Here is a 142,558-nt window from a genome sequence, read left to right as displayed (position 1 = left end):
AAAGTCTTTTGTGGCCTTAGAAGTGGCACAGGTGCTGAGATGCCAAAAGGTGATGCCGCCGTTACTGCACGAGCGGATGCCAGTAGGTATAAAGAGTTTATAGTCTTGAAGAGATGGGCACCTTTAATGAAGTCTTTGCATTGTCTTTTTCAGGTGCCTGGATGCTGAGGGCGTGGTCACTGAGAGCGCGACACGTGCGGTTGTACGTAGGTATGGGATTTTCAATGACACCTCAATAATGTCCCTTGTTTTCTGTTTGCAGGTCTTGAGATGTTGCGGGCGTTGTTCGTCCGTTGCCGTTGCACGTGCGAAGTACGTGAGTATAATGATCTGTGACCTTATTATAGCACCTATAACAATGTTCTTTTCTTATTTGCAGGTGTTGGGACCTTGCGGGTGTTTGGAAAAACGTAAGTGTTAGGCTTTCTTGCAGTCTTTAATGGCACTTAAATAATGTCTTTTCTTGTTTTCAGGTGCCGGGCTGCTGCGGTTGAAGAGATCGTTATACGCGCACAAAAGTAGGTAAGAAAAGTAAATGCGGCCGCCTTCACCCGATTCCTACTTAACAATGTTCTTTGTCTTTACAGGTGCCGTTAGGCTGCTGAAGAGAAGGCCGCGAAGAATCTGTGAAAGCACAGATGGATCAGGTAAGCGAGTGCGGCTGCGAACGTGTTGCAACTTGCTAACCTTATGTTTCTTTTGCTTGCAGGTTCTGCCGGTGTGTGGATTCCTGGATGGTAAGTATAGTTCGAAGGGATTCCATATCTATGACATGTAATCACCACAGCTGTGCTACTTCGGAAACTTTTTTCGGCGTCTGGGAGGAAGATTTCCACAGGGAAATCGGGAGGCACACATTTCCCCATAGGAATGCATTGGGGCTAAAGTTATTTTAGGTGGGAGAGCATGAAAAGTAGCAATATTTTTCACTGAAAAATCGGGAGTCTCCCGCCTAAATTGGGAGGGTTGGCATGTATGCCATGGTCCTGCTGCCCTTCTGATCTGGGTACCCACCAGATCATCCTGTGTAGCCTGGGAGCGCCCAGGGCACTCTCCTGCTGTGGGACCAAGCCTTGTTGCTAGCCCGGGAGGCCCCAGCGACTGAAGCCGTGCCGTGTGAACATGCCAATCAGGGTGATCCCTGCAACTGTCCTCATCTTGCCATGGACCTGCTGGCTTTGCCAATGCTTGCTGTGCAGCAGCTGTGCAGCAGGCAGGAATGGGAGGGAAACTTGTAAGACTGCCCTCATCTTGCCATGGGCCTGCTGGCTTTGCCAATGCTTGCTGTGCAGCAGCTGTGCAGCAGGCAGGAATGGGAGGGAAAAGTGTAAGAATGCCCTCATATTGCCATGGACCTGCTGGCTTTGACAATGCTTGCTGTGCAGCAGCTGTGCAGCAGGCAGGAATGGGAGGGAAAAGTGTAAGATTGCCCTCATCTTGCCATGGACCTGCTGGCTTTGCCAATGCTTGCTGTGCAGCAGCTGTGCAGCAGCTGTGCAGCAGGCAGGCATGGGAGGGAAAAGTATAAGATTGCACTCATCTTGCCATGGACCTGCTGGCTTTGCCAATGCTTGCTGTGCAGCAGGCAGGAATGGGATGAAAAGTGTAAGATTGCCCTGATCTTGCCATGGACCTGCTGGCTTTGCCAATGCTTGCTGTGCAGCAGGCAGGAATGGGAGGGAAAAGTGTAAGATTGCCCTTATCTTGCCATGGACCTGCTGGCTTTGCCAATGCTTGCTGTGCAGCAGCTGTGCAGCAGGCAGGAATGGGAGGGAAAAGTGTAAGATTGCCCTGATCTTGCCATGGACCTGCTGGCTTTGCCAATGCTTGCTGTGCAGCAGGCAGGAATGGGAGGGGAAAGTGTAAGATTGCCCTGATCTTGCCATGGACCTGCTGGCTTTGCCAATGCTTCCTGTGCAGCAGGCAGGAATGGGGGGAGGGAAAAGTGTAAAACTGCCCTCATCTTGCCATGGACCTGCTGGCTTTGCCAATGCTTGCTGTGCAGCAGCTGTGCAGCAGGCAGGAATGGGAGGGAAAGTGTAAGATTGCCCTGATCTTGCCATGGACCTGCTGGCTTTGCCAATGCTTGCTGTGCAGCAGGCAGGAATGGGAGGGAGAAGTGTAAGATTGCCCTCATCTTGCCATGGACCTGCTGGCTTTGCCAATGCTTGCTGTGCAGCAGGCAGGAATGGGGGGAGGGAAAAGTGTAAGATTGCCCTGATCTTGCCATGGACCTGCTGGCTTTGCCAATGCTTGCTGTGCAGCAGGCAGGAATGGGAGGGAAAAGTGTAAGATTGCCCTGATCTTGCCATGGACCTGCTGGCTTTGCCAATGCTTGCTGTGCAGCAGCTGTGCAGCAGGCAGGAATGGGAGGGAAAAGTGTAAGATTGCCCTCATCTTGCCATGGACCTGCTGGCTTTGCCAATGCTTGCTGTGCAGCAGGCAGGAATGGGAGGGAAAAGTGTAAGATTGCCCTGATCTTGCCATGGACCTGCTGGCTTTGCCAATGCTTGCTGTGCAGCAGCTTTGCAGCAGGCAGGAATGGGAGGGAAAAGTGTAAGATTGCCCTCATCTTGCCATGGACCTGCTGGCTTTGCCAATGCTTGCTGTGCAGCAGCTGTGCAGCAGGCAGGAATGGGAGGGAAAAGTGTAAGACTGCCCTCATCTTGCCATGGACCTGCTGGCTTTGCCAATGCTTGCTGTGCAGCAGCTGTGCAGCAGGCAGGAATGGGAGGGAAAAGTGTAAGAATGCCCTCATCTTGCCATGGACCTGCTGGCTTTGCCAATGCTTGCTGTGCAGCAGCTGTGCAGCAGGCAGGAATGGGAGGGAAAAGTGTAAGACTGCCCTCATCTTGCCATGGACCTGCTGGCTTTGCCAATGCTTGCCATGCAGCAGGCAGGAATGGGAGGGAAAAGTGTAAGATTGCCCTCATCTTGCCATGGACCTGCTGGCTTTGCCAATGCTTGCTGTGCAGCAGCTGTGCAGCAGGCAGGAATGGGAGGGAAACGTGTAAGATTGCCCTCATCTTGCCATTGACCTGCTGGCTTTGCCAATGCTTGCTGTTCAGCAGCTGTGCAGCAGGCAGGAATGGGAGGGAAAAGTGTAAGACTGCCCTCATCTTGCCATGGACCTGCTGGCTTTGCCAATGCTTGCTGTGCAGCAGCTGTGCAGCAGGCAGGAATGGGAGGGAAACGTGTAAGATTGCCCTCATCTTGCCATTGACCTGCTGGCTTTGCCAATGATTGCTCTGCAGCAGCTGTGCAGCAGGCAGGAATGGGAGGGAAAAGTGTAAGAATGCCCTCATCTTGCCATGGACCTGCTGGCTTTGCCAATGCTTGCTGTGCAGCAGCTGTGCAGCAGGCAGGAATGGGAGGGAACGTGTAAGACTGTCCTCATCTTGCCATGGACCTGCTGGCTTTGCCAATGCTTGCTGTGCAGCAGCTGTGCAGCAGGCAGGAATGGGAGGGAAAAGTGTAAGACTGCCCTCATCTTGCCATGGACCTGCTGGCTTTGCCAATGCTTGCTGTGCAGCAGCTGTGCAGCAGGCAGGAATGGGAGGGAGAAGTGTAAGACTGCCCTCATCTTGCCATGGACCTGCTGGCTTTGCCAATGCTTGCTCTGCAGCAGCTGTGCAGCAGGCAGGAATGGGAGGGAAAAGTGTAAGACTGCCCTCATCTTGTCATGGACCTGCTGGCTTTGCCAATGCTTGCTCTGCAGGAGCTGTGCAGCAGGCAGGAATGGGAGGGAAAAGTGTAAGACTGCCCTCATCTTGCCATGGACCTGCTGGCTTTGCCAATGCTTGCTGTGCAGCAGGCAGGAATGGGAGGGAAAGTGTAAGATTGCCTTCATCTTGTCATGGACCTGCTGGCTTTGCCAATGCTTGCTGTGCAGCAGCTGTGCAGCAGGCAGGCATGGGAGGGAAAAGTGTAAGATTGCCCTCATCTTGCCATGGACCTACTGGCTTTGCCAATGCTTGCTGTGCAGCAGCTGTGCAGCAGGCAGGAATGGGAGGGAAAAGTGTAAGATTGCCCTCATCTTGCCATGGACCTACTGGCTTTGCCAATGCTTGCTGTGCAGCAGCTGTGCAGCAGACAGGAATGGGAGGGAGAAGTGTAAGATTGCCCTCATCTTGCCATGGACTTGCTGGCTTTGCCAATGCTTGCTGTGCAGCAGGCAGGAATGGGAGGGAAAAGTGTAATATTGCCCTCATCTTGCCATGGACCTGCTGGCTTTGCCAATGCTTGCTGTGCAGCAGCTGTGCAGCAGGCAGGAATGGGAGGGAAAAGTGTAAGATTGCCCTCATCTTGCCATGGACCTGCTGGCTTTGCCAATGCTTGCTGTGCAGCAGCTGTGCAGCAGGCAGGAATGGGAGGGAAAGTGTAAGATTGCCCTGATCTTGCCATGGACCTGCTGGCTTTGCCAATGCTTGCTGTGCAGCAGGCAGGAATGGGAGGGAAAGTGTAAGACTGCCCTCATCTTGCCATGGACCTGCTGGCTTTGCCAATGCTTGCTGTGCAGCAGCTGTGCAGCAGGCAGGAATGGGAGGGAGAAGTGTAAGACTGCCCTCATCTTGCCATGGACCTGCTGGCTTTGCCAATGCTTGCTGTGCAGCAGCTGTGCAGCAGGCAGGAATGGGAGGGAGAAGTGTAAGATTGCCCTCATCTTGCCATGGACCTGCTGGCTTTGCCAATGCTTGCTGTGCAGCAGGCAGGAATGGGAGGGAAACGTGTAATATTGCCCTCATCTTGCCATGGACCTGCTGGCTTTGCCAATGCTTGCTGTGCAGCAGCTGTGCAGCAGGCAGGAATGGGAGGGAAAAGTGTAAGATTGCCCTCATCTTGCCATGGACCTGCTGGCTTTGCCAATGCTTGCTGTGCAGCAGGCAGGAATGGGAGGGAAAGTGTAAGACTGCCCTCATCTTGCCATGGACCTGCTGGCTTTTCCAATGCTTGCTGTGCAGCAGCTGTGCAGCAGGCAGGAATGGGAGGGAAAAGTGTAAGATTGCCCTCATCTTGCCATTGACCTGCTGGCTTTGCCAATGCTTGCTGTGCAGCAGCTGTGCAGCAGGCAGGAATGGGAGGGAGAAGTGTAAGACTGCCCTCATCTTGCCATGGACCTGCTGGCTTTGCCAATGCTTGCTGTGCAGCAGCTGTGCAGCAGGCAGGAATGGGAGGGAAAAGTGTAAGATTGCCCTCATCTTGCCATGGACCTGCTGGCTTTGCCAATGCTTGCTGTGCAGCAGGCAGGAATGGGAGGGAAAGTGTAAGACTGCCCTCATCTTGCCATGGACCTGCTGGCTTTGCCAATGCTTGCTGTGCAGCGGCTGTGCAGCAGGCAGGAATGGGAGGGAAAAGTGTAAGATTGCCCTTATCTTGCCATGGACCTGCTGGCTTTGCCAATGCTTGCTGTGCAGCAGCTGTGCAGCAGCAGGAATGGGAGGGAAAAGTGTAAGATTGCCCTGATCTTGCCATGGACCTGCTGGTTTTGCCAATGCTTGCTCTGCAGCAGCTGTGCAGCAGGCAGGAATGGGAGGGAAAAGTGTAAGACTGCCCTCATCTTGCCATGGACCTGCTGGCTTTGCCAATGCTTGCTGTGCAGCAGGCAGGAATGGGAGGGAAAGTGTAAGATTGCCCTCATCTTGCCATGGACCTGCTGGCTTTGCCAATGCTTGCTGTGCAGCAGGCACGAATGGGAGGGAAAGTGTAAGACTGCCCTCATCTTGCCATGGACCTGCTGGCTTTGCCAATGCTTGCTGTGCAGCGGCTGTGCAGCAGGCAGGAATGGGAGGGAAAAGGGTAAGATTGCCCTCATCTTGCCATGGACCTGCTGGCTTTGCCAATGCTTGCTGTGCAGCAGGCAGGAATGGGAGGGAAAGTGTAAGACTGTCCTCATCTTGCCATGGACCTGCTGGCTTTGCCAATGCTTGCTGTGCAGCAGCTGTGCAGCAGGCAGGAATGGGAGGGAAAAGTGTAAGATTGCCCTTATCTTGCCATGGACCTGCTGGCTTTGCCAATGCTTGCTGTGCAGCAGGCAGGAATGGGAGGGAAAAGTGTAAGATTTCCCTGATCTTGCCATGGACCTGCTGGCTTTGCCAATGCTTGCTCTGCAGCAGCTGTGCAGCAGGCAGGAATGGGAGGGAAAAGTGTAAGACTGCCCTCATCTTGCCATGGACCTGCTGGCTTTGCCAATGCTTGCTGTGCAGCAGGCAGGAATGGGAGGGAAAAGTGTAAGATTGCCCTCATCTTGCCATGGACCTGCTGGCTTTGCCAATGCTTGCTGTGCAGCAGACAGGAATGGGAGGGAAAGTGTAAGAGTGCCCTCATCTTGCCATGGACCTGCTGGCTTTGCCAATGCTTGCTGTGCAGCGGCTGTGCAGCAGGCAGGAATGGGAGGGAAAAGGGTAAGATTGCCCTCATCTTGCCATGGACCTGCTTGCTGTGCAGCGGCTGTGCAGCAGGCAGGAATGGGAGGGAAAAGGGTAAGATTGCCCTCATCTTGCCATGGACCTGCTGGCTTTGCCAATGCTTGCTGTGCAGCAGGCAGGAATGGGAGGGAAAAGTGTAAGATTGCCCTTATCTTGCCATGGACCTGCTGGCTTTGCCAATGCTTGCTGTGCAGCAGGCAGGAATGGGGGGGAAAAGTGTAAGATTGCCCTGATCTTGCCATGGACCTGCTGGCTTTGCCAATGCTTGCTGTGCAGCAGGCAGGAATGGGAGGGAAAGTGTAAGACTGCCCTCATCTTGCCATGGACCTGCTGGCTTTGCCAATGCTTGCTGTGCAGCAGCTGTGCAGCAGGCAGGAATGCGAGGGAAAAGTGTAAGATTGCCCTCATCTTGCCATGAACCTGCTGGCTTTGCCAATGCTTGCTGTCCAGCAGGCAGGAATGGGAGGGAAAGTGTAAGATTGCCCTGATCTTGCCATGGACCTGCAGGCTTTGCCAATGCTTGCTGTGCAGCAGCTGTGCAGCAGCTGTGCAGCAGGCAGGAATGGGAGGGAAAAGTGTAAGATTGCCCTGATCTTGCCATGGACCTGCTGGCTTTGCCAATGCTTGCTGTGCTGCAGGCAGGAATGGGAGGGAAAGTGTAAGATTGCCCTGATCTTGCCATGGACCTGCAGGCTTTGCCAATGCTTGCTGTGCAGCAGCTGTGCAGCAGGCAGGAATGGGAGGGAAAAGTGTAAGATTGCACTCATCTTGCCATGGACCTGCTGGCTTTGCCAATGCTTGCTGTGCAGCAGGCGGGAATGGGAGGGAAAACTGTAAGATTGCCCTCATCTTGCCATGAACCTGCTGGCTTTGCCAATGCTTGCTGTGCAGCAGGCAGGAATGGGAGGGAAAGTGTAAGATTGCCCTGATCTTGCCATGGACCTGCAGGCTTTGCCAATGCTTGCTGTGCAGCAGCTGTGCAGCAGGCAGGAATGGGAGGGAAAAGTGTAAGACTGCCCTCATCTTGCCATGGACTGCTGGCTTTGCCAATGCTTGCTTTGCAGCAGCTGTGCAGCAGGCAGGAATGGGAGGGAAAAGTGTAAGATTGCCCTCATCTTGCCATGGACCTGCTGGCTTTGCCAATGCTTGCTGTGCAGCAGGCAGGAATGGGAGGGAAAAGTGTAAGACTGCCCTGATCTTGCCATGGACCTGCTGGCTTTGCCAATGCTTGCTGTGCAGCAGCAGTGCAGCAGGCAGGAATGGGAGGGAAAAGGGTAAGATTGCCCTGATCTTGCCATGGACCTGCTGGCTTTGCCAATGCTTGCTGTGCAGCAGCTGTGCAGCAGGCAGGCATGGGAGGGAAAGTGTAAGACTGCCCTGATCTTGCCATGGACCTGCTGGCTTTGCCAATGCTTGCTGTGCAGCAGGCAGGAATGGGAGGGAAAAGTGTAAGACTGCCCTGATCTTGCCATGGACCTGCTGGCTTTGCCAATGCTTGCTGTGCAGCAGCAGTGCAGCAGGCAGGCATGGGAAGGTAGAGTGTAAGAATGCCCTGATCTTGCCAATGACCTGCTGGCTTTGCCAATGCTTGCTGTGCAGCAGCTGTGCAGCAGGCAGGAATGGGAGGGAAAAGTGTAAGATTGCTCTGATCTTGCCATGGACCTGCTGGCTTTGCCAATGCTTGCTGTGCAGCAGCTGTGCAGCAGGCAGGAATGGGAGGGAAAAGTGTAAGACTGCCCTGATCTTGCCATGGACCTGCTGGCTTTGCCAATGCTTGCTGTGCAGCAGGCAGGAATGGGAGGGAAAAGTGTAAGACTGCCCTGATCTTGCCATGGACCTGCTGGCTTTGCCAATGCTTGCTGTGCAGCAGCAGTGCAGCAGGCAGGCATGGGAGGGTAGAGTGTAAGAATGCCCTGATCTTGCCAATGACCTGCTGGCTTTGCCAATGCTTGCTGTGCAGCAGCTGGGCAGCAGGCAGGAATGGGAGGGAAAAGTGTAAGATTGCCCTCATCTTGCCATGGACCTGCTGGCTTTGCCAATGCTTGCTGTGCAGAAGGCAGGAATGGGAGGGAAAAGTGTAAGATTGCCCTGATCTTGCCATGGACCTGCTGGCTTTGCCAATGCTTGCTGTGCAGCAGGCAGGAAATGGAGGGAAAAGTGTAAGATTGCCCTCATCTTGCCATGGACCTGCTGGCTTTGCCAATGCTTGCTGTGCAGCAGCTGTGCAGCAGGCAGGAATGGGAGGGAAACGTGTAAGATTGCCCTCATCTTGCCATGGACCTGCTGGCTTTGCCAATGCTTGCTGTGCAGCAGCTGTGCAGCAGGCAGGAATGGGAGGGAAAAGTGTAAGATTGCCCTTATCTTGCCATGGACCTGCTGGCTTTGCCAATGCTTGCTGTGCAGCAGCTGTGCAGCAGGCAGGAATGGGAGGGAAAGTGTAAGACTGCCCTCATCTTGCCATGGACCTGCTGGCTTTGCCAATGCTTGCTGTGCAGCAGGCAGGAATGGGAGGGAAAAGTGTAAGACTGCCCTCATCTTGCCATGGACCTGCTGGCTTTGCCAATGCTTGCTGTGCAGCAGGGGGGAATGGGAGGGAAAAGTGTAAGATTGCCCTGATCTTGCCATGGACCTGCTGGCTTTGCCAATGCTTGCTGTGCAGCAGGCGGGAATGGGAGGGGAAAGTGTAAGATTGCGCTCATCTTGCCATGGACCTGCTGGCTTTGCCAATGCTTGCTGTGCAGCAGGCAGGAATGGGAGGGAAAAGTGTAAGATTGTCCTCATCTTGCCATGGACCTGCTGGCTTTGCCAATGCTTGCTGTGCAGCAGCTGTGCAGCAGGCAGGAATGGGAGGGAAAGTGTAAGATTGCCCTGATCTTGCCATGCACCTGCTGGCTTTGCCAATGCTTGCTGTGCAGCAGGCAGGCATGGGAGGGAAAGTGTAAGATTGCCCTCATCTTGCCATGGACCTGCTGGCTTTGCCAATGCTTGCTGTGCAGCAGGCAGGAATGGGAGGGAAAGTGTAAGACTGCCCTCATCTTGCCATGGACCTGCTGGCTTTGCCAATGCTTGCTGTGCAGCAGGCAGGAATGGGAGGGAAAAGTGTAAGACTGCCCTCATCTTGCCATGGAACTGCTGGCTTTGCCAATGCTTGCTGTGCAGCAGGCAGGAATGGGAGGGAAAAGTGTAAGACTGCCCTCATCTTGCCATGGACCTGCTGGCTTTGCCAATGCTTGCTGTGCAGCAGGCAGGAGTGGGAGGGAAAAGTGTAAGATTGCCCTCATCTTGCCATGGACCTGCTGGCTTTGCCAATGCTTGCTGTGCAGCAGGCAGGAATGGGAGGGAAAAGTGTAAGACTGCCCTGATCTTGCCATGGACCTGCTGGCTGTGCAGCAGCAGTGCAGCAGGCAGGCATGGGAGGGTAGAGTGTAAGAATGCCCTGATCTTGCCAATGACCTGCTGGCTTTGCCAATGCTTGCTGTGCAGCAGCTGGGCAGCAGGCAGGAATGGGAGGGAAAAGTGTAAGATTGCCCTTATCTTGCCATGGACCTGCTGGCTTTGCCAATGCTTGCTGTGCAGCAGCTGTGCAGCAGGCAGGAATGGGAGGGAAAAGTGTAAGATTGCCCTGATCTTGCCATGGACCTGCTGGCTTTGCCAATGCTTGCTGTGCAGCAGCTGTGCAGCAGGCAGGAATGGGAGGGAAAGTGTAAGACTGCCCTCATCTTGCCATGGACCTGCTGGCTTTGCCAATGCTTGCTGTGCAGCAGCTGTGCAGCAGGCAGGAATGGGAGGGAAAAGTGTAAGATTGCCCTGATCTTGCCATGGACCTGCTGGCTTTGCCAATGCTTGCTGTGCAGCAGCTGTGCAGCAGGCAGGAATGGGAGGGAAAGTGTAAGACTGCCCTCATCTTGCCATGGACCTGCTGGCTTTGCCAATGCTTGCTGTGCAGCAGGCAGGAATGGGAGGGAAAGTGTAAGACTGCCCTCATCTTGCCATGGACCTGCTGGCTTTGCCAATGCTTGCTGTGCAGCAGGCAGGAATGGGAGGGAAAAGTGTAAGACTGCCCTCATCTTGCCATGGACCTGCTGGCTTTGCCAATGCTTGCTGTGCAGCAGGCAGGAATGGGAGGGACAAGTGTAAGACTGCGCTCATCTTGCCATGGACCTGCTGGCTTTGCCAATGCTTGCTGTGCAGCAGGCAGGAGTGGGAGGGAAAAGTGTAAGATTGCCCTCATCTTGCCATGGACCTGCTGGCTTTGCCAATGCTTGCTGTGCAGCAGGCAGGAATGGGAGGGAAAAGTGTAAGACTGCCCTGATCTTGCCATGGACCTGCTGGCTTTGCCAATGCTTGCTGTGCAGCAGCAGTGCAGCAGGCAGGCATGGGAGGGTAGAGTGTAAGAATGCCCTGATCTTGCCAATGACCTGCTGGCTTTGCCAATGCTTGCTGTGCAGCAGCTGGGCAGCAGGCAGGAATGGGAGGGAAAAGTGTAAGATTGCCCTTATCTTGCCATGGACCTGCTGGCTTTGCCAATGCTTGCTGTGCAGCAGCTGTGCAGCAGGCAGGAATGGGAGGGAAAAGTGTAAGATTGCCCTGATCTTGCCATGGACCTGCTGGCTTTGCCAATGCTTGCTGTGCAGCAGGCAGGAATGGGAGGGAAAAGTGTAAGATTGCCCTGATCTTGCCATGGACCTGCTGTCTTTGCCAATGCTTGCTGTGCAGCAGCTGTGCAGCAGGCAGGAATGGGAGGGAAAAGTGTAAGATTGCCCTCATCTTGCCATGGACCTGCTGGCTTTGCCAATGCTTGCTGTGCAGCAGCTGTGCAGCAGGCAGGAATGGGAGGGAAAAGTGTAAGACTGCCCTCATCTTGCCATGGACCTGCTGGCTTTGCAAATGCTTGCTGTGCAGCAGCTGTGCAGCAGGCAGGAATGGGAGGGAAAAGTGTAAGAATGCCCTCATCTTGCCATGGACCTGCTGGCTTTGCCAATGCTTGCTGTGCAGCAGCTGTGCAGCAGGCAGGAATGGGAGGGAAAAGTGTAAGACTGCCCTCATCTTGCCATGGACCTGCTGGCTTTGCCAATGCTTGCCATGCAGCAGGCAGGAATGGGAGGGAAAAGTGTAAGATTGCCCTCATCTTGCCATGGACCTGCTGGCTTTGCCAATGCTTGCTGTGCAGCAGCTGTGCAGCAGGCAGGAATGGGAGGGAAACGTGTAAGATTGCCCTCATCTTGCCATTGACCTGCTGGCTTTGCCAATGCTTGCTGTGCAGCAGCTGTGCAGCAGGCAGGAATGGGAGGGAAAAGTGTAAGACTGCCCTCATCTTGCCATGGACCTGCTGGCTTTGCCAATGCTTGCTGTGCAGCAGGCATGGGAGGGTAGATTGTAAGAATGCCCTGATCTTGCCATGGACCTGCTGGCTTTGCCAATGCTTGCTGTGCAGCAGGCAGGAATGCGAGGGAAAAGTGTAAGATTGCCCTCATCTTGCCATGGACCTGCTGGCTTTGCCAATGCTTGCTGTGCAGCAGCTGTGCAGCAGGCAGGAATGGGAGGGAAAGTGTAAGACTGCCCTGATCTTGCCATGGACCTGCTGGCTTTGCCAATGCTTGCTGTGCAGCATCTGTGCAGCAGGCAGGAATGGGAGGGAAAAGTGTAAGACTGCCCTGATCTTGCCATGGACCTGCTGGCTTTGCCAATGCTTGCTGTGCAGCAGCTGTGCAGCAGGCAGGAATGGGAGGGAAAGTGTAAGATTGCCCTCATCTTGCCATGGACCTGCTGGCTTTGCCAATGCTTGCTGTGCAGCAGCTGTGCAGCAGGCAGGAATGGGAGGGAAAGTGTAAGACTGCCCTGATCTTGCCATGGACCTGCTGGCTTTGCCAATGCTTGCTGTGCAGCAGCTGTGCAGCAGGCAGAAATGGGAGGGAAAAGTGTAAGACTGCCCTGATCTTGCCATGGACCTGCTGGCTTTGCCAATGCTTGCTGTGCAGCAGCTGTGCAGAAGGCAGGCATGGGAGGGTAGATTGTAAGATTGCCCTGATCTTGCCATGGACCTGCTGGCTTTGCCAATGCTTGCTGTGCAGCAGGCAGGCATGGGAGGGAAAGTGTAAGATTGCCCTCATCTTGCCATGGACCTGCTGGCTTTGCCAATGCTTGCTGTGCAGCAGGCAGGAATGGGAGGGAAAGTGTAAGACTGCCCTCATCTTGCCATGGACCTGCTGGCTTTGCCAATGCTTGCTGTGCAGCAGCTGTGCAGCAGGCAGGAATGGGAGGGAAAGTGTAAGACTGCCCTCATCTTGCCATGGACCTGCTGGCTTTGCCAATGCTTGCTGTGCAGCAGCTGTGCAGCAGGCAGGAATGGGAGGGAAAAGTGTAAGATTGCCCTGATCTTGCCATGGACCTGCTGGCTTTGCCAATGCTTGCTGTGCAGCAGCTGGGCAGCAGGCAGGAATGGGAGGGAAAAGTGTAAGATTGCCCTGATCTTGCCATGGACCTGCTGGCTTTGCCAATGCTTGCTGTGCAGCAGGCAGGCATGGGAGGGTAGAGTGTAAGAATGCCCTGATCTTGCCATGGAGCTGCTGACTTTGCCAATGCTTGCTGAGCAGCAGCTGTGCAGCAGGCAGGAATGGGAGGGAGAAGTGTAAGATTGCCCTCATCTTGCCATGGACCTGCTGGCTTTGCCAATGCTTGCTGAGCAGCAGGCAGGAATGGGAGGGAAAAGTGTAAGATTGCCCTGATCTTGCCATGGACCTGCTGGCTTTGCCAATGCTTGCTGTGCAGCAGCTGTGCAGCAGGCAGGAATGGGAGGGAAAAGTGTAAGATTGCCCTCATCTCGCCATGGACCTGCTGGCTTTGCCAATGCTTGCTGTGCAGCAGCTGTGCAGCAGGCAGGAATGGGAGGGAAAAGTGTAAGACTGCCCTCATCTTGCCATGGACCTGCTGGCTTTGCAAATGCTTGCTGTGCAGCAGCTGTGCAGCAGGCAGGAATGGGAGGGAAAAGTGTAAGAATGCCCTCATCTTGCCATGGACCTGCTGGCTTTGCCAATGCTTGCTGTGCAGCAGCTGTGCAGCAGGCAGGAATGGGAGGGAAAAGTGTAAGACTGCCCACATCTTGCCATGGACCTGCTGGCTTTGCCAATGCTTGCCATGCAGCAGGCAGGAATGGGAGGGAAAAGTGTAAGATTGCCCTCATCTTGCCATGGACGTGCTGGCTTTGCCAATGCTTGCTGTGCAGCAGCTGTGCAGCAGGCAGGAATGGGAGGGAAAGTGTAAGATTGCCCTCATCTTGCCATGGACCTGCTGGCTTTGCCAATGCTTGCTGTGCAGCAGCTGTGCAGCAGGCAGGAATGGGAGGGAAAGTGTAAGACTGCCCTGATCTTGCCATGGACCTGCTGGCTTTGCCAATGCTTGCTGTGCAGCAGCTGTGCAGCAGGCAGGAATGGGAGGGAAAAGTGTAAGACTGCCCTGATCTTGCCATGGACCTGCTGGCTTTGCCAATGCTTGCTGTGCAGCAGCTGTGCAGAAGGCAGGCATGGGAGGGTAGATTGTAAGATTGCCCTGATCTTGCCATGGACCTGCTGGCTTTGCCAATGCTTGCTGTGCAGCAGGCAGGCATGGGAGGGAAAGTGTAAGATTGCCCTCATCTTGCCATGGACCTGCTGGCTTTGCCAATGCTTGCTGTGCAGCAGGCAGGAATGGGAGGGAAAGTGTAAGACTGCCCTCATCTTGCCATGGACCTGCTGGCTTTGCCAATGCTTGCTGTGCAGCAGCTGTGCAGCAGGCAGGAATGGGAGGGAAAGTGTAAGACTGCCCTCATCTTGCCATGGACCTGCTGGCTTTGCCAATGCTTGCTGTGCAGCAGCTGTGCAGCAGGCAGGAATGGGAGGGAAAAGTGTAAGATTGCCCTGATCTTGCCATGGACCTGCTGGCTTTGCCAATGCTTGCTGTGCAGCAGCTGGGCAGCAGACAGGAATGGGAGGGAAAAGTGTAAGATTGCCCTGATCTTGCCATGGACCTGCTGGCTTTGCCAATGCTTGCTGTGCAGCAGGCAGGCATGGGAGGGTAGAGTGTAAGAATGCCCTGATCTTGCCATGGAGCTGCTGACTTTGCCAATGCTTGCTGTGCAGCAGCTGTGCAGCAGGCAGGAATGGGAGGGAAAAGTGTAAGATTGCCCTGATCTTGCCATGGACCTGCTGGCTTTGCCAATGCTTGCTGTGCAGCAGGCAGGAATGGGAGGGAAAAGTGTAAGATTGCCCTGATCTTGCCATGGACCTGCTGGCTTTGCCAATGCTTGCTGTGCAGCAGCTGTGCAGCAGGCAGGAATGGGAGGGAAAAGTGTAAGATTGCCCTCATCTTGCCATGGACCTGCTGGCTTTGCCAATGCTTGCTGTGCAGCAGCTGTGCAGCAGGCAGGAATGGGAGGGAAAAGTGTAAGACTGCCCTCATCTTGCCATGGACCTGCTGGCTTTGCAAATGCTTGCTGTGCAGCAGCTGTGCAGCAGGCAGGAATGGGAGGGAAAAGTGTAAGAATGCCCTCATCTTGCCATGGACCTGCTGGCTTTGCCAATGCTTGCCATGCAGCAGGCAGGAATGGGAGGGAAACGTGTAAGATTGCCCTCATCTTGCCATTGACCTGCTGGCTTTGCCAATGCTTGCTGTGCAGCAGCTGTGCAGCAGGCAGGAATGGGAGGGAAAAGTGTAAGACTGCCCTCATCTTGCCATGGACCTGCTGGCTTTGCCAATGCTTGCTGTGCAGCAGGCATGGGAGGGTAGATTGTAAGAATGCCCTGCTCTTGCCATGGACCTGCTGGCTTTGCCAATGCTTGCTGTGCAGCAGGCAGGAATGCGAGGGAAAAGTGTAAGATTGCCCTCATCTTGCCATGGACCTGCTGGCTTTGCCAATGCTTGCTGTGCAGCAGCTGTGCAGCAGGCAGGAATGGGAGGGAAAGTGTAAGACTGCCCTGATCTTGCCATGGACCTTCTGGCTTTGCCAATGCTTGCTGTGCAGCAGCTGTGCAGCAGGCAGGAATGGGAGGGAAAAGTGTAAGACTGCCCTGATCTTGCCATGGACCTGCTGGCTTTGCCAATGCTTGCTGTGCAGCAGCTGTGCAGCAGGCAGGAATGGGAGGGAAAGTGTAAGATTGCCCTCATCTTGCCATGGACCTGCTGGCTTTGCCAATGCTTGCTGTGCAGCAGCTGTGCAGCAGGCAGGAATGGGAGGGAAAGTGTAAGACTGCCCTGATCTTGCCATGGACCTGCTGGCTTTGCCAATGCTTGCTGTGCAGCAGCTGTGCAGCAGGCAGGAATGGGAGGGAAAAGTGTAAGACTGCCCTGATCTTGCCATGGACCTGCTGGCTTTGCCAATGCTTGCTGTGCAGCAGCTGTGCAGAAGGCAGGCATGGGAGGGTAGATTGTAAGATTGCCCTGATCTTGCCATGGACCTGCTGGCTTTGCCAATGCTTGCTGTGCAGCAGGCAGGCATGGGAGGGAAAGTGTAAGATTGCCCTCATCTTGCCATGGACCTGCTGGCTTTGCCAATGCTTGCTGTGCAGCAGGCAGGAATGGGAGGGAAAGTGTAAGACTGCCCTCATCTTGCCATGGACCTGCTGGCTTTGCCAATGCTTGCTGTGCAGCAGCTGTGCAGCAGGCAGGAATGGGAGGGAAAGTGTAAGACTGCCCTCATCTTGCCATGGACCTGCTGGCTTTGCCAATGCTTGCTGTGCAGCAGCTGTGCAGCAGGCAGGAATGGGAGGGAAAAGTGTAAGATTGCCCTGATCTTGCCATGGACCTGCTGGCTTTGCCAATGCTTGCTGTGCAGCAGCTGGGCAGCAGGCAGGAATGGGAGGGAAAAGTGTAAGATTGCCCTGATCTTGCCATGGACCTGCTGGCTTTGCCAATGCTTGCTGTGCAGCAGGCAGGCATGGGAGGGTAGAGTGTAAGAATGCCCTGATCTTGCCATGGAGCTGCTGACTTTGCCAATGCTTGCTGTGCAGCAGCTGTGCAGCAGGCAGGAATGGGAGGGAGAAGTGTAAGATTGCCCTCATCTTGCCATGGACCTGCTGGCTTTGCCAATGCTTGCTGTGCAGAAGGCAGGCATGGGAGGGTAGATTGTAAGAATGCCCTGATCTTGCCATGGACCTGCTGGCTTTGCCAATGCTTGCTGTGCAGAAGGCAGGCATGGGAGGGTAGTTTGTAAGAATGCCCTGATCTTGCCATGGACCTGCTGGCTTTGCCAATGCTTGCTGTGCAGAAGGCAGGCATGGGAGGGTAGATTGTGAGAATGCCCTGATCTTGCCATGGACCTGCTGGCTTTGCCAATGCTTGCTGTGCAGAAGGCAGGCATGGGAGGGTAGATTGTAAGATTGCCCTCATCTTGCCATGGACCTGCTGGCTTTGCCAATGCTTGCTGTGCAGAAGGCAGGCATGGGAGGGTAGATTGTAAGAATGCCCTGATCTTGCCATGGACCTGCTGGCTTTGCCAATGCTTGCTGTGCAGAAGGCAGGCATGGGAGGGTAGATTGTAAGAATGCCCTGATCTTGCCATGGACCTGCTGGCTTTGCCAATGCTTGCTGTGCAGAAGGCAGGCATGGGAGGGTAGATTGTAAGATTGCCCTCATCTTGCCATGGACCTGCTGGCTTTGCCAATGCTTGCTGTGCAGAAGGCAGGCATGGGAGGGTAGATTGTAAGAATGCCCTGATCTTGCCATGGACCTGCTGGCTTTGCCAATGCTTGCTGTGCAGAAGGCAGGCATGGGAGGGTAGATTGTAAGAATGCCCTGATCTTGCCATGGACCTGCTGGCTTTGCCAATGCTTGCTGTGCAGAAGGCAGGCATGGGAGGGTAGATTGTAAGATTGCCCTCATCTTGCCATGGACCTGCTGGCTTTGCCAATGCTTGCTGTGCAGAAGGCAGGCATGGGAGGGTAGATTGTAAGAATGCCCTGATCTTGCCATGGACCTGCTGGCTTTGCCAATGCTTGCTGTGCAGAAGGCAGGCATGGGAGGGTAGATTGTAAGAATGCCCTGATCTTGCCATGGACCTGCTGGCTTTGCCAATGCTTGCTGTGCAGAAGGCAGGCATGGGAGGGTAGATTGTAAGAATGCCCTGATCTTGCCATGGACCTGCTGGCTTTGCCAATGCTTGCTGTGCAGAAGGCAGGCATGGGAGGGTAGATTGTAAGAATGCCCTGATCTTGCCATGGACCTGCTGGCTTTGCCAATGCTTGCTGTGCAGAAGGCAGGCATGGGAGGGTAGATTGTAAGATTGCCCTCATCTTGCCATGGACCTGCTGGCTTTGCCAATGCTTGCTGTGCAGAAGGCAGGCATGGGAGGGTAGATTGTAAGAATGCCCTGATCTTGCCATGGACCTGCTGGCTTTGCCAATGCTTGCTGTGCAGAAGGCAGGCATGGGAGGGTAGATTGTAAGAATGCCCTGATCTTGCCATGGACCTGCTGGCTTTGCCAATGCTTGCTGTGCAGAAGGCAGGCATGGGAGGGTAGATTGTAAGAATGCCCTGATCTTGCCATGGACCTGCTGGCTTTGCCAATGCTTGCTGTGCAGAAGGCAGGCATGGGAGGGTAGATTGTAAGAATGCCCTGATCTTGCCATGGACCTGCTGGCTTTGCCAATGCTTGCTGTGCAGAAGGCAGGCATGGGAGGGTAGATTGTAAGAATGCCCTGATCTTGCCATGGACCTGCTGGCTTTGCCAATGCTTGCTGTGCAGAAGGCAGGCATGGGAGGGTAGATTGTAAGAATGCCCTGATCTTGCCATGGACCTGCTGGCTTTGCCAATGCTTGCTGTGCAGAAGGCAGGCATGGGAGGGTAGATTGTAAGAATGCCCTGATCTTGCCATGGACCTGCTGGCTTTGCCAATGCTTGCTGTGCAGAAGGCAGGCATGGGAGGGAAAAGTGTAAGAATGCCCTGATCTTGCCATGGACCTGCTGGCTTTGCCAATGCTTGCTGTGCAGAAGGCAGGCATGGGAGGGTAGATTGTAAGAATGCCCTGATCTTGCCATGGACCTGCTGGCTTTGCCAATGCTTGCTGTGCAGAAGGCAGGCATGGGAGGGTAGATTGTAAGAATGCCCTGATCTTGCCATGGACCTGCTGGCTTTGCCAATGCTTGCTGTGCAGAAGGCAGGCATGGGAGGGTAGATTGTAAGAATGCCCTGATCTTGCCATGGACCTGCTGGCTTTGCCAATGCTTGCTGTGCAGCAGGCAGGAATGGGAGGGAAAAGTGTAAGAATGCCCTAATCTTGCCATGGACCTGCTGGCTTTGCCAATGCTTGCTGTGCAGAAGGCAGGCATGGGAGGGTAGATTGTAAGAATGCCCTGATCTTGCCATGGACCTGCTGGCTTTGCCAATGCTTGCTGTGCAGAAGGCAGGCATGGGAGGGTAGATTGTAAGAATGCCACGATCTTGCCATGGACCTGCTGGCTTTGCCAATGCTTGCTGTGCAGAAGGCAGGCATGGGAGGGTAGATTGTAAGATTGCCCTCATCTTGCCATGGACCTGCTGGCTTTGCCAATGCTTGCTGTGCAGCAGCTGTGCAGCAGGCAGGAATGGGAGGGAAAGTATAAGATTGCCCTGATCTTGCCATGGACCTGCTGGCTTTGCCAATGCTTGCTGTGCAGCAGGCAGGAATGGGAGGGTAGAGTGTAAGACTGCCCTCATCTTGCCATGGACCTGCTGGCTTTGCCAATGCTTGCTCTGCAGCAGCTGTGCAGCAGGCAGGAATGGGGGAGGGAAAGTGTAAGAATGCCCTGATCTTGCCATGGACCTGCTGGCTTTGCCAATGCTTGCTATGCAGCAGGCAGGAATGGGAGGGAAAAGTGTAAGAATGCCCTGATCTTGCCATGGACCTGCTGGCTTTGCCAATGCTTGCTGTGCAGAAGGCAGGCATGGGAGGGTAGATTGTAAGAATGCCCTGATCTTGCCATGGACCTGCTGGCTTTGCCAATGCTTGCTGTGCAGAAGGCAGGCATGGGAGGGTAGATTGTAAGAATGCCCTGATCTTGCCATGGACCTGCTGGCTTTGCCAATGCTTGCTGTGCAGAAGGCAGGCATGGGAGGGTAGATTGTAAGAATGCCCTGATCTTGCCATGGACCTGCTGGCTTTGCCAATGCTTGCTGTGCAGAAGGCAGGCATGGGAGGGTAGATTGTAAGAATGCCCTGATCTTGCCATGAACCTGCTGGCTTTGCCAATGCTTGCTGTGCAGCAGCTGTGCAGAAGGCAGGCATGGGAGGGTAGATTGTAAGACTGCCCTGATCTTGCCATGGACCTGTTGGCTTTGCCAATGCTTGCTGTGCAGAAGGCAGGCATGGGAGGGTAGATTGTAAGAATGCCCTGATCTTGCCATGGACCTGCTGGCTTTGTCAATGCTTGCTGTGCAGCAGGCAGGAATGGGAGGGAAAGTGTAAGATTGCCCTCACCTTGCCATGGACCTGCTGGCTTTGCCAATGCTTGCTGTGCAGCAGCTGTGCAGCAGGCAGGAATGGGAGGGAAAGTGTAAGATTGCCTCATCTTGCCATGGAGCTGCTGGCATTGCCAATGCTTGCTGTGCAGCAGATGTGCAGCAGGCAGGCACGGGAGGGAAAGTGTAAGAATGCCCTGATCTTGCCATGGACCGGCTGGCTTTGCCAATGCTTGCTGTGCAGCAGCTGTGCAGCAGGCAGGCATGGGAGGGAAAGTGTAAGATTGCCCTCATCTTGCCATGGACCTGCTGGCTTTGCCAATGCTTGCTGTGCAGTAGCTGCGCAGCAGGCAGGAATGGGAGGGTAGATTGTAAGAATGCCCTGATCTTGCCATGGAGCTGCTGGCTTTGCCAATGCTTGCTGTGCAGCAGGCAGGAATGGGCGAGGGAAAGTGTAAGACTGCCCTCATCTTGCCATGGACCTGCTGGCTTTGCCAATGCTTGCTGTGCAGAAGGCGGGCATGGGAGGGTAGATTGTAAGAATGCCCTTATCTTGCCATGGACCTGCTGGCTTTGCCAATGCTTGCTGTGCAGAAGGCAGGCATGGGAGGGTAGATTGTAAGAATGCCCTGATCTTGCCATGGACCTGCTGGCTTTGCCAATGCTTGCTGTGCAGAAGGCAGGCATGGGAGGGTAGATTGTAAGAATGCCCTGATCTTGCCATGGACCTGCTGGCTTTGCCAATGCTTGCTGTGCAGCAGCTGTGCAGCAGGCAGGAATGGGAGGGAAAAGTGTAAGACTGCCCTGATCTTGCCATGGACCTGCTGGCTTTGCCAATGCTTGCTGTGCAGCAGGCAGGAATGGGCGAGGGAAAGTGTAAGACTGCCCTCATCTTGCCATGGACCTGCTGGCTTTGCCAATGCTTGCTGTGCAGAAGGCAGGCATGGGAGGGTAGATTGTAAGAATGCCCTTATCTTGCCATGGACCTGCTGGCTTTGCCAATGCTTGCGGTGCAGAAGGCAGGCATGGGAGGGTAGATTGTAAGAATGCCCTGATCTTGCCATGGACCTGCTGGCTTTGCCAATGCTTGCTGTGCAGAAGGCAGGCATGGGAGGGTAGATTGTAAGAATGCCCTGATCTTGCCATGGACCTGCTGGCTTTGCCAATGCTTGCTGTGCAGAAGGCAGGCATGGGAGGGTAGATTGTAAGAATGCCCTGATCTTGCCATGGACCTGCTGGCTTTGCCAATGCTTGCTGTGCAGAAGGCAGGCATGGGAGGGTAGAGTGTAAGAATGCCCTGATCTTGCCATGGACCTGCTGGCTTTGCCAATGCTTGCTGTGCAGAAGGCAGGCATGGGAGGGTAGAGTGTAAGAATGCCCTGATCTTGCCATGGCCCTGCTGGCTTTGCCAATGCTTGCTGTGCAGCAGCTGTGCAGCAGGCAGGAATGGGAGGGAAAGTGTAAGACTGCCCTGATCTTGCCATGGACCTGCTGGCTTTGCCAATGCTTGCTGTGCAGCAGCTGTGCAGCAGGCAGGAATGGGAGGGAAAGTGTAAGACTGCCCTGATCTTGCCATGGACCTGCTGGCTTTGCCAATGCTTGCTCTGCAGCAGCTGTGCAGCAGGCAGGAATGGGGGAGGGTAGAGTGTAAGAATGCCCTGATCTTGCCATGGACCTGCTGGCTTTGCCAATGCTTGCTGTGCAGAAGGCAGGCATGGGAGGGTAGATTGTAAGAATGCCCTGATCTTGCCATGGACCTGCTGGCTTTGCCAATGCTTGCTGTGCAGAAGGCAGGCATGGGAGGGTAGATTGTAAGAATGCCCTGATCTTGCCATGGAGCTGCTGGCTTTGCCAATGCTTGCTGTGCAGCAGGCAGGCATGGGAGGGTAGATTGTAAGAATGCCCTGATCTTGCCATGGACCTGCTGGCTTTGCCAATGCTTGCTGTGCAGAAGGCAGGCATGGGAGGGTAGATTGTAAGATTGCCCTGATCTTGCCATGGACCTGCTGGCTTTGCCAATGCTTGCTGTGCAGCAGGCAGGCATGGGAGGGTAGATTGTAAGAATGCCCTGATCTTGCCATGGACCTGCTGGCTTTGCCAATGCTTGCTGTGCAGCAGGCAGGCATGGGAGGGTAGATTGTAAGAATGCCCTGATCTTGCCATGGAGCTGCTGGCTTTGCCAATGCTTGCTGTGCAGCAGGCAGGCATGGGAGGGTAGATTGTAAGAATGCCCTGATCTTGCCATGGACCTGCTGGCTTTGCCAATGCTTGCTGTGCAGAAGGCAGGCATGGGAGGGTAGATTGTAAGAATGCCCTGATCTTGCCATGGACCTGCTGGCTTTGCCAATGCTTGCTGTGCAGAAGGCAGGCATGGGAGGGTAGATTGTAAGATTGCCCTCATCTTGCCATGGACCTGCTGGCTTTGCCAATGCTTGCTGTGCAGCAGGCAGGAATGGGAGGGAAAGTGTAAGACTGCCCTGATCTTGCCATGGACCTGCTGGCTTTGCCAATGCTTGCTGTGCAGCAGCTGTGCAGCAGGCAGGAATGGGAGGGAAAGTGTAAGATTGCCCTGATCTTGCCATGGACCTGCTGGCTTTGCCAATGCTTGCTGTGCAGCAGCTGTGCAGCAGGCAGGAATGGGAGGGAAAGTGTAAGAATGCCCTCATCTTGCCATGGACCTGCTGGCTTTGCCAATGCTTGCTGTGCAGCAGGCAGGAATGGGAGGGAAAGTGTAAGACTGCCCTCATCTTGCCATGGACCTGCTGGCTTTGCCAATGCTTGCTGTGCAGCAGGCAGGAATGGGAGGGAAAGTGTAAGATTGCCCTGATCTTGCCATGGACCTGCTGGCTTTGCCAATGCTTGCTGTGCAGAAGGCAGGCATGGGAGGGTAGATTGTAAGAATGCCCTGATCTTGCCATGGACCTGCTGGCTTTGCCAATGCTTGCTGTGCAGAAGGCAGGCATGGGAGGGTAGATTGTAAGAATGCCCTGATCTTGCCATGGACCTGCTGGCTTTGCCAATGCTTGCTGTGCAGAAGGCAGGCATGGGAGGGTAGAGTGTAAGAATGCCCTGATCTTGCCATGGACCTGCTGGCTTTGCCAATGCTTGCTGTGCAGAAGGCAGGCATGGGAGGGTAGAGTGTAAGAATGCCCTGATCTTGCCATGGCCCTGCTGGCTTTGCCAATGCTTGCTGTGCAGCAGCTGTGCAGCAGGCAGGAATGGGAGGGAAAGTGTAAGACTGCCCTGATCTTGCCATGGACCTGCTGGCTTTGCCAATGCTTGCTGTGCAGCAGCTGTGCAGCAGGCAGGAATGGGAGGGAAAGTGTAAGACTGCCCTGATCTTGCCATGGACCTGCTGGCTTTGCCAATGCTTGCTCTGCAGCAGCTGTGCAGCAGGCAGGAATGGGGGAGGGTAGAGTGTAAGAATGCCCTGATCTTGCCATGGACCTGCTGGCTTTGCCAATGCTTGCTGTGCAGAAGGCAGGCATGGGAGGGTAGATTGTAAGAATGCCCTGATCTTGCCATGGACCTGCTGGCTTTGCCAATGCTTGCTGTGCAGAAGGCAGGCATGGGAGGGTAGATTGTAAGAATGCCCTGATCTTGCCATGGAGCTGCTGGCTTTGCCAATGCTTGCTGTGCAGCAGGCAGGCATGGGAGGGTAGATTGTAAGAATGCCCTGATCTTGCCATGGACCTGCTGGCTTTGCCAATGCTTGCTGTGCAGAAGGCAGGCATGGGAGGGTAGATTGTAAGATTGCCCTGATCTTGCCATGGACCTGCTGGCTTTGCCAATGCTTGCTGTGCAGAAGGCAGGAATGGGAGGGTAGATTGTAAGAATGCCCTGATCTTGCCATGGAGCTGCTGGCTTTGCCAATGCTTGCTGTGCAGCAGGCAGGAATGGGCGAGGGAAAGTGTAAGACTGCCCTCATCTTGCCATGGACCTGCTGGCTTTGCCAATGCTTGCTGTGCAGAAGGCAGGCATGGGAGGGTAGATTGTAAGAATGCCCTTATCTTGCCATGGACCTGCTGGCTTTGCCAATGCTTGCTGTGCAGAAGGCAGGCATGGGAGGGTAGATTGTAAGAATGCCCTGATCTTGCCATGGACCTGCTGGCTTTGCCAATGCTTGCTGTGCAGAAGGCAGGCATGGGAGGGTAGATTGTAAGAATGCCCTGATCTTGCCATGGACCTGCTGGCTTTGCCAATGCTTGCTGTGCAGCAGCTGTGCAGCAGGCAGGAATGGGAGGGAAAAGTGTAAGACTGCCCTGATCTTGCCATGGACCTGCTGGCTTTGCCAATGCTTGCTGTGCAGCAGGCAGGAATGGGCGAGGGAAAGTGTAAGACTGCCCTCATCTTGCCATGGACCTGCTGGCTTTGCCAATGCTTGCTGTGCAGAAGGCAGGCATGGGAGGGTAGATTGTAAGAATGCCCTTATCTTGCCATGGACCTGCTGGCTTTGCCAATGCTTGCGGTGCAGAAGGCAGGCATGGGAGGGTAGATTGTAAGAATGCCCTGATCTTGCCATGGACCTGCTGGCTTTGCCAATGCTTGCTGTGCAGAAGGCAGGCATGGGAGGGTAGATTGTAAGAATGCCCTGATCTTGCCATGGACCTGCTGGCTTTGCCAATGCTTGCTGTGCAGAAGGCAGGCATGGGAGGGTAGATTGTAAGAATGCCCTGATCTTGCCATGGACCTGCTGGCTTTGCCAATGCTTGCTGTGCAGAAGGCAGGCATGGGAGGGTAGAGTGTAAGAATGCCCTGATCTTGCCATGGACCTGCTGGCTTTGCCAATGCTTGCTGTGCAGAAGGCAGGCATGGGAGGGTAGAGTGTAAGAATGCCCTGATCTTGCCATGGCCCTGCTGGCTTTGCCAATGCTTGCTGTGCAGCAGCTGTGCAGCAGGCAGGAATGGGAGGGAAAGTGTAAGACTGCCCTGATCTTGCCATGGACCTGCTGGCTTTGCCAATGCTTGCTGTGCAGCAGCTGTGCAGCAGGCAGGAATGGGAGGGAAAGTGTAAGACTGCCCTGATCTTGCCATGGACCTGCTGGCTTTGCCAATGCTTGCTCTGCAGCAGCTGTGCAGCAGGCAGGAATGGGGGAGGGTAGAGTGTAAGAATGCCCTGATCTTGCCATGGACCTGCTGGCTTTGCCAATGCTTGCTGTGCAGAAGGCAGGCATGGGAGGGTAGATTGTAAGAATGCCCTGATCTTGCCATGGACCTGCTGGCTTTGCCAATGCTTGCTGTGCAGAAGGCAGGCATGGGAGGGTAGATTGTAAGAATGCCCTGATCTTGCCATGGAGCTGCTGGCTTTGCCAATGCTTGCTGTGCAGCAGGCAGGCATGGGAGGGTAGATTGTAAGAATGCCCTGATCTTGCCATGGACCTGCTGGCTTTGCCAATGCTTGCTGTGCAGAAGGCAGGCATGGGAGGGTAGATTGTAAGATTGCCCTGATCTTGCCATGGACCTGCTGGCTTTGCCAATGCTTGCTGTGCAGCAGGCAGGCATGGGAGGGTAGATTGTAAGAATGCCCTGATCTTGCCATGGACCTGCTGGCTTTGCCAATGCTTGCTGTGCAGAAGGCAGGCATGGGAGGGTAGATTGTAAGATTGCCCTGATCTTGCCATGGACCTGCTGGCTTTGCCAATGCTTGCTGTGCAGCAGGCAGGCATGGGAGGGTAGATTGTAAGAATGCCCTGATCTTGCCATGGAGCTGCTGGCTTTGCCAATGCTTGCTGTGCAGCAGGCAGGCATGGGAGGGTAGATTGTAAGAATGCCCTGATCTTGCCATGGACCTGCTGGCTTTGCCAATGCTTGCTGTGCAGAAGGCAGGCATGGGAGGGTAGATTGTAAGAATGCCCTGATCTTGCCATGGACCTGCTGGCTTTGCCAATGCTTGCTGTGCAGAAGGCAGGCATGGGAGGGTAGATTGTAAGATTGCCCTCATCTTGCCATGGACCTGCTCGCTTTGCCAATGCTTGCTGTGCAGCAGGCAGGAATGGGAGGGAAAGTGTAAGACTGCCCTGATCTTGCCATGGACCTGCTGGCTTTGCCAATGCTTGCTGTGCAGCAGCTGTGCAGCAGGCAGGAATGGGAGGGAAAGTGTAAGATTGCCCTGATCTTGCCATGGACCTGCTGGCTTTGCCAATGCTTGCTGTGCAGCAGCTGTGCAGCAGGCAGGAATGGGAGGGAAAGTGTAAGAATGCCCTCATCTTGCCATGGACCTGCTGGCTTTGCCAATGCTTGCTGTGCAGCAGGCAGGAATGGGAGGGAAAGTGTAAGACTGCCCTCATCTTGCCATGGACCTGCTGGCTTTGCCAATGCTTGCTGTGCAGCAGGCAGGAATGGGAGGGAAAGTGTAAGATTGCCCTGATCTTGCCATGGACCTGCTGGCTTTGCCAATGCTTGCTGTGCAGAAGGCAGGCATGGGAGGGTAGATTGTAAGAATGCCCTGATCTTGCCATGGACCTGCTGGCTTTGCCAATGCTTGCTGTGCAGAAGGCAGGCATGGGAGGGTAGATTGTAAGAATGCCCTGATCTTGCCATGGACCTGCTGGCTTTGCCAATGCTTGCTGTGCAGAAGGCAGGCATGGGAGGGTAGAGTGTAAGAATGCCCTGATCTTGCCATGGCCCTGCTGGCTTTGCCAATGCTTGCTGTGCAGCAGCTGTGCAGCAGGCAGGAATGGGAGGGAAAGTGTAAGACTGCCCTGATCTTGCCATGGACCTGCTGGCTTTGCCAATGCTTGCTGTGCAGCAGCTGTGCAGCAGGCAGGAATGGGAGGGAAAGTGTAAGACTGCCCTGATCTTGCCATGGACCTGCTGGCTTTGCCAATGCTTGCTCTGCAGCAGCTGTGCAGCAGGCAGGAATGGGGGAGGGTAGAGTGTAAGAATGCCCTGATCTTGCCATGGACCTGCTGGCTTTGCCAATGCTTGCTGTGCAGAAGGCAGGCATGGGAGGGTAGATTGTAAGAATGCCCTGATCTTGCCATGGACCTGCTGGCTTTGCCAATGCTTGCTGTGCAGAAGGCAGGCATGGGAGGGTAGATTGTAAGAATGCCCTGATCTTGCCATGGAGCTGCTGGCTTTGCCAATGCTTGCTGTGCAGCAGGCAGGCATGGGAGGGTAGATTGTAAGAATGCCCTGATCTTGCCATGGACCTGCTGGCTTTGCCAATGCTTGCTGTGCAGAAGGCAGGCATGGGAGGGTAGATTGTAAGATTGCCCTGATCTTGCCATGGACCTGCTGGCTTTGCCAATGCTTGCTGTGCAGCAGGCAGGCATGGGAGGGTAGATTGTAAGAATGCCCTGATCTTGCCATGGACCTGCTGGCTTTGCCAATGCTTGCTGTGCAGAAGGCAGGCATGGGAGGGTAGATTGTAAGATTGCCCTGATCTTGCCATGGACCTGCTGGCTTTGCCAATGCTTGCTGTGCAGCAGGCAGGCATGGGAGGGTAGATTGTAAGAATGCCCTGATCTTGCCATGGAGCTGCTGGCTTTGCCAATGCTTGCTGTGCAGCAGGCAGGCATGGGAGGGTAGATTGTAAGAATGCCCTGATCTTGCCATGGACCTGCTGGCTTTGCCAATGCTTGCTGTGCAGAAGGCAGGCATGGGAGGGTAGATTGTAAGAATGCCCAGATCTTGCCATGGACCTGCTGGCTTTGCCAATGCTTGCTGTGCAGAAGGCAGGCATGGGAGGGTAGATTGTAAGATTGCCCTCATCTTGCCATGGACCTGCTGGCTTTGCCAATGCTTGCTGTGCAGCAGGCAGGAATGGGAGGGAAAGTGTAAGACTGCCCTGATCTTGCCATGGACCTGCTGGCTTTGCCAATGCTTGCTGTGCAGCAGCTGTGCAGCAGGCAGGAATGGGAGGGAAAGTGTAAGATTGCCCTGATCTTGCCATGGACCTGCTGGCTTTGCCAATGCTTGCTGTGCAGCAGCTGTGCAGCAGGCAGGAATGGGAGGGAAAGTGTAAGAATGCCCTCATCTTGCCATGGACCTGCTGGCTTTGCCAATGCTTGCTGTGCAGCAGGCAGGAATGGGAGGGAAAGTGTAAGACTGCCCTCATCTTGCCATGGACCTGCTGGCTTTGCCAATGCTTGCTGTGCAGCAGGCAGGAATGGGAGGGAAAGTGTAAGATTGCCCTGATCTTGCCATGGACCTGCTGGCTTTGCCAATGCTTGCTGTGCAGCAGCTGTGCAGCAGGCAGGAATGGGAGGGAAAGTGTAAGACTGCCCTCATCTTGCCATGGACCTGCTGGCTTTGCCAATGCTTGCTGTGCAGCAGCTGTGCAGCAGGCAAGCATGGGAGGGTAGATTGTAAGATTGCCCTGATCTTGCCATGGAGCTGCTGGCTTTGCCAATGCTTGCTGTGCAGCAGGCAGGCATGGGAGGGTAGATTGTAAGAATGCCCTGATCTTGCCATGGAGCTGCTGGCTTTGCCAATGCTTGCTGTGCAGCAGGCAGGCATGGGAGGGTAGATTGTAAGAATGCCCTGATCTTGCCATGGAGCTGCTGGCTTTGCCAATGCTTGCTGTGCAGAAGGCAGGAATGGGAGGGTAGAGTGTAAGACTGCCCTCATCTTGCCATGGACCTGCTGGCTTTGCCAATGCTTGCTGTGCAGCAGCTGTGCAGCAGGCAGGAATGGGAGGGTAGAGTGTAAGACTGCCCTCATCTTGCCATGGACCTGCTGGCTTTGCCAATGCTTGCTGTGCAGCAGCTGTGCAGCAGGCAGGAATGGGAGGGTAGAGTGTAAGACTGCCTTCATCTTGCCATGGACCTGCTGGCTTTGCCAATGCTTGCTGTGCAGAAGGCAGGAATGGGAGGGTAGATTGTAAGAATGCCCTGATCTTGCCATGAACCTGCTGGCTTTGCCAATGCTTGCTGTGCAGCAGGCAGGAATGGGAGGGAAAGTGTAAGAATGCCCTGATCTTGCCATGGACCTGCTGGCTTTGCCAATGCTTGCTGTGCAGCAGCTGTGCAGCAGGCAGGAATGGGAGGGAAAAGTGTAAGAATGCCCTGATCTTGCCATGGACCTGCTGGCTTTGCCAATGCTTGCTGTGCAGCAGCTGTGCAGCAGGCAGGAATGGGAGGGTAGAGTGTAAGACTGCCCTCATCTTGCCATGGACCTGCTGGCTTTGCCAATGCTTGCTGTGCAGAAGGCAGGAATGGGAGGGTAGAGTGTAAGAATGCCCTGATCTTGCCATGAACCTGCTGGCTTTGCCAATGCTTGCTGTGCAGCAGGCAGGAATGGGAGGGAAAGTGTAAGAATGCCCTGATCTTGCCATGGACCTGCTGGCTTTGCCAATGCTTGCTGTGCAGCAGGCAGGCATGGGAGGGTAGATTGTAAGATTGCCCTGATCTTGCCATGGACCTGCTGGCTTTGCCAATGCTTGCTGTGCAGCAGGCAGGCATGGGAGGGTAGATTGTAAGAATGCCCTGATCTTGCCATGGACCTGCTGGCTTTGCCAATGCTTGCTGTGCAGCAGGCAGGCATGGGAGGGTAGATTGTAAGAATGCCCTGATCTTGCCATGGACCTGCTGGCTTTGCCAATGCTTGCTGTGCAGCAGCTGTGCAGCAGGCAGGAATGGGAGGGTAGAGTGTAAGACTGCCCTCGTCTTGCCATGGACCTGCTGGCTTTGCCAATGCTTGCTGTGCAGCAGCTGTGCAGCAGGCAGGAATGGGAGGGTAGAGTGTAAGACTGCCCTCATCTTCCCATGGACCTGCTGGCTTTGCCAATGCTTGCTGTGCAGAAGGCAGGCATGGGAGGGTAGATTGTAAGAATGCCCTGATCTTGCCATGGACCTGCTGGCTTTGCCAATGCTTGCTGTGCAGCAGGCAGGCATGGGAGGGTAGATTGTAAGAATGCCCTGATCTTGCCATGGACCTGCTGGCTTTGCCAATGCTTGCTGTGCAGCAGGCAGGCATGGGAGGGTAGAGTGTAAGAATGCCCTGATCCTGCCATGGACCTGCTGGCTTTGCCAATGCTTGCTGTGCAGCAGGCAGGAATGGGAGGGTAGAGTGTAAGAATGCCCTGATCTTGCCATGGACCTTCTGGCTTTGCCAATGCTTGCTGTGCAGCAGCTGTGCAGCAGGCAGGCTTGGGAGGGTAGAGTGTAAGACTGCCCTCATCTTGCCATGGACCTGCTGGCTTTGCCAATGCTTGCTGTGCAGCAGGCAGGAATGGGAGGGAAAGTGTAAGAATGCCCTGATCTTGCCATGGACCTGCTGGCTTTGCCAATGCTTGCTGTGCAGCAGGCAGGCATGGGAGGGTAGATTGTAAGAATGCCCTGATCTTGCCATGGACCTGCTGGCTTTGCCAATGCTTGCTGTGCAGCAGCTGTGCAGCAGGCAGGAATGGGAGGGAAAGTGTAAGAATGCCCTGATCTTGCCATGGACCTGCTGGCTTTGCCAATGCTTGCTGTGCAGCAGGCAGGCATGGGAGGGTAGATTGTAAGAATGCCCTGATCTTGCCATGGACCTGCTGGCTTTGCCAATGCTTGCTGTGCAGAAGGCAGGCATGGGAGGGTAGAGTGTAAGAATGCCCTGATCTTGCCATGGAGCTGCTGGCTTTGCCAATGCTTGCTGTGCAGAAGGCAGGCATGGGAGGGTAGATTGTAAGAATGCCCTGATCTTGCCATGGGGCTGCTGGCTTTGCCAATGCTTGCTGTGCAGCAGCTGTGCAGCAGGCAGGAATGGGAGGGAAAGTGTAAGACTGCCCTGATCTTGCCATGGACCTGCTGGCTTTGCCAATGCTTGCTGTGCAGCAGCAGGGCAGCAGGCAGGAATGGGAGGGAAAAGTGTAAGACTGCCCTCATCTTGCCATGGACCTGCTGGCTTTGCCAATGCTTGCTGTGCAGCAGCTGTGCAGCAGGCAGGAATGGGAGGGAAAAGTGTAAGACTGCCCTGATCTTGCCATGGACCTGCTGGCTTTGCCAATGCTTGCTGTGCAGCAGGCAGGAATGGGAGGAAAAGTGTAAGATTGCCCTGATCTTGCCATGGACCTGCTGGCTTTGCCAATGCTTGCTGTGCAGCAGCTGTGCAGCAGGCAGGAATGGGAGGGAAAGTGTAAGACTGCCCTGATCTTGCCATGGACCTGCTGGCTTTGCCAATGCTTGCTGTGCAGCAGGCAGGCATGGGAGGGTAGATTGTAAGAATGCCCTGATCTTGCCATGGACCTGCTGGCTTTGCCAATGCTTGCTGTGCAGCAGCTGTGCAGCAGGCAGGAATGGGAGGGAAAAGTGTAAGATTGCCCTGATCTTGCCATGGACCTGCTGGCTTTGCCAATGCTTGCTGTGCAGAAGGCAGGCATGGGAGGGTAGATTGTAAGAATGCCCTGATCTTGCCATGGAGCTGCTGGCTTTGCCAATGCTTGCTGTGCAGCAGCTGTGCAGCACGCAGGAATGGGAGGGAAAGTGTAAGACTGCCCTGATCTTGCCATGGACCTGCTGGCTTTGCCAATGCTTGCTGTGCAGCAGCTGGGCAGCAGGCAGGAATGGGAGGGAAAAGTGTAAGACTGCCCTCATCTTGCCATGGACCTGCTGGCTTTGCCAATGCTTGCTGTGCAGCAGCTGTGCAGCAGGCAGGAATGGGAGGGAAAAGTGTAAGACTGCCCTGATCTTGCCATGGACCTGCTGGCTTTGCCAATGCGTGCTGTGCAGCAGGCAGGAATGGGAGGAAAAGTGTAAGATTGCCCTGATCTTGCCATGGACCTGCTGGCTTTGCCAATGCTTGCTGTGCAGCAGCTGTGCAGCAGGCAGGAATGGGAGGGAAAGTGTAAGACTGCCCTGATCTTGCCATGGACCTGCTGGCTTTGCCAATGCTTGCTGTGCAGCAGGCAGGCATGGGAGGGTAGATTGTAAGAATGCCCTGATCTTGCCATGGACCTGCTGGCTTTGCCAATGCTTGCTGTGCAGCAGCTGTGCAGCAGGCAGGCATGGGAGGGTAGATTGTAAGAATGCCCTGATCTTGCCATGGACCTGCTGGCTTTGCCAATGCTTGCTGTGCAGCAGCTGTGCAGCAGGCAGGAATGGGAGGGAAAGTGTAAGATTGCCCTGATCTTGCCATGGACCTGCTGGCTTTGCCAATGCTTGCTGTGCAGCAGCAGTGCAGCAGGCAGGCATGGGAGGGTAGAGTGTAAGAATGCCCTGATCTTGCCATGGACCTGCTGGCTTTGCCAATGCTTGCTGTGCAGCAGCTGTGCAGCAGGCAGGCATGGGAGGGTAGATTGTAAGAATGCCCTGATCTTGCCATGGACCTGCTGGCTTTGCCAATGCTTGCTGTGCAGCAGCTGTGCAGCAGGCAGGAATGGGAGGGAAAGTGTAAGATTGCCCTGATCTTGCCATGGACCTGCTGGCTTTGCCAATGCTTGCTGTGCAGCAGCTGTGCAGCAGGCAGGAATGGGAGGGAAAGTGTAAGACTGCCCTGATCTTGCCATGGACCTGCTGGCTTTGCCAATGCTTGCTGTGCAGCAGGCAGGCATGGGAGGGTAGATTGTAAGAATGCCCTGATCTTGCCATGGACCTGCTGGCTTTGCCAATGCTTGCTGTGCAGCAGCTGTGCAGCAGGCAGGAATGGGAGGGAAAAGTGTAAGATTGCCCTGATCTTGCCATGGACCTGCTGGCTTTGCCAATGCTTGCTGTGCAGCAGCTGTGCAGCAGGCAGGAATGGGAGGGAAAAGTGTAAGACTGCCCTCATCTTGCCATGGACCTGCTGGCTTTGCCAATGCTTGCTGTGCAGCAGGCAGGAATGGGAGGGAAAGTGTAAGACTGCCCTGATCTTGCCATGGACCTGCTGGCTTTGCCAATGCTTGCTGTGCAGCAGCTGTGCAGCAGGCAGGAATGGGGGAGGGTAGAGTGTAAGAATGCCCTGATCTTGCCATGGACCTGCTGGCTTTGCCAATGCTTGCTGTGCAGAAGGCAGGCATGGGAGGGTAGATTGTAAGAATGCCCTGATCTTGACATGGACCTGCTGGCTTTGCCAATGCTTGCTGTGCAGAAGGCAGGCATGGGAGGGTAGATTGTAAGATTGCCCTGATCTTGCCATGGACCTGCTGGCTTTGCCAATGCTTGCTGTGCAGCAGCTGTGCAGCAGGCAGGAATGGGAGGGAAAAGTGTAAGAATGCCCTGATCTTGCCATGGACCTGCTGGCTTTGCCAATGCTTGCTGTGCAGAAGGCAGGCATGGGAGGGTAGATTGTAAGATTGCCCTGATCTTGCCATGGACCTGCTGGCTTTGCCAATGCTTGCTGTGCAGCAGCTGTGCAGCAGGCAGGAATGGGAGGAAAAAGTGTAAGATTGCTCTGATCTTGCCATGGACCTGCTGGCTTTGCCAATGCTTGCTGTGCAGCAGCTGGGCAGCAGGCAGGAATGGGAGGGAAAAGTGTAAGAATGCCCTGATCTTGCCATGGACCTGCTGGCTTTGCCAATGCTTGCTGTGCAGCAGGCAGGCATGGGAGGGAAAGTGTAAGAATGCCCTGATCTTGCCATGGACCTGCTGGCTTTGCCAATGCTTGCTGTGCAGCAGCTGTGCAGCAGGCAGGCATGGGAGGGTAGAGTGTAAGAATGCCCTGATCTTGCCATGGACCTGCTGGCTTTGCCAATGCTTATTGTGCAGCAGCTGTGCAGCAGGCAGGAATGGGAGGGAAAGTGTAAGACTGCCCTCATCTTGCCATGGACCTGCTGACTTTGCCAATGCTTGCTGTGCAGAAGGCAGGCATGGGAGGGTAGATTGTAAGAATGCCCTGATCTTGCCATGGACCTGCTGGCTTTGCCAATGCTTGCTGTGCAGAAGGCAGGCATGGGAGGGTAGATTGTAAGAATGCCCTGATCTTGCCATGGACCTGCTGGCTTTGCCAATGCTTGCTGTGCAGAAGGCAGGCATGGGAGGGTAGATTGTAAGAATGCCCTGATCTTGCCATGGACCTGCTGGCTTTGCCAATGCTTGCTGTGCAGCAGCTGGGCAGCAGGCAGGAATGGGAGGGAAAAGTGTAAGAATGCCCTGATCTTGCCATGGACCTGCTGGCTTTGCCAATGCTTGCTGTGCAGCAGCTGTGCAGCAGGCAGGAATGGGAGGGAAAGTGTAAGATTGCCCTGATCTTGCCATGGACCTGCTGGCTTTGCCAATGCTTGCTGTGCAGCAGCTGTGCAGCAGGCAGGAATGGGAGGGAAAGTGTAAGATTGCCTCATCTTGCCATGGACCTGCTGGCTTTGCCAATGCTTGCTGTGCAGCAGCTGTGCAGCAGGCAGGAATGGGAGGGAAAGTGTAAGATTGCCCTGATCTTGCCATGGAGCTGCTGGCTTTGCCAATGCTTGCTGTGCAGCAGCTGTGCAGCAGGCAGGAATGGGAGGGAAAGTGTAAGACTGCCCTCATCTTGCCATGGACCTGCTGGCTTTGCCAATGCTTGCTGTGCAGCAGCTGTGCAGCAGGCAGGAATGGGAGGGAGAAGTGTAAGACTGCCCTCATCTTGCCATGGACCTGCTGGCTTTGCCAATGCTTGCTGTGCAGCAGCTGTGCAGCAGGCAGGAATGGGAGGGAAAGTGTAAGACTGCCCTCATCTTGCCATGGACCTGCTGGCTTTGCCAATGCTTGCTGTGCAGCAGCTGTGCAGCAGGCAGCAATGGGAGGGAAAGTGTAAGACTGCCCTCATCTTGCCATGGACCTGCTGGCTTTGCCAATGCTTGCTGTGCAGCAGCAGTGCAGCAGGCAGGAATGGGAGGGAAAGTGCAAGACTGCCCTCATCTTGCCATGGACCTGCTGGCTTTGCCAATGCTTGCTGTGCAGCAGCAGTGCAGCAGGCAGGAATGGGAGGAAAAGTGTAAGATTGCCCTGATCTTGCCATGGACCTGCTGGCTTTGCCAATGCTTGCTGTGCAGCAGCTGTGCAGCAGGCAGGAATGGGAGGGAAAGTGTAAGATTGCCTCATCTTGCCATGGACCTGCTGGCTTTGCCAATGCTTGCTGTGCAGCAGGCAGGCATGGGAGGGAAAGTGTAAGAATGCCCTGATCTTGCCATGGACCTGCTGGCTTTGCCAATGCTTGCTGTGCAGCAGGCAGGCATGGGAGGGAAAGTGTAAGATTGCCCTGATCTTGCCATGGAGCTGCTGGCTTTGCCAATGCTTGCTGTGCAGCAGCTGTGCAGCAGGCAGGAATGGGAGGGAAAGTGTAAGATTGCCCTGATCTTGCCATGGAGCTGCTGGCTTTGCCAATGCTTGCTGTGCAGCAGCTGTGCAGCAGGCAGGAATGGGAGGGAAAGTGTAAGATTGCCTCATCTTGCCATGGAGCTGCTGGCATTGCCAATGCTTGCTGTGCAGCAGGCAGGCATGGGAGGGAAAGTGTAAGAATGCCCTGATCTTGCCATGGACCTGCTGGCTTTGCCAATGCTTGCTGTGCAGCAGGCAGGCATGGGAGGGAAAGTGTAAGAATGCCCTGATCTTGCCATGGGCCTGCTGGCTTTGCCAATGCTTGCTGTGCAGCAGGCAGGAATGGGGGAGGGTAGAGTGTAAGAATGCCCTGATCTTGCCATGGACCTGCTGGCTTTGCCAATGCTTGCTGTGCAGAAGGCAGGCATGGGAGGGTAGATTGTAAGAATGCCCTGATCTTGCCATGGACCTGCTGGCTTTGCCAATGCTTGCTGTGCAGCAGCTGGGCAGCAGGCAGGCATGGGAGGGTAGATTGTAAGAATGCCCTCATCTTGCCATGGACCTGCTGGCTTTGCCAATGCTTGCTGTGCAGCAGGCAGGAATGGGGGAGGGTAGAGTGTAAGAATGCCCTGATCTTGCCATGGACCTGCTGGCTTTGCCAATGCTTGCTGTGCAGCAGGCAGGAATGGGGGAGGGTAGAGTGTAAGAATGCCCTGATCTTGCCATGGACCTGCTGGCTTTGCCAATGCTTGCTGTGCAGAAGGCAGGCATGGGAGGGTAGATTGTAAGAATGCCCTGATCTTGCCATGGACCTGCTGGCTTTGCCAATGCTTGCTGTGCAGCAGCTGGGCAGCAGGCAGGCATGGGAGGGTAGATTGTAAGAATGCCCTCATCTTGCCATGGACCTGCTGGCTTTGCCAATGCTTGCTGTGCAGCAGGCAGGAATGGGGGAGGGTAGAGTGTAAGAATGCCCTGATCTTGCCATGGACCTGCTGGCTTTGCCAATGCTTGCTGTGCAGAAGGCAGGCATGGGAGGGTAGATTGTAAGAATGCCCTGATCTTGCCATGGACCTGCTGGCTTTGCCAATGCTTGCAGGCATGGGAGGCAGGAATGGGGGAGGGTAGATTGTAAGAATGCCCTGATCTTGCCATGGAGCTGCTGGCTTTGCCAATGCTTGCTGTGCAGCAGGCAGGCATGGGAGGGAAAGTGTAAGAATGCCCTGATCTTGCCATGGACCTGCTGGCTTTGCCAATGCTTGCTGTGCAGCAGGCAGGAATGGGGGAGGGTAGAGTGTAAGAATGCCCTGATCTTGCCATGGAGCTGCTGGCTTTGCCAATGCTTGCTGTGCAGAAGGCAGGAATGGGGGAGGGTAGAGTGTAAGATTGCCCTGATCTTGCCATGGACCTGCTGGCTTTGCCAATGCTTGCTGTGCAGCAGGCAGGAATGGGGGAGGGTAGAGTGTAAGAATGCCCTGATCTTGCCATGGACCTGCTGGCTTTGCCAATGCTTGCTGTGCAGCAGGCAGGAATGGGGGAGGGTAGAGTGTAAGAATGCCCTGATCTTGCCATGGACCTGCTGGCTTTGCCAATGCTTGCTGTGCAGAAGGCAGGCATGGGAGGGTAGATTGTAAGAATGCCCTGATCTTGCCATGGACCTGCTGGCTTTGCCAATGCTTGCTGTGCAGCAGCTGGGCAGCAGGCAGGCATGGGAGGGTAGATTGTAAGAATGCCCTCATCTTGCCATGGACCTGCTGGCTTTGCCAATGCTTGCTGTGCAGCAGGCAGGAATGGGGGAGGGTAGAGTGTAAGAATGCCCTGATCTTGCCATGGACCTGCTGGCTTTGCCAATGCTTGCTGTGCAGCAGGCAGGAATGGGGGAGGGTAGAGTGTAAGAATGCCCTGATCTTGCCATGGACCTGCTGGCTTTGCCAATGCTTGCTGTGCAGAAGGCAGGCATGGGAGGGTAGATTGTAAGAATGCCCTGATCTTGCCATGGACCTGCTGGCTTTGCCAATGCTTGCAGGCATGGGAGGCAGGAATGGGGGAGGGTAGATTGTAAGAATGCCCTGATCTTGCCATGGAGCTGCTGGCTTTGCCAATGCTTGCTGTGCAGCAGGCAGGAATGGGGGAGGGTAGAGTGTAAGAATGCCCTGATCTTGCCATGGACCTGCTGGCTTTGCCAATGCTTGCTGTGCAGAAGGCAGGCATGGGAGGGTAGATTGTAAGATTGCCCTGATCTTGCCATGGACCTGCTGGCTTTGCCAATGCTTGCTGTGCAGCAGGCAGGAATGGGAGGGAAAAGTGTAAGACTGCCCTCATCTTGCCATGGACCTGCTGGCTTTGCCAATGCTTGCTGTGCAGAAGGCAGGCATGGGAGGGTAGATTGTAAGAATGCCCTGATCTTGCCATGGACCTGCTGGCTTTGCCAATGCTTGCAGGCATGGGAGGCAGGAATGGGGGAGGGTAGATTGTAAGAATGCCCTGATCTTGCCATGGACCTGCTGGCTTTGCCAATGCTTGCAGGCATGGGAGGCAGGAATGGGGGAGGGTAGATTGTAAGAATGCCCTCATCTTGCCATGAACCTGCTGGCTTTGCCAATGCTTGCTGTGCAGCAGGCAGGAATGGGGGAGGGTAGAGTGTAAGAATGCCCTGATCTTGCCATGGAGCTGCTGGCTTTGCCAATGCTTGCTGTGCAGAAGGCAGGAATGGGAGGGAAAAGTGTAAGAATGCCCTGATCTTGCCATGGAGCTGCTGGCTTTGCCAATGCTTGCAGGCATGGGAGGCAGGCATGGGAGGGTAGATTGTAAGAATGCCCTGATCTTGCCATGGACCTGCTGGCTTTGCCAATGCTTGCTGTGCAGCAGGCAGGAATGGGAGGGAAAGTGTAAGAATGCCCTGATCTTGCCATGGAGCTGCTGGCTTTGCCAATGCTTGCAGGCATGGGAGGCAGGCATGGGAGGGTAGATTGTAAGAATGCCCTGATCTTGCCATGGACCTGCTGGCTTTGCCAATGCTTGCTGTGCAGCAGGCAGGCATGGGAGGGTAGAGTGTAAGATTGCCCTCATCTTGCCATGGACCTGCTGGCTTTGCCAATGCTTGCTGTGCAGCAGGCAGGCATGGGAGGGTAGAGTGTAAGAATGCCCTGATCTTGCCATGGACCTGCTGGCTTTGCCAATGCTTGCTGTGCAGCAGGCAGGAATGGGAGGGAAAAGTGTAAGACTGCCCTGATCTTGCCATGGACCTGCTGGCTTTGCCAATGCTTGCTGTGCAGCAGCTGTGCAGAAGGCAGGAATGGGAGGGTAGAGTGTAATAATGCCCTGATCTTGCCATGGAGCTGCTGGCTTTGCCAATGCTTGCTGTGCAGCAGCTGTGCAGCAGGCAGGAATGGGAGGGTAGAGTGTAATAATGCCCTGATCTTGCCATGGAGCTGCTGGCTTTGCCAATGCTTGCAGGCATGGGAGGCAGGCATGGGAGGGTAGATTGTAAGAATGCCCTGATCTTGCCATGGACCTGCTGGCTTTGCCAATGCTTGCAGGCATGGGAGGTAGGCATGGGAGGGTAGATTGTAAGAATGCCCTGATCTTGCCATGGACCTGCTGGCTTTGCCAATGCTTGCTGTGCAGAAGGCAGGCATGGGAGGGTAGATTGTAAGAATGCCCTGATCTTGCCATGGACCTGCTGGCTTTGCCAATGCTTGCAGGCATGGGAGGCAGGCATGGGAGGGTAGATTGTAAGAATGCCCTGATCTTGCCATGGACCTGCTGGCTTTGCCAATGCTTGCAGGCATGGGAGGCAGGCATGGGAGGGTAGATTGTAAGAATGCCCTGATCTTGCCATGGACCTGCTGGCTTTGCCAATGCTTGCAGGCATGGGAGGCAGGCATGGGAGGGTAGATTGTAAGAATGCCCTGATCTTGCCATGGACCTGCTGGCTTTGCCAATGCTTGCTGTGCAGCAGGCAGGAATGGGGGAGGGTAGAGTGTAAGACTGCCCTGATCTTGCCATGGAGCTGCTTGAGTGTATAAGTGACAGTCACTAGAGCAGCAAATCCTGCTCAGAACAGAGCAGCTGCTGCAGGCCCGGCGCCGGAAGTGGCTGCTTGGGCTACTTTTGGGCTAGCGACCCCTGGCGTTTGGGCTACATATCCATTTCCGCTTCCAGCCCAACGAAGCGGCAGCTGCTGCTGCCGCAGCTGCGGGGAGCGAGGGGCCCCACACGCCGGTAAGTGGGGGGCTCATCACCAGCTCCAGAGTGGGGGGAGGGGGACGAGGCCCCACGAGCCGAGGCTTCTAGGCGCCTCGAGGCTGCGTCTGGCCCCCCATACGCGTGTAGATAATAACATGGCCCCCCCCCCCAGTGTGCACGCTGCGTTCCCGGTGTGGTGGCGGGGAAAGGGTTAATTGTGCATGAACACGTGACCTGGGGAAAATGCACACATAATAAGCAACAAAGTTTACACGTGATCCTGGGGGAGGGGGGGGAGGGGGGGTTGGGGGTGGGGGCGGGGGCCGTGTGGGAATTCTAAATAAAATGCCCATTTGCACTTCTTCCATGAATGCCTTTGGTCCATAACAATGGCCCCTCCCATGACCCATGAAATGGCAGCGAGTGGCAGGTATGTGGGCCCCCAGAGCATCACATGGGGGGTGGCAGGCCACAGCATGGCCCTGCTGGGGCAGCTAGCAAACAAGCCCTGGCAATGGAGGCAAGGAATGAGGAGTGGCAGGAGCGCGATGCAGGCGGAGAGGAGGGGCGAGAGAAGCGCGGTGCAGGGAGTAGGTGTGAGGGAAGCGTGGTGCAGGGATGCGGAGCGAGAGAAGCACGGTGCAGAGAGGAGGGGTGAGAGAAGCGCGGTGCAGAGAGGAGGGGTGAGAGAAGCGCGGTGCAGGGAGTAGGTGTGAGGGAAGCGCGGTGCAGGGATGCGGGGCGAGAGAAGCACGGTGCAGAGAGGAGGGGTGAGAGAAGCGCAGTGCAGAGAGGAGGGGCGAGAGAAGCGCGGTGCAGGGAGGCGTGGCGAGAGAAGCGCGGTGCAGGGAGGCGGGGCGAGAGAAGCACGGTGTGGAGAGGAGGTGTGATGGAAGCGCAGTGGGGAGAGGAGGGGTGGGGCGAGAGAAGCGCAGTGCAGAGAGGAGGTGTGAGGGAAGTGCGGTGCAGGGAGGAGGTGTGAGTGGCAGGTATGTGGGCCCCCAGAGCATCACATCGGGGGTGGCAGGCCACAGCATGGCCCTGCTGGGGCAGCTAGCAAACAATCCCTGGCAATGGAGGGAAGGAATGAGGAGTGGCAGAAGCGCAGTGCGGGCGGAGAGGAGGGGCGAGAGAAGCACGGTGCAGAGAGGAGGGGTGAGAGAAGCACGGTGCAGGGAGTAGGTGTGAGAGAAGCGCGGTGCAGGGAGGAGGTGTGAGGGAAGCGCAGTGGGGAGAGGAGGGGTGGGGCGAGAGAAGCGCGGTGGGGAGAGGAGGGTGAGAGAAGTGCGGTGGGGAGAGGAGGGGCAAGAGAAGCACGGTGGGGAGAGGAGGGGCAAGAGAAGCGCGGTGCAGAGAGGAGGGGCGAGAGAAGCACGGTGCAGAGAGGAGGTGTGAGTGGCAGGTATGTGGGCCCCCAGAGCATCACATGGGGGGTGGCAGGCCACAACATGGCCCTGCTGGGGCAGCTAGCAAACAAGCCCTGGCAATGGAGGGAAGGAATGAGGAGTGGCAGGAGCGCGATGCAGGCGGAGAGGAGGGGCGAGAGAAGCGCGGTGCAGAGAGGAGGGGCGAGAGAAGCGCGGTGGGGAGAGGAGGGGCAAGAGAAGCGCGGTGCAGGGAGGAGGGGCGAGAGAAGCGCGGTGGGGAGAGGAGGGGCAAGAGAAGCGCGGTGCAGAGAGGAGGGGCGAGAGAAGCACGGTGCAGAGAGGAGGTGTGAGTGGCAGGTATGTGGGCCCCCAGAGCATCACATGGGGGGTGGCAGGCCACAGCATGGCCCTTCTGGGGCAGCTAGCAAACAAGCCCTGGCAATGGAGGCAAGGAATGAGGAGTGGCAGGAGCACGGTGTGGGCGGAGAGGAGGGGTGAGAGAAGCACGGTGCAGGGAGTAGGTGTGAGGGAAGCGCGGTGCAGAGAGGAGGGGCGAGAGAAGCGCAGTGCAGAGAGGAGGTGTGAGGGAAGTGCGGTGCAGGGAGGAGGTGTGAGTGGCAGGTATGTGGGCCCCCAGAGCATCACATGGGGGGTGGCAGGCCACAGCATGGCCCTGCTGGGGCAGCTAGCAAACAAGCCCTGGCAATGGAGGCAAGGAATGAGGAGTGGCAGGAGCACGGTGTGGGCGGAGAGGAGGGGTGAGAGAAGCGCGGTGCGGAGAGGAGGGGTGAGAGAAGTGCGGTGCAGAGAGGAGGGGTGAGAGAAGCGCGGTGCAGGGAGGAGGTGTGAGGGAAGCGCAGTGGGGAGAGGAGGGGTGGGGCGAGAGAAGCGCGGTGCAGAGAGGAGGGGCGAGAGAAGCTCGGTGCAGGGAGGCGGGGCGAGAGAAGCGCGGTGCAGGGAGGCGGGGCGAGAGAAGCGCGGTGCAGGGAGGAGGTGTGAGGGAAGGGCAGTGCAGGGAGGAGGTGTGAGTGGCAAGTATGTGGGCCCCCAGAGCATCACATGGGGGGTGGCAGGCCACAGCATGGCCCTGCTGGGGCAGCTAGCAAACAAGCCCTGGCAATGGAGGGAAGGAATGAGGAGTGGCAGAAGCGCGGTGCGGGCGGAGAGGAGGGGCGAGAGAAGCGCGGTGCAGGGAGGCGGGGCGAGAGAAGCGCGGTGCAGGGAGGCGGGGCGAGAGAAGCACGGTGAAGGGAGGAGGTATGAGGGAAGGGCGGTGCAGGGAGGAGGTGTGAGTGGCAAGTATGTGGGCCCCCAGAGCATCACATGGGGGGTGGCAGGCCACAGCATGGCCCTGCTGGGGCAGCTAGCAAACAAGCCCTGGCAATGGAGGGAAGGAATGAGGAGTGGCAGAAGCGCGGTGCGGGCGGAGAGGAGGGGCGAGAGAAGCGCGGTGCAGAGAGGAGGGGCGAGATAAGTGCGGTGCAGGGACGAGGTGTGAGCGAAGCGCGGTGCAGGGAGGAGGTGTGAGTGGCAGGTATGTGGGCCCCCAGAGCATCACATGGGGGTGGCAGGCCACAGCATGGCCCTGCTGGGGCAGCTATCAAATAAGCCCTGGCAACGGAGGGAAGGAATGAGGAGCGGCAGAAGCGTGGTGCGGGCGAAGAGTAGGGGCGAGAGAAGCGCGGTCCAGAGAGGCGGGGCGAGAGAAGCGCGGTGCAGGGAGGCGGGGCGAGAGAAGCACGGTGCAGGGAGGAGGTGTGAGGGAAGCGCGGTGCAGGGAGGAGGTGTGAGTGGCAGGTATGTGGGCCCCCGGAGCATCACAAGGGGGGTGGCAGGCCACAGCATGGCCTTGCTGGGGCAGCTAGCAAACAAGCCCTGGCAATGGATGGAAGGAATGAGGAGTGGCAGAAGCGCGGTGCAGAGAGGAGGGGCTAGAGAAGCGCGGTGCAGAGAGGAGGGGCTAGAGAAGCGCGGTGCAGGGAGGAGGTGTGAGAGAAGCATGGTGCAGAGAGGAGGGGCTAGAGAAGCGCGGTGCAGAGAGGAGGGGCTAGGGAAGCGCGGTGGGGAGAGGAGGGGCTAGGGAAGCGCGGTGGGGAGAGGAGGGGCGAGAGAAGCACAATGTAGGGAGGAGGGGCGAGAGAAGCGCAATGTAGGGAGGAGGGGCGAGAGAAGCGCAATGTAGGGAGGAGGTGCGAGAGAAGCGCGGTGCGGAGAGGAGGGGCGAGAGAAGCACGGTGCAGAGAGGAGGGGCGAGAGAAGCACGGTGCAGAGAGGATGGGCGAGAGAAGCACGGTGGGGAGAGGATGGGCGAGAGAAGCACGGTGGGGAGAGGATGGGCGAGAGAAGCACGGTGGGGAGAGGATGGGCGAGAGAAGCACGGTGGGGAGAGGAGGGGCGAGAGAAGCACGGTGCAGAGAGAATGGGCGAGAGAAGCGCGGTGCAGGGAGGAGGTGTGAGGGAAGCGCGGTGCAGAGAGGAGGGGCTAGAGAAGCACGGTGCAGGGAGGAGGGGTGAGAAGTTTAATGCAGGGAGGAGGGGTGAGAGAAGCGCGGTGCAGAGAGGAGGGGTGAGAGAAGCGCGGTGCAGGGAGGAGGGGCGAGAGAAGCGTGGTGGGGAGAGGAGGGGCGAGAGAAGCGCAGTGCAGGGAGGAGGGGCGAGAGAAGCGCACTGCAGGGAGGAGGGGCAAGAGTAGCATGGTGCAGAGAGGAGGGGTCAGAGAAGCACAGTGCAGGGAGAAGGGCTGAGAGAAGCACAGGGCAGGGAGTAGTGGCGAAAGAAGCGCGGTGGGGAGAAGAGGGGTGAGAGAAGCACGGTGCAGGGAGGAGGGGTGAGAGAAGCGCGGTGCAGGGAGGAGGGGTGAGAGAAGCGCGGTGCGGGGAGGAGGGCTGAGAGAACCGTGGTGCAGAGAGGAGGGGCGAGAGAAGCGAGGAGAGGAAGGGTGAGAGAAGCACAGTGTGGAGAGAAGGGGCGAGTGTGGTGGGGAGAGGAGGGGTGAGAGAAGCGTTGGTGCAGGGAGGAGGGGTGAGAGAAGCGTGGTGCGGGGAGGAGGGGTGAGAGAAGCATGGTGCAGAGAGGAGGGACGAGAGAAGCGAGGAGAGGAAGGGTGAGAGAAGCACAGTGTGGAGAGAAGGGGCGGTGGGGAGAGGAGGGGCGAGAGAAGCGCGGTGCGGAGAGGAGGGGCGAGAGAAGCGCGGTGCGGAGAGGAGGGGCGAGAGAAGCACGGTGGGGAGAGGAGGGGTGAGAGAAGCACAGTGCAGAGAGGAGGGTCGAGAGAAGCACGGTGGGGAGAGGAGGGGTGAGAGAAGTGCAGGGCAGAGAGGAGGGGCAAAAGAAACGCGGGCAGAGAGGAAGGGCGAGAGAAGCGAGGAGAGGAAGGGTGAGAGAAGCGCAGTGTGGAGAGAAGGGGCGAGTGTGGTGGGGAGAGGAGGGGTGAGAGAAGCCTGGTGCAGAGAGGAGGGGCGAGAGAAGCGAGGAGAGGAAGGGTGAGAGAAGCACAGTGTGGAGAGAAGGGGCGAGTGTGGTGGGGAGAGGAGGGGTGAGAGAAGCGTGGTGCAGGGAGGAGGGGTGAGAGAAGCGTGGTGCAGGGAGGAGTGGTGAGAGAAGTGTGGGAGGCAGGGCGGAGGGGTGAGAGAAGTGCGGGGAGTACGGGTGAGAGAAGCGCGGTGCGCAGAGGAGAGGTGAGAGACGCACAGTGGGGAGACAGCACCAGGGGGAGGAGGGGTGAGAGAAGCGCGGTGCTGGAGTAGGGATGAGAGAAGCGTGGTGCGGTGAGGAGGGGTGAGAGAAGCGCGGTGAGGAGGGGTGAGAGAAGCGCGGTGCGGGGAGGAGGGGTGAGAGAAGCACAGTGGGGAGACAGCACCAGGTGAGGAGGGGTGAGAGCAGCGCAGGGATTAGGGGTGAGGGAAGCACGGTGCGCGGAGGAGTGGTGAGAGAAGCGCAGTGGGGAGACCGCACCAGGGGGAAGAGGGGTGTTAATGTTAAAGGATATTTGTAATGCGCACTATCACCACTGGAGTGGTCCCCTGGCGCTCTGGCGGCTCTGAAAGAGGGAGCGGGGTGAGTTAGTGGGAATGAGCTGGAAAAGTGCAAGATAGCAGTGATGTGCTGTTGGCAGCCTCAGCCTGGTTGGTCCATTGGCTGGGCTTGGGGTGTTATACGGTCGATAGTCGTCATGTACTGTTGTGCTAGTCTATGTGCGGTTTGTTTTGATGTTGCAGTGTAGTAAAGTTTGTGCGGTTTGCTGCGGTTTAGGCTTGTGGTTGTGTTTGGTTAGAGTTTGAGAGTGTTTGCAGAGGGATGAAATTGTTAGTGGATTGGTTATTTGGCATTGCTGTCCTTGCAGTTATGTCTAGGTGTGATGCCTGCTGTCATTCACTATTACATCGGAGTGTGGCGCTCGCTAATTTTCAATATTCTGTCTAGATGTGAGGCAGGCTAGTGATCACGATTCCATTCTAGTGTTGCACTTGTCATTGTTCACAGTTTCATTTTACTGTTCTAACATTCATAATCCTGTCTAGATGCACCGCAGGCTAAGGCTAAGAATGCCATCTAAGTGTGGCACATGCTAACATTCATAATCCTGTCTAGATGCACCGCAGGCTAAGGCTAAGAATGCCATCTAAGTGTGGCACATGCTAACATTCATAATCCTGTCTAGATGCACCGCAGGCTAAGGCTAAGAATGCCATCTAAGTGTGGCACATGCTAACATTCATAATCCTGTCTAGATGCACCGCAGGCTAAGGCTAAGAATGCCATCTAAGTGTGGCACATGCTAACATTCATAATCCTGTCTAGATGCACCGCAGGCTAAGGCTAAGAACGCCATCTAAGTTTGGCATATGCTAACATTTATGTTTCTATCTCGATGAGATGCAGGCTAAGGCTAAGAATTCCATCTAAGTGTGGCACATGCTAACATTCATAATCCTGTCTAGATGCACCGCAGGCTAAGGCTAAGAATGCCATCTAAGTGTGGCACATGCTAACATTCATAATCCTGTCTAGATGCACCGCAGGCTAAGGCTAAGAATGCCATCTAAGTGTGGCACATGCTAACATTCATAATCCTGTCTAGATGCACCGCAGGCTAAGGCTAAGAACGCCATCTAAGTTTGGCATATGCTAACATTTATGTTTCTATCTCGATGAGATGCAAGCTAAGGCTAAGAATTCCATCTAAGTGTGGCACATGCTAACATTCATAATCCTGTCTAGATGCACCGCAGGCTAAGGCTAAGAATTCCATCTAAGTGTGGCACATGCTAACATTTATGTTTCTATCTCGATGAGATGCAAGCTAAGGCTAAGAATTCCATCTAAGTGTGGCACATGCTAACATTCATAATCCTGTCTAGATGCACCGCAGGCTAAGGCTAAGAATGCCATCTAAGTGTGGCACATGCTAACATTCATAATCCTGTCTAGATGCACCGCAGGCTAAGGCTAAGAACGCCATCTAAGTTTGGCATATGCTAACATTTATGTTTCTATCTCGATGAGATGCAGGCTAAGGCTAAGAATTCCATCTAAGTGTGGCACATGCTAACATTTATGTTTCTATCTCGATGAGATGCAAGCTAAGACTAAGAATTCCATCTAAGTGTGGCACATGCTAACATTCATAATCCTGTCTAGATGCACCGCAGGCTAAGGCTAAGAATGCCATCTAAGTGTGGCACATGCTAACATTCATAATCCTGTCTAGATGCACCGCAGGCTAAGGCTAAGAACGCCATCTAAGTTTGGCATATGCTAACATTTATGTTTCTATCTCAATGAGATGCAGGCTAAGGCTAAGAATGCCATCTAAGTGTGGCACATGCTAACATTCATAATCCTGTCTAGATGCACCGCAGGCTAAGGCTAAGAATGCCATCTAAGTGTGGCACATGCTAACATTCATAATCCTGTCTAGATGCACCGCAGGCTAAGGCTAAGAATGCCATCTAAGTGTGGCACATGCTAACATTCATAATCCTGTCTAGATGCACCGCAGGCTAAGGCTAAGAATGCCATCTAAGTGTGGCACATGCTAACATTCATAATCCTGTCTAGATGCACCGCAGGCTAAGGCTAAGAATGCCATCTAAGTGTGGCACATGCTAACATTCATAATCCTGTCTAGATGCACCGCAGGCTAAGGCTAAGAATGCCATCTAAGTGTGGCACATGCTAACATTCATAATCCTGTCTAGATGCACCGCAGGCTAAGGCTAAGAATGCCATCTAAGTGTGGCACATGCTAACATTCATAATCCTGTCTAGATGCACCGCAGGCTAAGGCTAAGAATGCCATCTAAGTGTGGCACATGCTAACATTCATAATCCTGTCTAGATGCACCGCAGGCTAAGGCTAAGAATGCCATCTAAGTGTGGCACATGCTAACATTCATAATCCTGTCTAGATGCACCGCAGGCTAAGGCTAAGAATGCCATCTAAGTGTGGCACATGCTAACATTCATAATCCTGTCTAGATGCACCGCAGGCTAAGGCTAAGAATGCCATCTAAGTGTGGCACATGCTAACATTCATAATCCTGTCTAGATGCACCGCAGGCTAAGGCTAAGAATGCCATCTAAGTGTGGCACATGCTAACATTCATAATCCTGTCTAGATGCACCGCAGGCTAAGGCTAAGAATTCCATCTAAGTGTGGCACATGCTAACATTCATAATCCTGTCTAGATGCACCGCAGGCTAAGGCTAAGAATGCCATCTAAGTGTGGCACATGCTAACATTCATAATCCTGTCTAGATGCACCGCAGGCTAAGGCTAAGAATGCCATCTAAGTGTGGCACATGCTAACATTCATAATCCTGTCTAGATGCACCGCAGGCTAAGGCTAAGAATGCCATCTAAGTTTGGCATATGCTAACATTTATGTTTCTATCTCGATGAGATGCAGGCTAAGGCTAAGAATTCCATCTAAGTGTGGCACATGCTAACATTCATAATCCTGTCTAGATGTGACGCAAGCTAAAATTAAGAATTCCGGCCTGTCCTCAGAGGTCTCCCTTATCCGCCAGGATCTACGCAACCTCTCAGCTAGGGTGGGTGAGGCGGAACAAAGGGTGTCCGCCACAGAAGACTCCGTCCACCGCCTGGAACAGCACCTTACTGCAATCACCCAGAAAGTCTCCCAGCTGGAATACCGCGCTGAGGACAATGAGTGGAGAGCGCGGCACAATAACCTGAGGATCCTCGGAATACCGGAGAAAGAGAGGGCCCCAGTGCTGAACTGTTCCTTGAAGACTGGCTGACCCACGTCTTTGCTCCTAAAAAGCTATCCAAATCTTTCTCCATAGAAAGAGCACACAGGGTGCCCACTGGCCGACCTACCCCGGGAGCCCCACCTAGAACAATGATCGCAAGGCTGCTGAACTACCGGGACCGCGATGCGATCCTGCAAATGGCCAAGGCCTCTGGCCCGATCACGTACAATGGCTACAAGGTCGGGTTCTACCCAGATTACACCAAGGAAGTCCAAAAGGCCTGCCAGTCATTCGACTCCGTTAAGAACAAACTCCAGTTGTTATCTGTCAAATAAGCCCTGTTCTTCCCGGCACTACTCAAAGTCTACTACGAGGGCACCACTTACCTCTTCCACAACCCCAAGGAGGCATGGGACTGGCTTGAAACTCAAGTCCTCTCGGGCCCTGGAGCGGGGCGCACACCACCAGGCCCGCCCACACAGAAGCCCTGGTCCGAGCGGCCCTCGCCCCCTCGATCCCCGACCAATACAGACGACGGCACGGCTGGGAACCTTACAGAGAAGGGAAAAACTTTATCCAATATGGGGACGATTCTGCAACACAATAACATGGGAATGCTCACTTAGCGGCTGCCACACCTAGTGCGTTGCAAGCGCTATCGTAGTCCGGGCTAACCTGAGGAAGTTCACCAAGTTATAAGTTTGATGTTTGGGCGACAGGTGCTCCCAGTTGGGGGTGGGGGGAGTACAGGAAGGGGGGTGTTTTAGGTATATAAGGAATCAGAATCACGGACCGAGAAGGCATGACACCGACATGCACTGGCGAGGGGGGCGCACACGGCCTACGGGCGAGACAGGCGATACCAATATTATCCAGGCATCTGGCATGTCACCACGGGGCGACCCACATGCGTTTCCTCTGCGGGAGCATCCCTGCACTCCCTTGAACACTATGCAACTGCCATTGATCCTTCCAGATGCCGAGTTACAGCACCCACACAGATAGAATGAACTCCAACAAGGTATCCTTACTGTCCTGGAATGTTAACGGTCTGGGCTCCAGCATAAAGCGAAGGCTAGTGCTCCAATATCTCAATCGCTACTCGCCAGACAAAGCTCTTCTAAGCGAAACGCATCTGATCGGTACGGACACCAATTTTTTCAAAAGGTCCAACTATCCACACACCTACCAGGCCGGATTCACGAAAGGCGCCAGAGGCACGATGATCCTCGTCCACAAACGCGTCCCCCTACAGATTAGGAAGGTCAAAGCTGACCCCCGGGGGCCGATATGGGATGATATTCGCCGATATTTGGGGCGAGAAATGGGGCCTCGCAGCAATTTATGCCCCCCTCCACGCTCACGAAGGAACTACTGCCTGAACTGCGAAATGTCCTCCTGAAGGAAGAGGCCGATCTGTGGGTGATAGGGGGGACTTTAACAAAGTCATGGACACTACTCTCGATAGATCTCATAGGAGATCCGGATGCCGCCCCGCCTCTACGCCACTTGCCATGTTCGCCGAAGCCCTGGGACTGACATACACATGGCGCTCACTCCATTGCGTCGAGGCCGGTTTTTCCTTCTTCTCCGGCGTGCACAAATCGTTCTCCAGGATTGATTATGCCTTCATCCCCAGTAGCATAAACCACAGACTCCTGGCCGCTGAATTCCTCGCAAGGGGTGTCTCGGACCACTCTCCACTTCTCCTAACCCTGAAGAATGCCTGCCCAGCTCCAGATCGCAACTGGTGCCTGAACACATACCATCTGCGGCTCCCCGAGATAGCGAAGGAACTGGAAAAAAAGACAACGGAGTATTTCAAAATCAACGAGGGTTCAGTGGACTTGCCGATCTCGATCTGGGAGGCAAATAAGACAGTTCTTCGGGGAAAAGCTATCTCGGCGGTGTCCGTCCACCAAAAAAGACAAGTCCAAAAGATCAGAGAGGCAGAGGCACATGTCCTGGAGTGTGAGCGACAGACCCTAGAACACAGCGACCGGGAGACGAAGGATGCCCTGACCATGGCACAAGATGCCCTCAGTAACCTAGCTCTGGACACAGCACGAACAGCCCACCAGCTCATCCGGAGTCAAATTTATGAACGTGGCGACAAAGCAAACGAGACACTGGCCTGGTTGGAGAGGTGGGAACAAAACAAGGGACATGTACGTGCCATTAAATCGCCGGATGGCACACTACTCACAGACGACTCTGACATTGTCGAAGCATTTGCCACCTACAACGAGAAGCTCTACACCCCACCCGACGAGAGCTCGCCGGCTGTACCCTCCCACTACCTCAACCGGATCGACATCCCGAAACTCTCACCACACCAGTCGGAACTCCTGAACGCGGAACTCGCAGAGGCCGAGGTGCAAGAGGCACTAACACAGCTCCAGCCCGGGAAAACCCTGGGTCCCAACGGTTTCCCCACAGAAACATGGAAATACCTCAGAGGTACGCTATCGACCCATATGCACCGCATGTTCCTACGCAGTAATGAACTTGTGGCGCTCCCCTCGGACCTCAGGAAGGCATGCATAGTAGTCATACATAAACCAGGGAAACCTCTGGAGGAATGTGCCTCCTATCACCCCATCTCACTATTTAACGGAGAAGCCAAGGTCCTCGCCAGAGCACTCGCCAACAGGCTTCTGAAGGTAATAGAGACCCTTATTCATCCGGACCAATGTGGATTTATGCCCAATAAATCCACTCGTATGAATCTACGCAGAATCCAACTGGCGCTGAGGAGAGCCAAAGAAATACTGGCCCCACTAGCCCTCCTGGCGGTGGACTTTGAAAAGGCATTTGACTCGGTGGGGTGGGACGCTCTGTGGGCAATCATGGACCGGATGAACCTGGGGCAAGCATTCATATCATGGGTCAGGCTGCTTTATGCATCCCCGGAGGCCACGGTAAGAGTGAATGGCAGATACTCTAAATCATTCCCCTTGGGTAGGGGTACGAGACAGGGGTGCCCGCTGTCTCTGCTTCTCTTCCTCCTGGCCATAGAACCACTTGCTATTGAGCTCAGAGCTAACTCCAACTGGACTGGGTTCGCCTGGCCGGGGGGAGGTGAAGACCGCCTCTCGCTCTATGCAGACGACCTCCTTTTCTACCTCAGTAACCCGTGCACCTCATGCCCTATTGTCTCCCTCTTCCTTAGGGAATATCAAAACTTTGCGGGCCTGAAAGTGAATGAAACCAAAACCATTTACTTCCCAATCCAGGCCGGTGAGTCTGCGATTCCTGAGTCCTGCCCATACCATATCTCCATCAGGGAATTTACATATCTGGGCATACGACTCGATCCGACACTTGAAAGTTTCCCCCAGCTGAACCTACAACCATTACTAGAGCGGTTCAACAGAGACACTTCCCACTGGCAATCACTCCCCCTGTCACTAATGGGCAGAGCCGCACTATTCAAAATGATGACCCTCCCCAGACTCCTCTACGTTCTCCAAAACGCCGCATTCACCATCCCCAGAGAAACCTTTGCACTTATTGATAGGAATCTCTGCACGCTATTATGGGGAGGGAAGCAATCCAGAATCACCCTTGATACGCTCCAGAGATCGGTCTGGGAGGGGGGATCGGGTTACCATGCATATGTACGTATTACCTTGCGACACAGATCGGAGTGGTAAACGACTGGATGCATGCAGACCCCACACTACCGCACATCCGTATCGAGCTAGAGACCATGACCCCGTTAAACCCATTGCAGACACTGTATGCCATCCACAACCATCTCCCGAAGTTACCCAAGACGACTCATCATGTCCATCGAGCTTGGCGGGAAGCACTCAAACTGATCGGCTGGAAAGGAATCCCAACACTGTCCCAACCTATATGGCACAACGCACTCCTCCCAGAAGTAGTGCTCACTGGCACGCAAAAGGGATACACACACTGGCACATGTGATACAGGGGGGTCGTCTCCTGGACTTCGGGACCATGCAAGTGCAGTTTGATCTGGCGCCTATGGACCGGTTTCGGCATGGGCAGTTGGCCCACGTCATCCACACCCAATTCCCAGACAAGACAAACATACCCCCTTGCTCTCCCATTGTGACCAATATCCTCCCGCAACGCGTCACCTCCACTCTCTATCAGGCCCTCAATTCTTTTGGGGCTACACAGCTTGACGGGCTCAAAGCAAAGTGGGAAAGTGATGTGGGCCAACTGGAGCCGGATGATTGGGTTGATGCATTAATGTCCCCTAGGGAAATTGGGATAGAAACCAAACTCAGACTAATACAACTGAGAATCCTTCACTGCTCTTATCACTCACGTACTGCAATGGCCAGATGGGGGAGGGGCTAGAAGATGGGACATGCATCAGATGCAAAACTGAGCCAGCCACCTTCTAACATATGATATGGGATTGCCCAGTGCTACAGGTCTTCTTCGGGGACTGTATTAATATGATCTCTGCCACCATGGGAACACCAATCCCTGGGGACCCCAAAATGGTACTCTTAGGCATCTGGGGAGAATAGACCTGACAAAACATGACATTTTTTTCCTGTCAATGGCGTTAGGGGCCGGCAAGAGACTTATCGCGGCTAAATGGGGTTCTGCAGACCCAGTGTGCCTGAACCGCTGGAGGAATGACCTGGACAGGTACGCGGCTTCAGAACGTCGGATTTATAACGCACAGGGTTGCCCCCGCAAATTCGAAAAAATATGGGGCAAATGGCTTGATGCGCATTGAACCTCGCCGATGGATACTGTTCAGCATCTTGAATGACATTTGCCTGCCTTGCCCTGCAACTGTCCTGGGCCCTCGACCCTGCGGAGCCCCTCTCGCTTTTGATATTGCCTTTGATACTGCTATGCCTCTCTCATTTGTTGTATGCCGATGATTCATGTTTCTTGTTATTATATTATGCTTTTAATCTCAATAAACAGAGTTATAAAAAAAAAGAAATCCATTTGAGTATGGTACATGCTAACATTCAGAATCCTGTCTAGATGTGATGCAGGCTATTCTTGACCGTTCTCTATAGGTGTGCCACTAGTTACCATTTTCCAGTATGTTAGTGTGTGATGCAATGCACCATTTACAGTCTTGCCAAAAATAGATTTAGGCTGGTGGTCACTAATCTCTCGAAGTGTGCATGTTGTAAGACTATGGCAGTCTACGTTATGGAGATGTAAGGTAAAGTGGCGAGGGCTTTCTGGAGTAGAGTAATTGCTCTACACCCCACCCATGCCACACTTACAGTTTTGTTGGTGTCTATTGGCTTCGTTTGCTTCCCCTGCGGACACGTCTCGGAGCCGCCAATGTAGGAGTCGCCCTTTGCCTCGGGCCCTTAGCCGCAGGGGTTGTCGGGCAGTGTGGCTGCCCTACCGTTAAGGATTTTAAGCGTCCAGTTGGCTAGTGCCTATGCTGGTGGGAGGCAGGGTCGGGGTATTGGATGAATGGTGCCTGGTCTGTAAAGCCGACTCCGTACTGTAAAGCAGCCAATCATGGCTCGGGGGCTGGCTATGTAGGAGGCACTAGTGGGAAGCAGGAAGGGGAGAAGGGAGACCACGAGGAGCGCGCACGGCGCAGGTTGGGCTGTTTTTTCCCATTCAGAGGGCCTGGGGCTATGCCAAGGGGGATCCGAGCCTCACCTGCTGCCTGGATGGTTAGAAATGCGGCGGTGTGCTCCGGATGCAGAGGTTAGGCCTCCGTTTTGTGAGAGGTAGGTCGCTATTGGCCATTTTTGCCAATTGGACATGCATGGACGGAATGGAAGAAAAGGGTAGGAAAGCCAAATTGGAGGACAGAAAGGCAAGTATTTCTGAAAAGTAGACAAAATTCCAAGTTTCGGAAGGGGTGATTTGCGTAGGTCAGGCAACAACTAGGTAGGGGAAACTGCCATAGATTGGGGGAAAAACGGGAAAATGACCGAAAAAAAAGGTATGTGTTGGACATGGTTGGCTTGGTACGGCAATGGCTTCTATGAATTTTGAGAAAAGCAATGATCCGCTACATTCCCCCGACTCTTGCAGTTAGGAGAGCACACATTTTTTGTAGTGTTTTACAAAACAAGCAACACCACAAGCCAAACACTGAGCCATGGTACACAGGAGTTTTACGCACACGGCCTGAACAGACGCACTTAGCATGTGTAAATCTGGAAAACCAATGTGGTGAGGAACAGCAAGCATACATTTTTTGAAAGAGCACAGGCAGACCTTTTCAAGGGTAGGTGACCTGTGCAGGTTACAAAAGTGCATTGTGCCTAAAGCAGCGACTAAATGTAGGTCACATTTGGGAAATGAAAGTGTTGTGTGACAAAGGCCACCAGCAAATGGGTCAAAACGTTATGAAAACCACACAAACACAACACATGGCCTACCGTCCCGCGTTCCCACAGGTGTCACGATGAAAACGGTACCTCACATGTGTGGGTGCACCTACCGGGGGCGCAAAAGGAAAAGGGCAACCCACTGGTAACCCCAAGCCTTTCGCCACTGACCAATTTGTTCATGTGGGCAACCTACAGATTTGGGCCTAGGGTGTCGAAGCCAGCAAGGAAAACAGGCACCCCATCCACAGAGGTCTGCCTTGCGCAAATTGCCCCAGTTTTTATTAGCCACAATCCCTGACAAAGTGTGATACTTGGTAGGGAAAAAACACGATGTTCCCTTTGTCTGGAGTTCTGGGTAATAAATTCTGGGCCGCTTTGCGCAAGTCAGACCTCACGCATTCCCACGGGTGTCCTCTTTTGGCAAATGCATGGGGTTCCCCGTTTTCCTTGCTGGCTTCGACACCCTAAGCCCAAATCTGTAGGTTTCCCACATGAACAAAATGTGCTGTGGCGAAAGGCTTGGGGTTACCAGTGGGTTACCCTTTTCCTTTTGCGCCCTACAGCAACCTAGGATTCCTGGGTGGCGTTACGACCGCCTACATGTGGGGAAAAAAAGGAGCCAAATTTGGCCGAGATATCTCATGTAACAAAAAAGTTACAAGCCATTGAATGGCCACATACCGAAATCGCCAAAAAAGGCCCTGGCACTGGGGAGAAATACCCATGGCACTTAAAGGGTTAAACACAAAAATAGCCTAGAACACACATAGCAAAAATGCCTAAGAGTGGGAAAAAGAGTCTCACTCTTAGCAGGAAAAAGAATCAAACCCTTCAAATCCAGCAAAGCTGCTGGGGGACTCTATAGGTAAGAGAAATCGGCCATAGAATGAGAATTCTCCCTAACAATGTCTCCAAGTATCCAGAAGCAGCCAATCATGGCCTGGGGTCCGGCTATGTGGGAGGCAGCAGTGGGAAGCAGGAAGTAGAGAAGGGAGACCACGAGAGCACGCAGGGCGCTGCTTGAGGGCCTGGGGCCATGCCATTGGGGATCCAAGCCTCAGCTGCTGCCTGGATGGTTAGAAATGCGGCATTGGGCTCCGGATGCAGAGGGTTAGGCCCTCGATGTCTGTTAGGCAGAATCCAGTGCAGTTCCCTTAAGGAGCACTACACCAGATTAGGACTACAGGTGAGAGCAATAACTCCCCTTTGGTATCAGTCTGTACCACAAAGATTTAGTTGGTAGCTGTGGCTGAGCAGTCAGACTTATCTCAAGAGGGATATGAGCAGTATTCAGGGTTTACACAATAGGCCTACAGTACTATGGCACAAGGAAACACTGACCAAAGCTTTGTAGTTAAAAAGTGTGTGTGTGTATATATATATATATATATATATATATATATATATATATATATATTTATTTATTTTTTTTATACACTTCTAATCAAACACATGTATCACAAGTACCAATCAAGTTAAATTAAGTCAAGGAAAAATATACACACTCCCTATATGAATTGTAGACCAAGTGAACCAGAGTGAAAACTGAGCAAAACGGCACATCGACAACTATACACAAGGGATCCTCTGACAATTCCTCACAAGGGAGGGAAAACACAAGTTACTCAGAAATAGGTTCTTATACACCCTAGCAACACTTCCAATTAACTTGTGACCTAGTTAGAGCAAGACAGTGTATCAGTATAAGCAGTACTTAAATGAAAACTGAGGAAAATGGCATTTCACAAGATTAAACGGTGGGAAGGAAAGGGTAGTCATAAGAGAGGGGTGCACCACACAGTTCAAATGGAGAATCAATCTCGAGAAAGCAGATCTAACAAATGTAGCCAGAGTCAGTAGGCCTGAGCCAGAGTCGGTGGTACAGGGCAAGGGCCCAGGAGCAAAATGTTCTTGTAGCTGCAGCCAAGTCTTTGGTTAACGAAGTAGAAAAGGTGGATGCAGACGTTGGAAAGACAATGTTAAGAGAGAGGGGCGGCCACCCAACAGGGAGGTAAAGGATTTAAAACACCTTTAGTGCTACCGCGAAGAACGGGCGGCCTGGCAGAACAATGTACCTTAAAATGAAGAAGTGGCTCCTGCAGTGGCGGTTGTTCCTGGTAGTTCCTGCAGTTCAGGAGATCCAGCAGAGGAAGAGAGGCTCTTGTCGTGGAGGAAGGTTTGAGTTACTGCACTACCCAGGGATTAAACCAGCCGCGGTGCTGTCAGACGCAGTTTAAAAGGTACGCTCCTTTTAATCGCGGTCCGGGTCGATAGCTGCCTGGCTATCCGGTCTCCATGTGCGGGGCACTGGTGATTTGACCACGGCAGGTCCGGGGATGCGATTGGCAAACTGGTTGGCCCCACCAGCTCAAGGGAAGAAGGCGCTTTCAGATGAAGCTCTCCTCTTGTCGTGTGGCGTAAAGTGGTGAGATGCTGCAGCAGGGCTTCAATGGGAGTGGTAGTCGTTGCACATGTCTTTGGCTTCTCTCCTCTTCGGTTTCCGTAGTTCCAGTGGCGACGTCTTGCCCTTCCAGTCCTCAGGACCCTGCTTTTATGCAAAAAGATCCCCATTGATATGATATGATATGGCATTTGTAATGCGCCTATACACAAGTGTTTCAAGGCGTGACGAGGCAGGGAGGGGGGAACAGGGGGGAAGACAGACAACGATCCTACTAGGCCAGGTGTCATTCAGATCGCGCAAGTGCAGGGGTAGGGGGAAGGGAAAAAGTGCAAGGGGAAGGGGAGAGGGGGAAGTGCTGAACAGGGTAAGTAGAATAAAAAAATAAATAAATGGGGCCAGCTGGTGGCAAGTGCAAGGTAAGTGCAGACAAGTGCTGGGAGGGGGGCGGGGGCTGTAGGGATGCAGAGACAGTCCCACAGTGCAGGGGTTGCCAGGGAGGCAGTGCAAGTGGAGAGTGGCTGGGCCAAGGACCGAGGTCAGTGAGAGTGGCCCAGGTGCAGGTTCAGTGCAGTTTCAGTGAAGAATTTAGCTGGGGAGAGGGAGAGAGAAAGCAGAAGCAAAGAGGAAGGTTTTGAGGTGCTTCCGGAACCGAAGATGGTTCTCCTCAAGTTTCAGGGAGGCAGGAAGGCTGTTACAGAGGGAGGCCCCTGCCGCAGAGAGAGATCTACCCCCAGCTCGTTGCTTCGAGAAGCGGCTGACCCTGAGGGAGTTGGAGACAGATGAGCGAAGGGCTCGGGAAGGAAGATATTTAGGAAGAGCGAGTTGAAGGTATTTAGGCCCCAGGCCCCAGAAGGTCTTGTGGACAATGCAGAGGGTTTTGAACTTAATCCTCGCAGCCACAGGGAGCCAGTGTAGAGATTTCAGTCCTGGAGAGATACGGTCCCTGGGCTTGAGGCCAAGGACGAGTCTCGCAGTCCTGTTCTGGATGAGTTGCAGAGGGCGGAGAGTGGAGGCAGGCAGATTAAGATAGAGGCTGTTACAGTAGTCCAGCTTCGAGAGAACCAGGGCTCTGGAGACCGTGAGCTTCTGGGGGAAGGAGAGGAAGGGAAGAATACCTCTGAGGACGTGCAGCTGGTAGTGTGACTTCTTAGAGACGTCAGATATATGAGGAGAGAAGGAGAGTGTGGAGTTGAAGATGACCCTGAGGTTTTTTGCCTTGCAAGTAGGAGCAGGAAGCGGGCCAAGAGAGGCTGGCCAGAGCGCTGCAGGGAAGGAGGGAGTGGGTGTGCCGATGAGTAGAATCTCAGTCTTACTGGCATTAAGGCAGAGGTCATTGGCGGCACACCATTCCTGGATAGCAGACAGTCAGAGATGAGGGAAGGAGAGGAGGAGGCCGAGGGTAGCCTGAAAATGAGCTGGGTATCGTCCGCATAGCACTGAAAGTTGGGGCAGAGAGCGGCGATGCGGTGGGCAAGAAGTGCCAGATACTGGTTTAACAGCCAGGGGGAGAGATTTGATCCCTGGGGGACACCACAGGTAGAGAAGAAGATGTCAGAGAGGAAGGACCCCAGTTGGACCTGGGAGGGTCGAATGGAAAGGAAAGAGGTCAGCCAAGCCAGAGCCTGACCAGTGATACCCAGGTTATCACGGAGACGGTTGAGCAGGATGGCATGGTTGACAGTGTCAAAGGCAGAAGAGAGATCGAGCAGAATGAGAACACACGGGTCGAGGTTCGAGAGCAGGTCCTCACGGATGTTCAGGATAGCAGTTTCCGTGCTTCTGGCTTTCTCCAGGAACTTGCCCAGGAAGGGAGTGATGGAGATTGGGTGATAGTTAGCCGGGCAGGCGGGGTCGGAAGAGGGTTTCTTAAGAAGAGGGTGCACAAGGCAGTGCTTAAGGGGGGATGGGAAGACTCCAGAGGCGAAGGAGTGGTTACAAAAGTCAGCCAGGGCAGGAGCCAGGGAGTCGATGTGGTCCTTGATAGTTTTGGAGGAGCAGGGGTGAACCTGTTTAGACAAGACTTTCATAGATCGGACTTGTCTGGAAACCTCGTCAGCAGAAAAAAGGGGAAAGGCAGAGAAGGAGGGAGGAAGGGTGGCTGCAGAAGGGCCAGAGGTAGAGCCAGGAAGAGATGGAGGGAGGTGATAGGAGGAGAGTGTGGACAGGATGTCCTGAGTTTTAGAGATGAAGTCAGAGGCCAGTGCAGTGCAGAGGGCATGGGAGGGGACAGGAGAGGTAGAGACTGCAGCAGGGTTGGCAAGCTCCTTGCAGATTTTAAAGAGTTCGGCCGAGTTGTTGGATGCAGCAGAGATGCGGGCTTGGATAAGGGCTCTCTTCTTGGTGAGAACGGAGAGACAGTATTGCCTTTGGAGCAGGCGGCAGGCCAGTTTGTCAGAGGATGTACATGAAGCACGCCATTTCCTCTCTGCCACCCTGCACTTGCGTTTTAGGGTGACGAGATCTGAGTCATACCAGGAGTTGCATTTGGCTTTAGGCTTCAGGCGGATTCTCATGACAGGGGCAAGGATATCAAGATTATCAGATATAGCAGAGTGGAGCGTGGAGAGGGCTGTGTCAGGGTGGGAGTCAGCCGAAGGTGGGGGGGCAAGAAGGTGGCAGCGAAAGCCTCAATTGACACGCGCTTCATGGGTCGGATGACCGAGAAGGTGGGTGGCAGTGATGAGGGTGGCTTTGCCTGTGGGGTAGGGAGGGTGAGGTGGGAGGATAGGAGAAAGTGATCACTCCAGGAGAGAGGAGTGGAGAGAGGGGAAGGTCAGAAGAGTTCAGAGCATCAAGAGTGTGCCCTGCAGAATGGGTAGGCCCAGACGGGAGAATATAGAGTCGCAGAGGTCACGAAAGAGTCCAGAGGGGGGACAGGAGGCATCCAGGTGGATGTTGAAGTCACCAAGGAAGAGGAGTTGAGTGGTTGAGGCCAGGAGTGAGGAGGAGAGGTCAGCCCACTCAGAGAGGAAGGAGGAAATTTGACCAGGTGGCCGATAGATAGTAGCCACTGTAAGGGAATGGCTAGGAGAGAGAGAGAGTCGGCAGACAAGACACTCAAAAGAGGAGTAGGTCTGCGTGGGAGTGACAGTGGCAGGAATCCACTCAGGGAAGATGAGGGCCACACCCCCCACTGCACGGTTGGGCCTGGGCACGGAGAGGATCTTGTAACCGTCAGGTAGGAGTGTGTCAAAGCTGGTGACAGAGCTGGCTGTGAACCATGTCTCAGAGAGACCGAGGACATCCAGGTCCAGTTCCTCAAGAAGGTGACAGATATCAGAGGAATGTTTGATGGCAGAGCGAGAGTTAAGAGTGGCAATGTGGAAAAGGTTGCCATCATTGAAGGACTTCCGGGGAGGGGTACAGATCAGAGGTACGCCCTGCGGTGGTGTGGAAGAAGGAGGTGAAGAAGGAGCAAGAGAGGGGGTAGGGAGGGAGGGTAGAGGCAAGGTAGCCGAGGACAGAGGATGGGGGACAGCAGGAGAGGAAAGGAAGTTGATGAGGCGTGGGAAGCGTCTATCAAAGAGGTGAAGGTTGGCCTGAGGGCCTTGGACCAAGACGGTCCCATTAGCGTAGACATTAATGATGGCCTTAGAGGAGCGGAAGGGAGCCAAGAGGACATCCCAACGGGTGCCACCATTAATGGGAGAAGAGGAGAAAGGAGAGAGCACAGAGACCATATGAAGGGTCCATAGGTCAGGCGAGGGCACAAAAAAGAGGATGTCAGTAGTGTTTCCTTGGAGCAGGCACTAGTGTAGGTGTCAGCGATAGGGAGGCCTGGGTTGGAGACCAGGATGTCCTTTTTTAAACTTTTTCCTACCAGATTTAGTGAGGAGAGCAGGATAGTCAATAGAGAAGCAGTTAGAGCAGCATTCATACAGCCTTGCTGTCACTCACACAGTGGAGTGGTCATCTTGGCGGGAGACCCTCCAACCTATCCGGATAGTGTGCGACATGGGTTGCCAAGGCAACCCTGTCCAGGGGTCCTACTCCCCCTCCCACACAATGGACGCACCCCAGACTCAGTGGCGCCGAGAGGAGGGCTTCTTGGCAGACGGCCGCCAAAAGGACGAACAAAGGATCCCCGACCTGGGTTAGGATTCTAGAGAAAGACACGAGAAAGAAGTTATATTAAAGTTCTGGCAATAAAAACCTACCGAGTAAAGTTAATATTAAAATACACCGGCGGTATGTTAGAGGCTGTCAGAAAATGTGGTAGCCTCGAACAATTGGAAAATCCCATAGAGAAATATTTGCGGTCGAATATTTATGGTAGTAACCACTGCCACCAGCCAGAAACTTTTGAGAGAGGGACTGTACGATACCCTCTCTAAAATGAACACAAGGGAGAAACTATTAACCCTTCCCAGTACCTCCATAGTAAGATGGGTTGTACTGGTTTAGTTCATACGATTTGACTAGTAAAGTCAATGGGGACCTTACATGCCCTGGGAGACAGTAGTCAGTCCCAGGGTATGGAGTCTATGTTTGGGGGTCGCTACGACAACCCTGTGTCACTGCACTGAGGGTGCTGTGTAACACATGTGCATAAAGATGGTTCCTATGGGGTTGAGAAAAATCCCATAAGCATTAACCCCTTAAGTGCCACCGACGAGTCGGCTTGTCGGTGGAAACCGCTCCAGGTTGCCACTGATGAGCCGGCTCGTCGGTTTTGGCACTCTGTTTTGCTCGATCCCTGCAAAGCGGGGATCGAGCAAAACTGTAATCCAACCCCCAGGCTATGTGAGGGGGAGGTCGCAGGGCACTTGATGCGTGGGCAGCAATGCACACTAGACACAGGGATGTCTTTGAATCGGGGGGAGATCGGGGCTGCTTACAGTAAGCAGCCCTCGCCACCCCGGGCCCCCAAAGCATGGGGGCACATATGTGTACAACCCTGGGGGCAGATGGTTGATCATCTGCCCCCAGGGAAGGGGGCAAAATAAAAAAAATAAAAAGGGAATTTTGGGTGGGAGTGGGGGGACCACTAGCCACCAGGGATAGATTTTACAGAAATGGGGGGTGACCCTCTCCTCCTCACCCCAAGGGGAAATGGGGCACCCCTTGTAGCCCTCCCTGGGGGCAGATATCTGCTCCTAGGAAGGGGCATCTGACCCCAGGGAGGGCTGCATGAGATGCCCCCCCTGCATTTGGTGTGGGGGGGGTAGAGGGTCACCCCCATTATATATTTTTTCCAGCAGGAAGGGGAGAAGGGAGACCACGAGGAGCGTACACGGCACAGGTTGGGATGTTTTTCCCATTCAGTGGGCCTGGGGCTATGCCATGGGGGATCCGAGCCTCACCTGCTGCCTGGATGGTTAGAGAGAAGGGCGGTGCGGGGAGGAGGGGTGAGAGAAGGGCGGTGCGGGGAGGAGGGGTGAGAGAAGCGCGGTGTGGGGAGGAGGGGTGAGAGAAGTGCAGTGCATGGAGGAGGGGTGAGAGAAGCGCAGTGGAGAGACAGCACCAGGGGGAGAAGGGGTGAGAGAAGCGCGGTGTGGGGAGGAGGGGTGAGGAAAGCGCGGTGCAGGGAGGAGGGTGAGAGAAGCATGGTGCAGGGAGGAGGGGTGAGAGAAGCGCAGGAGGAGAGGTGAGAGAAGTGCAGTGTGGGGCGGAGGGGTGAGAGTAGCGCAGTGGAGAGAGGAGGGGTGAGAGAAGCGCAGTGGGGAGACAGCACCAGTGGGAGGAGGGGTGAGAGAAGTGCAGGGAGTAGGGGTGAGAGAAGTACGGTGCAGAGAGGAGGGGTGAGAGAGGCGCGGTGCAGGGAGGAGGGGTGAGAGAAGCACGGTGGAGGGGTGAGAAAAGCGTGGTGCAGAGAGGAGGGAGGAGAGAAGCGCAGTGGGGAGACAGGACCAGGGGGAGGAGGGGTGAGAGAAGCGCAGTGGGGAGACAGCACCAAGGGGAGGATGAGTGAGAGAAGCATGGTGCGGAGGAAGCACCAGGGGGACCAGCGGTGAGACAAGCACGGTGGGGAGAGGAGGGGCGAGACGAGCACGGTGGGGAGAGAGGGAGGAGAAAAGTGCGGTGGGGAGAGGAGGGAGGAGAAAAGTGCGGTGGGGAGAGGAGGGGCGAGAGGAGCGTGGTGGGGAGGGGAGGGGCGAGAGAAGCGCGGTGGGGAGAGGAAGGGCGAGAGAAGCGCGGTGGGGAGAGGAAGGGCGAGAGAAGCGCGGTGGGCAGAGGAAGGGCGAGAGAAGGCGGTGGGGAGAGGAAAGGCGAGAGAAGCTCAGTGGGGAGAGGAAGGGCGAGAGAAGCGCGGTGGGGAGAGGAGGGGCGAGAGAAGCGTGGTGGGGAGAGGAGGGGTGAGAGAAGGTCGGGAGAGGAGGGGCGAGAGAAGCACAGTGGGGAGAGGAGGGGCAAGAGAAGCACGTTGCGGACAGGAGGGGCGAGAGAAGCGCGGTGGGGACAGGAGGGGCGAGCGAAGCATGGTGCGGAGAAAGCAGCAGGGGGATCAGTGGTGAGAGAAGCACGGTGCAGGGAGGAGGGGTGAGAGAAGCACTGTGCAGAGACAGCACCAGGCGGAGGAGGGATGAGAGAAGCGCGGTCCGTGGAAGAGGGGTGAGAGAAGCACAGTGGGGAGACGGCACCAAGGGGATGAAGGGTAAGAGAAGCGTGGTGCGGAGAAAGCATCAGGGGGACCAGCGGTGAGAGAAGCACGGTGGGGAGTGGAGGGACGAGAGAAGTGCAGTGGGGAGAGGAGGAGCGAGAGAAGCGCGATGGGGAGAGGAGGGGCGAGGGAAGCGTGGTGGGGAGAGGAGGGGCGAGAGAAGCATGGTGGGGAGACAGTGTTAAGATGGATTTCTGAACTCTGACCTGGTGGGCAGAGGTTCAGAAGGCCAGCCTAGTTTCTTGGAGCAGGGTAACCTTCTGGACAAGCCAGACCAATCAGTACCTTATTCAATGAAGAGGCTGGTGCCACGGCAGTTGTTCATGGAAGTTTCCTGCAGACCCACGGTTCCTGGAGCTTCGGCAAGAGGGAGGACGTCTGAAGGGGTCTGCACCACACAGGGATGAAGCCGGCAGTAGCGACAGTGAATAAAAGGTGTGCTCCTTAAAAACAGGAGAGGCTCTTCAGATGGCTATCCGGACCACTACAGCAGTGTGCAGCGATTTTGACCACAAAGAGGATCCTCTGGCTGAAGAAGATGAGCTGGTTATCCCCACCAAGCTCAAGGGAAGACGACTCCAGACTGGATCTTCTCTGGTTGTCGAAGGGTAGATATCTTAGGACTGCAGCAGGGCTTCACCGACACGGGATAGTTGTAGCAGCCGACTTCTTCTCCGCTTCTCTTCGGTTCCTTGTAGTTCCAGTGGCGACTCTGACTTCTAGCCCAAGAGTCCTGCCTTTTATGCAAAAATCCCCCATTCACAAAGCCTGGCTGTCAATCACGCAGCAGGGTGGTTGTCCAGCCGAGACAACCACCTCAACCAATCATGGCAAAGTGCGACTTGGGTTTCCTAGGATACTCTGTGCAGGGGGTGACTACACCCCTCCCTCACATTCAGTCCACATAGACACCCAGGTGCCTAGAGGAGGGCTTCTGGGCAGAAGCCCGCCAAAAGACAGTGAACAAAGGAGGCAAACCTGGTTTGCCGCGCATAGTAAAACACAAGAAAGACTTCAACAAAAAGAAATGGGGAATAAACCCGACCGGAGCCAAAAGAAACGGTATTTGGTCAAGTGGGTTTAAGTTCGAGGCTAATATGATATAATAGCCTAAAACAATACCACGATTATATAGTATAATCGCAGTAGAAAAGTTAGGGTAGATACCACTGCCACCAGCCAAGTCTAAATGTTAAAAGAACGAAACAATGCTCTAGGAGGTACAGATAAAAAGGGCTAAGGATTAACCCTTTCCAGTACTCCATGTAAGATGGGGTGTACTGGATCTGTGGTTAAATGACTAAGTAAGTTAATGGCAACTTTACCCTTTTCTGGGGGACAGTAGTCAGCCCCAGAAATGGAGTCGGTGGGAAGTCTGAAAGACAACCCTGTGTCACTGCACTGAAGGTGCTGTGCAACACACACAAGAAGGAGGCTACTGAAGTTGTGTACTCCAGAGCCCACAATCACAAAAACAGATGAAATACACATGGCAAAACATGGGTAAGAGTGGGGGAAAAGCTCACACTCTTACCAAGTGAAAAAAAATAACTCCAGCAAAGCTGCTGAGGGACTCACTAGCTAAGGGGAATTAGCCATTGAATAAGAATTCTCCCTAACAAGGGGCAAGATGACCAAAAAACAGAACAAAGGACTCGTGGAATGGCCATTTTGGGGCCAAGCCGCTGTCCAGGACCAAAGGTGGTAAATGCGAAATGGTCAACATGAAAGGGTTACAAATATATGTTAAGTTATGTTACTTGGCATTTATATAGCGCCTTATGTATCATTGGTATGATCTCAAAGTGCTGGTAGTTTGAACGCCCTCGGGAGCCGCAGTTCAGTCAGTAGAGAGAGGGAGTGTGGTATGGTGCGTGGGAGCACTGGATATGGGTGCAGCTGGTGTGGTTATTGCATGAAAGATGCTTCTTAGCAGTAGGTGTGGTGCTGAGGAAATCAGTTGATTTCACTGTATTGTTCCTGTATAGCCCCGCTCCCTGCAACGTTGCTGCACTCCTGCTCTCTGTGAGTGCTGACATAAGGCGCTCATGCAGCGTTCTGATGTAAAGCGCAGGCTGCCTGGAATTTCACTGAATTGATCCAGTGTAGCTACGCTTCCTGCAATGTTGTTGCACTCCTGCTCTCTGGAGTGCTGACATAAGGTGTTCATGCCGCGTGCTGATGTAAAGCGCAGGCTTCCTGGACGTTCACTGTATCGCTCCAGTATAACCTCACGCCCTGCAACGTTACTGCACTCCTGCTCTCTGTGAGTGCTGACATAAGGCGCTCATGCAGCGTTCTGATGTAAAGCGCAGGCTGCCTGGAATTTCACTGAATTGATCCAGTGTAGCTACGCTTCCTGCAACGTTGTTGCACTCCTGCTCTCTGTGAGTGCTGACATAAGGTGTTCATGCCGCGTGCTGATGTAAAGCGCAGGCTTCCTGGACGTTCACTGTATCGCTCCAGTATAACCTCGCACCCTGCAACGTTGCTGCACTGGGTCTCTAAGGTGAAGGGAATTAGCACATTTTTGAGAATTCTCCCTAACAGCCTGCCCCAGCGTGGGAACTCAACGTGGTGCTGACTAGGCCCATGGGAGCCCCATTCGAGCCGATGTATCAAGCACTACTTAAGTTCCTGTCTTGGAAGACAGCTTTCCTCTTGGCCATCACCTCTGCCAGGAGAGTAGGTGAAATCCAGGCCCTATCCTGCAAGCATCCTTACTCGACTTTCCACGAGACAAGGGTGTTGCTGCGGGCGCATCCTTCCTTCATGACTAAGATTCCATCGGAATTTCATCTTAACAAGGCCTTGGTGTTACCTGTGTTTTTTTTTTTACGCCTTCATCGCCGGTTGAAAGGACTTTGCACTTGCTGGATGTGGCTTGAGCGCAGAATTTTTTAGCAGCCCGCACAAAGAGTTTCCGGAAAACTTCTCCGCTTTTTTTGTGAACCATGGGAAGGCCTTGTTCAAGGCTTCCATCTCCAGGTGGCTCTCCGGCTGCATCACTCATTGTCACCGGTTGGCATACCGACCGTTGCCTAGCCGTCCGAAAGCCCACAACGGTGTCCTGTCTGCTGTGTTCTTGCTGGACATATGTTATTTGCACTTGTAGTGCGCTGGTAGCCCGCAGGCATCAGACATCTGCAGGGCTGCTACGTGGAAGTCTACGCACACCTTCATGAGATTCTACTGCGTCGATCGGGATTCCAGGGAGGAGTCCAGAGTCGGCCAAGCAGTGCTGCGCAACCTCTTCGCTTGTAGGTGAGCCTGGTGAGGAGGTCGGAGTAATTGCCTCTGTTGAACCTTGCTACCTCCCGTGGTTGTGTGTGTGTATGTACTGCTATATATTCTTTATTCATGAGCATGTGAATCCATGCCAAACCCCATGCTGTAGAAGGAACAAATTACTTACCTGTAACTGTTGTTCTCCAGCATGGGTCTGGCATGGATTCACATGCGAACCCTCCCGCCTACCCCTCTGCGGCTCTTCTTGGTCCTACTGCCACTTTACCTGCTACAAAATCTGAAGATGGCTGCCAAAGGAGGGGCTTAGGGAGAGGGCAGTCAATGGCTGGGGGCAGTATGACCCTGTAGAGAAGGAGCGAAGTACCCCCACCTCAACCACCTCGCCCATAGTGCCTATATGTTGGGGACCAGAATGTGAAACACGTGCAGTACCAATGGAAATGCCACTACCCAGAGGAATCCTGGAGACAAGGTTCCCATTGAGAAAGCCATATCTGTATGCAAGACGATATGATGGCTATTTAAATAACACACTAGAAGGAATAGGGCAGATGCACAAAAGAGCAGATCGGTGACGTTATACAGAGTCGAGTTGACGTACAGAGAAGAGATGCAGCGAATAGAGAATGCAGATATTCTATAAAGCATCAAGGATAAGCAACGTCTCCACTTCAAGGTGAAGAGGCTTATGCCACAGAAACAATGACGATATCAAGTCCGATCACACGTGCACAGATGCAAAATAATGCAAGCAGACAAAGCTTTGATGATGCTAGCTTTATAGTGAATAGATTGCGGCAAGTGCCATTGTACAGAATGTATAGACATAAGTAAAGAATGGATGCTTCCACCAACGCATTATAGCAGAGCCGGACAACGGGAAAGAAAGGCCTTCCGTCCTTTCTAAGTGTGTCGCAGTTAAAAAGGAACATTTGAATTACAGAAATGAACTGCAGAAAGGCGAAACTGGATGAGTCAGGAAGCCAAGGTCTTATCAGAAGGGAAGAACAGAAATTAGTTACAATCTTACAAAGGAATGAACCTCCTGTTCAGAAGGCGTGGATGAGAACACGAAAGACGTCAGAGGCTTATTAGAAAATAGTCTTTTAAATACGCTTTAGCTCGATTTCATGGTCTTCAGTCACGTGAAAGGAAGCAGGTTGACGAACACGATGGTCACATCTACGCACGAGGGCACAGCGTGCCACTACTCCTCTGTATTCTCCAGGAGTAGAGAACATTTTCAAGGACGAGTTCAAAAGGCCTAATTAACAGCAGACCACTGAGGTTATGATGGATGATTTTCTAATTGGTGAGAAACTATGGTTATGACCAGCTCGCCAAGCACCTGGCAGTCTGGCCTGTGTGCTGCTAACATAGGTGGAAAGGCACTGACGGGGGTTAGAAATCAACCAATGGTAGAAGGACGCATGATTAGCGGTCCTATAGTTTGCGTAGCCAATGGGATGTGTATTTAGTGACGTTGGTAGTGGCCTGTTTTTAGGGAGGGCCTAGTTGCCCCACCTGATAAGAAACATATTACTTTCTTACGACCATTCAGATGAGTTTGGATCATATACTTGGATGTTCCCTTAGACCCAATCATACTTATGAGTAGGTTTTGTAGTTTGCCACATAGGATGACGATGGTAATACGCAGGTTAACGTCAGTCATCTATGACGAGTGTAAAAGTGTGCTTGTTTATGAAACGTGTTGAGACTATGCTGTGATACGTCCGTTAATGTTCGTTGTACTCCCTGTTTTATATAATTAGCATTAAAACAGTTATCTTTTTGCCAACTTTCGGAGTTGTTTCAATTGTTGATGTTTTGAGTAAACTCTGCATCCCCATCCATCTCAGAGTATTGCTACCTCGTCTTAAAGGGCTGGAAGTTCTCCAGTTCACGTGGTAGCGGAGAGGATGGAGATTAGTAAGTTTTGGGATTCCCAGCAGTATCGGATGCTCTCCGGTATTCGGCTGAAAGAACTTGAAGCTCCCTGTAGATAGCAGAATGTTTTAAACTTTAGTCTTGCAAGCACGGCTGAGTTTCTACACCGGTTTCTACGGAATCCCCTACCAGCATCTATGGGAAGCTGATCGGACGGAAGGTTGAAGAGGCGAATTAAAGAGACGGACGATCCTGAGAGTCTGAAGTTGAAAAAGTAAAAACACGAATGGTGAGTAAAAACTGAGCGAGGTGGCAAAAAATGTCAATGGGCAGTAAGGGAAGAAAGTAAAAAGGGGAAAAAAGAGTAACGGAGGGTTGGTTGGGATGGTAAACTCGAGACGATGAACATCAAGTTTAAAAGGGGAAATTAACTTGAGGCTAAGAGTGTTGAGTTATTTAAAATAGTTGACTTGAGACAGAGCGTCAAGCAACAGAGACTGTGAGGCGATGATCGTCACATTGGGATATGGCCAGTTTTCCTGCGTTTTAAAGAAGGTGAGAAGGATCCGGTTCCTTGAGCCCTATTACGGGTGACATAGAAAACAAACTTGTTTTAAAGAACAGTTTAAAGAGGTCGGATCACACTCAATCAGTTTTATTTTTAGGGGCAGGAGTCTTGAAAAATGTACTGATGTATGTGACCGGTCGAGTTTGTCCGTCTGTCTGTTTTATGTGATTGTATAATGGTGAAAAAACAATAGAGGAATTGATAGGTGTAAAAAAATAGAATTTAAGAACTGTGAGTTAAACTGTTTTATTTGTGATGTTATATTGATGGAGTTTAGTGAAAATAAATTAAAGTAAGAACATGTGACATAGAGGGTTTGGAGCCTGGGACGATTGGTGCAAGCTCATATTGTGTTATTTTCTGAAACAAACATTGTTGAATAAATTTGCAAAGAGTAATCGGTGAGTCGTCAAGTTTTGACGAGTCAACATGGAGGATATTACTCCGCTTACGCACCTGTGCAAACAGCTGCCGAAGCAAGCACCCAAACGTAGACAAGTACAGTGCAGGATGGGTTAAGGGCACAGCAGTCAAAATGTTTATGCCGTGGCCACAAGGGAGATCATTATCGAAAGTGGTTTTGCAGCATATGATGACATATTTGATGCTGCATATACAGGAAAAAAGTTGGATAAGCGAATAGCGAGCTTAGATCTCTGGAAAATGTACCAGGAGGAGAAAGAAGAGCCGCCTCCTATAGATTGGATACTTAATGTATGCAGAGTGAGGGTGAAGAGCCTTCTGTTCTGCCCACCGTGCCTGAAACAGGCGGCGATAGTAAGAAATATGACGGCTGTACCCATTAAGAGAGCTTTATGCAGCAGCATATAGTAACCCGATACATGAGTCGCCTGCGTAAAGCAGCAATGAGGGTACAGACAAAATTCCCGAGAAAGTTGTAATCTTCAAGATCCCAAGGGACAAGGAGAGATGTGATAGAGCAAGTACATCCTTAGATATAGTATGAGAGATAAAGAGATGGAAAGGGGAAAAGGATAAGGCTAATGAGGTAGCGCTTTTAAAGAATGAATGGATGGGAGGTCATATTTTGCTCAAACTCGATGGTAAGAGCATTGAGGACGTAAGACAGAGAGAAGATCGTGATGAGCAAGACAAAAAGGATAGAGAAAGAGAAGAACTAATGGAGGAAATGGCAAAAAGAAAGGTTTAGACAGACGGGAACAGCTGTACCAAGATGAGCAACAGCGAGAACGAGAAAAGTCAGGAACAAAGGAAATATGATAACAGACAGAGGGCAAGAGAAGAACAAAGGAAGTTAGAAAGAAAGGGGGAGAAACAGAAATTAAGGGAGAAGAAAATGCAAAGGCGTAAAGATTTAAAGATACGAAGGGTGAAGGAGAGAATAGAAATGAAAAGGGGAAGAAAAGGCAAGGGAAGAAGCAAGGAAGGGCAGAGAGGTTGATGACGACATAGAACGAAAGAGGAGGCAGAGAGCACGTGACATTGAGCTTATGGAAAAGGAATTAATGGATCATAATCCAGTTGTAGCATGGGAGGATTTAGAGGAGTTCTTCCCAACACAGGAGCCACTACCAGACCCGTCTAGAACAGACCTGGAGGATGAGTTTGACTCTAGATGTATTGGTGACACAATCGATAAAGTTTACCATGAGATGAGGACAGGAAAGGTATTAAAGGGAAAGGGTAAGAATGATTGACTTGAAAGTACGCAGCTGGACGAGAAAGAGAGAGGCTCATGCAGTTTTGAGCCTAAAGAGCTGTCTTTACATAGACTGTCCCTGAACAGAGAAGAAGAGGAAAGAAGTCACACAAGTTGGGGACAGGAAATGTCAGATGAAGATGCAGAAGTTTCCCATAGGGAGAAAGGAGGCAAAGCAGTTGGTCCTGAAGGGTGTTTTGCTATGGATAAAGAAGTTAGATGGTCGGATACAGGCTTACCTATCTCTCGGGCGTCAAGATCGTTGAATAGGCTTGATCAATCTAGAGGGCGTTCCCATGGTCAGAGGGGGGGGCAGATTACGATCGTTGCCGGGGAGAAGGCAATGCAGAACCATTGTCCCTGCTTTGGAAAGACTAGCGGAAGGGGGCGAATGCGAGTTTGGGATTTCTCGGTTTCCTTTGTTAGAAAGGGGTGGGGCAAGGCCACAGTATATACCTTGGCCGCAGATGGATAAGGACAATTTAAGGTGCAAACTCCTGAGTTTAACTTCCGGTGCTGGGGAAATTAATACACAAGTTGGAGAAAATGACAGGAGGCAACACATTAGCTACAGGGGACATTAGAGGTCTCATAATTGCCATCCTTGGGGAAAGAGTGGATGACGTTTGGTCGAGAGCAAGGTATTCTGGTGTTACTACAGTGAAACACTGCTCATGATGGGGCATCGTTCAATAACTGTAGGGCGGTGTTCTGGAAAGCGCTTAGAGTATTTTATCCTGACTCGTCAGACATGTGACCTATAAGATGCAGGAAGGGGATGATCCTCTTGTTTACATTCAGAATTTCCATGAGGCGTGGGCCTTGGAGACATGAGAAGCATGGGGAAAGTCTATACCTGTATTTTATCATATATTATGCCAAGGGTTGCCAGAAGCAGTTCAGAAACAACTGAAGAAGTTAGTGGGCATGGAGGCAAAACCATGGCTGGAAATACAGCTGACCATTGCACACTATTATAGGCTTCTGCAAGAGAAGAATCGAAAGAAAGACAATGCTTCGAAGGGTGAAGAGGCAAAGTTAGTGCAGAAGAAGTTATCTAAGTATGCCATTGAAGGGGCAATGTTGACTAGCGGGGACGGATCGAGTTCACAACAGATAGTGAACATACCGCAGATGAATAATCAAAGGCAGTTCGATCAAGGAAATTATGGATTTGCATCCCGGGGAAGGGGAGGCTTTCGAGGCAGAGGCTTCCAGAATAATCAGGGAAACTTCCAGAACAATCAAAGTGATTCTCAAAAAATGCAGAACGATAGTCAAAACATGCAGGAGGGGCAAGTTAGGAGACTTCCTCCTATATGTTGGACATGTGGCATGTCAGGACACATTGCTCGCATGTGTAGAAGTCAAGAAGTTGTGCAAAATGGGCAATTTTCAAGAGGGGGGGAATCCAAACCCACCTGCATATTCGCAGCAGAATGGAGATGGGTTTGGCCAGAATCCGATAGCGCAGCAACCACAAGTGCCAAGGGTGCAACAAGACTTTCAAACACAGCAGGCCATGACAAATCCGCCGCAAGCGCAGTCGCAGCAGTAACCCATGCAGATGCAGCATAGCACGCATACGGGACAGTTAATGACTGCTTGAGTCGGGTGTGCCACTGTCAATAAAGGGTATCCTTTCACGGGTACAGGGATGAGACTGTATCTCCAATAGTACAGCTCACTGGGAGACTTGATGTGTTCAGTCCTATCTTTGACGCCAAATCCTCAAGAGGAACCTAAGGTTGATGTCAAAATAGGGGGCAAATCTTTTTTGTTTTTAGTAGACACAGGTGCAACACGCTCATGTATACGAGAGGGGACATTTTCAATGTCTGGAAATGCAATGTATACTCAAGGTTTACAGGAGCTACAAGTATCGTTCCTTTTACTGAAGACTTGCCAATCTCTATAGGAGAATGTGACATGTCTGTGCCTTTGTTATATTCAAGGCAGACACCTGTGAATATCTTAGGTCGAGATTTAATGACCAAGTTGAACATGACGATTTTGTTTACTGATGAGGGAATAGTATGTTCAACACCAGGTATGCATTATTTAAATGCATGGGAATTTATCAAGGCATTTACAGGACACATGGCCATACGAGCCATACTGCTAGAGTCCGAAGTCTTTTGATATGGAGCGTGCATTTTGTTAACGTGGTTGCCAGGATTAGTGGGTAAAACTGTGAGGATACCTGATGAATTTTGATTCAGGCCAAGGATACCTATGGATGAGGAGGAAGGACAAGTCTTTCCTTTAGATATAGAAGCAGCTATAGTGCGAGGAGAATTAGCTATGCTTGATGGAGATGATTATGAAGACAGATGATGGTGTACAGTAATTGCCATCGGGGAAGGTTATAGATTAACTGACTTAGCTGACGAGGATATGTTCAGAGATCACCCATCAGATGATGAAGTGTTATTTGAACTAGCACTGGATATTACTTATTGGGTAAAAGCCATTAAAAGAGAGGTCCCTCAAAAAATTATGATAGTACGAAAAAGTTCCGAATATTTTGATGAAGACTTGACAAAGGTGTGAATTTAGTTATGGACCACAGGCCCCTATGACGTAGAACTATTTAAAGGGGTTGGATAAGTAATGATTAAATTGAAACCAGGATCAATTTTTTCCACAAGCACAAAAGTACCCTATGTCCCATGAGGCGGATGAGGGTATTTTTAAAATGATATCTGCCATGATGGAACAAGGCATTTTAGTGATGTCAGCGTCACCGTGTCATACGGCGGTTTACCCGATAAAAAAATTGAAAGAGGGTTGTGGCGTCTAATTCAAGATTTATGCCTCATTAACCAGATTGTAGAGGCCGAGTTCAATCTGGTTCCTAATCCTGCAACAATTTTATGTAATATTCCTGTTGAGGCACGATATTTCACTGTGATTGATTTGAAAAATGTGTTTTTCTCAATCCCATTGCACAAGGACTGGCAAGATCTGAAGTCATTTACGTTCAGACAGACTAAGCTGAAAAATACTCGCTTGCCTTGCTTGCCTCAAGGGAACTGTGAGTCCAGCAATTTGCAATATCGTCCTACAGATGGACTTAAACAATATTGACTGAGAAAGTGTTGTATTGCAGTACGTGGATGACATGTTAGTCTGCAGCACCACAGGAAGGATGCAGACACGATTCAGTTCAGTTAATGATTACTCTTGCAGAGAAGGGATATAAAGTAGACAAAGAAAAATTGCAGTACTGTCAAGAAGAAGTGCTATATATAGGCCAGCTAATTTCGCTTTAGGGAAAGAAAATGACTCCAGGGATGAGGCTATTTTGAAAACAGCAAAGCCACACACGATTAAGCATGTGCAAAAATTCTTGGGATTGTGTAATTATGTAAGAGCATGGGTCTTTGATTACAGTACATACATAAGGCCCCTGTTGCAAGCTCTAAAGAAAGCACAGGCAAATCGGGAAAAGATTTTCTGAACTGAGGAAATGGAAGAAGGGTTTGATGAGTTGAAAAAGGCAATATGCACAGCCCCAGTTTTAGGGATTCCCAATTATGCTGAGGAATTATTTCTGTTCTCACATACGAATGGCACTGTTATGACAGCTGTACTCATGCAGAGAACCACGTTTGGGTACAAGCCCCTTGCGTATTTCAGTGGGATTTTAAACCCAGTGATGAGGGGTCATTTTCCTTGCGAACAATCTGTGGCAGCTGCCGTGTTCGCTATTGAGAAGGCTGCCAGCATGGTTCTGGGATGTTCTATGACACCATTTGTTGAACATGCATTATTTGCCATTTTGGAGAAACCTAAGGGCATGCTGACTTCTCAGAGGGCTTCTGCTTATGAGGTGGTCATATCAAAGCCATCAATCAAAATATTCAGATGTAGCATAGTGAATCCTGCCATGTCTGTAGCCGAACCCCTGGCAGAAAATGAGCAGGCACATGATTGTTCGAATTATGAAGAATTCTATGATAAAATTATTTTTATTGACGGTTCTTCGAGAATCGATCAGAATGATGGGCAAAGATAAACGGGTAGCGCTGTGGTAAAGCACATGGCCAATGGAGAGTTTGAAGTATTGACAAGTGTACGACTACAATCTCACTTTTCAGCACAGGCTGCAGAATTAGTGGTGCCGATTGTTGTGCTCTAGAAACATGCAGACCAGGAAGTAACAGTGTACAGTGACTCCCCCTATGTGACACAGAGCTAGCACGTTGGAAAAGGAGGGGCAACATCCGAGCACACGGCACTCCAGTGCAACGGGCAGCCTTATTCTATAGACTCATTAAAGCACTGCAACTCCCAGTAGCCATCGTAGTAGTTAAATGCGCCGCTCGCACTAAGAGAACAGATTTTATCTCCCACGGAAATCAAAAAACAGACTAGGAGGGAAAACATGTTGCATGTACAGATGAGATCATGACATTTGAAAAGCCTGATGTGAATGAAAGAATGGCGGTGATGATGATGAGTGTATCTGAATCATATAGTAATTTGTCTAAGACTTAGTTAATGGCGGTCCAAGGGGAGGCACCCCAGGATGAAAAGGACTTCTGGAAACAGAGGGGGGGGGGTGTTCTTTATCCCCTTCCAAAGCATTGTGGCAACAAGACAGCACTGGTAAACCGGTGACGTCTGTTGCCTTATTAAGGGTGGTGCTAGAACAACTACACTACCCTGCGCACGTCACTATAAAGAGCCTCGCCGCAACTATTGCGGAGGAATGGTTTGTTCCAAATTTGTTAGAACACGTTGCATTTTATATAATAAACTGTATCGTATGTCAAAAGTTTACCGCTAGGCACACACTGCGCACCATTAGGAGAGTTATTCCAAGGCCTAATGGTCCCTTTCAACATTTACATATCGACAATGTCAACATACTGCAAGTTTGCAATGGATAAAGATGCAAGTTTGCAATAGATATAGATATATGATCGTAGTGGTATGTCCCTAGTGTGACTAGTATTTCCTAGATGGGGAATATGTGAAGTATTGAGATCAGATAATGGCCATCATTTTGTTAATTAAGTCTTTGAACAGATAAGCTTAGTATAAAACCTACGTTTTTGTCTGCTAATCACCCGCAAGCGAATGGGATCTGCAAGAGACTCAATGGCTTGCTTAAGGAAAGAATAGCCAAATTGAAGCCTACCTTGAAGAAAGGGTGGTTGCATTGTCTACCACTGGCATTATAGGCATTGAGAAATCAACCAGGGTCAGACCACCATCTTACACCCCACGAAATAGTGGCAGGGAGGCAGATGAGGATGCCCCTCATTCCTCCATCTAGAACTAGAAGTGATGCCCAGTCAGCAGCAGAATTGTTAGGAAAGGAGTTACGTGAGTACCTTACATGTATGATTGCAAGTGTATCTGTCATTTTGGGCAGCTCAAAAGACAGGGGTGTGGGGCAACACAGAACACGGGAGGAGATGCTACAACAACCGGAGCTGAAGTACTCTGTCTTCCTAAACCTTTTCCCGGAGAAGCGATCTTAATCTGCAATTTCACCAGGAAGTGGATAGAGCCTCGCTTCAATGGTCCCTTCATTGTGGAAGACGTCACACCTTCTGCAGTCAAATAGCAAGGCAGACGCGCTTGGATTTTTCTCAGTGACACAAATATCTATACTGGAGAGACCCCTTAACCCCCACCTCCCAGCGATAGAGAGCATCAGTGAAGAACCACAGCACGTGCAGACTAGGTCTATGACGAGGAAGATGGACGCAGAAGCGGCCAAATAAATAAAAAAAGAAAAGCATTGGACTGTGGCTTAGTTCGAGACACTCTTTTAAGCTACCAAAAAAGGATTCAAGGGAAGTTACATGTTCTTGAGCCACAGAAGTTCGGACTGGGACATCCTTAAGTCTTGATCGAGAAGGAGAGAATGCCAAATTCGGAGCTTCTTTTCGATTACTGGAAAAGGGTATAGTGCCCTAATTCCTTTTTCACTGAAACACTTGTTGGAGGTGCCCATGGTGGTACCTAATGATAATGCGCACTGGATCATTCTTGCTTTATTTATCTACGTGTTGTGCACGTATCTCTCACTCGTGGGAAGAACATTTGACATTCGTAATTTTCTGAAAGATTCTAAAAATGGTCCAATTGTGAGGAGACTGCTTGCAGCCATAATAGAGCAAGTGCTCCAGCTTCCTGAGTATCGTTCGAAAGACAGCACAGATGCCCCTGTCTGATTATAATACGCATAGACTGGTCGGCATGGTCTTCTATTACCTTATAGAAGAATGCCTGCATCTCGTTGGACGGTCAACTGATGTTCGTACATTCCTGAGAGACCCAAGAAATAACATAGCGCTTAAACAAATGTTAAAGGACATTATCGAGCAAGTGAGTCTTTATTCTGAGAGAACATTGAGAACCGAATGAAGCTTCTGAATGAGGACACGGAGAACATACTTGCTTTTGTCTTCTACTATCTGCTGGAGAAATATCCACACTATGTTTGGCAAAAAGATGATGCTTTTGTATACATAAGGAATCCAGTGAATCGTCCTGTAATCAGTCAACTGATCGAAGAGCTTGTGGGGAAGATCAAAGAGCTCCCTGAGTTTTTTTTAATGATGTTGCCCGAATCAATTTTGTTTTTTCCTTCCTTAAAAAAAGAGTAAGAATGGGCAGCATCAATAGTACTAATGTAGTGACTGACAACGTCAGACAACCACGATGTGCAAGAGGCCATTGCTGCAAAAAGTGGACCTACTTGAATTTGATTTATTCATGTATTTTGTTCCTAGTGATACTTCTTTCGCTTCAGTACGTACTGCTTATTACTTTGATCCCAGCAAAACAAATGGTCCTGTTCATCTGTCTGTACCGAAGGAGGGTACACATGTGGTCATTGCTAGACAACCGAGACCTTATGTGATTGTCCCTACTGTATGTGTAGGCAATTAATCCTGAGGTAGACAAACTAGGGATTCCTTTCAAGAAAAGGTCACATACAGAGCTCTTAGTAGAATCTCTATGGCCATCCTTTGCTGCTGCTAAACAAAAGCTTTGAAAACTTTCTCCTACACAGGTAGCACATGTAAGGATATCTAGTATACTGATAAATAATACTGGCATTGGTCCAGTGAGGAAGAGTTATGTTAATGTGCTTAAAGAAATGATTGCTGAAGCCCTGAAGAAGGGAATGAGACCTAAACAAAGTATTAGAGGGGATGATCATGAGTTAAATGACGCAAGTGATCCACCTAGTTCTCACCCAAATTCACAGCTCTCCTATCCGGGAAAACCGGGAACTTTTGGTAGACCTTAAGTGGACGGTTGATGCCGACCTTGCCGGGGCCCTGATTTCATTTGATTTCTCTGCTGCCTCTGACACATTGACCACGTTATCCTATTGGGTATTCGGGGTAATTCTCTGGCTTCGTTGGAATCTTTTCTGGCACAGAGAGCACAATCCATGCCATCCCTTTCCCCCATTATACGTTACTTATGGTGTACCACAGGGCTCTTCCTTTCGCCCTCTTTCATCTATATCTGAGACCACGAGCCGATGTGGATTGGTCTTGCAGTCTGACCTTTCCTATGTATGGTGATGACACCCAGATGGTCATCCTCTGTCTGTGGGGGCGACCTGGAGTTTATTGCAGATCAGTGTAAGAGTCGCATGGACTTGCTCTGGCAGTGGATGAATAGAAATAGATTGAAATATTTTCAAACTCTGATGGTCTGCTCTGTTCTTTAAATAAACACTGAGAAGATTGCCTTACAATTGGGGCATTTGGTACTTGGGGGCCTGGCCTCATTCTTGGGGATAGTGTTCAGGATTGGCAGCTGGGGTCATGTTTCTGCTCCTCCTAGTTGTGGCATTTGGCTCTTGGGGGCCTGGCCTCAGTCTTGGGGATAGTGATCAGGATTGGCAGCTTGGGGTATGTTTCTGCTCCTCCTAGTTGGGGCATTTGGCTCTTGGGAGCCTGTCCTCATTCTTGGGGATAGTGATCAGGATTGGCAGCTGGGGTTATGCTTCTGCTCCTCCTAGTTGTGGCATTTGGCTCTTGGGAGCCTGTCCTCATTCTTGGGGATAGTGATCAGGATTGGCAGCTGGGGTTATGCTTCTGCTCCTCCTAGTTGGGGCATTTGGCCCTTGGCGGGGCCTGGCCTCCGTCTTGGGGATAGTGTTCAGGATTGGCAGCTTGGGATATGTTTCTGCTCCTCCTAGTTGGGGCATTTGTCTCTTGGGGGCCTGGCCTCAGTCTTGGGGATAGTGGTCAGGATTGGCAGCTTGGGGTATGTTTCTGCTCCTCCTAGTTGGGGCATTTGGCTCTTGGCAGCCTGGCCTCAGTCTTGGGGATAGTGATCAGGATTGGCAGCTTGGGGTATGTTTCTGCTCCTCCTAGTTAGGGCATTTGGCTCTTGGGAGCCTGGCCTCAGTCTTGGGGATAGTGTTCAGGATTGGCCGCTTGGGGTATGTTTCTGCTACTCCTAGTTGGGGCATTTGTCTCTTGGGGGCCTGGCCTCATTCTTGGGGATAGTGATCAGGATTGGCAGCTTGGGTTATGTTTCTGCTCCTCCTAGTTGGGGCATTTGGCTCTTGGGTGCCTGCCCTCAGTCTTGGGGATAGTGTTCAGGATTGGCCGCTTGGGGTATGTTTCTGCTACTCCTAGTTGGGGCATTTGTCTCTTGGGAGCCTGGCTTCAGTCTTGGGGATAGTGTTCAGGATTGGCTGCTTGGGTTATGTTTCTGCTCCTCCTAGTTGAGGCATTTGGCTCTTGGGTGCCTGCCCTCATTCTTGGGGATAGTGTTTAGGATTGGCAGCTTGGGTTATGTTTCTCCTCCTCCTAGTTGGGGCATTTGGCTCTTGGGGGCCTGGCTTCAGTCTTGGGGATAGTGTTTAGGATTGGCAGCTTGGGTTAGGTTTCTGCTCCTCCTAGTGGGGGCATTTGGCTCTTGGGAGCCTGGCCTCAGAGTTGGGGATAGTGGTCAGGATTGGCAGCTTGGGGGTATGTTTCTGCTCCTCCTAGTGGGGGCATTTGGCTCTTGGGAGCCTGGCCTCAGAGTTGGGGATAGTGGTCAGGATTGGCAGCTTGGGGGTATGTTTCTGCTCCTCCTAGTTGGGGCATTTGGCGTTTGGGGGCCTGGCCTCAGTCTCGGGGATAGTGTTTAGGATTGGCAGCTTGGGTTATGTTTCTGCTGCTCCTAGTTGGGGCATTTGGCTCTTGGGAGCCTGTCCTCATTCTTGGTGATAGTGATCAGGATTGGCAGCTTGGGTATGTTCTGCTCCTCCTAGTTGTGGCATTTGTCTCTTGAGGGCCTGGCCTCAGTCTTGGGGATAGTGTTCAGGATTGGCAGCTTGGGGTATGTTTCTGCTCCTCCTAGTTGGGGCATTTGGCCCTTGGCGGGGCCTGGCCTCAGTCTTGGGGATAGTGGTCAGGATTGGCAGCTGGGGTCATGTTTCTGCTCCTCCTAGTTGTGGCATTTGGCTCTTGGGAGCCTGTGCTCATTCTTGGGGATAGTGTTTAGGATTGGCAGCTTGGGTTATGTTTCTGCTCTTCCTAGTTGGGGCATTTGGCCCTTGGCGGGGCCTGGCCTCAGTCTTGGGGATAGTGGTCAGGATTGGCAGCTGGGGTCATGTTTCTGCTCCTCCTAGTTGGGGCATTTGGCTCTTGGGAGCCTGGCCTCAGTCTTGGGGATAGTGATCAGGATTGGCAGCTTGGGTTCTGTTTCTGCTCCTCCTAGTTGGGGCATTTGTCCCTTGGGGGCCTGGCCTCAGTCTTGGGGATAGTGGTCAGGATTGGCAGCTTGGGGGTATGTTTCTGCTCCTCCTAGTTGGGGCATTTGGCTCTTGGGGGCCTGGCCTCAGTCTTGGGGATAGTGGTTAGGATTGGCAGCTTGGGGTATGTTTCTGCTACTCCTAGTTGGGGCATTTGTCTCTTGGGGGCCTGGCCTCAGTCTTGGGGATAGTGGTCAGGATTGGCAGCTTGGGGTATGTTTCTGCTCCTCCTAGTTGGGGCATTTGGCTCTTGGGGGCCTGGCCTCCGTCTTGGGGATAGTGGTCAGGATTGGCAGCTTGGGTTATGTTTCTGCTCCTCCTAGTTGGGGCATTTGGCTCTTGGGGGCCTGGCCTCATTCTTGGGGATAGTGTTTAGGATTGGCAGCTTGGGGTATGTTTCTGCTCCTCCTAGTTGGGGCATTTGGCTCTTGGGTACCTGGGCTCAGTCTTGGGGATAGTGTTTAGGATTGGCAGCTTGGGCTATGGTTCTGCTCCTCCTAGTTGGGGCGTTTGGCTCTTGGGGGCCTGGCCTCAGTCTTGGGGATAGTGATAAGGATTGGCAGCTTGGGCTATGGTTCTGCTCCTCCTAGTTGGGGCGTTTGGCTCTTGGGGGCCTGGCCTCAGTCTTGGGGATAGTGATAAGGATTGGCAGCTTGGGGTATGTTTCTGCTCCTCCTAGTTGGGGCATTTGGCTCTTGGGTACCTGGGCTCAGTCTTGGGGATAGTGATCGGGATTGGCAGCTTGGGGTATGTTTCTGCTCCTCCTAGTTGGGGCGTTTGGCTCTTGGGGGCCTGGCCTCAGTCTTGGGGATAGTGATAAGGATTGGCAGCTTGGGGTATGTTTCTGCTCCTCCTAGTTGGGGCATTTGTCTCTTGGGGGCCTGGCCTCAGTCTTGGGGATAGTGATCAGGATTGGCAGCTTGGGTTATGTTTCTGCTCCTCCTAGTTGGGGCATTTGGCTCTTGGGTACCTGGGCTCAGTCTTGGGGATAGTGATCGGGATTGGCAGCTTGGGGTATGTTTCTGCTCCTCCTAGTTGGGGCGTTTGGCTCTTGGGGGCCTGGCCTCAGTCTTGGGGATAGTGATAAGGATTGGCAGCTTGGGGTATGTTTCTGCTCCTCCTAGTTGGGGCATTTGTCTCTTGGGGGCCTGGCCTCAGTCTTGGGGATAGTGATCAGGATTGGCAGCTTGGGTTATGTTTCTGCTCCTCCTAGTTGTGGCATTTGGCTCTTGGGTACCTGGGCTCAGTCTTGGGGATAGTGATCGGGATTGGCAGCTTGGGGTATGTTTCTGCTCCTCCTAGTTGGGGCATTTGGCTCTTGGGGGCCTGGCCTCAGTCTTGGGGATAGTGTTTAGGATTGGCAGCTTGGGTTATGTTTCTGCTCCTCCTAGTTGGGGCATTTGGCTCTTGGGGGCCTGGCCTCAGTCTTGGGGATAGTGTTTAGGATTGGCAGCTTGGGGTATGTTTCTGCTCCTCCTAGTTGGGGCATTTGGCTCTTGGGGGCCTGGCCTCAGTCTTGGGGATAGTGTTTAGGATTGGCAGCTTGGGTTATGTTTCTGCTACTCCTAGTTGGGGCATTTGTCCCTTGGGGGCCTGGCCTCATTCTTGGGGATAGTGATCAGGATTGGCAGCTTGGGGTATGTTTCTGCTCCTCCTAGTTGGGGCATTTGGCTCTTGGGGGCCTGGCCTCAGTCTTGGGGATAGTGTTTAGGATTGGCAGCTTGGGGTATGTTTCTGCTCCTCCTAGTTGGGGCATTTGGCTCTTGGGGGCCTGGCCTCAGTCTTGGGGATAGTGTTTAGGATTGGCAGCTTGGGTTATGTTTCTGCTACTCCTAGTTGGGGCATTTGTCCCTTGGGGGCCTGGCCTCATTCTTGGGGATAGTGATCAGGATTGGCAGCTTGGGGTATGTTTCTGCTCCTCCTAGTTGGGGCATTTGTCCCTTGGGGGCCTGGCCTCATTCTTGGGGATAGTGTTCAGGATTGGCAGCTTGGGGTATGTTTCTGCTCCTCCTAGTTGGGGCATTTGGCTCTTGGGAGCCTGGCCTCATTCTTGGGGATAGTGATCAGGATTGGCAGCTGGGGTTATGTTTCTGCTCCTCCTAGTTGGGGCATTTGTCTCTTGGGAGCCTGGCTTCAGTCTTGGGGATAGTGATCAGGATTGGCAGCTTGGGTTATGTTTCTGCTCCTCCTAGTTGGGGCATTTGTCTCTTGGGGGCCTGGCCTCATTCTTGGGGATAGTGATCAGGATTGGCAGCTTGGGTTATGTTTCTGCTACTCCTAGTTGGGGCATTTGTCCCTTGGGGGCCTGGCCTCATTCTTGGGGATAGTGTTCAGGATTGGCAGCTTGGGGTTATGTTTCTGCTCCTCCTAGTTGGGGCATTTGGCTCTTGGGAGCCTGGCCTCAGTCTTGGGGATAGTGTTCAGGATTGGCAGCTTGGGGTATGTTTCTGCTCCTCCTAGTTGGGGCATTTGGCCCTTGGCGGGGCCTGGCCTCAGTCTTGGGGATAGTGATCGGGATTGGCAGCTTGGGTTATGTTTCTGCTCCTCCTAGTTGGGGCATTTGGCTCTTGGCAGCCTGGCCTCACTCTTGGGGATAGTGTTCAGGATTGGCAGCTTGGGTTATGTTTCTGCTCCTCCTAGTTGGGGCGTTTGGCTCTTGGGAGCCTGCCCTCATTCTTGGGGATAGTGTTCAGGATTGGCAGCTGGGGTCATGTTTCTGCTCCTCCTAGTTGGGGCATTTGGCTCTTGGGAGCCTGTCCTCATTCTTGGGGATAGTGATCGGGATTGGCAGCTTGGGGTATGTTTCTGCTCCTCCTAGTTGGGGCATTTGTCTCTTGGGGGCCTGGCCTCATTCTTGGGGATAGTGGTCAGGATTGGCAGCTTGGGTTATGTTTCTGCTCCTCCTAGTTGTGGCATTTGGCTCTTGGGAGCCTGGCCTCAGTCTTGGGGATAGTGATCAGGATTGGCAGCTTGGGGTATGTTTCTGCTCCTCCTAGTTGGGGCATTTGGCTCTTGGGAGCCTGTGCTCATTCTTGGGGATAGTGTTTAGGATTGGCAGCTTGGGTTATGTTTCTGCTCTTCCTAGTTGGGGCATTTGGCCCTTGGCGGGGCCTGGCCTCAGTCTTGGGGATAGTGATCAGGATTGGCAGCTTGGGGTATGCTTCTGCTCCTCCTAGTTGTGGCATTTGTCTCTTGGGGGCCTGGCCTCAGTCTTGGGGATAGTGGTCAGGATTGGCAGCTTGGGTTATGTTTCTGCTCCTCCTAGTTGGGGCGTTTGGCCCTTGGCGGGGCCTGGCCTCAGTCTTGGGGATAGTGATCAGGATTGGCAGCTTGGGGTATGTTTCTGCTCCTCCTAGTTGGGCCATTTGGCTCTTGGGAGCCTGACCTCAGTCTTGGGGATAGTGTTCAGGATTGGCAGCTTGGGGTATGTTTCTGCTCCTCCTAGTTGGGGCATTTGGCTCTTGGGAGCCTGGCCTCAGTCTTGGGTCTAGTGATCAGGATTGGCAGCTTGGGGGATAGTGATCAGGATTGGCAGCTTGGGGTATGTTTCTGCTCCTCCTAGTTGGGGCATTTGGCTCTTGGGAGCCTGGCCTCAGTCTTGGGGATAGTGTTTAGGATTGGCAGCTTGGGTTATGGTTCTGCTCCTCCTAGTTGGGGCATTTGGCTCTTGGGAGCCTGGCTTCAGTCTTGGGGATAGTGATCAGGATTGGCAGCTTGGGTTATGTTTCTGCTCCTCCTAGTTGGGGCATTTGTCTCTTGGGGGCCTGGCCTCATTCTTGGGGATAGTGTTCAGGATTGGCAGCTTGGGTTATGTTTCTCCTCCTCCTAGTTGGGGCATTTGGCTCTTGGGAGCCTGGCCTCAGTCTTGGGGATAGTGTTTAGGATTGGCAGCTTGGGGTATGCTTCTGCTCCTCCTAGTTGGGGCATTTGTCTCTTGGGGGCCTGGCCTCAGTCTTGGGGATAGTGGTCAGGATTGGCAGCTTGGGGTATGTTTCTGCTACTCCTAGTTGGGGCATTTGTCTCTTGGGGGCCTGGCCTCAGTCTTGGGGATAGTGTTCAGGATTGGCAGCTTGGGGTATGTTTCTGCTCCTCCTAGTTAGGAATTTGGCTCTTGGGGGCCTGGACTCAGTCTTGGGGATAGTGATCAGGATTGGCAGCTTGGGTTATGTTTCTGCTCCTCCTAGTTGTGGCATTTGGCTCTTGGGAGCCTGGCCTCAGTCTTGGGGATAGTGATCAGGATTGGCAGCTTGGGGTATGTTTCTGCTCCTCCTAGTTGGGGCATTTGGCCCTTGGCGGGGCCTGGCCTCATTCTTGGGGATAGTGATCAGGATTGGCAGCTTGGGTTCTGTTTCTGCTCCTCCTAGTTGGGGCATTTGTCTCTTGGGAGCCTGGCCTCAGTCTTGGGGATAGTGGTCAGGATTGGCATCTTGGGGTATGTTTCTGCTCCTCCTAGTTGTGGCATTTGTCTCTTGGGAGCCTGGCCTCCGTCCTGGGGATAGTGTTCAGGATTGGCAGCTTGGGGTATGTTTCTGCTCCTCCTAGTTGGGGCATTTGTCTCTTGGGGCCCTGGCCTCAGTCTTGGGGATAGTGGTCAGGATTGGCAGCTTGGGGTATGTTTCTGCTCCTCCTAGTTGGGGCATTTATCTCTTGGGAGCCTGGCCTCCGTCTTGGGGATAGTGATCAGGATTGGCAGCTTGGGGTATGTTTCTGCTCCCCCCTAGTTGGGGCATTTGGCTCTTGGGGGCCTGGACTGAGTCTTGGGGATAGTGTTTAGGATTGGCAGCTGGGGTCATGTTTCTGCTCCTCCTAGTTAGGGCATTTGGCTCTTGGGGGGCCTAGCCTCATTCTTGGGGATAGTGTTCAGGATTGGCAGCTTGGGTTATGTTTCTGCTCCTCCTAGTTGAGGCATTTGGCTCTTGGGAGCCTGTCCTCATTCTTGGTGATAGTGATCAGGATTGGCAGCTTGGGGTATGTTTCTGCTCCTCCTAGTCGGGGCATTTGGCTCTTGGGAGCCTGGCCTCAGTCTTGGGGATAGTGTTTAGGATTGGCAGCTTGGGTTAGGTTTCTGCTCCTCCTAGTTGGGACATTTGGCTCTTGGGATCCTGGCCTCAGTCTTGGGGATAGTGTTTAGGATTGGCAGCTTGGGGTATGTTTCTGCTCCTCCTAGTTGGGGCATTTGGCTCTTGGGAGCCTGGCCTCAGTCTTGGGGATAGTGTTTAGGATTGGCAGCTTGGGGTATGTTTCTGCTCCTCCTAGTTGGGGCATTTGGCTCTTGGGAGCCTGGCCTCAGTCTTGGGGGATAGTGATCAGGATTGGCATCTTGGGGGTATGTTTCTGCTCCTCCTAGTTGGGGCATTTGTCTCTTGGGAGCCTGTCCTCATTCTTGGGGATAGTGATCAGGATTGGCAGCTTGGGGTATGTTTCTGCTCCTCCTAGTTGGGGCATTTGTCTCTTGGGGGCCTGGCCTCATTCTTGGGGATAGTGGTCAGGATTGGCAGCTTGGGGTATGTTTCTGCTCCTCCTAGTTGGGGCATTTGGCTCTTGGGAGCCTGGCCTCAGTCTTGGGGATAGTGTTTAGGATTGGCAGCTTGGGGTATGTTTCTGCTCCTCCTAGTTGGGGCATTTGGCTCTTGGGAGCCTGTCCTCATTCTTGGGGATAGTGATCGGGATTGGCAGCTGGGGTTATGTTTCTGCTCCTCCTAGTTGGGGCATTTGGCTCTTGGGAGCCTGGCCTCAGTCTTGGGGATAGTGATCAGGATTGGCAGCTTGGGGTTATGTTTCTGCTCCTCCTAGTTGGGCATTTGTCTCTTGGGGGCCTGGCCTCAGTCTTGGGGATAGTGGTCAGGATTGGCAGCTTGGGGTATGTTTCTGCTCCTCCTAGTTGGGGCATTTGGCTCTTGGGAGCCTGGCCTCAGTCTTGGGGATAGTGATCAGGATTGGCAGCTTGGGGTATGTTTCTGCTCCTCCTAGTTGGGGCATTTGGCTCTTGGGGGCCTGGCCTCATTCTTGGGGATAGTGTTTAGGATTGGCAGCTTGGGTTATGTGTCTGCTCCCCCTAGTTGGGGCATTTGTCTCTTGGGGGCCTGGCCTCAGTCTTGGGGATAGTGTTCAGGATTGGCAGCTTGGGTTATGGTTCTGCTCCTCCTAGTTGTGGCATTTGGCTCTTGGGAGCCTGGCCTCAGTCTTGGGGATAGTGTTCAGGATTGGCAGCTTGGGGGATAGTGATCAGGATTGGCAGCTTGGGGTATGTTTCTTCTCCTCCTAGTTGGGGCATTTGTCTCTTGGGAGCCTGGCTTCATTCTTGGGGATAGTGTTTAGGATTGGCAGCTTGGGTATGTTTCTGCTCCTACTAGTTGGGGCATTTGGCTCTTGGGAGCCTGCCCTCAGTCTTGGGGATAGTGATCAGGATTGGCAGCTTGGGTTATGTTTCTGCTCCTCCTAGATGGGGCATTTGGCTCTTGGGAGCCTGGCCTCAGTCTTGGGGATAGTGTTTAGGATTGGCAGCTTGGGGTATGTTTCTGCTCCTCCTAGTTGGGGCATTTGTCCCTTGGGGGCCTGGCCTCAGTCTTGGGGATAGTGTTCAGGATTGGCAGCTTGGGTTATGGTTCTGCTCCTCCTAGTTGTGACATTTGGCTCTTGGGAGCCTGGCCTCAGTCTTGGGGATAGTGTTCAGGATTGGCAGCTTGGGTTATGTTTCTGCTCCCCCCTAGTTGGGTCATTTGGCTCTTGGGGGCCTGGCCTCAGTCTTGGGGATAGTGTTCAGGATTGGCAGCTTGGGGTATGTTTCTGTTCCTCCTAGTTGGGGCATTTGGCTCTTCGGGGCCTGGCCCCTGGCCTCATTCTTGGGGATAGTGTTTAGGATTGGCAGCTTGGGTTATGTTTCTGCTCCCCCTAGTTGGGGCATTTGGCGTTTGGGGGCCTGGCCTCAGTCTCGGGGATAGTGTTTAGGATTGGCAGCTTGGGTTATGTTTCTGCTGCTCCTAGATGGGGCATTTGGCTCTTGGGAGCCTGCCCTCATTCTTGGTGACAGCGATCAGGATTGGCAGCTTGGGTTATGTTTCTGCACCTCCTAGTTGGGGCATTTGGCTCTTGGGAGCCTGGCCTCAGTCTTGGGGATAGTGTTCAGGATTGGCAGCTTGGGTATGTTTCTGCTCCTACTAGTTGGGGCATTTGGCTCTTGGGAGCCTGCCCTCAGTCTTGGGGATAGTGATCAGGATTGGCAGCTTGGGTTATGTTTATGCTCCTCCTAGTTGGCACATTTGGCTCTTGGGCGCCTGGACTCAGTCTTGGGGATAGTGTTCAGGATTGGCAGCTTGGGTATGTTCTGCTCCTCCTAGTTGGGGCATTTGGCTCTTGGGAGCCTGGCCTCAGTCTTGGGGATAGTGTTTAGGATTGGCAGCTTGGGTATGTTCTGCTCCTCCTAGTTGTGGCATTTGGCTCTTGGGGGCCTGGCCTCAGTCTTGGGGATAGTGATCAGGATTGGCAGCTGGGGTCATGTTTTTGCTCCTCCTAGTTGGGGCATTTGGCTCTTGGGAGCCTGTCCTCATTCTTAGGGATAGTGTTCAGGATTGGCAGCTTGGGGTATGTTTATGCTCCTCCTAGTTGGCACATTTGGCTCTTGGGCGCCTGGACTCAGTCTTGGGGATAGTGATCAGGATTGGCAGCTGAGGTCATGTTTTTGCTCCTCCTAGTTGGGGCATTTGGCTCTTGGGAGCCTGTCCTCATTCTTAGGGATAGTGTTCAGGATTGGCAGCTTGGGGTATGTTTCTGCTCCTCCTAGTTGGGGCATTTGGCTCTTGGGAGCCTGGCCTCAGTCTTGGGGATAGTGTTTAGGATTGGCAGCTTGGGTCATGTTTCTGCTCCTCCTAGTTGGGGCATTTGTCTCTTTGGGGCCTGGCCTCGGTCTTGGGGATAGTGATCAGGATTGGCAGCTTGGGGTATGTTTCTGCTCCTCCTAGATGGGGCATTTGGCTCTTGGGTGCCTGCCCTCAGTCTTGGGGATAGTGTTCAGGATTGGCAGCTTGGGGTATGTTTCTGCTCCTCCTAGATGGGGCATTTGTCTCTTTGGGGCCTGGCCTCGGTCTTGGGGATAGTGTTCAGGGTTGGCAGCTTGGGGTATGTGTCTGCTCCTCCTAGTTGGGGCATTTGGCTCTTGGGGGCCTGGCCGAATCTTGGGGATAGTGATCAGGATTGGCAGCTTGGGTTATGTTTCTGCTCCTCCTAGTTGGGGCATTTGGCTCTTGGGAGCCTGGCCTCATTCTTGGGGTTAGTGGTCAGGATTGGCAGCTTGGGTATGTTCTGCTCCTCCTAGTTGTGGCATTTGGCTCTTGGGAGCCTGGCTTCAGTCTTGGGGATAGTGTTTAGGATTGGCAGCTTGGGGTATGTTTCTGCTCCTCCTAGTTGGGGCATTTGGCTCTTGGGAGCCTGGTCTCAGTCTTGGGGATAGTGATCAGGATTGGCAGCTTGGGGTATGTTTCTGCTCCTCCTAGTTGGGCCATTTGGCTCTTGGGAGCCTGACCTCAGTCTTGGGGATAGTGTTCAGGATTGGCAGCTTGGGGTATGTTTCTGCTCCTCCTAGTTGGGGCATTTGGCTCTTGGGAGCCTGGCCTCAGTCTTGGGTCTAGTGATCAGGATTGGCAGCTTGGGGGATAGTGATCAGGATTGGCAGCTTGGGGTATGTTTCTGCTCCTCCTAGTTGGGGCATTTGGCTCTTGGGGGCCTGCCCTCAGTCTTGGGGATAGTGGTCAGGATTGGCAGCTTGGGTTATGTTTCTGCTCCTCCTAGTTGGGGCATTTGGCTCTTGGGAGCCTGTCCTCATTCTTGGGGATAGTGATCAGGATTGGCAGCTGGGGTCATGTTTCTGCTCCTCCTAGTTGGGGCATTTGGCTCTTGGGAGCCTGGCCTCATTCTGGGTGATAGTGATCAGGATTGGCAGCTTGGGGTATGTTTCTGCTCCTCCTAGTTGGGGCATTTGGCTCTTGGGAGCCTGGCCTCAGTCTTGGGGATAGTGATCAGGATTGGCAGCTTGGGGTATGTTTCTGTTCCTCCTAGTTGGGGCATTTGGCTCTTGGGGGCCTGGCATCAGTCTTGGGGATAGTGTTCAGGATTGGCAGCTTGGGTTATGTTTCTGCTCCTCCTAGTTGGGGCATTTGGCTCTTGGGGGCCTGGCATCAGTCTTGGGGATAGTGTTCAGGATTGGCAGCTGGGGTCATGTTTCTGCTCCTCCTAGTTGTGGCATTTGTCTCCTGAGGGCCTGGCCTCAGTCTTGGGGATAGTGATCAGGATTGGCAGCTTGGGGTATGTTTCTGCTCCTCCTAGTTGGGGCATTTGGCTCTTGGGAGCCTGGCCTCAGTCTTGGGGATAGTGATCAGGATTGGCAGCTTGGGGGTATGTTTCTGCTCCTCCTAGTTGGGGCATTTGTCCCTTGGGGGCCTGGCCTCATTCTTGGGGATAGTGATCAGGATTGGCAGCTTGGGTTATGCTTCTGCTCCTCCTAGTTGGGGCATTTGTCTCTTGGGGGCCTGGCCTCAGTCTTGGGGATAGTGATCAGGATTGGCAGCTTGGGTTATGTTTCTGCTCCTCCTAGTTGGGGCATTTGGCTCTTGGGAGCCTGTCCTCATTCTTGGGGATAGTGTTTAGGATTGGCAGCTTGGGGTATGTTTCTGCTCCTCCTAGTTGGGGCATTTGTCTCTTGGGGGCCTGGCCTCAGTCTTGGGGATAGTGATAAGGATTGGCAGCTTGGGCTATGGTTCTGCTCCTCCTAGTTGGGGCATTTGGCGTTTGGGGGCCTGGCCTCAGTCTTGGGGATAGTGATCAGGATTGGCAGCTTGGGTTATGCTTCTGCTCCTCCTAGTTGGGGCATTTGTCTCTTGGGGGCCTGGCCTCAGTCTTGGGGATAGTGTTTAGGATTGGCAGCTGGGGTTATGTTTCTGCTCCTCCTAGTTGGGGCGTTTGGCTCTTGGGAGCCTGTCCTCATTCTTGGGGATAGTGATCGGGATTGGCAGCTTGGGGTATGTTTCTGCTCCTCCTAGTTGGGGCATTTGTCTCTTGGGAGCCTGGCCTCAGTCTTGGGGATAGTGATCAGGATTGGCAGCTTGGGGTATGTTTCTGCTCCTCCTAGTTGGGGCATTTGGCCCTTGGCGGGGCCTGGCCTCAGTCTTGGGGATAGTGATCAGGATTGGCAGCTTGGGTCATGGTTCTGCTCCTCCTAGTTGGGGCATTTGGCCCTTGGCGGGGCCTGGCCTCAGTCTTGGGGATAGTGATCAGGATTGGCAGCTTGGGTCATGGTTCTGCTCCTCCTAGTTGGGGCGTTTGGCTCTTGGGAGCCTGTCCTCATTCTTGGGGATAGTGATCGGGATTGGCAGCTTGGGGTATGTTTCTGCTCCTCCTAGTTGGGGCATTTGGCCCTTGGCGGGGCCTGGCCTCAGTCTTGGGGATAGTGATCAGGATTGGCAGCTTGGGTCATGGTTCTGCTCCTCCTAGTTGGGGCATTTGGCCCTTGGCGGGGCCTGGCCTCAGTCTTGGGGATAGTGATCAGGATTGGCAGCTTGGGTTATGTTTCTGCTCCTCCTAGTTGGGGCGTTTGGCTCTTGGGAGCCTGTCCTCATTCTTGGGGATAGTGATCGGGATTGGCAGCTTGGGGTATGTTTCTGCTCCTCCTAGTTGGGGCATTTGTCTCTTGGGAGCCTGGCCTCAGTCTTGGGGATAGTGATCAGGATTGGCAGCTTGGGGTATGTTTCTGCTCCTCCTAGTTGGGGCATTTGGCCCTTGGCGGGGCCTGGCCTCAGTCTTGGGGATAGTGATCAGGATTGGCAGCTTGGGTCATGGTTCTGCTCCTCCTAGTTGGGGCATTTGGCCCTTGGCGGGGCCTGGCCTCAGTCTTGGGGATAGTGATCAGGATTGGCAGCTTGGGGTATGTTTCTGCTCCTCCTAGTTGGGGCATTTGGCCCTTGGCGGGGCCTGGCCTCAGTCTTGGGGATAGTGATCAGGATTGGCAGCTTGGGGTATGTTTCTGCTCCTCCTAGTTGGGGCATTTGGCCCTTGGCGGGGCCTGGCCTCATTCTTGGGGATAGTGATCAGGATTGGCAGCTTGGGTTATGTTTCTGCTCCTCCTAGTTGGGGCATTTGGCTCTTGGGAGCCTGGCCTCAGTCTTGGGGATAGTGGTCAGGATTGGCAGCTTGGGTTATGTTTCTGCTCCTCCTAGTTGGGGCATTTGTCCCTTGGGGGCCTGGCCTCATTCTTGGGGATAGTGATCAGGATTGGCAGCTTGGGTTATGTTTCTGCTCCTCCTAGTTGGGGCATTTGGCTCTTGGGAGCCTGTGCTCATTCTTGGGGATAGTGTTTAGGATTGGCAGCTTGGGTTATGTTTCTGCTCCTCCTAGTTGGGGCATTTGGCCCTTGGCGGGGCCTGGCCTCAGTCTTGGGGATAGTGATCAGGATTGGCAGCTTGGGGTATGCTTCTGCTCCTCCTAGTTGTGGCATTTGTCTCTTGGGGGCCTGGCCTCAGTCTTGGGGATAGTGGTCAGGATTGGCAGCTTGGGTTATGTTTCTGCTCCTCCTAGTTGGGGCATTTGGCTCTTGGGAGCCTGTGCTCATTCTTGGGGATAGTGTTTAGGATTGGCAGCTTGGGGTTATGTTTCTGCTCCTCCTAGTTGGGCATTTGGCTCTCGGGAGCCTGTCCTCATTCTTGGGGATAGTGTTCAGGATTGGCAGCTTGGGTATGTTCTGCTGCTCCTAGATGGGGCATTTGGCTCTCGGGGGCCTAGCCTCATTCTTGGGGATAGTGTTCAGGATTGGCAGCTTGGGTTATGTTTCTGCTCCTCCTAGTTGGGGCATTTGGCCCTTGGCGGGGCCTGGCCTCAGTCTTGGGGATAGTGTTTAGGATTGGCAGCTTGGGGTATGTTTCTGCTCCTCCTAGTTGGGGCATTTGGCCCTTGGCGGGGCCTGGCCTCAGTCTTGGGGATAGTGATCAGGATTGGCAGCTTGGGGTATGCTTCTGCTCCTCCTAGTTGGGGCATTTGTCTCTTGGGGGCCTGGCCTCAGTCTTGGGGATAGTGATCAGGATTGGCAGCTTGGGTTATGTTTCTGCTCCTCCTAGTTGGGGCATTTGGCCCTTGGCGGGGCCTGGCCTCAGTCTTGGGGATAGTGATCAGGATTGGCAGCTTGGGGTATGTTTCTGCTCCTCCTAGTTGGGGCATCTGGCCCTTGGCGGGGCCTGGCCTCAGTCTTGGGGATAGTGATCAGGATTGGCAGCTTGGGGTATGTTTCTGCTCCTCCTAGTTGGGGCATTTGGCCCTTGGCGGGGCCTGGCCTCAGTCTTGGGGATAGTGTTCAGGATTGGCAGCTTGGGGTATGTTTCTGCTCCTCCTAGATGGGGCATTTGGCTCTTGGGAGCCTGGCCTCAGTCTTGGTGATAGTGATCAGGATTGGCAGCTTGGGTTATGTTTCTGCTCCTCCTAGTTGGGGCATTTGGCCCTTGGCGGGGCCTGGCCTCAGTCTTGGGGATAGTGATCAGGATTGGCAGCTTGGGGTATGCTTCTGCTCCTCCTAGTTGATTCTTCTCTCTTTATCCCAACAGGTGGGTCGGGTGTGAAGGACCTTTATTTGTTTTTTTCACATCCGGACACTCTGCCGCATTCAGGATTATTTATTTATTTCATAGCTCAACTCATTTACACATTTGTTTCAAGTATTTCTTAAACTGTAATGCACTTTATTTAGGATTACCCAAAGCAAACGGGCATTGGCTGCAAATTACTCAAAACGCAGCGCCTAGACTAATGAAGCGACCTGCTTCTAGGGAACACATTACTCCAGCACTCCTTTCTTTTCATTTGTTGACTATGAAAGATAGAGCTCTTTTTTAAGCCTCGGTACATTGTGCCTAACGACAAGGTCCTGCTTCACAACCTACGTTATGTCTGGGTCCCAAAGGTCACACATCTGGTTAAGATGCTGAACTATAGGCAAGGTAGTGACAGGGCTCAGCCAGTAAAGCAAGCCCCAGCTGCTTCAGGAGTACTAGCAGGAACCTGCATCCTCACATGTGGGTTGGGAAGTCTAAGGGATCCCAGTCCAGGCTAAACTGCAGAAGGCATTTACCAGAGGCACCTTTGCAGGCATGAAAGAGCCTTCACAGGCAAATCTGTCTTTGTGGCAGTCTTTCGTGCTCAAAGGAAACTAAGGTCACAATACAAATGGAGGCGTAGAAGAACTTCTAAAATACATTAGTACCCAAAATGTCAACTCATGTATGGGTATTTGGCTAGTGACACAGTAAAAGGCTACAGACGGTTTGTAGCCAAATGTTATAACATGTCGCCACTGCCTCACATTAGCAGTGCAGGTGGAGAAAACGTGCAAAGCAAGGTCCGAGAGCTGGAACAAAAGAAAATTGGGGAAGGAGGCCCAAATTATGGGGTATAGTGGGGGAGAGGACAGACGGGCAAAGGGCTGCAGGTTGGGGACACCCATTCTGAGCTCCCAATCGTTTGAAAGTTAAGAAGGCTGTCGAAGTTAGAAAATAAATCCCAAAACAGATTTGTGCCTTAAGTCAGTTACAATCCCTTCTGCGTGGTTGTTGCAGAACAACTTTGAAAGTCCGGTCTTCTAGTGAAAAACCTGTGCCTGCCCCCTTGAACACATTACTAATATTTGGAGACAATGGTTCCAGGGTGGAGGCTGCTACTATCGTGGCCGTTTTTGGTTTCAATTTTGCTTATGTCAACATTCACATTTCTAACATTTTAATTGGAGTTCTATCAAGTGTGGTGTATGCTAAGCCTTCCTAATTCTATCCAACTAGGCAGAAGCCACTATTCACAACCTATCTAGATGTAATGCAGGCCAGCGTCCACAATTCCCTCCAGGTGTGACACTTGTTAACATTGACTAGTATGTTAGGATGCAGTGTAAGGCCACATTTCAAACACTGTCATGGTTGATGTCTGGTTGGTGGTCACACAACCTTCTAAGTATGCATGGGATAAGTCTATGGCAGTCTATGTTATGGGAAGGTAAGGTATAGTGGCGGGGGCTTTCTGGTGTAGAGTAATTGCTCTACACCCCACCCATGCCACACTTACAGTTTGTGTTGGTGTCTGTTAACTGCTGGCTTCCTTGGCTTCCCCTGATGGCACCTGCCCGACACCTCTTGGAGCCGCCAGTGTAGGAGCTGCCCTTTGCCTTGGGGCTCTTAGCTGAAGGGGCTGCCGGGCAGAGGGCTGCCCTGGGGATTTCAGATTTGTCTATCAGGTGGCCAATCACGGGGGGCTGGGCAGGTTGGTAGGCGGGAGAAAACACGGGAAGCTGGTTGGGAGGGGGAGAGGGTACAAGGCTGCACGTGTTAATAATTATCTAAAAAAAAGGGCCCAAAGCGGGAGGAGGGAAGGAGAGGGTGTCGGGAGCTGCAAGGGATTTGTGCCGGGTCTGGGCCTACAGAAATGGAGGCAAGTTTGAAAATACACTAAAACAGGCCCAGCAGGGTCACCTGGCCCACCCACTCACCTGCTAGCGCTCTGGAGTGAAAACAAGCATGCAGGGAGGCGCTGGTCAGTACACCAGCCAGGTTTGCTGCATTGCCTAATCAGGGTCCGGAGGCGGTCTCAGAGGCGGGAAGAGGGAGGGAGAGGATGTCTGGGAGCTGCAAGGGACTCGTGCCGGGTCTGTTTTATATTTGCATGACAGGCCACTATACGTTTGTCCAACCGCTGACCTGGTGAGAAACATATATGACCTTAACACTTGTGTTTGCAAATGTGTCTCTCTCATGTGCTAGTTTGAGGCCTTGATGAATACCTGTGATCGTGGAACATAAGTTTGCAGTGTTATGATATGATATGATATTTACTTTGTATCGCGCTCGTACACAAGTGTTTCAGAGCGCGGCTAGGCAAGGGAGGGGAACAGGGGAGAACACAACACAACAACGATCTTACTTGGCCCAGTGACATTGAGAATGTGCAAGTGCATGGGAGAAGGAGAAGGGAAAGTGCTGAAAAGAAGAGAGCAAATAAATAATAAATAAAAATAAATAGGAAATGGAGGCAATAGTGCAGCCGTCAAGTGGCAAGTGCTTTGTTTAAGGCAGCAGACTATGTAAGTCTGATACGTGCATAAAAAGAAGAATAATTGGGGGGCTGTATGGGTACAGATACATTCCCCAGTGCAAGGGGTGTCCAGGAGGGTGGCAGGGTGAGCAGGTACCTGGGCCCAGGGCAAAGAGGCTGGCCAGGTGCACAGTGCCAAGAGAGAGCAGATCAGCAGGGGAGAGGGAGAGCAAAGGCAGAAGAGGAAGGTCTTGAGGTGCTTTCGGAACCGCAGATGGTTCTCCTCAAGTTTTAGAGTGGCAGGGAGGCTGTTCCAGAGGGAGGCCCAAGCCGAATATAGAGATCTACCCCCAGCTCCTTTCTTTGAAAAATGATTGACCCGGAGGGAGTTAGAGGTAGAGGAGCAAAGAGCTTCAGAGGGGAGTTATTTGCAGAGGGATAGCTGAAGGTATTTTAGACCCAGACCCCAGAAAGCCTTGTGGACAATGCAGAGGGATTTGAATTTAATCCTTGCATCCACTGGGAGTCAATGTAAAGATTTCAGAGCTGGAGAGATACGATCCCAGGGCTTGAGGCTAAGGACAAGTCTCGCAGTCCTGTTCTGGATAAGTTGTAGAGGGTAGAGAGTAGAGGCAGGTAGATTTAGAAAGAGGCTGTTACAATAGTCCAACCTAGAGAGAACCAGAGCATGGGAGACAGTGAGCTTCTGAGGGAAGGAGAGGAAAGGCAGAGTACCTCTGAGGAGGTGCAGTAGGGAGTTTGACTTTTTTGAGACCTCAGAAATATGGGCGGAGAAGGAAAGTGTGGAGTCAAAGATGACCCCGAGGTTCTTAGCCCCGCAGGTAGGGGTAGGAGGAGGGCCAAGGGAGGCCAGCCATAGAGTGAGGGAAAAGGATGGAGATGGTGTGCCGATAAGGAGGATCTCAGTCTTGCTGGCATTCAGACAAAGATCATTGGCGGCACACCAATCTTGAATGGCAGTTAGGCAGTTAGAGATGAGAGAGGGAGAGGAGGTAGCCGAGGGCAGCCGGAAAATGAGTTGAGTGTCTTCAGCGTTGCACTGGAAATTTGAGCAGAAAATGACAATGCAGTGGGCAAGAGTTGCCAGGTATTGGTTGAAGAGCCAGAGTGAGAAGTTAGACCCCTGGGGAACCCCACTGGTAGAGAGGAAGACAGACAATAGGATGGACCCCAGTTGGAACTGATCGGGTCGATCAGAGAGGAAAGAGGTCAGCCAGGCCAGAGCCTGATCAGTGATACCTAGGTTATCACGGAGATGGTTGAGCAGCATGGTGTGGTTGACCGTGTCGAAGGCAGAAGAAAGATCAAGAAGGATAAGGACCGAGGGAACGTTCGAGTCCAGGTTGGAGAGCAGATCTTCACGGATGTTCAGGAGAGCAGTTTCCGTGCTTCTGGCTGTTAGGAAGCCAGACTGGTGGTCATGGAGACCGCCAACAGAATCCGAATGAAGGTTAAGCTGAGAGATGGCCAGCTTTTCCAGGAGTTTGCCCAGAAAGGAGGTAATGGAAATTGGGCAATAGTTAGCCGGACAGGAAGGATCCGCTGTGGGTTTGTTGAGAAGAGGATGCACAAGGGAGTGCTTCAGAGGGGAGGGGAAGGATCCGGATGCAAAGGAGTGGTTGCAGAAATCGGCAAGGGCCGGAGCGAGGGTGTCAATGTGGTCCTTGATGATTTTAGAGGAACAGGGATGAACCTGTTTTGACGAGGCTTTCATAGATGGGACTTGTCTAGCAACCTCCTCAGGGGAGAAAAGAGGAAAGGAAGAGGACGACGGTCGGGGGGTGGCTGAAGGAGGGTCAGCAAGCATAGACAGAGAGGGGAGGGGAGGGGAAAGGAGAGGAAGGGGAGGAGAGGGTGGACAGGATGTCATGGGTTTTTGAGATAAAGTGCGAAGCAAGGTCATTGCAGAGAACCTGGGATGCAAGAGGGGGGGTGGAGACTGCTGCAGTGTTGGCAAGCTCCTTGCAGATTTTAAAGAGTTTGGCCGAGTTGTTAGATGCCGCAGAGACACTGGCTTGAATGTGGGCTCTCTTCTTAGTGCAGACAGAGAGTCGGTTTTGCCTTTGGAGCAGGCGACAGGCCAGTTTGTCAGAGGATGAGCAAGAAACTCTCCATTTCCTCTCAGCCGCCCTACACTAATGTTTAAGTGTAGCTAGGTCAGAGTCATACCAGGAATTGCACTTGGCTTTGGACTTCAAGCGGATCCTCCTGACAGGGGTAAGAGCTTCAAGAGTATCAGAAATAGAAGAGTAGAGAAGGGACGGGGCTGTGTCAGGGTGTGAGTCAGCTAGATGAGGATGGGTGGGGGGGAAGCTGACACTTCATGGTTGGATATCCGAGAAGGTAGGTGGCAGTGTTGGGTTGGGCTTGGCTAGGAAGGAAGGAAGAGAGTGAGAAATGAGAGGAGAGAAGACAATGGTCACTCCAGGAGAGAGGAGTGGTCAGAGGGATAGATAGGGGGAGGCCTGAGGAGATCAGGACATCGAGTGTGTGTGTCCTGCAGAGAGCATCGGGCCAGAGGGGAGGATAGAGAGGGAGAGGGAATCGTAGATGTTGTGAACGAGCAGAGATGAGGGACAGGGAGAATCGAGGTGGCTGTTGAGGTCGCCAAGGAGGAGGAGTTGAGTGGTTGAGGCCAGGAAGGAGGAGGAGAGGTCATCCCACTCAGAGAGAAAAGAGGTGATTTGCCCAGGGTGCCGGTAGAGAGTAGTAACAGTAAGAGAGTGGCTAGCAGAGATTGAGCGCCTGCAGACAAGGCATTCAAAAGAGGAGTAAATCTGAATGGGAATGATAGTGGCAGGGATCCACTCAGGAAAGATCAGGGCTACGCCCCCTCCAGGTCAAGTGGATCTGGGTGCGGAGAGGACTTTGTAGCCCTCAGGGAGTAGAGTGTCAAAGCTTGTGATAGAGCTGGCCGTGAACCATGTCTCTGTAAGACCAAGGACATCAAGGTCCAGTTCTTCAAGGAGGTGGCAAATGTCAGACGAGTGTTTAACAGCAGAGCGAGAGTTGAGAGTGGCAAGATGAAGAAGGTTGCCGGCATTAAAGAACTTCCGGGGAGGGGTACAAATCAGAGGTATGACTTGCGGAGTTGTGGAGGTAGCCTGAAGAGTGGCAGAGGAGGAGGAAAAAGTGGGTAAGGCAGCCAAGGAGTGAGAGGAGGTGACAGCTGGAGATGAGAGGAAGTTGATGAGGCAAGGGAAATGCCTATCAGAGAGGAGGAGATTGGCCTGAGGACCTTGGACCATGAAAGTGCCATTTAGGGAGACATTAATGGTGACTCTGGAGGTGTCAAAAGAAGCCATGAGGACATCCCAGCGAGTGCCACCATTAATGGGAGAGAAGGAGACTGGGAAAAGCACAGAGATCAGATGGAGGGTCCATAGATCCGGCGAAGGAACCACAAACAATGTCGGTGAGGGTCTGTCTGAAAGAGGCGCTGGTATAGGTATCGGTGATAGAGAGACCAGGATTGGAGGCCAAGATATCCTTTTTAAATTTCTTTTTTCCAGACTTAGTGAGAAGGGAAGGATAGTTGATAGAGAAGCAGTTGGAATTTATGGGAGAAACGGAAAGCGCCGTGAGTGGAAAAGAGAGGAGACAGAGGGAGGAGGAAGCAAGTAAAGCAGTATTGAACAGTCACTGGGCTAGCAGGTTACAATCAATGGCCAAAGTTACATGCAAAAATACACCCAAGTGTGACTCAAGTAAATGCAAAAATACACCCAGGTTTGGTGTTGATAAGTAAAGTATATTTTTTCAAGCTTCTTTTTTACTCTGTAGCTAAGTCTTTAATATTAAGTCTACGGTCTATCTATAAACCAACCTGCGTTATTCTTGGCTCCATCAAATCTGCCCGGAAAGAGTTGCATTATTTTTTTTAATGATTGAAGAATTACTTCTTTACCACCCATTGAGAAGATACTTTTGCCCATTTATACAGAACTTCAAAGTCCTATCAAGTACTTTATTAAGGCAATTAATTATCATATATCAGTAGCACTGCAAACCAGTCTCCCGGGTAAATGTTATGTCTGTGATCTTGAACCTGTTTTGATTATTAATGTGAATCTCCTTTTAATTCTATAGGTGACTGATGCCCAGAAAAATGCAACAGCGTTTCTGTTTATTTCTCTGAAGGACTAATGCAGGACAAAGCTTCATTGAGAGAATATGCGCTAGACGGATACCAATCTAGGAACCAGTTGACTTTTCAAAGAAACGAGCAACTCTGATTGGAGAAGCCTATTGAATACCGGAGGGTTTTCAGGCAAACGTCCTCATCGTAACATCCAGCACACTAAGGCAGAGATCTAATATCTATATAGCATGTAAGACTAATCATAAGCCTTGTGCATTATTTTCTGCAAATAAGTCCTGTTATTTTGCCTATGGCTGATGAAACACATGTGGCATGTTATATATAGTCTGCATATATAGGTAGTTTAGAGGATTGCATAAATCCTCTGTGAATACACATGGTATCCACACACTGAAACTGCATAAACCTTCGGTAGGATAATTTCAGAGGTCTTGTTCGTCACCAGAAAATACCTACAGATGAGATTTATTTGTGCCCTGAATGCTGGACAAGGTACAGTATGGAGGGATATCTTATTAACCACACGGTAACAAACACAGGTGAGAAACCTCATCAGTGCACTGAATGCGGAAAAGGGTTCAGCAAGAAAGTAGCTCTTAATCGCCACCTGAGAACACATACAGGTGAGAAACCTTATCAGTGCACTGAATGCAGAAAAGGGTTCAGCAAGAAAGTAGCTCTTAATCGCCACCTGAGAACACATACAGGTGAGAAACCTTATCAGTGCACTGAATGTAGGAAAAGGTTCAGTCGGAAGGCACATCTAACTATCCACCTGCGAACACATACAGGTGAAAAACCTCATCAGTGCACTGAATGCGGGAAAAGATTCAGACAGAAGGGACATTTTATTTGCCACCTGAGTACACATACGGGTGAGAAACTTCATCAGTGCACTGAATGTGGGAAAAGATTCAGTCAGAAGGTAGCTCTAACTATCCACCAGAGAACACATACAGGTGAGAAACCTCATCAGTGCACTGAATGCGGGAAAAGGTTCAGCAGTAAGGGAGACCTTATTATCCATGGGAGAACACATACAGGTGAAAAACCTCATCAGTGCACTGAATGCGGGAAATGCTACGCTTTGAAGGCATCTCTAACCTTCCACCAGAGAACACATACAGGTGAGAAACCTCACCGGTGCACTGAATGCGGAAAAAGGTTCATTGAGAAGGGACATCTTACTCGCCACCTGAGAACACATACAGGAGAGAAAACTCATCAGTGCACTGAATGTGGGAAATCCTTCACTTGTAGGGGAAATCTTATTAATCACTTAAGAACACATACTGGTGAAAAACCTCATCAGTGCACTGAATGCGGCAAATGCTTCACTAAAAAGGGAGATCTTAATAATCACCTAAGAACACATACTGGTGAAAAACCTCATCAGTGCACTGAATGTGGGAAACGTTTCACTGGCAAGGGAGATTTTAGTAATCACCTAAGAAAACATACTGGTGAGAAACCTCATCAGTGCACTGAATGCGGGAAAAGGTTCAGTCAGAAGGGACATCTAACTATCCACGAGAGAACACATACAGGTGAGAAACCTCATCAGTGCACTGAATGCAGAAAATGCTTCCGTGTGAAGGAATCTCTAACTTTCCACCTGAGAACACATACAGGAGAGAAACCTCATCAGTGCACTGAATGCGGGAATAGGTTCAGCAATAAGAGTCTTCTTAATCATCACTTGAGATCACATACAGGTGAAAAACCTCATCAGTGCACTAGATGCGGGAAAAGGTTCAGCAGTAAGAGTCATCTTATTCGTCACCTGAGAACACATACAGGTGAAAAACCTCATCAATGCACTGAATGCAACAAAAGGTTTATCAATAAGGATGCTCTTATTATCCATGGGAGAACACATACAGGTGAGAAACCTCATCAGTGCACTGAATGCAGGAAAAGGTTCAGTCGGAAGGCACATCTGACTCTCCACCAGAGAACACATACAGGTGAAAACCCTCAGTGCACTGAATGCGGGAAATGCTTCACTCGCATGGAAGGTCTTAATAATCACCTAAGAAAACATACTGGTGAAAAGCCTTATCAGTGCACTGAATGCAGGAAAAGGTTCAGTCAAAAGAGATATCTAACTATCCACCAGCGAACACATACTGGTGAAAAGCCTCATCAGTGCACTGAATGCAGGAAAAGGTACAGCAGTAAGGAAGGTCTTCTTTACCACCTGAACACACATACAGGTGAGAAACCTCATCAGTGCACTGAATGCGGGAAAAGGTTCAGCCAGAAGGGACATCTTATTCCCCACCTGAGAACACATACAGCTGAAAAACCTCATCAGTGCACTGAATGCGGGAAAAGGTTTGTTGTGAAGGGATCTCTAACTATCCACCTGAGAACACATACAGGTGAAAAACCTCATCAGTGCACTGAATGCGGGAAAAGGTTTGTTGTGAAGGGATCTCTAACTATCCACCTGAGAACACATACAGGTGAGAAGCCTCATCAATGCACTGTATGCAGAAAAAGGTTCAGTCACAAGGGAACTCTTATTATCCATGGGAGAACACATACAGGTGAGAAACCTCACCAGTACACTGAATGTGAGAAACGTTTCACTGGCCAGGGAGATCTTAGTAATCACCTAAGAACACATACAGGTGAGAAACCTCATCAGTGCACTGAATGTGAGAAACGTTTCACTGGCCAGGGAGATCTTAGTAATCACCTAAGAACACATACAGGTGAGAAACTTCATCAGTACACTGAATGTGAGAAACGTTTCACTGGCCAGGGAGATCTTCGTAATCACCTAAGAACACATACAGGTGAGAAACTTCATCAGTGCACTGAATGTGAGAAACGTTTCACTGGCCAGGGAGATCTTAGTAATCACCTAAGAACACATACAGGTGAGAAACCTCATCAGTGCACTGAATGTGAGAAACGTTTCACTGGCCAGGGAGATCTTAGTAATCACCTAAGAACACATACAGGTGAGAAACTTCATCAGTACACTGAATGTGAGAAACGTTTCACTGGCCAGGGAGATCTTCGTAATCACCTAAGAACACATACAGGTGAGAAACTTCATCAGTGCACTGAATGTGAGAAACGTTTCACTGGCCAGGGAGATCTTAGTAATCACCTAAGAACACATACAGGTGAGAAACCTCACCAGTGCAGTGAATCTGTGAAACTTTTCACTGGCCAGAGAGATCTTTTGTAATAACATATTGCCTGGGCTTACCCTGCTTACTTTGAAAATATGCCCCTTATTATCTTTTATCAAGCTGAAGATGTCAACTATTTTCCATTGTATAATCTGATAATTTTCCAACTCCTTACCATCACGCAAAAATGCATGTTTGGCAACAATTCTAGCTACCTATCGAGAATGTCCTGGCTGCCCGCACGAAGAATTTTAAGATCTGATTGTACCAATTTGCTGACTGTGCCAAGGAGGAATCTGGTCTCATGTGGACAATGGGCCTTTAACTATGCTGCTCCAAAGCTATCGAATGCCTTTCCATCTGAGCTGCGGGGCTGTTATGCCCTGGGTCTGTTCAAACACGCTTTAAAAACCTACCTCCTTGCATGATCGTTTCTTTAGTTCAGCATTGTGACTCCGTTGCAGTAGGCTGGTGTCTCGTTCTCATGTCTTATGTTTTTTTTGTTATGCATGTGAGTGCCCTGATGCCCCAGGGCTTATATTTGGCGCTATACTAATAAATAAATATGTACATGTCTATAAAACTGTACCCTTTTGTGAATATACTGGGTACAGCAAATTAAACAGACAAAATCACAGTGGTCTGTTTAAAATGATTCTTGCAGATTCTGAAATAAAGTGTCTTTTCTGGATGAAATGATGAATAGATGGTGGCTTACAAATGCCAAAGAGGTGCGATATTTCTGCATAGAAGTAATAGTGGACAACATGTTTATTCCAAATGAAATATGAACAATGTTAGGCTGGTCAATGTCTGATTTAAACAGTCTCTGCCATAGTCATAAGTTGAATCACATGAAATGCTGATAAATGATATTGTATTATTTGTCAAATGTAATTACATTAAAGAAATGTTTCGCACTAGTGCTTCCGTTTGTATGTTTTTATCAGTTTCTTTTTGCCTTTGTCTTTGTTCCTGGGCAAGCCACTCCCGGGAACAGGAGCACACCACTTGTTTTAATTAGCAAGATCCTGCAGTTAGTCCTGGTCATGTGTTTAGGTTGGAATGTGTGCAATTGGGATTTTTTTTGTTCAGTTTGGGTTTGAGTTATTTTTAAGCACAGAACACAACATAAGATACTAATACATAATCAAAGAAAACAAGACATCACAAAACCCTTGAGACCAAATCTCGATGGACCTCGGCATGTTAATTAAAAGCCAGAGAACAACAAATTACATTATCATTGGCATCCTGGGCAGGGGAGCCAGCCAATAAGGTGGCTAGAAACGCGGACTGACACTACCATTGAAAGCCTGTGTTCCAAGCCGCCTGATGGCTGGCTCCTCCTCCCGCCATCTACCCCCACTCGCCCCATTTTCTTTTTTTTGTTCCCTCCCCCTCCCACCATATCACTTAAATGATTGCGGGGGTCCTGTGTGGCCACCATGGAAATGGAAGAGGGGCTCTGTATGGAGCCCCGCCTTCCAGTTCCCTGGCGGCCATGTTGGTATAGTATTTCCGTTCAGTTCACAGAGAGAAAATACTTTAAAAAATAAAATGTTTTAAACCATTTTGTACTCGTGTAGCACACTACATGAGTGCTAATGGCGATATGCCCCTCGGTGGCTAGGCCCACCTTATGAGTAATGGCCCACCACCCCTTAAATTAGGCGGCAGGCTGTTACCCACAGGGTGGGCCCGCCACCTCAGGGCATATTGCCTCATTATGCAATCCTGTGATATCTCTGCCATCTAGGGACCAATAGTTTCCAATGACTTCAGGTTGAACAATACAAGTCACGTAAGGTAATACCCTGGGTATGAGTTTAATCACTAGGAACTAACCATACGGTTAGCAAATCCCAGATAACCAAACTGATACAGAGAGGCTACCATATTTGCTGCCACTGGGTAGGGCTATAAGTGTAAAACTACCCTTTCCTTGTCTAGTGTAAGGCACTCATGGTCGCAACAGTAAAATGGACACAAGTGATCACAGTTCAAGGGTGTTAATTAAACTGTAAGAATGGGTGAGATAAACGCCTAATCTAAACCTAAATCTAAGATGGGACCAAGCTACGAGCATCAAATAATAATAAGGCAGTCCTAGTGGCATCTTGTCAAATGAAAAAAAGCTATTGCCAATCCTTACAACTAAGTTTCAAAATAGTGTGGTATAATGTTCTCAAGAAAAGAAAGAAGTGTTCACCAAATGATATGTCAGGATGTTATGGTTTGGTCTCCCTTCCCCACGTTTCTAGCACGGGACAAGGCAGGACCTTGGAGCACGGCACACTCATGGGCCTCGCCTGCACAAGGTTACAGTTCCTTTCAATTATTCTAGGACCTTCTGGGGCCAAGTCTCTAGTCTGCAAAAGTCTCTTGCCTTAGAATATCAGCTGTACCAAAACAATCAACAAATCAATCTTTTCACATCGGGCGACTGATCTTCGCCTCTTGGATCTCCCTCAGCCGTGCTCCGATGCTTCTTGCAACGTTAGCCTCCCTCACTTGGATTCACTGCAGACTTCCACTCAATTCACTGGCATCCGTCGGTCGGGTTCACCTTTGCCATGTTTGCCACAGTGTCATTAGACCCCTCAGGTTCTCGTCCTTAAGTTTGGGTCTCAGCCTCCAGTCAATGGTTTATGATCTGCCTTTACAGTGAAAGACCTCTGAAGAAGGTATACTACACTGAATAAACGGGTAAGTGTTTATTAACATGGAGCTCGCCAGTCGCCCCTCTCACTCCAAGCCGCCTTTCATATCTCGCCAACCGCCGTTCCTCGCTGCGGTCACGCGACTCTCATTCCAAACTAAGCTCGAGAGCCCACGCGACCGCCGCGAGATACTTTACATTCTTTACACATCTTCCCCCTCAAACAAGGCAAATATATTTTGTATAATGCTAGTAACAGAAATGTAAAACTTAACAACTATAATTGAAATAAATCAGAACATTTGTCTCAACCAGAATATAATAGAAATCCGACAGAGTAGCACGGCTTGCAGATGACCTAGGACCTTCCTTGCCATTTGCATTATGGATGCGTTAAACATTACTAGAGCACTACTATGTTGAGTCTCGTGCAACCTAAGATCCACCGTGCTCATTTACATTGTGAATGTCTTAAACATAACTCGAGCACTACAAGGTCAGGTCTCGTAATCCCTCATCCACACCGGCTTAGACCTAGCCCTGTGTAAGGAACCCTCTTTGACCCTTGAACATCATCTTCTCTGAACTTCCCACCTGTCCTTTCCATGTTCACATCCGGCACCCCTCCTCTCACCTTCTCATTCACTCTAATATTATCCTCCTCCACCTCACCTTCACTCCTTTCCTCATCACCCGCCTTCGCCAATCTTCCTTTTGACCAAACTTCACCACCTTCCAGAACCACCACATTACCTTTTACCGCACATATCTTCTTAGGACCCAGAAATCTACTTTCCACACACTTGTTCACTAGTCTAGGATTTTTGACATACACTTTCTCTCCAACCTTCCAATCACGTTCCTTCACCCTCATTCTATCATCAAACAGTTCCTTATTTCTTTCTTGACTCAATGCAATAAGTTTCATAATCTCATTACGGTCAACATTAACCACTTTGGCCATGCCCAGCCATCCTGGACAAAGCCTTGTCCCAGGCTCCCTTCCCTTCATCGAAACAAATGGGGATACTCCCGTCACCGAATGAGGTGTAGTGACATAATTCCACGTCAGCATCCTGAACACTTCCCTCCATGGTTGTCTCGATTTCATGGCCATCTGCAGGCCCCCCTTTATGTACCTGTTAACTCTTTCAACAAGTCCATTTGCTTTCGGATTATACAGAGCAGTCCTTGTGTGTTGTATACTGTATCCTGTAAGGAACTTCTTCATGGCCCCAGACACAAATTGCACCCCATTATCTGACACAATTTCCGCTGGGACCCCCTCCTTAAGAAATACCTTTTCTAAGAATCCAATCAATTCCCTTGCCGTGACCTCTCTTACCGCCTCCCACTCAAACCATTTGGAATGAAAATCCACTACCACAAACACGAACTTCAAACCATCTCCCAGACCTGCCACCGGACCCATTATGTCCACTGCTAACTTACTCCACGGCTGGTCCGGTACCACATTTGGAATCATCGGAGCCTCTCTCACCACTCTGCATTTGTCACTCGTTTGGCAACTTATACAATCTTTGACACACCTTTCCGCACACTTGTCAATTCCCGGCCACCAATAATTCTGCCTCAATTTCCTCTTCATAGCCGCTTCCCCAGGATGCCCCTGATGAGCCAGCTCAACTAGTACTGACCTAAGGGAATGAGGAGGAACAATGCACCTCCCCCTCCTCAACCTGCCCTCACATAGGTTTAACTCATTTTTTACTTCCCACCAAGTATTGAATTTACAATCCAAATTTTTCCTTTCTGGCCACCCCGTCACCGTCCAATTTTTTATTAACTTAAGGTCATTATCAGAATCTTCTTCTTTCACCCATTCCTCCTTACTGACTGCACTTTTTACCTCTGCTACAACTAACTCTTCCTCTGTCACTCTGTCCCCCAAAGGCTCACCACTAAGAGGCAATCTAGAAAGGCAGTCTGCCACAACATTCCGCTTCCCTGGTAAATAACTCACTTCAAAATTAAAGTTTTGGAGCCCCAGACCCCACCTGCTTATTCTTGGAGAACCCATGGCCCACCTGCCACTCTCAAACATCTGAACCAGGGGTTTGTGATCCGACCTTACCACAAATCCTCTTCCCCCACAAGAAGAACTTAAAATGATTTACTGCCCAAAACATGGCCAACGTTTCTCTTTCGATGACCGAATATTTGTTCTCTGCCCCTCTCAGCGTCCTAGACGCAAATGCTATCACTCTCTCAGTATTATCCTTGTTGTACTGCACTAATGTCGCGCCCAGTCCCGACATGCTCGCATCTACTACCAAAACTGTTTTGTCCTTAGGGTCAAACCTACCTATGGATGGCGCCTCAGCCACTGCTTGCTTAATGCACTCAAAAGCCACATCACATTCCGCAGACCACTCAAACCTCACTCCTTTTTTGAGCAACCCTCTAAGGGGCACTGATACTTTGGCAAAATCTTTAACAAACCTATGATAATATTCGGCCAAACCGAGGAATGATTTCACCTGCTCCTTGTCTCTAGGTACAGGTGCACCTCTTACTGCTTCCACCAAGTTCTTTTTTGGCCTCACCCCTTGCTCATCTATCTCATGTCCTAGATATTCCATTCTATGTACTGCAATTTTACACTTGCTCCTCTTCACCGTCAACCCTGCCTCACTCAATCTGCTTAACACTTGTCTCAACACTACATCATGTTCTTCAGTAGAACTAGCATATATCAACACATCATCCTGGAACACAATGATGTTTTTTACTCCACTCAACACCGTCTCCATGATCCCTTGGAATACGGCTGGCGCGGATGCCAGCCCAAATGGCATCCTACATTACCTAAATGAACCAAACACCGTGATAAATGCTGTTAGGTGTTGACAATCCTCCTTCAACGGAATCTGATGGTAAGCTTGTGAGAGATCAATAACCGAAAACACTTTGGCATTGTTCAGTACTGACAACTGATCACTTATTATTGGTAGGGGATGTCTATCCACTAATATGTTTCTGTTCAGATCTCTCAGATCCACACATAACCTAATGTCTCCATTGGCCTTAGCTGCTACTACCACCGGCGAGAGCCATTCCGAGCTTTCACTCTTCTCTATTATTCCTCTTTGGAGTAACGACTCCACTTCTTTGAGTTTCTCATTCAATCCATGAGGCACTGGTCTCACCCTGTGCACCTTTGGACTGGCTCCTGCCTTTAATTGAATTTCATGTTCAAAACCCTTCAACAATCCCAGTTCCTCCTGGAACACCATAGGATACTCCTTTTCCCATTTATCCTTCAGTTCAGCCACATCAACTGGCCTCTCCGCATTCGCCTGTATCCTAATTCCCAATTTCCACTGTTCTTCCCATCCCAGAAGTGAAGAATCTTCTTGTGTAACATGTATGTCTGCTTCACAACTCCTCCCTTTATACTTGATGGAAGCTTGAAACATCCCTATAATTCCAATTCTAACATTTCCATATGCATATGGCTCTATATTATGTTTCTTCAATTTCGACACATCTCCTTGCATGCAACTCAGGAATGTCGCCTTGGACATTAATGTCCATGGTGAACAACTGTCCACTTTCATTGTCACCACCCTTCCATCAACCATGAACACATCGGTCGGTGCACCTCCCTTGCCTGATACTTCTGTTACTTCCAATACATGCTTTGTTTGGTTGCACTTTCCCATTTCTAAATCTTCACTTTGTTCCGACATTCGTCCACCTGCTTCAATGCTCTGCACCGTCCCTGATTCACGACAAACTCTCGCGAAATGCCCTTTCTTTTTGCACTTTAGACACGAGATATTTCTGGCTGGGCAAAACATGCTTGTGGAAATATGACGGTTACTACTGCACTTGTAGCACTTGATCTCTTTGCTGAAGCCAGTCTTGCAGAATCCCTTCACAGCGGCCACTTCACCTTCCGGCTTGTCTCCCTTCATAGTGGTCATATATTTATGGGTCTGTTCCATACTCCTTGCCATGTCTATGGCCAACTCCAGTGATGCATCCTTAGATAGTAACCTCTCTTGTATCTTTATGTTATTTGTGCAACAAACTAATTGGTCCCTTATAAGAGAGTCAGTGAGCAGCCCAAATTCACACGTATGACTAAGAGACCTTAATGCTGCAATGAAATTCTCCACCGGCTCTTGCGGATCTTGTATTCTTTGGAAGAACTGTGTCTCTCAAACGTTATATTTTTCTTGGCTTCGAAATGAACTTCCAACTTCTTTTCTGCTATGGAATACTGGTCCATCTCTCCCTGGCCTTCTTGTGGAGGCTCCGGTAATCCATCATAAACACTTCTGCCTTCGGTTCCCAGATTGTGCAGCAGGATTGCCTCTTTTCTTGCTGCTGCAAACTTATCCCCTCCAATGGCAATCAGGTACGTGTCAAACAGCTTCTTCCACCTATCCCACCTTATAGGTGGAGCACCAGGTTCTGACAGGAACGGTGGCGGAGGTGACATACTTGCCGCAGCCATTTTCTTGTATTAAGTGGCTTATTTTCCACTTATCTCTCCTTGTGTTACTTTTCCTTTATCTCTAATCCTTTTTTGTTTTGTTATAGTTATCTCCTACTATTTGCCAGTCTCATGTGCTTGCGCTCTTCGGCGACTCTTATATATAAAGAGCACAGGTTCACTGTGTTACCGTATTCCTTTGGCACACCGTATTGTGTGAAGACTATGCCGTTACTGTACTGTCCTCTCGGAGGCAGTCTTCCTGTGCGCACTGCAAGCCACTGGGTTTTACTTCTACTGAATCTTTAAGGTGGCTTCCATTGACTCTGAATCTTTGCTTCACTGTACCTCCTCCCTGGCTATGCCCCCAGCCCCCCCCTCTCCCTGCTCCTCACCTTCGTGTCCAATGAGAGGGGGAGTGGGCGGCACCCGCCAGGACCCACAGCCTTTTGTGTGGCCGTTCAAGCGAGAGTGGGGAGGACGTCCCCCTGCAGCGCCACGCTCCGAGGTGCCGCGGAGACAGCTGCTCTTCAGGCCCCCACCTCTCCACAAACTTCCTCCTGTCTTCGGATTTCAAGAGCGTTCCGCTTCCAAGGAAACGTCGCTCGGCTCCTCGGCAAGCTCTGTGTGCCCCCTCGTCGCCACTTGAAGAAGGTAGACTACACAGAATAAACGGGTAAGTGTTTAGTAACACGGAGCTCGCCAGTCGCCCCTCTCACTCCAAGCCGCCTTTCATATCTCGCCAACTGCCGTTCCTCGCTGCGGTCGCGCGACTCTCATTCCAAACAAAGCTCGAGAGCCTGCACGACCGCCGCGAGATACTTTACATTCTTTACAGCCTCCCATAGTGATGGCCCATATTACAGCTAAAGCCTCTTGTTCTATCACAGACTATCATCTTTCCACATAAGTGTCCTAGAGGCAAGTGCCACAGTGCCTTCACTCCCATCGTGGTTCTCTTGCATCAGCACAGCTCCTAATCCTACCTCATAAGCATCAGTATACACAACAGTCTTGAGATTTCCACTAAACGATCCTAAGTATGGGAGCTTCAACTATTTCCTTCTGTACATTGTGAAATTCCTCATCCAACTCACTAGTCCGCAGAAACTTCTCCCACTTTACAGTCAGTTTCCTCATGCAAAAGGATTTGCTCGAAAGACCTTTGATGAACTTCGCAAAGTGTATTCCGTGACACCAAGAACAAATTCAATCTCCATCGTTGATATGGGTACAGACTTCTGCAGACAAAGTAAACCCAACATAACCCACCTCTGACTTGGAAATGTGCACTTTTCTAAGGTCAACTTAAGACCAGTGTTGTGTCTTGCCTTTCCCTTCTTCTCTGCTATGTATGAAGGTGATGGAATGGGCTTCTGTGGTAGAATGTGGTGTCAATGTTCCCTGCTGTTTGGTTCTAGGAGTGAGATGGTATGAGAAAGGGTGGCCGGTGGGAGTGTCTTTGTGTACCCGTGTCCTGTTCCTACTATCTACTTATCTGCAACTGGAATAAAGCAAGTTTCTTTTCCCACCAGTGCATATTTGAAGCCTCATCGTATCATTGGCGATGTGTTAAAAGGACCTACGTGAACTGGGAGACATGCTGTGCCGGAGCGACAGCCTCAAGCAAGGGACAGCCACATGCAAGCCCCCCAACAAGACTCTGTTTGAACCTGAATCGGAGCGCCAGCCTCTGTTTTGTCCACAGGGCTGCAGTTTGATGAGGTGTTGGCCTTCAGTTGTGGGGGCTAGGAGCAGCTCCGTGTAAGTCAAGTTGCAAGCAGAAGTTGCTAGCGATGAATTGCGGCAAGGTGGCTGCTAGAGGCGGTGGGGGCAGAGCTTTTCTTAAGTGAGGTGAAGTAGCCATGAGCCCTGGAAGTGAGTGGTGATCCCGAAACTGCACATGACTCACTGCCCTGATTGAAAGTGATCGAGTGTACCAGTACATCTTGTGGGCTGGAGCTGCTGGGATGAGTGCTGCCACATTGGAGGCTGAGCGGATTGTCCTTTTGGCAAGCCTTTGGGTGCAGCTGTGTCCATTGTTGGGATCTGTCGTCGGCAGCGCAGCTGGGAAATGGTGACGTTTGGCGAGGAAAGGCCCGGGGGCATCCCCACGTCATGTGAAGACGCCAAATGGAGGGGCTCTGCAAGAGAGCAGCATTTATGCCTCGTGCTGCACAGGAGAGCAGGTACCAGCGGACATTGGAAGTTGTCGCTGTGGCTTTCTTGTGTGGTGGATGGAGCGTGAGAGAAGTGGTTTTGCCTTGAAGGTACTGTGCTGCAAAGTGCCACGAAGGTCTGGTGGCGTTGCATTTCGTGGCGGTGCATCGAGAATGGGTAACGAGAAGTGGTGTTGCATAATTGTGGTATTGATGTCATTTTACATTGGTAATGTGACCGGCGAGTTGTTTTGGGGAAGGGGCCTCAAATGTTTCAAATATGCACAGTGCTCATAGCGCTGTGAGGCCTGAAGGATATTTGGGTGAGGGCAAGTGGCACTATCTCGTGGCCTCCATCCAGGAGTACAGAGTGAGGGGTCCGTTTATTAGGGACCTGCCCAATGTGTTATTTGTAAGTTGTATTTTCTCCACAGAAACAAGGGACTGACACAAACGTTTGGTTCAGGACTTGGTCTCCCAGGTCAAAAAGGATGACTTTAGAGACCATCCTGGAGTCATCCGATGATCATTGAACTACATTAGAAGTCATTCCCACATCATCAGAAGTCATCATGCTGTTAAAGTCATCAGCAAATGTCTCAGAATGGTGGGTGATGATTTGGGGATGAGCTTAGGATGACTTGCTGATGATGCTAACATCATCCCTATTTTAGCAAACTCTTTGTTCCTGATGATTTTAGGATGACTTGCCGATTACTTCAAGAGCATCACCATGATGATTTGGGGATGAGCTTAGGATGACTTGCTGATGATGCGAACATCATCCCTATTTTAGAAAACTCTTTGTTCCTGATGATTTTAGGATGACTTGCCGATTACTTCAAGAGCATCACCATGATGATTTGGGGATGATTCTGGGATGACCTGCCGATTACTTCAAGAGCATCGACAGGTTTGCCCCGGTGATTCTGGGATGACCTGCTGATTACTTGACAAGCATGTTTGTCCCTGATGATTTGGGGATGATTCTGGGATGACCTACTGTCAAGAGCATCGTCATGAAACATGTTTGTTCTTGATGATTTGGGGATGGCTTACTGATTAATCACAGAGTTTGTAGGATGATTTGCGGTCTAATACGGATAGTCTTTCAGCTTTTGCTTAATTGCACTTGTGCTGAATGATTTTTTAATGCTTTGCTAAGCACATCTGTTTGGCATTAGTTTTAATTGCATGTAAAAAGCATAATATGGATATGATCATTTAAATTACAACACCCAATGTAAAAGTGCTGAACCATTGACCAGGAATCACACTTAAAAAGCATACATGCCACAGAAATAGTTTTCTTGCAGTAATAAGTGACTAACGCATAAGTATGGGAATTCACCGCTAAGTACATTCTATAGTCAAAAATAGTCATTTTAATTAGTCATCATGCACCCTTCCAAACCAAATCCATGTGATTCAAGACACCATTGTGGCAAGGGGAACGCTTGAGACTATGTTGGGCTAAAATGGAAGCCATGAGGCCTAAACATAGCATGCACCCCCTGGGTGAGAATCCTTTGCCATCCCAGTCAAAAGCAGGCACCCAGCACCCTCAAAATCCCCATCGTGGCAAGGGTAAAGCTTGAGACTATGTTGGGCTAAAATGGAAGCCATGAGGCCTAAACATAGCATGCACCGCCTGGGTGAGAATCCTTTGCCATCCCAGTCAGAAGCAGGCACCAGCACCCTCAAAATCCCCATCGTGGCAAGGGTAAAGCTTGAGACTATGTTGGGCTAAAATGGAAGCCATGAGGCCTAAACATAGCATGCACCGCCTGGGTGAGAATCCTTTGCCATCCCAGTCAGAAGCAGGCACCCAGCGCCCTCAAAATCCCCATCGTGGCAAGGGTAAAGCTTGAGACTATGTTGGGCTAAAATGGAAGCCATGAGGCCTAAACATAGCATGCACCCCCTGGGTGTGAATCTTTTGCCACCGGTTGCAGGTCCTCTCCTTTCTCTTGCTAGAGTACAGCCCCTAGACCCTGGTTTGAGGCGTCAGTTTGCAAAAAGAAATGTTTCTGGAAGTCCGGACAGCATAGGACCGGGTTTGACGTGATCCTTCGCTTCAGGTGAGCTATGGCGTTCAGGGCACTCAGGTTGTTGGTCAGGTTAGGAACACCCTTGAGCCTCAATGCGTCTGTCAAGGGTGCGGCTATCAAGGAAAAGTCAGGGATGAATCTACAGTAATAACCGATTAACCCCAGGAACGCTCGTATTTGTTTCCTGTTGCTGGGAGTCGGTATATCATGTATAGCCAGGGTTTTGGACAATTGAAGTTTTAGCACCCCCCCCACCCACTATGTGACCCAGATATTTGGTTTCGTGGGTTCCTATCGTAGACTTTTTTGGGATGATGTGTAACCTCGCCCTATGTAGATAAGCCACCACTAGTTCTAGATGGTCCAGATGCGGCACCCAGGATCGGCTGTACACCACAATGTCGTCCAGGTAAGCAGCAGCATACCCAACATGTGTTCTCAGTATGATGTCCATCAACCTTTGGAACGTGGCGGGGGCCTCCATGGTGTCCAAAGGGCAGAACCTTATATTGGTATAAACCTTGTGGGGTGGAGAAGGCAGTTTTCTCCTTATCCTGGGAGCGTAAGGGTTTCTGCCAATAGCCCTTGGTTAAGTCTAGAGTGCTCAAGAAATGGGCCGCTCCAAGGCCCTCTAGGAGTTCGTCCATCCGAGGCATTGGATAGGCCTCGTATCGGGACACCGCGTTCAATTGTCTATAGTCCATACAAAAACGGACTGAACCATCCGGCTTAGGGACTAGTACTATGGGGAACGACCAAACGCTGACAGATGGCTCGATGATATCCATCCGTAACATTTCATCCACCTCGGATCTGATGATGTTTCGCCTGGCTTCAGGTATCCGGTATGGCCTAAGCCTCACGGGTGGTCCGGGATCTGTTTTTATTTCATGTTCAAGCATATTGGTTCGTCCGGGCAAGGCGGAAAAGGCGTCAGCATAGGGGGACAGCCTGTTCCTGACGTCCGTCTTCATCTCGAGGGAAAGAGCGTCTCCGCAATTGACTGAATCCAGGGTATCAGGAACGGTGTTCAGAATCTCCTCCGGTTTGGTTTCCTCGACACTCACAAAGGCGCCCAGAAGAGGCTCGTTCCATTTTTTAGAAGGTTGATGTGATAGACCTTTTCTGGGGTGGTTCGATCAAGTTGATGTACCCGGTAGGTTACTGGGCTTAGTACATCAGTGATCTTATAAGGCCCTCTCCATCTGGCCAACAGTTTGTTAGCGCTGGTAGGCACGAGTACCAGTACCTGGTGCCCTGGTTTGAAGGTTCTCATTCGACTCCCATTGTTGTAATTTTTTTCTTGAGTCGTTTGGGCATGTCCAAGATTGACTTGGGCCAGTGTACGTAATGCGGTTAAGTGTTCCTTTAATTCCTCTGTATACTCGGTTAAGGATACCTCTTCTGTGGATTCCCACTCCTCCTTAACCAGATCCAGTATCGTCCAAGGTTGTCTCCCAAACAAGAGCTCGAAGGGGGAGAAACCGGTGGAAGACTGGGGGGTGTCTCTTTAACACCATTAACACCAGGGGGATCACCCGATCCCAGTTTTTCCCGGTTGGTCCCGTCACCCTTCTTAGCATTTTCTTAATCGACTGGTTATAACATTCTACCAGCCCATCAGTTTGGGGGTGGTATACTGAGGTTCTCAATTGTTTGATCTGGAGCTGTCCACATACTTGTTTTAAGAGGGTTGACATGACATTAGTGCCTTGGTCAGTGATTATCTGGGAGGGTATCCCCACTCGGGCAAATAATGGAATTAGTTGGTCGCACAGTACCCGGGCCGACGTTCCCTTTAGGGGAAAGGCCTCTGGGTATCGGGTGGCGTAGTCGACTACGACCAATAAGTATTTGTATCCCCGGCTGGCAGGTTCCAAGGGTCCCACTATATCCATGCCGATCCTCTGGAATGGGATCGATATGAGGGGCATTTTCTGTAGCGGTGCCTTTGCGGGTAGAACCCCACTGGTTAACTGGCAGGTGGGACAGTTCTTGCAAAATTGGGCTACCTACCCATAAATGCCGGGCCAGTAAAACCTCTTTAATAGGTTTTGTTGGGTCTTAAGAGAGGCCATGTGACCCCCACAGGGATGGTTGTGGGCCAGTTGTAGAACTATGAGGCGGTGCCTATTCGGTAACACCAATTGTTCCTTTATGGCATCGTTGTCACCCTTATACCTCTGGTATAAGAGACCCTGCCCTTTCCCTGGCCACTCGTAGGGTGGGGTCGGTTAGGGTCTCCCCCCTTATGGTGTCTTCGTTATCTTCGAGCTTCCAGTCGATGGGCCGGGTCATATAACTGGCCTGACACCATGCCATCCGAGTCTGCCTTTTTCGCCCTGGTAGGGATTCCCGGGAAACAGAGTCCGTCCCTGTAACATCGGGTTTGGGCGGAGTCTTCTCTTCCTTTAGACCCCTTAATGTCTGATTGAAATTGGGGAGGTCGGTCCCGATTACCACCGGGGTGGGGAGACAAGGTAGGACGGCAACCCTCAAGGGAGTGGATGTTTTATTCAAGTCAATCACCACATCCTTCATTGGGTAACACTTTATGTCCCCGTGAATGCATCTGATAGGTACCGTTATGTTAGATAAGCATGGAGTGTTACTCACTGTTGGTGATATGGCGGTCTGCCTGCTGCCGCTGTCCAAGAGTGCACGTGATGGTCTGCCATTGACACGGATGTCCACCACATAGGGTCCCGGGATGCCCTCCTCGTCTATTGGTTTCAGGTAACCGATGTCCATAGGTTTGACCGGTCTTCTCCTGGGACAAAACCGGGCTATATGGCTCCACTCGTTGCAATCAAAACATTGCGGTTGCTTGTAACCAGGCGTTGACATTGGGGTCTTTTCCTCGCTTCCTGGTCTCTTGTCCTCTGGTCTCCTGGTGTTCTCATAGGAGGATCTCAATCTTACGGGTGGGGCTCGGCCACCCCTGATCATATGGGGGTCGGAAATCGGGATGGCGATGCGGGCTGATACCCCAGTAGGCGGTATCTGGGAGTGACCGCCCTTCTAGTATGCCGACGCAATGTCCACTGCTTCGGTTAGGGTGGGCCGATGGTGCTGCCTGACCCATCCCTGCATTTGTCCTGGCAGGGCTTCGATAAATTGCTCCAGGATTATTATATCGAGCAGGGGTTGGTTAGCGGGGTTTGGAGCCAGTAGCCACTTCTCAACCAGGTCCTTTATCCTATAATACAGCTGGCATGGGCTTTCCCCAGCCCTAAGTCTGGTCTCCCTCAGTTGGATCCGATAGGCTTCATCGTCCAGGCCTAAGCGATCTAGTACTGCAGCCTTAATTTCTCCGTACGGCGTGTTGCCGTTGGGGTTTACTGCCTGGTAGGCACCCTGCATCACTCCAGACAATAGGGGGGCAACATACTGACACCACCGGTCCGGAGGCCATTGCGCATTTCTGGCTATTCTTTTGAAACTGGTACAGAAGAAAGCAGGGTTCTCTCCATCCCTGTATTTCGGCAGGAGGGACGAGGGCACCAGTGGTTGGTTTCTTGCATTGGCCACTGCATCCGTGAGACGGGATATAGTCTCATGCTGTTTGTCCTGCGCAGTGGTTTGTATGGTACCCTGCAGCTGGATGGCCTGTTGGAAGGCTTGCCGATCCGCAGCTGCTTGCTGAGACTGCAGCTGTACCAACTGTTGCAACTGCGGTTGGCCTTCAGACAGAGTCTTTATCAATCTCTCCATAGCGCTGTCTAATATCCCACCTTCGTCGCCAGTATGAATTATACCCGGAGACAGATGGATGCTGAAACAATATTTATTCACTGTTTAAAGGCAGCGGTTTGTTTAAAGAAAAAAAAACTATCAAGTCCTCCCGGTTAGCTTCACTGGTGTCTTGGCCTTCCGTAATATACTGGCGTTAATCCTGGCTTGGTCCTATCTCGAAGTGTCTGGATAGGCCCACCACTCTGGTTCTCCCTCCTCTCTCTTCTCCATGTCCTGCGGAATGAGAGCAACGTATTAGTCTGGTTTGGCGCGCTTTTATCACAACAGGAGGTTTCAAGCCCCCTCCAATCACAGAGTGCCCAGACTATCCCCTTTCTCATTGGTTCATGAGGGATTGTCCTGCCCCCCCTTAAGGGTTGCCGTCCCGGGGTGTCGCCATTCACATCCCTCTTGTGGTGCTGGGTTTTCGCGTTGGCCATGTGGCCCCGGCCGCGCTGAGTAGGGGCGCATCTTGATGCTGGGCATCCTCCTCCAGCCACAGGCAGTCCCGGCACCGTCAGGAGGAGCACGGGGGCGGCGAGTCGGTCGTTGCACTCCCGCTTTTCGGCGCTGCCGTAGCAACCGCTCCCCCTCCCCGGGCCGGGGCAAAAACCAGGTAGGTGTATCGCAGCTCTGCCGCGGCTGTCAGCAGCGGTTTCTCTCGCGGCTCCGCCGCAGCCGCCAGCAGCGGTTTCCCCTTGCTTTGCTGTAAGCAAAAGGACTGACATGGCACGTCGGGCATACACGCCGCCAGACAGTCCAGCGTCTCCGGACTCATGGGGGATCGATACATGCCGCGGCTCTATCCGGGGCGATGTATCCTCAAAGTATGACACAGATGTAGCCAGGATTAATGAACTCTATACCATCATTCAGGCATGGATGGCCCTCCACGGCCTCTGCCTGAATGATGAAACCGAGATGCTCCTGGTTGGATCACATACCAAGTTACAGAAACTCAGCACAAACTTTACGAGCATTTGCATCGACGGGAACAACATACCCATTGCCAAAGATGTTAAAACTCTAAGTTTTTACTTCGATGCAAACGCCAAATTTACTAAACACGTAAATATGACTGCTTCAGCTTCCGCCTACACAGGCAAGCTGATCAAAGCGTTCAGACCCCTACTATCACCTAATAGTTGTCTTGTATTAGCAAGAGCACTTATACAATCCAAAATGTACTACTGTAACAATCTCTACCTAGGCGTCAATAAGTCCATCCTGAACAAACTGCAGATTCTGCAAAATAATGCTCTTGGAGCCGCCCAAACATACCCAGAAAAGAGCACATATCAGCAACTAGAAAACTACTCTGCAAATGGCTCTCCATACAAGATAAAATCAACCTGAAAACTCTCTGCCTCACCCACAAAGCACTGAACCACAGAGCCCCACCCCTACCTGACTGACAAATTCACCCTGAGATCGACCACCCGTACCACGAGATCCTCTAACACCTCCTGCCTTTTGGTACCAAGATACAACTTCAAAAGAGCTGGTGGCTCCAGCTGCCCTGTCCTGGCCGACCAACTATGGAACACGCTCCCACAGGACATAAAAACTATCCAAGTGTTCGAAAAATTCAGAAGCTGTGCAATCACCTGGCTATTAAATAAGAACTAACCTTATTTCCATCATGAACTCGTGCACCTAGCATGCCCGTATATGTCCCTATTTACTCATATATGACTTTACTTATGCTTGCACCTACGCACAGATTGTATTAATGCCTTGTATACTATGTCCTATGTACTATCCTGTATGAGCTACTTTAAGTGACCTCTGTAACCTTAAATGACTGTAAATTGTATTAAGTGACCTATGTACTTCTCAAATGATCTGTAACATGTAACCACTCTCTTATTTACTAGCGCCAGATACCTACGGGTCAGGCGCGCTATGTAAATAAAATAAACAAACACACTTCATCTTGAGCTGATCTCTACTGTGCCCTTCAAAGCAATGTCCAAACTGGCACTTAATAGCTAGACCTCTCAGGCCAGTAACAAACTAAAATGAAGATCACTCGTATGCCAGGTAGGAATTTCTTGTGTTTGTTCTTTAAAAGATCTTTCACGGTGACCCCCAAATCCACGCTCCATCAGCCAACTGGGCTGCTCAACTGAACTCCTTCAAAGACAAGCATTCTGCATATGTTGATTCCATGTAAACATGGAGGTACAACCCAACACATCTCCATCCCTTAATGAACCCCCTTTCTCTTCCCCTCATTTTACTTTTAACCAATGCAGCCCTACCCAGATTCCACACCTGGCCACCTTGTACTCTCACAGCAGCCTTCAAAACTTCACTTTCTTGTACAGGTTCAGAATACAGCAAATCTCACTTTTCCCGACTCCTTTTTGTATGAAATTTTAAGACCTCCAGACAACTAGACAATAAAAACACTCCTCTAAAGAAAAAAACTGTGCACCTCTTTGCAAGGAAAACAAAGTTTATTTTGTATACAAAAAGGAAAAAGGTGATAGGAGTTCCTGTAGAACCAAACTGTCACAGAGCTCTGTTAGTTCAAAGTAGTCACAATATTTTAAAGGAAGAAAGCGTCACTTGTGACATAAACAATATGCAGTGTTAAGCCCACCCACCCTCATTGGCTACCACCTTTATACATCCTACCAGTCCCCTATAGTCCCTCGACGGATTGGCCAAAGCCTAATCTACTCCTGCCCTCTAACAGGTGGTTCCCAGCCACTGGATTGATAGGTTACCTGGAATGGGACCTTGGTCACAAGGGGTGCACCTGGTAGTTAACATGAGCTCAGTGGATACTGTTGAGGTCAAATTGCCCTTTACAATAGTGGTGTGCTTCTCTTGAAAACAAACATGTAGGTGTCCACGCCTCCCCGTCGTGGGACTGAATTTATTGGCATCACCTGCTGCTCCTCGTCTCACAAATCACGCGATGGTTCACTCCGTGCTCCCCCCACCCTTTTCAGATGCCCTTCCCTGGAGCTTCTCCTGGTCCTCTCAAGGACCACACTAATCATCCAGGTTCTGATGGATTTAGGCATTGGTTGTCTGGCAGAACAAATGGGATGGCCAATATTCTGGGGGGCACTAGTCTAGGCCGGGCATTTTGGCAGCTCAAGACCTCTGTCCCGGTTCCAATGGGGTTGTCCTTTGGGACAGGGCAGCCTTGCCCGTGCTTGGCCATTCACATTCCTATCTGGTTTTGCAGACCTACTGCTCGATACAGTTGCATGTTTATCTTGTCTGCCTGAAGGCTTCTGCTCTCGGCTCCACTGCTGGGACTTTGAAAGGAAATGATGATTCAAGCTTTTCATTGCTATGGTGGTACACCTTCATTGGAGAATGCACGGTGCTAGGCCTCACTTTTAATATGGCGCTGCTTCAGTATTTCCCGCACCCAGGTCTCATGTCTCCATTATCATTGTTACCCATCATATTACTCTATTCGTATACACAATCACCCGTGCCCTATATGTGGGCATTCCTCTGCTTCTATAGCTACTGTAAAATGTATACATTTACCATCCCCAATTGCAATTCTCACCACCCTGCAGCTGCACACGTTTGCCTTCTCGTTGATTGTTATATTTTTCGTTTGGGCGGGCATGGGAGCTGGATATGCAACCCAACAGTATCCAATCACCCTTATGTACTTCAGCAGCCTTCCATCCACTCTCATTTTCTTTTCTTACCCACTCAACTTTCTTCTCATCAAGGGTTCTCCTTAACTGATCCACCACACAGTCGGATTCCCTTGCTCTTTCTAGCCAGGAAGGTGAAACTTTAGAATTACCTTTCCTCCCCCTCATCAGTTCAAAGGGACTAAGAACAGTAACAGAATGTGGCACAACAGCAGAACATATAACCTCTCCCTCACAACTACCGTTTTATCATGACCACACACTCCTGCCAACCTCACAGCCTCCATTATGCATCTCTTTACCCTCTTCACTGCTCATCCCCTTCTTGGTGATAAACAGCAGTCCTTTTGTGCTTTATACCACACCACTCCAAATATTCCTTAAAACAAACCCCTACAAATTGCCTAGTATTATCAGTCAGAATAGAATTGGGCAAAGACACCCTGTTAAAATTCTACACCAGCTTCACCAGTAGCTTCTCGCACAATCGTAAACTCTGTCCATCGCGATAGTAGGTCCAACATGACCAGAATACATTGCCCCTGACTTCCTCCAAGATCAACTGGACCCAGAACATCAATAGGTAAATCACACCACACCCTATCAGGAACATCCACCTTCACCACGGGTACTTTTTGCCCAGACTACTCACATTCAATACACTTATCCAACTGCCTTTCAATTTCATGGTGGAATCCGAGCCACCAGTATTCTCCCCTTAACACTGCTTCAGTTTTTGTGATCCCTATGTGCCCTTCAGGGGCAAGGTCAATCAATTTCCTTTGCACCGACCTTTGCACACCAGCATGGACCCATCGGTACAATAAACCTTCACTTTCACTCAACTCAGACCAAACCTCCCAATATGCTCTTTCCTCTTTACTTGATCTTATTCTAGCCATTCTTGCTTTGCAAACTCCACAACTTTGTGTTGGGTTGGGAATGAGCCTCTCCCACCCATAGATAGATGTGCGATGTACCAGGGGGAAGAGGGCTGTGCTAAGTTACCCGGCACAAACACAATATTGCAGAAATTATAAATGCATAGACTTAGTGTACGCATATAAAGAGACACCATATTATAGTGATGGTACATACATCCAGCGCTGCATGGCTGCCCGGCTAACATAGGCCCGGCAGAGAAACATGAACAGTCCCAAGCACTGAGGGCAGCTTACCCTGCGCTGCCAATTCCCATAGAAACTTCCCTTTGTAACTTAACTGTTGCAATTACTTGTTATCCCATAGAGGACTGTGCCCTGCAAAGCCACGGGACAGCACCAGGCTCCTCGCGGTGCACATCCATCACAGCCAGGCCAGCAACAGACCTCCAACCCCCACCCAGCCCACCAGGACTAATGTCACCCACCACTGACCCAGTCCGAGAACCCCTGCATTCCACGAAAGTGGCTGGCCTAAGGCTACCATCCATAAAACCAATGGTCATAAAAGATCTAAACGAACACAACCATTTCACCTTATTCCAAAAATATACCCTTTAGCCTACGAGGTACAGGGAGGAATAAATATAGTTCAAAATTTGGGTGGAAGCCTTGGGTGAGGAGACTGCGATATGAACCGAGCAAAGAATGTGTGGGTCGGCATGATCTTGTTCCTCCCCCTGTGCCAGTCCCCAAGTTTCCCAGGTGCATGCCGTAATGACGTAGTAGTATAATCTTGCAATAGTAACTGTAATATCAACATGTGAAGCCCCTGACCTTCAGTCCCTGGAGAGATGAGCCCAGCCGACCCCAAGTGGGAGAAGACAGACGGGTGAGACTGGAACCAATAGCAACCTGGAACCTGCTATGGAACAGGCCCCTGTATAGGGTCTCACCAACCAGCCACACAGATTTGTACTATATGGCGATGACACTGTGATACCTTTATACAGTTATGTTTGTATCACTTGAAACCAGAACGTTCTCGAGCAGCAGAGTTCTCTGCTTGCACCCTTTGTGTACGATTAAAACTTGTTATCCCTGCAAGAAAACTCTTGGCCTTTTTTCCCTAGCAGGTTGTATTTTTATCTGATGTGAGCATACAGGGGTGTGCCTTCATTTGGTGACCACAACGTGATCCCAGCACCCTCTGTACCTGCATAAGTATCCGGGCAGCGTCTCTGGAAGGAACGCGCCCACCTACAGCGACCGGCCTAAAACACATACTTCCCAGTGGCCATGCAGGAGCTGTCTTTGCAGAATCCTGTCTGCTTGTTGGAGCGGGGTGCGGCCCCAAGGAGCGGTGCAGGCTGGTGTTGGGACCCTGTGAATAGAGAAGTTAGGTTGAACGCACGCATACAAGGATAACCTTGCATAGGATAACAAGTAGGGGACAGATATATTGGGAAGTGTGAACACGCAGAGATTGAAATTGGGAGTGTGGCATGCTTGTGGTTTGTTCTGTCTTTTGGTTTTATTATTTTTTTAAGGAGAAGAAAACTGGAAGATAGGGAGCCTCCCCGAGTGAGGGGGAAGGTGGCGCCACAAATGTTGTTTAACGAAAAAGAATAGAGCAAATACATAGGAGCTCTGTATAATTAGAGAGCTCGGGCATAGTAGTGATTGTTATTTTAGAATGTTATTTTAGTTTGCTTTATTTGTGCACCTTATTGTGTAGGGAGGAGTTCCAGGAGGGGTGTTGTGCAGTTTGCATGCATTTGAGAAGAGTGTGGTTTGTGCGAGTAAGGAGACTGTAAAGGAAGAGCAGGCGGGTGGGAGAAGAAAACAAGTATTTTAGATTTTTTGTGTAGGCAAAGAGGGGGGATTGAACTGTGTTTGTGACAATATCTGCATAACTGTGTGGCGCATCATCACAGGCATAGTGTCATGATGCCTACCCCCAGAGCACCAGGCCAGGCCCAGCACCCCTGGAAGCAGGCATCATGCGCTCGGGTAAAAGCCCAGCGGCCCCTTATAGGGGCTCTTTGGACATCAGTCCTGGCGCCATAGGCGCCAGGCTCGTAAAGGAAGGTGTTTTGTGCACTTACCTGATGCAGACCATGCTGCACGCTTCAGGCCTCCCTGAGACCTGAAAGGGACTATTTTTTCATAGGGACTATTTTTTCACTCGGGCGTGGCCAGGGAAGGCTACATACCTAGTTGGGGAAGGATACATACCTGGGACTTCTTTGGAGGCTATTTAAGCCACATCCAGACAGCAGCTTATGCTTCGCGTTGTTCTGCTTCCTGCAGCTTAACGCTCACCGTGTCTGCTCCTGCTCCTGGACTCCAGCCACGCCAGCCTCAAACCTGGAAGACCTGCAAGGAAGGGAGAGAAGAGAAAGGTGAAAACCAAGGACTATTTCAAACTTCTTACCTGCATCCGGAATCTTCTCGCCAGCATCCCTGAAGAAAGACTTCCATTTAAAAGCATCCCATTGCTCGCTGCAGCGCCACGCTTCACTCACCTGTCCTCGAGACATCTCCCGGCTCCATCGCGGCTGTCAGCATCGGATGCCACATCTCTGCACCTAGGGGAGAGAGGAAGAAACAAAAGGTGAGCAGAAGGACACACAGAAGGAAAGCCTGATTAACAGCCATAATACTTACTGGCTTTTCTTCCACATTTCGGGTCGGCGCCGCCCCGTTGGCAGGAACCGTACCCCGGCCCCTATGGGGAAAGGACAAGAGACATTTCTGGGGAATGATAAGGACATTTAGAGGGATCGCCCTCATCACTACTCACCTCGGCAGTTTAACCCCTCGACGCATCGCCTTCATTCTGCACCTGAAATAAAGGACAGATCACAGGTTAGAAAGACAACATAAAGGGGGCCTCACTTGAACTTTGAACTTTCATACTTACAGCGCATCGCTCAGGAAAGTCAAGTGGATTTTGCCAGCGCCATTCTGAAAACCAGTGAAGTAACTGGACGAACGCACGCCCCTGCACCAGAAGCAGGATGGAGAGTTCATTCTTCCAAACCATAAGGTGAGCTTAAACCGGGGTTTGGAGGAAGTTAGAGAGGAACGAAGGGGGAAAGGGGGGAGCTAGCACACTATTCTGCAGACTGTTAATCCCCTTTCTCATCTGCAGAAGGATATTCCTACGGGCCAGGCAAGCACGATTTGGAGGTCCTGTCCAATCGGTGTTCCGGGTCCTGCGCATCATGCTAGAAGAGGCCACAGCAATCCAGACTAGACCAGCGCCCCCGTGGGAACCAGGTGAGCGTTACAGAACGCGAAGCCTCCCTACAAATTCCCACCCAGGCACTATGGAAACTTCCGAAACTGACCAGTTGGCTCAATTACTGGGGGAATTATGGGCCGAAGTACACACCGCTCGTCAAGAGACTAGTGCCCTCAGGAGGGAAGTGATTGTAATAAAGGATAGAGCTGATGACCTGGCTAGACAGCTTTTGCAAGGTCAAGCTGGACAAACTCCTTTACCCAGTTCCGGGGGGAACCCCGCTCCTGTGGTCGCCAGTAACCCGGTGCAGATTAATCTACCTGGAAACATGCCGCTGGCCCCACCTGAACGCTTTGCTGGGGACCCCAAACGATTCGCCGTATTCATGAATCAGTGTCGTTTGCACTTCCTATGCAGACCTGGGGCCTTCCCTAATGATCAGACCAAGGTAGCCTTTGTGTTGTCATATCTCAGCGGCTGTGCTGCCGATTGGTCAGTTCCACTGGTAACTCAAGATGACCCGATTCTTCGTGATTCTCAAGGATTTCAAACAAGCATGGAAAGGTTATTTGCTCGACACTCCCAGGGACAGGCTCTGGATGACGAACTTCTATCTCTGCGACAGGGCAATCAAGACCTTCTATCCTACATTGCAACCTTCAATAGACTAATTGTGGAAACTGGTTGGCCAGAGGATAAAAGAATCACGTTATTCTATCGAGGTCTACGCGGAGAACTTAAAGATGTCCTGGCACAAGTTGTAAATCCGCCCCAAGAATGCACTGAATATATAGACTTAGTGGTCCAATTGGATCACAGGCTGCAAAAAAGAAAAGCAGATCGGTCCAAGTTTGAAACCCGGGTGTTGGCCAAGACCCACGCTAACCCCAAGGGGGCTGATGGCTCAGAGCCTATGCAAATCGGAGGGGTTAAAGGACCCCTAACTCAAAAAGAACGGGAAAGAAGACGACAGATGCAATTTTGCCTTTATTGTGGGTCCTCTGGACACTTTCTACGAGATTGCCCGGTTAAGCCGCCCAAGAAGGTGGTAGGAGCCGCTGATAAAATCCATGGAAACTCTGTATCGGGAAACGACCACGCCCGGCAAGCGTAGGGGTCCGCTTGCCGAGCTTGAAAACTAACTCTCAGACCTCACATTTCATTGTGCCAATGGTCCTCATAGATCCGGAACAGCCTAAACGGTTGCATGCTATAAAGGCATACATCGATAGCGGGGCTATAGGAAACTATGTGGATCGAGAATTGGTCTCTAGGATAAACCTCCCTCTGCATCCTAAAACCAACAAAGGTGTCATCACCACAGTAGATGGAACCGAAATTGCCTCTGGACCGGTAACACATTCCACAGCTGAGGTTACACTTGTAGGTCCGGATGGCCATCGGGAGGCAGTTGTGTTTGATGTAATCAAGGCTCCACAGTTTCAGCTTATTCTCGGAATCCCTTGGTTAGAGACACATAATCCTCGAATTGATTGGCGAGCAAAGAGAATAACCTTCCCGGATTGTGCACAAACCTGCTACACAGAAAATCCAAAGATTAATCTAGCATCAGTAACCTCTGTCCCCGTGCAACTACCTCCAGAGTACCAAGACTTTCAGGACATCTTCCAAAAGGAACAGGCCAACACGTTACCTCCCCACAGATCGTACGATTGCCAAATCGATCTGGTGCCCGGTGCACAACCCCCTTGTAGCAGGATTTACGCCCTTACTGAACCAGAGAATCTGCATTTGAGACAATATTTAGATCAATACCTCGCCAATGGTTTCATTCGCCCGTCAAAGTCCCCGGCATCCTCAGCTTTGTTCTTCGTGCCTAAAAAAGAAGGCGACCTTAGAATTTGTATCGATTACCACGCATTGAACCAGATAACTGTTAAAAATCATTACCCTCTGCCTCTGATCCCTGAACTCCTTGACCAGGTGAAGGACGCTTGCGTATACACCAAGTTAGATCTCCGGGGGGCTTATCATCTGGTACGAGTAAAAGAAGGCGACGAATGGAAAATGGCCTTCCGTACAAAATATGGACTATTCGAATACCAGGGGATGCCTTTCGGGTTGTGCAACGCGCCTGCAGCCTTCCAATTCTTCATGAACGATGTCCTTCGGGAAATCATCAATGTCTTTGTTGTCGTGTATATCGATGACATTCTTGTGTACTCCTCTTCGGAATCTGATCACAGAAAGCATGTCAGGGCCGTCCTAGAGAAACTGCGCCAGCACAAACTGTTTGCCAAGCTGGAAAAATGTGTTTTCCATACCACCGAGGTTGAGTTTCTCGGATTCATCCTGACACCTAAAGGGGTCCGAATGGATTCACGGAAAGTGGATGCCATCCTCAAATGGCCATCACCTTGTTCGGTGAAAGGTGTCCAAAGCATGCTTGGTTTTGCCAACTTTTATCGCAGGTTTATCCCGGAGTTTTCACGTGTGGTGCAACCCCTCACTGCACTCTTGCGAAAAAATAAATGTTTTGAATGGACCGAGGAAGCCGAACAGGCCTTTCAGGAGTTGAAAGCTAAGTTCACGTCCGCAACTATTTTGAAGCACCCGCGTCCCGATCTCCCATATATAGTCAAAACCGACGCGTCCAGCTTAGCCATCGGAGCTGTCCTGTCTCAGAGAGACCCTGAAACCAACCAACTGCACCCCGTAGCATTTTGGTCCAGAAAGTTCTCGCCGCCGGAGATAAATTATGCGATCACCGATAAGGAACTATTAGCCATTAAGTCCGCCTTTAAGGCTTGGCGGCATTATCTCCTCGGCGCCCGGCATACCATCACCGTGATCACTGATCACCGAAATTTACAATATTTAAAAACTGACAAGGCTCAATCGTCTCTACAGCTCCGATGGGCTTTGTTCTTTGCTGAGTTCGATTTTGTAATCACCTACCGCCCCGGCAATAAGAATGGTAAAGCGGACGCTCTATCCTGAATTGGAATGGAAGAAATAGACACAAACTCAGAACCTGTGCCGATAATTCCCGAACAAAGAATTTTGGGGATAACCACTTTGCATACCCTTGAAGACATTCAAGCACGAGTGAAACAATTCCTGGACTCTTCAGCCTTGCAGGATTGGATCAAAAGGGGGTCTAACTTTTCAGTCAAGGATGGCTTACCTTACTTCCAAGAACGCTTATTTTTGCCAGAAAAGGAATTGTAAGAACTGGTTATTTCCCGTCATCATGATACCCTGATGGAAGGACATCCTGGCATTGCTAAAACAGAGGAAAAGGTTAAACGACAATTCTGGTGGCCTTCCTGGCGAAAGGGTATTAAATCTTTCGTGATGTCCTGTGGAGTTTGTGCCCAAAACAAAGGTCAAAAGACAAGACCCGCCGGTCTTCTTCAGCCCTTAGACATTCCACCAGCACCTTGGCACACCCTGTCACTAGATTTTATCACGGACCTGCCCTCTTGTAAATGTTACAATACTATTCTGGTCGTGGTGGATTTATTTTCCAAAATGGCCCACTTTATTCCGTTGAAAGGATTACCTTCAGCCTTTGTTCTTGCCAAGGAATTCCTTGAAAATATCATCCGTTTGCATGGATTCCCGTCCATACTAGTCTCTGATCGGGGAAGCCAGTTTATTTCTCATTTTTGGAAAAAGTGTTGTCAACTGGCACAAATCGACGTAAGACTCTCGACCAGCCACCACCCACAGACCGATGGTCAGACGGAGAGAACAAACCAGATCCTTGAACAATATCTACGGTGTATGTTGCACCAATCGGAGGGTAATTGGAAGGACATTTTATGGGTGGCTGAATATGCATACAATAACTCGATCAAAGCTATAATCAACCCAGTGGCAGTCAAGCTCGATCTACCAGCTAACATGCGGATTCACCCCGTTTTTCATGTGTCACTTTTGAAACCAGTGCACCCAGGAACCAGATTAACAAAGCCACCAGAACCAATTCAGATAGATGGGGAGCCTGAATTCGAGGTGAAGAACATTTTGGAATCTAAGATCTCAAAATCAAAGCTTTTCTATCTAATTGATTGGAAAGGGTACGGGCCTCAGGAAAGGTCTTGGGAACCCAGTGATCACGTACATGCACCTCGGCTGGTAAAAAGGTTCCATCGGAATTTCCCAAACAAACCGAAACCTCCAGAAGGAACGACCTTGGGAGGGGCCTTGGGGGGGAGTGCTGTCATGATGCCTACCCCCGGAGCACCAGGCCAGGCCCAGCACCCCTGGAAGCAGGCATCATGCCCTCGGGTAAAAGCCCAGCGGCCCCTTATAGGGGCTCTTTGGACTCTGTCCTGGCGCCTTTGGCGCCAGGCTCATCTTGGACATCAGTCCTGGCGCCATAGGTGCCAGGCTCATAAAGGGAGGTGTTTGGTGCACTTACCTGATGCAGACCATGCTGCACGCTTCAGGCCTCCCTGAGACCTGAAAGGGACTATTTTTTCATAGGGACTATTTTTTCAATCGGGCGTGGCCAGGGAAGGATACATACCTAGTTGGGGAAGGATACATACCTGGGACTTCTTTGGAGGCTATTTAAGCCACATCCAGACAGCAGCTCATGCTTCGCGTTGTTCTGCTTCCTGCAGCTTAACGCTCACCGTGTCTGCTCCTGCTCCTGGACTCCAGCCACGCCCGCCTCGAACCTGGAAGACCTGCAAGGAAGGGAGTGAAGAGAAAGGTGAAAACCAAGGACTATTTCAAACTTCTTACCTGCATCCGGAATCTTCTCGCCAGCATGCCTGAAGAAAGACTTCCATTTAAAAGCATCCTGTTGCTCGCTGCAGCGCCACGCTTCACTCACCTATCCTCGAGACATCTCCTGGCTTCATCGCGGCTGTCAGCATCGGATGCCACATCTCTGCACCTAGGGGAGAGCGGAAGAAACAAAAGGTGAGCAGAAGGAACACAGAAGGAAAGCCTGATTAACAGCCATAATACTTACTGGCTTTTCTTCCACATTTCGGGTCGGCGCCGCCCCGTTGGCAGGTACCGTACCCCGGCCCCTATGGGGAAAGGACAAGAGACATTTCTGGGGAATGATAAGGACATTTAGAGGGATCGCCCTCATCACTACTCACCTCGGCAGTTTAACCCCTCGACGCATCGCCTTCATTCTGCACCTGAAATAAAGGACAGATCACAGGTTAGAAAGACAACATAAAGGGGGCCTCACTTGAACTTTGAACTTTCATACTTACGGCGCATCGCTCAGGAAAGTCACGTGGATTTTGCCAGCGCCATTCTGAAAACCAGTGAAGTAACTGGACGAACACGCGCCCCTGCACCAGAAGCAGGATGGAGAGTTCATCCTTCCAAACCATAAGGTGAGCTTAAACCGGGGTTTGGAGGAAGTTAGAGAGGAACGAAGGGGGAAAGGGGGGAGCTAGCACACTATTCTGCAGACTGTTAATCCCCTTTCTCATCTGCAGAACGATATTCCTACGGGCCAGGCAAGCACGATTTGGAGGTCCTGTCCAATCGGTGTTCCGGGTCCTGCGCATCATGCTAGAAGAGGCCACAGCAATCCAGACTAGACCAGCGCCCCCGTGGGAACCAGGTGAGCGTTACACATAGCACTACTAGCAGGCACATGGGAGACAAGACCATGGGGGGGGACGCCCATAGAATACATGTGCAAGGCTCTGCCATTGTACTGCGACAGGATCAAGAAGTATCACTACTGGTGGGTGACCAAGACTAGGGGAGGGGGATGCCCCTGCTCCTGGTCAGAGCAGGGCTCCTTTGACAGAAGTATTCTGGAACACATGTCCATCTTTTTGACAGCGAAGTACAGAGGGAAACAATTACACAACAGGGAAATATTGAACCTCTGGAAGATGTTCGAGGATACAGAGGATCTCAAGGGGGAAGGAGGTGCGTGCAATGATAGTAAAAGAACGGTCCCAGGCGAAGATGGGAATGTGTCGACGAGAAACAAGGGAATATATCCTTTAGCAGCTTGTCTCGCAGCCAGACACACAAACCCAACATATGTTTCAACAGTGTTGAATGTATCAACACCGGCAACAGCATCAATGCCCCATATGTCTCCCCTCCAGCTGTTGCAGCACCCACAGATATTAGCCCAGGAGACCTCGAATTTGCACTGCCATTGACACAAACAGAACTAGCTAGACTACGGGCGGCATGCGATGTAACAAAAGCGGACACGCCAGTGCAACACGGGATCGATTAATGGAGGTCCTGAGATTTTTTTATTCGGGATAGACAACGTTCTCATAAAAAACGTTCACGAAGAGCGTGACAGTGACGCAGACAGCTTGGGTTATGAGAATGTTGGGTCCTGTAGGGGAGGCGAAGATGAGTGGAGCGAGTGCGATGAGGTTGAGGATGGTGAGGATGGAGATTCAGAGAAAGCGCCTCAATGCTCAGAACACGAGGGTGGATAGCTTATGGGATGGCAGGTTGAGGGAGAGGTTTGGCCAGATGGCAGTAGCAAGGGAAAAGAGAAGTGCAACAAAGGGCGGAAAGAACAAGCTGAAAATGCAAATGTCCCTAACACAAGGGGGCAGGGAGGCCACAATATGTACCATGGGCACAGATGGACAAGAATAACCTAATAAAGGCACTTACGGCCCTTACAGCGGGCTCAGGGAAATGGATATATGCTTTTGAAAAGCACACAGCGGGAGTACCTCTAGCAATAGGAGACCTGAAAAGTTTATTGGTGGCAGTGGTTGGGGATCAGGCTGCCGATGTTTGGGTGAAAGCAGGGCACCTGGGAGTAACCCTGAGTAACAACGCTCATGATGGAGCATTGTTTAACAAGATCAGAGCAAAAGTATGGGATGAGCTGTGGCGAGCGTCCCCAGACACGCACGATTTGCAGTCCATCATGCAATTTACAATGGGCGATGATGAGGATGCCGCACAATTCATTCTCAAGGTCCAAGAGATGTGGAGAGCAGAAACGGTTAACGCCTGGGATCAGTCGGTACCCTTTTTCTTAGTTTTCTTTTTGTAGTAAAACAAGGCCTGACCAAAGAAGTGCATAAGGCGCTCGACAAAATTGTGGGGGGTCGAGGCGAAGGTGTAGCCTGAAATTCAAAGCATTATAGTTCATCATTGTAGTAGAATAACATTCATTTTATTTATTTATTTATACATCTATAGCAGTGCACAAAGCCCATGAGCATCTAGGCACTAATTACAGGCAAACCGACAGAAGTGGAAAGGTGGTGGGGAAGTGGGGAGGGAGGTTAGTTGAAAAGGAGAGTTTTGATATGCTTTCGGAAGACAATGTAGGAGGGTTTGCCTGTCAAGTGAGGTGGAAGTTTGTTCCAAAGTGACGGTGCCCAGACTGGGAAGCAGGATCCCCCAGCTTTTGAGCACTTGAACCTTGGTATGACCAAGCAGTTTTTGTAGGCGGAACTTGTAGGTTTTTCTGAGATGTGAATTTTGAGTTTGTCTGCGAGGTATCTCGGTGCATCGTTAGAAAGACGTTGATGGGCAGGGTAGAGAATTTTGCATCAGATATTTGGTCCCATTTGCTAATGTAAAGGGCAGCTCTGGTGTATTATTTTGAGTTATTTGTAGTTTGAGGGTCTTCTCAGAGGTGCCGCAAAGTAAGGAGTTGCAGTAGTCAAGTTTGGCGCCTACCAGTGCCCGAGCAACGTCCAGGCGATTAGTAGTAGAGGGGAAGGGTTTGCTGGCATTGATCGGTTTGATAGCATATCCCAGTGGTCAATTTAAAGAATGCTTCCTTCTTGATACCATTGCACCCAGACTGACAGTACCTGACAGCATTTACAAAAGACGGAATGCGCTATGAACACACTTGTTTGCCCCAGGAGTATTGCGAGAGCCGTAGCATATTCAACAGGATACTGCACGAAGACTTATGTAATATTCATGTACCCAGCAGTCATCCAGTACGTGGACAACTTGTTAGTGTGCAGTGACAGTGTGCAAAACTGCTGTAAAGACTCCATTACCCTACTGCAATGGTTAGCCCATTAGGGATATATGGACGACAATGGCAAGCTCCAATGCTGCCAGCTTGAGGTTCTCTACTTGGGACAGCTTATTTCATCAAATGGCAAAAGAATCATATCGGACTGGGCAGTGACTGTGCGCAGCCACACCCAAGCCAGTTACAGTAAAAGAAATGCAGAAATGCCTTGGGCTGTGCAACTACTGCAGGGCATGGATTCTAGACTATGCAGCTTACATGAGACCGCTCTTACAGGGCCTCAAGGAAGCACAAAAGGGCAACCATAAGCTAGAAAGGACAGCAGGCATGGTACACAACTTCAACTACTTAAAGTATGTGATTTCCACAGCCCCAGTTCTCGCCACACCAAACTACATGCAGGAATTTTACAAATTTCACATTCAAATGGCACACTTAGGACTGTAGTACTCATACAAAAGAGCACAATAGGCCACAAGCCATTGGCCTACTGCATCGGTACATTAGATTCAGTAATGCAGGGACCGTTCACATGCGAGCAACTCTTGCTGCCTTCGCTATCAGGAAAAGCTCCACAATCGTGATGGGATGCTCAGTAACATTATACATGGAGCAGTCAGTGTTTGCGATCCAAGAGAGATCAAAGTCCACCCTGACCAACCAGAGAGCATCAGCATATGAGATCACCATCTCAAGCCCTAACATCCATGCAGTGCGATGCAAGACAGTAAATCCTGCCACGTTCCTAACGGAAACTTGTACAGATGACGATTTAGAACAACACGACTGCGCCATATATGAAGGGGAAGAGGATGACATTGCCAAAGCCAGTCCACTAGACCAGGTTGAGGTGCTCTTTGTTGACGGGTCAGCAACAATCGACCAGGACACAAACCATTGACATACTGGGGCGGCAGTGGTGTGCTTATAAGCAGGTGAATACGAAATATTAGTAATGAAATGACTACCTATGCATTACTCAGCACAAGCAGCAGAACTTATACTGCTCATAGAAGCGTTTTGAGCATCCAAGCGCTGTCATGTAACAATCTATTCAGACTCGGCATACGTCACCATAACGGTGCACGCTGGTCTCTCACGATGGAAGAAAAGGGGCTTCCGACAGCAGACGGTTCACCCATACAACATGCAGCACTACTAAATGCCCTGATTTTCGCCCTGACAGACCTGTCTTTGGTGACAGTCATCAAGTGCGCCTCCCACACCAATAACACGGACAACATTTCTTTGGGGAACACAGCCACGGATGTGACATCCAAAGTGCCAGCGTACCTCCCAGAGCCCAAACCTGCTGAGTATGTTGTCAGTACCCTTTTGGCACGACCAAGGACCTGTGCAAAACACTGCCCACAACACAAAAAATAGAGCTTCAATGCAGGGCACCACTAGAAGAAAAGGACTTTTGGCTCAAGGGAGGGTTCATTCAATCGCCCACTGATCTCTTATGGCGACAGCAATGCAAAGGGATGGCAGTAATACCCATTGAACTACTGCACACAGCATTTAAGCAATTGCACTACCCTTCTCACAGTTTGAATCAACACATTGCAGCAGACATCCAGGAGGACTGGTTCTTACCAAACCTCCAGGAGCCCCTCTTAACCATGGTCATACAATGCACAACATGCCAAGCGTTCAGCTCTGGAATGACACTCTGCACATTATAAGGCACCTTGCCCTGCCGCATCGGGCAGCTACGCGAGTTCTATATTGGCTACGCGATCATGGGTGAGAGATGCAACGGAGCTCGATATCTCATTGTAGTAGTGTGCCCCTTCTCCCGGTGGGTTGAGGCTGGCCCTTGTGCCCACCCAGATGCCAAATGTGCCACAAAATTCCTGGTCTTTCCCCGATGGGGTGTGTGCAATGTTTTGAGATCCGATAATGGCACCCACATTTTCAATGAGCTCTTCAAAGAAATCACAGCACTGCTTTGCATCAAGCACTGCATGTGCTCAATTTACCACCCCCAAGCAATCAACAGCCTTCTCAAATGCAACCTTTCCAAACTTTGCAACGCCCTAAAAAAGAACTGGATGCATTATTTGCCCCTGGCCCTGTTCAGTTTGCGCACGGAGTCAAGTAAGGAACATCACCTCTCACCACAGGAGATAGTAATGGCAGGCACATGCACACGCCCATCTCCCCTGTAAGGAGGGCATCAGATGCCCGTGGAGCTTCAGCAGTTCTGGGCGAGGAGTTCAAAGAATACTTGACGAATTGAACACGTGCGATCAAATGATCAAATTCGTCTCGCAACAGATCGCATCACCTCGCCCAGACAGTCCTCAAATCACTACAGATAAACCTGCTTCAGACCCCACGTCCACCCAACCATTGTTACCGGGGGAACAAGGGTATGTAAGGATCTTTGTGCGCAAGTGGAACAACCCTTGGTTCCACTGGCCTTATGATGTGGTGTTGTCCACCCTCTATACCTCTCAGACATTCACAAGGCACCACCAAATTCCTAACCAGTATCCTAAACCCAACAACCAATCTACCTCACGTTACTTAGCTTAATGCTGCCAATATGAGTACATGTACAAGATACCAAACATGCATTTCTGCTAAAAGCATAAGCTCTGTAAATTAACTCTCTCTCCCTTCACCCTTCCTTCCCCTCCCTGCACCTTCTCCTCCTTTTCCTTCTCCTGCACTCCCTTTTTCCCCACCCATTTTTGTTCCCATTACAGGAAGAAGAAAATGGAGCGTTCAACATCAAACTATTCATTGTATAGCAATATTATTAGTTGTATTAGATTATTTTCATATAACTGCGGTTTGCACTTTACCACTATCCTGTTCACCATACTAATGTTTACGTTAGGAATTTATTGGGGGTCATCTTTTATCTGGGCAAGTCATCTAAAAGATAGGGGAAGGGGGAACCTGAATAAAAGCACACATCTCCTTTTACCCCTCCTGAATGAAAGTACACCTCTTAATATAATTGAACTGCTAAACACTACTGTATATATGCACAATACGTCCCAAACAAGTAACACCAGTGTCTGAATGTGTGTTTGCATGACTAAAATGTTTGAAATAATATTTCCCACCATTAACATCCTCCTTTGTAGCGCAAACAGTAGTACCACCAATGTTAGCAGTAGTATACCCCCAAGGAGGTATATATCGTGCCATGATAGACTGAAAAAACAAGCGCGTGGGCCTAAATGAGATGCATACCATGGCCTAGGCATGGATGCTGTCGAAGATAATCATCAACTCGAGCACTCAAGTAGCTGGTATTCTGACATGAGTGCGGTGGGAAGACGAACGAACAAGAGCAGTTGCTATGTATGCACTCATCTGGAGTACCCAAGGTTTTAGTACCACAAAAAGTCCTGATTATAAAGTCACAATGCCTGGTTCATCTTGTGCTATGTAGGCCAATAGGCACCTTTCAGGCATACTGCGTGCTGCTAGAGCTTTTCGATCCAGATGCCCTGAAATGCAAGAACAACTCGAGGAACATCAACTGCTTAAAGCAGCAAAGTTTTGTGATTGATGGAGCAAAATATGTAAACAACAAGTGGCAGGAAACCACACTCAGTTGCCGAGCTGAAGCACTCCTGGAATACGAACGAAAAACTGTGACCTTTGTGGAAAGAACGTGTGCACAAATATGGACAGAGCACGTCACAAAACTGACATGGATTGCAGCATGGAGAAGCTAGTGAAAGTGCACTGATAGGAGAGCAATGAACTGTGCTTCCCCAGCAAAGGGACTGTCTTTGTCGGCTTCAACGAGCGATGCAACAGAACATTGTTGATTCCAGATCTGAAGAGGGGCACGGTAGCACTGATGGACTACTATTGGGTCTGTGGCCATCAAGCGTACTTGCACCTCCCACCATCATGGGGCGGTTAGTACGGGTAGTATAGCTCAGTGGCAACGCGCTCGTCTTGGAAGCAAGTCGATGTAGAGCAACACAGGTTTGAATCCCGGATCCACGCTTAGAAACCTCTTTAGTATTAAGGGTGTTATAAATAACCAGTTATAGAGGGCTATTGTTCACTGGCCACGCTACACTCGGCACTAATAGTAGTCCTAGAAGAACACTTGAAATGGGGGCAAGTACCTGACGAAGCACCAACAGGGTCCCCAGCGGTCGAAGAACAAAACTCACAGCCACCACCAGAATTTTGCATCCTCCCTGAGAAGAGCAAAAGCAAATAGGACAAACTGTGAAGAAAAAAGAGAACCTCAAACTATCTGTCCAAAGACTCAACACTGCTTGAAGAGATACCTGAAGGATACAAGTTGTTTAGCTCAGCTGAGACTTTCTTTGCATCTCTATTGCTACCCGGTGTACAAGCACGAGCCAATGTCAAATGGCTCCCAATTGTGCGCTGGGAATATGTCCAGTTGGCAAATGACACTGAGCAGGGGTTCAAAGTCAAAAAGGTAGAGACTGATGATGCAGAACGGCTGCATCTGGGATATTCTGACGGCATTGAATGAGGCATGTGCAAAAAGATCGGGAGGTGCATGTTCGTGCCTTCTGAAGATGCGGAACATGGGTCCCTATCACACGTCATAGATGCAGTGCACGACCTGGGGGTCAAAATGAATAAAGAAGCTGCTATTCAAGAGGAGGACTGGTTTACAATGGCTTTCAGCTGAGCCCCATCCTTGCTAGGAGCACTGGTGAAGATGCTGGTACCTGTCATTGTGTTCATCCTGGTCCTTTTTCGCACCTGCCTGTGAAACTGCATCCATTTTGGTTAGCCTAAACCCTCCGTTTTGTTCACAAACAGGCTCCATTTTGTGTCTCCTATTTTTCTCCTTAACCTGAAAATGTTCGTGGCATGAGAATTGCGTGACGGCACATAAATGCTTAGCTCAGTGTTTGGTCAGCCTTGGGCCTCGAGCAGCCAGGCCCAAGTGAAATAGGGGATAAAGTATGCCTTCCATGTCTCTGTCTGTTAAATTGCATCTGTTTCAAGATGTATGTGCCAATGATTAACAACACAGGAGACCAGGAAAGGGGTATGCTAAACAAACTGTAGAGGCACAGATTGTCATGCCGCCGGCGTCTAGTCGCCGGTGGGGGCTATGGAACACCTGGCGTTGGCGGCGCCATTAGGTCATCCATTGTTTTTCCCTGTCCATTCCAGTATTACCGCTCTAGTCTTTCTCTGTTTTTCCCGGCTTCACTACTTAAGCACCGCCCACTTCCGGGTTCGGTGCGTTGCAACTTTGTTTCTTTCCCGAGTTGCTTGCTCCGTGTGTTTTTCCTTCATGCTATTCTTGCTACCCTTTGGTCTCCAGTCGGCGTCTCTTCGCCGTTCGCTCTCTCCCTTTTGTCCCTTCCGTGGCGCCCCTCCGCCATTCTGGTTCGCCTATCTTTCTTTTCTTAATTTTTCTCTTTGCTTCTTTTCCTCTCTTACTCTTTCCATCGTCCTCCTCTCCTGGATTCTTCCAAGGACTTACCTCGCCTTCCGTCTCCTGCCCAGGATCCTCGCTCCAGTCTTCCTGCTTCTAACATCTGCTGAATTACTTCACATCACTCTCCGGAACTTCTGGACCGTAACTTTGTTTCTCCGAGGGTTTTTTTGAGCATCCGCTTTTTTCCCTCATTACCCGGTTCCTGCGGGAAGTAAGCCTCTTGCTTCCCTGCTTGGCAGGGAATCAGGGTGGCTTCTCACCACGGACGGCCATACCTCTTCTCTAAAAAAAAGAAGATTGGAAAAAAGGTTTACCGCCGCGACACTTCTCCAGAAGACTCAGGTGAGGAGGAAGCAAAGGAGGTAGTTAATATCATTGATAGGCCTTCCAAGGCTGCGGAGGTTGACAGTTTGCAACGCCAACAGTTAAGAACCATAGCCTCACCTGAGCAGGTGCAAGAACTGCTAACAGCTGTCCATAACCTCACTTAAGAGTTACAGGTAGTAAAGACGGAGAACACTACCCTTAGACAGAGGTTGGACCGCTTCGAGCAGTCCCGCAGTGATCTTCCTCCTATGCCATTATCCTGCGGCAAATACGACGGATCACCTAACAAATTTAAGGAATTCATGGAGGCTTGCGTGATCTATTTCACATTTAGACCTCAGTCTTACGCTTCAGACCAAGCCCGCATAGGGTTCCTCATTTCCAATCTGACCGGGAATGCCCTGTCTTGGGCAGCCCCTTTGGTAACCAGTGCCAGTCCTCTCCTTCAGGATTATACTGGATTCACCGCCCAGTTCAAACTTGCGTTTGAACAACAAGAGACTACATTAGTAGCCAGTGAACAGCTACTAGATATCCGTCAGGGAAGCATGGACCTTTTGTCCTATATCTCCCGCTTTAAAAGGGTGGCTGCTGATGCGGGTTGGCAAGAGAACGCCCAGTACACTATTTTTCGTCGAGGCCTGAGAGAAGACCTTAAGGATGAACTTGCTAGGGTTAGCCGCCCTTCTACACTCTCGGAGCTTTGGGCCACGGTCCTCCAGCTCGATTTTCGGTTATCCGAAAGACGGTCTGAGCGGCGGAGACAACGTGGGTTCCCCGTTTCCGCTAACCCAGCTCTGTCCTGCTCCGTTCCCTCTGGCTCAGTAAAGGACGAGCCCATGCAGATGGGAACTACCAGGGGACCGCTTACCCCCGAAGAACGGAAGCGGCGCAGAGACCTCAATCTATGCATGTACTGCGGTTCCAACACCCATGTCTTAAGGGACTGTTCGGACGTACCTCCCCGCAGGTCAGGAAACGCCATACCTCGGAACTAGTAGGGACCAGTTACCGAGGGGGCTACTCCGGTCCCTATGTCTCTTTGTCCATAACACCTACCATCAACTCCTCCGAAGACAATCGTCTCATGGTTATTGCAGTCCAGTTGAACCACTTACATCAGACATTCGAAGTCCTAGCTCTATTGGACTGCGGGGCAGCTGGATGTTTTATGGACGTCGTCTGGGCTGACAAGACTGGTATCAGTCGTTTGGAGAAGGGGGAAGATCAAAAGGTTGAGGGCGTTGATGGTACACCTCTAAGCTCCGGTCTTATCACTCATGCTACCTCACCCATGATCATGAAGGTTCTCCATCATACTGAGACCATCCAATTCGACTTGATCCGAGCAGCTCACTTTCCTGTCATCCTGGGGGTTTCCTGGCTCAGGAAGCATAACCCTACTATTGATTGGACCAAGAACCAACTGTCTTTTTCTTCTAGCTTTTGCAAGAAGTCCTGCTCAATACAATCCTTGGCTGCAACGATCCATACCCTTCCGGATCCTCATACCCTGACGGATGTTCGGTCCGTGAACAATATTCCTAAGGAGTGTCTTCGTTATCCGGATGTTTTTGAGGGTGAAGGTCCTCAAGAACTACCCCCACATCGACCTGAGGATTGCCATATCACCTTGTTGCCCAATGCGGTGGTACCGTTTGGCCGCATGTTTTCTCTTTCCCTCAAGCAGAAGAGAGTTCTCAAGGACTACCTGGACTCCAATTTACAACACGGTCTCATCCAACTTTCCCATTCGCCTGCGGGGGCATCTCTGTTTTTTGATCCGAACAAAGGTTCGGATGAATTAAGACCGTGCATTGACTACCGGGGCCTAAATCAAGTTACAATAAGAGATTGTTACCCCATGCCTCTCATGAAGGATATCCTAGAGGCGGTGCAGGGAGCACGGATCTTTTCAAAGATCGACCTTCGAAGAGCCTACCATCTTCTACGCATCCATCCTGGGGATGAATGGAAAACTGCGTTCCGGACTCCGTTCGGTCATTACGAGTACCGAGTAATGCCGTTTGGCTTGGTTAATGCACCGTCTATCTTCCAGCGCTTTATGGACAGAACATTCTCTGATCTTCTTTTTCATAGTGTCATAATCTACCTCGATGATATCTTGATATACTCAAAAACCGCACAGATCCATAGTACTCATCTCATCCAAGTTCTTAAAAGGTTACAGGACCACCATCTCAAGGCCAATGTAGAGAAGTGTGTCTTTGGAGTTTCTCAGGTGATCTACCTTGGGTTTATCTTTTCGCGGAAGGCATCCGCATGGACCCAGCTAAGACCGAAGCTATTTTGCATTGGCCTACTCCGGAATCTGTTAAGGACATCCAAAGGTTCCTTGGGCTTGCGAACTTCTATCGCAAATTCATTCAGGGATTCTCGGCGACGGTTCTCCCTATTACCAGTCTACTCAAGAAGACTTCCAAACCTTTTTCCTGGACTCAAGAAGCTGATCAAGCCTTCTTACTGTTAAAGGAGAAGTTTTGTTCTGCACCCATCCTCCGGCAACCGGACCAAGGATTAAGATTCATTGTTGAGACCGATGCCTCGTCAGCTGCTTTGGGTGCAGTCCTCTTACAGGAACATGCTGAACTCGAATACCCAATAGCCTATCTTTCCAAGACCTTGAATGAAAGTCAATCACATTACTCTGTCATTGAGAAGGAGCTTCTGGCCATGAAAACTGCTTGCGAAGAATGGCGTCATCTACTGCAGGGGGGTATCCACCCTTTTGAGATAAGAACGGATCACAAGAACCTCAAGGTCCTGCAGAATATGGAGTGCGTCAATTCACGACAGGCCCGGTGGGCCCATTTCTTCTCCCAATACGACTTTCTCCTGACCTATCTCCCGGGATCTAAGAATATCCTAGCAGATGCACTTTCTCGGAGGCCATGTCCCGGTGGCGCAACCAGGGAACTTCCCAGTTTGCTTCTAACTGACGTAAAATTCATATATACTGTAGATGCCTTTTTGGAGAAGGTACATAAAGGCACACAATCTGAGGGAATCCCCCATACCGTTCTCCACTCAGATGACATCTCCATACAGGATGGCCTGGGATTCAAGCAACAACGTCTCTACCTACCCGATTCCCAGACTCGACGCACCGCACTAAGATGGTGCCACGACGATCTTTTGGCTGGTCACCGGGGGGCGAAGAATACTCTGGAACTTCTTCGACAGAGTTTCTGGTGGCCAGAAATGTCGAAAGAGGTGGACTTGTATGTCCGCTCATGCCCTGTAGGCTGTAGATCTAAGCACTCTACCCAACGACCCATTGGCTACCTACAGCAGAGTGAGGCACCAAAGAGACCCTGGAGTATTATCTCAACAGACTTCATCGTGGAACTGCCTGCTTCAGAGGGATGTTCCTGCATCATGGTCACGGTTGATTGTTTCTCTAAAATGGCCCATTTTACACCCTTGGCTGGGTTACCCACGGCAGCGGAGATGGCAACCGTGTTTGCAAGAGAGATCTTCCGTTTACATGGCACCCCCAGTAGAATAATCTCGGAC

At 51.2% G+C, this 142,558-nt stretch overlaps 1 protein-coding gene across 1 annotated transcript; it reads left to right on the top strand.

Moving 5' to 3' along the window:
* The first annotated feature begins 39,093 nt into the window (after positions 1–39,093).
* LOC138447915 (zinc finger protein 850-like) lies at positions 39,094–103,415 on the top strand. The gene is made up of 2 exons (XM_069604432.1): positions 39,094–39,180; positions 99,331–103,415. Exon 2 carries the CDS (start codon positions 99,843–99,845, stop codon positions 102,546–102,548), a length of 2,706 nt encoding a protein of 901 aa, XP_069460533.1. The 5' UTR covers positions 39,094–39,180; positions 99,331–99,842; the 3' UTR covers positions 102,549–103,415.
* Positions 103,416–142,558: the final 39,143 nt, after the last annotated feature.

Source organism: Ambystoma mexicanum, chromosome 3q (assembly GCF_040938575.1).
Source record: "Ambystoma mexicanum isolate Mex_15411 chromosome 3q, UKY_AmexF1_1, whole genome shotgun sequence".
Lineage (NCBI taxonomy): Eukaryota > Metazoa > Chordata > Amphibia > Caudata > Ambystomatidae > Ambystoma > Ambystoma mexicanum.
Note: the sequence above shows the minus strand (reverse complement) of the source record. Positions and strands in the feature narration are given on the sequence as shown.

Coding starts and splice junctions, on each gene's coding strand:
- LOC138447915 (XM_069604432.1), top strand. CDS start 99,843: ATGGAGGGATATCTTATTAACCACACGGTAACAAACACAGGTGAGAAA.